The sequence below is a fragment of the Salvia miltiorrhiza genome, chromosome 3, assembly GCF_028751815.1.
Source record: "Salvia miltiorrhiza cultivar Shanhuang (shh) chromosome 3, IMPLAD_Smil_shh, whole genome shotgun sequence".
In the NCBI taxonomy this organism is placed as follows: domain Eukaryota; kingdom Viridiplantae; phylum Streptophyta; class Magnoliopsida; order Lamiales; family Lamiaceae; genus Salvia; species Salvia miltiorrhiza.
In genome coordinates, this window is record NC_080389.1 from 59,995,743 (window position 1) to 60,116,909 (window position 121,167).

The window sequence follows — 121,167 nt, forward strand, 5'->3', positions numbered from 1 at the left end:
GTGCATATTGTAACTACCTTCTTTAACCGCTCTCCAATCTTACTAATCGCCTTTGATTGGTCAACTTTGGAGAGATAAAGTCTCGCTCTTTTTTGGCAGCAGAGAGTTCCAACACCAGCTTCTGCTCTCGAGTAGCATTCTTTATTTCTGCAAAACAGTCATTTGATATTCATTCTTGCAGGTGGGTACCTCAGAGCACATCATGGTAATAAGAGAGTTAAGTAACTTTACCTGTCTCCTCTTTAAGATCATCCCACTTAAATTTACTCAAATATTTGATATTCCACAGGTCATAGTAGATGGATGACCTTTTCTTTCCACCTAAACCAAAATACGAGAAGATTTAAAACCATGACCGGCAAGGTGCAATCATAACAAATATGTAAGCCTGAGTACAAATCCTACAAAACTAGAAAAGAAAATCCAAACACGAATAATTTGATTCTCATAAAGCCTCAAGTTCTTTTCTGAATTAGAAAATTATATATCAAACGAAGAAGAAGAATATCACATAATTATTTCCCCTCGTCCACATAAGTTCATGCAGTACTATAATTTTGCGTGAATATCTCTGCCTTTCAGCAAATTATCAAGTGTGGTATGCCAAATTATCAAATGCAAAAAGGTGCATAGTTACAATGCAAAACCATAAAACAAACTAAACCGACATACCAATTTGTTCTCCATTCAACATGCTCGCAACTCTCTTTGCAACTTTCTTGTCAATGAACTCAACCCACCTGCAAGCAGCAATATATGGAGCCATTTATTTATGAATGTGCAACTCTCAAAGAGACAGTCATGTGAAAGGACACTACCAACCCAAAAACAAATACAGAATCAGGAATTTCTAGGTTGGATAAATATTAACATGCTTGGTTATCATCATGTCAAGCTAGCATAGTAAGGAATTTCACAAGCCACAAGCAAAATCAATAAGCATACCCCTCTGAGAACTCTTGCCCCCTGAATCCACCAGACTTTTTCCGGCGCATTTGATTAGCAGGATCTGCAAACAGAAGAAGGGAAAGAGAGAATTGGTGACCAACAAAAATTGGTAAACACAACAAAAAATTCTACTAGAAGAAACACAGCAGAGGGTGCTGTGGACTTATGCGGCGTCGTTTCACAGCAAAAAGGAACTAGCCTCTTCTTCCTCCTTCCTTTATTTTCCAAAATTTGTTTAAAATAACCAGGTTCTGAAGGATTTAATTTTAATATATGATAAAATAATTTGGGAAAAACACTCAAGAACTGACAGCATTCCAATTTTGCAGAAGAAACAACATAAAAACGATGCTGCGCGAGAATTAACAACAATTTGAATTAGTTGATGTGAAACGGCGCTATGTCTGACCTTCTGGAGTAAGATAAACTCGGCCTATTTCTCCATACTGTGAAAGAATTTGGCGAAGCCTCAACGGATTCATATGCGGAGGCACCCGACTCAAATAGCAAACGCCCCGCTTCTCTGCTTTCTCAGCTTCTTTTAACAGCCGCTTCCTCTTTTTCTCCCTCCGTCTCTCTCTCCTCACAGCTTCTTCATCCAAGCTCGCATCATCCCCACTTTGCGCGCTCTCTCTCTCCGCCGCCATCTCCTCCTCCTCCGCCATTCCACCAGATACGATCATACGAAATTTGTGAAAAATAAGACCTCGCTTAGCTGAAATTCAATGAATATCAAGACTATATTTAATACTTATGTAAATATAAAATTATACTCCTTAATAATAGTACGACCATCCGTGCGATGCACGATGAAATCGAAATTAAATGATTTGTTTAAATAAATAAATATAAATAATAAACAGAAACAAAATATAACAAATGTAAAATATGATTTAAAAATAAAATACTAATTACTCAATAAAATTTCAAATTTAAAAACGTAATTTTTAATTATGTATAAAGTGTAATGATAATTATAGTTATTAAATTATTTTAAATTATTTGATAATGAAAATATTTTAAAATTTTAATAACCGATTCGTTTTAAATTAATTTTTGATAATTTTTATATCATATTAAAGATCTTCTGACGAACTTAAACTTAAGATGCACATTGAATATTTTTTTATAAATTAAATTTGACAATTTTAGAAAAGAATTAAAATTATAAAAAGAAAGAGAAAAACATAATAAAAAATTGATGGGAGAAGAGAGAGAAAAATGGAGAAAAAAAAATGAAGGGAGAAAACTCCTCTTTTATATATTATATAGATATTTAGAATAATATTCTAATATATATGTGTGATACTTAATTTAATTTTAATGATATTTAATTTATTCTTGGTGAATTATAATTGAACGTATATAGATTTACTTGGTGATTTGTTATCGGATTACGAATTGTACCTAGTGTTGTTTGGAAAAGCGAGAGAGAGAGGTAAAATTGAGAACACGAGAATCTGATTGTTGTTGTATTGCTAGTGAAGTAAGCGTGTCCATACAAGGTACAAGCTCATGGCTATTTATAGATTACAAGCTAAGGGCAAAATAGTAAATTTAATGTTGAAACATGCGTCTCGCGTGGTCGAGGGCATAAAGGTAAACTTGCCCTTCAGGCGGGAGATTTCTCCGTTCTTTCTAGTGACTTCTCTGGCGAAAGCCATTCCTCTTATGCGGGCCGCTTCTCTGGCGGGTGTGGCTTCTCTGACATAGGCCATTTATCTAGCGAGTATGGCTTCTCCAACGGAAGTCATTTATCTGATAAGGCTCATTTCTCTGACGGCACTCGTTCCTCTGGCAAAGTCCGTTCCTCTGGTGAGGTTCGTCCCTCTGATAAAGCTCATTCTCTTGCTCTGCATATATTACTCCTCATCAATTCTATTACTTAATAAAATAATTAAAACTTTATATAACTAAAATTAAACATTTATATATATATATATATATATATATATATATACTCCCTCCGTCCACTAATTCAAGGCCTACATGATGAAAAAACACGGATTTTAAGAAAAAGAGTATTTTTATTAGTTGAGTGGAGAAAGGGTCCCACAAAATATTTGTTTATTGGTTGAGTGAAGAAAGGGGCCCACAAAGTGTATTATTTATTAGTTGAGTGGTAAAAAAGTGTATTGTTTATTGGGTCCCACCAATTAAAATACGAATAAAAACTTACTAAAAGTGGATAGGCCTTAAGTTGGTGGACGGACCAAAAAGGAAAGTAGGCCTTGAATTAGTGGACGGAGGGAGTATATGATATCTATATAAATAGGGTGTATTTTAAGTGATGACTAATTCTGTAAGGCGCATTTGGTACGCGGTATGAGATAAAGTATGATATGTTTGATTGTGATATCTTTCACTATGTCATATTAATATCATATTTTGATACAGTATATTAAAATATCTGTAAAATATAATATGTTGTTTAATATGATGTATTAAGATTATATAAAGTTAATAGTAATTATAATTATAATTTGTATTATGTATACCGCCTCAGTAGATGGTATACAGAATCCCTCAAATCAGTATAATATTTTCGAGCTTTTGATTTACAAATGACTGTGTATTCCGTATTACTTCGTACCAAACAAGAAATTATGATGTCACAAGTATATTTTACACCATAATCACCCGTTCCAAATGAGTCGCAAGAATATAATAATCATTATAATTAATGTATTTGTTGTTAAAATTATTGTATACAAAAAAAAAATCACTTAATTCAAGATTCAAACTCATTGGTGAGGAGTAAAATATGTAGAGATTGGATCAGTGCAGCTTGGAGCATGTCAGCCCTGACACTGAAAGAGCGGAAAGGATTCCGAACAGTATCCCTTGCGAAGAGCCCGCCTCAGGAAAGCCTATGGATCATAGCAGAAGAATTTTTACCAAGATAGGTCCTAGAGCTGAAATAACGAGACAAATACAACACAAATCGGGCAATAGGGCTGAATCAAGACAAATGAGAAATACCTTATTTCATTATACTAAGTTGGCATTTCTTTTGAAGAAAAGACAGAGTTGGATAATCTCTGCACTGGATTAAGGGCGAGGGTGTACGAATCACTGACAACTTTTACATGAGAATATCTTTAGCTGATTTGGGGTTCGTACGGAATGCAAAATAACTTATTTGCCCTCTTTGTAAACTTCTATAAATAGGGAGCTCACTTATCATTGTAAGGTTACACTAACTGAAATACAAAAGGCTCCACCATTTTCCTTGCTTTTACTCTATTTTATCGCCATCTTACACACTACAGGTGAATAATTATCTTTTAAAATAGGGAACAGAATAAATGAACACATCACTCATCTTATGCATTTATCCAATAAAATGATTCATCCATCGTTGATCGATCTTTATGATCAAACGATTAAAAATAATTTTTCGTTCTTATTTTATTTAATGGTATTTACTTATAAAATATAAATATTTTTCAGCCATAAATCAGATATTTACGATTGACTCATCATCTTGTTGGATGAATTCAGAGTCCTGAGTTCAAATCTTATAATAGGTAGTAAAAATTTCAATTTTTGCAATTTAGACATTTATACAACGAATTCATATGTGTTATACATAAAATTCGATTAATAGTGTAAATCTATTCATATTTTATACTCGTGGCTGGTTTGCTATGCATGATAAGTGCGTGATAAATACTTATAACATCCTAGTATGTTGTTTGCTTCAAAACTCAAAATCCTTTACAAATAAATAGTCCGTTATATAATATCCATATCTTTTGAATTTTACATCACAGTGTGATAGCGTAAAATCTTTTATATATATTTTACGAGACATGATATTGATATTTAATAAATTAATAGATTTCAAAGTCAAATATATCACTTTCGGTGCGACGGAGGGATATATTGTAATTTATGGCTACAACTTTCACAATTTTTTTATTTATGACTTTAATTTTGGTTCTTTTTAAAAACCTAAATTTTATAAATTGCACCAGTTATGTTTGGCATTCCGAATTTAATATTCTTTCCGTCCCAATTCAATAGGTCATATTTATTTATTTGAATCTATTATTTCAATATGTACTTCATAAAATGAAAAGTCAATACATAACAAATATCTATTGAATTGAGACGGAGAGACTATACAATATCCATGAAAAACGAAACAAAATAACATAGTGATTTAATCTACGGATTTCAGAGAAAAGTCTACAAAATATAGGCCGTACAAGCGATGCAGCATACTGTACAAATCAGTCAACAACATTTTCATTTTCAACTAGTACATTCGCCCGTGCGATGCACGAGGAACATAGTTTTACATCAAAATAAAACGATGTAGTGTGTGTATCGGTTAAGCGATTAGGGATTAATGTCTAAAACCGAAGGTCTTAGGTTTGAGCCCCCTATGGCGCTGCCTTTAAATTTCTTTATTTAATCATGTTAATTTATCAAAAATAAATAAATTAAATGATGTATCAAATAAATAAAAAATAAATATTAAATATAGTTAAAATATAAGTAAATGTAAATTATTTTTTCTTAAAAAATAAAATAATCTACATCAATTACTCAGTAAAGATCCTTAATTTTATTTTATAATTTTGAAAAGAATCGTTTTTAATTTTCCATCTATTTGATGGAAAACTTTATTTTCCTCCCTAAAATTATAGAATAAACACATCATTCAAATTAAAAGAAACGAATAAATAATAAAAAAAGAGTTTTCACATCACAATATACATTTTTAAAACATGAGCTAATCATGCATAAAATTATTTTTTCTAAGTTAGCTCATTACCTATGTCATCTTATTAGAAAAGCTTCAATTGATAAGTAAGAAAATAAATTATATTATTAGAATTTATTAGAATGCTAATAAAAGAGTTGAATAATTATTTGATACCAAATCAAAGATCTTGCATTTATCTTTAATTTAAGATATATATAGAATATTTTTTGTAAATAAAATTTGATTTTTAAAAAAAATCATTAAAATATGAATAAGAGAATATGAGAGAGATAATATAGAAAATTGAAGAATGTGTATGATGAAAAAGAGGAGAGAGGAGAGAGAAAATATATGAGATTTGTTGAGTTTTATAAATACCCTTTGATTGATTATTTAATTACAATTTTGCCACAAACTATGTTTTCATGTAATAAATAGATAGATGGGAGGGTCTTGCATGCGGTGACCGCATAGCATGCAGCTGGGTCCGCCCAGACCCGACCCGAATGAAAATGTTATCATTATTTTCACAGCCCATAACAAATTGAGAGGCTTGGACCGCTTGGTGCAGTGGTTCTTCTTGCGCCTCATGTCTCTCTAATAACTCCAAGGTTCATGGTTCGAATCCCAGTGGCCTCCATTCTGAATATGTTTAACCACTTTTTCTTTAATTTCACTTATTTCCTATTTTTCCTTGCGTTTTTTTTTTGTTTTGTTTTTCTTCAGTTTTTTTTTTTCTTCTGATTTTTTACAATGTTTCTTTATTTTGTTTTGTTTGTGTTTTTTTTTTACATTAATCCAAACTAATTATTATTATGACAAAAAGTAATTATTGATAAAAAAGAAAAGTAGTGTTTTTGAAGCATTACTTTTCATTATTCCAATAATTTTATAAGTTTTCGTGAGTAAAAATAACAATTTTCGCGAAAAAATTAATAATTTTGAAATATTACATTTGTTCATATTAATAATTACTTTTTACGAAGATAATAATTACTTTCTTCTATTTTTCCATTTACTTTTGTTTTATTTTTAAATATTACCTTTATTCATATCAATAGTTATTTTTTCTTACGCCTATAATTACTTGAGACAATAATTAAAATTATAAGTTTTCATGAGTAAAATAGCAATTTTCATGAAAAAGTAATAATTTTGAAATATTACATTTCTTCATATGAATAATTATTTTTTTTATTAAGATCATAGTTACTTTTAATAAGTATAAAATGTACACTTGTTAACACAAATATATACTTATGTTAATATAAATATTACCTTTATTCAATATAAAGTATTATATTTTTTAAACCCTAAACCTTGAAAACTAAACCCTAAACCATGAACACTAAGCCCTAAACACTAAATCATAAACTCTAATAGGAATATTTACTTTTAATAAGTATAAAATATACATTTAGTAGTACAAATGTATACTATGTTAATATAATATTTACCTTTATTCAATATAGAGTATTATATTTTCTAAACTCTAAATTCTGAAAACTAAACCTAAATTATGAATACTAAACCTTAAAACACTGAACACTAAACTCTAAACACTAAATCATGAATCTTAATAGAAATATTTACTTTTAATTAGCATACTTGAGCAAATAACTAAAAGTAAAAGTTCGTATAATAAAAATAAACATTATTTTGAAAAATATTACATTTCTTCATATTAATAATTACTTTTTATGTTATTAATAATTATTTGACCAAATAATTAAAAGTATAAGTTCTCATAAATAAAAGTAACAATTATTGTAAACAAATGTAATAATTTTAAAATATTACATTTCTTTATATCAATAATTACATTTTTTTACGACAATAATTATTTTATCCAATAACTAAAAGTACAAGTTTTTGCATATAAAATAAATATTACTTTTTTTTATATTAATAATTACTTTTTTTGCTACAATAATTACTCGATTAAATAATTAAAAGTAAAAATTATCATAAATAAAAGTAACATTTATCATTAACAAATGTAATAATTTAGAAATATTACATTTTATTATAACAATAATTAATTTTTATTACGTCAATAATTACTTGATCAAATAGCTAAGAATAAAAATTCTAACCAATAAAATAACTTTATTTTTCTATATATCAATAATTACTTTTTCTTTTAAAAATAATTGCTTGAACAAATAACTAAAAGTAAATGTTATTATGAATTAAAATAAACATTATTGTGAAAAATATAATATTTTTGAAACATTACATTTCATCATATCAATGATTACTTTTTATTACAACAATATTTACTTGATTAAATAACTAAAAATACAAATTCTAACGAGTAAAAATAAACAATAATTTTATTCATATCAATAATTACTTTTTCTTATTAGAATAATTATTTCATCAAATAACTAAAAGTAAAACTTTTCATGAACGACATTTATCATAAACAAATGTAATAATTTTGAAACATTATATTTCTTTATATGAATAGTTATTTTTTTTATCACAATAATGATTATTTGACCAAATTAACACTAGCTACCATCAAATTCGACCCTCAAATTCGATCCTCAAATTCGACCATGAGAGTAGTCCTGAAATAGTTCGAGCAAAAATAAATTATTTTAGCTTGATACTTAATTACAAGAATCGATATCCAAAAACTATAGCTACATTGCTCTACTTCATTGCTACATATCCTGATGAATACTTATTCATCATCCAAATTAATTCAATTCTCCATCAAGAAATCAATATGTGTTCCTCCAAATCAAAATTGCAGCAGCAGGAGCCTAATCACGCCCCTCTCTTAGAAAGGCGCAACATATAACAAATTAAAATAAGAGAATATACACAATTAGAAAAATTAGACCTTATCCATTACTAGTTTCGAAGATGAGCAGAGGTGTAAATGAGGCTACAAGAAATTGTTCATGTACCTCAAAATACCGAATCAAGATAATTTAAAAAAAAAAAAAAAAAATCGAGAGTACAAACAACCAAAAGCACCAGTAAAAATCAAGATAATCAGTCCCGCCCCGAACTCCACCGGCCTCGACAGGATCAGACCCGCCCCGGTCACCGTGAAGATCTTTGGAAATCGAGGAGAGGGATGGCAAATTTGGGGATCTAAGGTTTGGAAGAAACGGCGAAATCACCGGAGAAGAAAGGAGAAGGAGCGGTCGCCTTGTTCTTCCCCGGCGAAATCGCTGGAGATAAGGAGGATAGAGGCGGCCTTGATGTCCGGCGCTTGGGCTGGTCAGCGATGATAGGAAGGAGAGGAAAGAGTAGAGGGAGACGACAGAACTCTCTAGAGAGAGAAACTGAAACGAAAAATGAAGGAAAAAGTAAAAAGTAAGTAGAAAACTCTATTTATATTTTTTAATCGGGTTCGTGCCGGGTCTGAAAACGGGTCGGGGAACACGGTCGCATGCGGAATTGCGATAGATTTCAATTTCAATTTATGGATAGTTATCTTAATTATCTAATTATAGAAAGAATAATTCTGGTCCTAGTGTTTCCAATCACGCCGTACGCCACAAAGTCGATGTACAACTTGCAAACCAGAATGCACAACTCGTGGAAGAAGCTCCTCCTCCTCTGCACCCCATTTTCGTGCACGTCTTCTGCATCACAACAACTCATCACTACCACACCATTTGCATGAATTTTGAGCTCAAACTTTAAATTCCACTCGGATTTGACAAATTCATTCGGTATACAGACTCACATACGTATACCTTTTGATTTTGATCCAACTCTAGTGAGCTAATTATGGAGTTGGTCTGCTCAAATTGTGCACACATTTCATCATCGTTGCTGCCGCCGGCGATTGGTTATTCAAAGAGCCAGCTGAATTATGTGAAGTTGAACCGGAAGTCTTCATCGTCTAAAGATAGAAGCAGAAGGCGGGCGGCCGTTCGAGCTCAGAAGAGCGATTCGTTGGTACAAGTCGATAAGCTCCTCGGCACAAGCAGTAACAGCGCGCAGGACCAGCTCGATATTGAACGTGGTGTTTGTGTTCCCTTCCGGAAGTACACACCTCAATCAGTGCGTAGTTATTTTTTTCTTTATTTTTTTAATATATGACTGTAGATTTCTCTTTTCCTTTTGTGGTTTGTATGTGTCTATCTTGGAGGCATATGCGTTGGGGAATGAATGTATGTGATCAAACATGCATAAGCTGTAGCTATATGGTTTGTAGCCATGCCTTGATACTTGGAACTGTTGGTGTAAGATCATGTGTTGTTTGATTTAAAATACTGGAGGTGAGCAGCGGGGTTTGAGTACATATCTACTTCGAAAATCATTAAGAAATCTTTTTGAATGAATTGCTATTTATAGAAGTGTTGGTTTTATTAAAAGGGTTTGTGTTTGTGTTTGTTAGAAGTGCTACTGATTATTTAGGTGTATTGTGCTTTGGAAGAGCAAAACTAGATGTTAGGCAGTTCAAGCAATTTGTCTTGGCTTTTCCTGTATTGAATATGGGGGTTTCCATCACTGCTGTTGTTATACTTCTTTATCTATTGTTTCTTTTTCGTAAATTAAATTGGTTCTTGTGTAGGTGAGGAACAAAGTACTGGAGTCAAGAGGTGCAATATTATCATTAATTGGTCGAGGAGTTGAAATAGTGTGGAATTTGGGCTTCTATTGGTCTACCTTGTGGTATGATTTTCTTGTTGGTCGAGATGAAGAAGTTGTTCCTTTCCGTGCCCGCCAACTGAGGAATCTCCTGTGTGACTTGGGCCCTTCTTTCATCAAAGCTGGGCAGGTGTTTCTTTTTCTCTAGGCTAGATTCTTTTCTTTTTATGCAGAATATAATCATAATTCATACCATAGTGTATAAGAAAACTGTTAAAAGTTTTTCTGTGATCTATGAGTAAAAATTTACTTATGATGATTCCGAAAAACACATTCCTTTTTGCAATTCAATGACCTTACAACCTTTCTTTATAAATAAATTCTCTGACTTGAATCCAGCTATCTTGGATTGATATGATTTAAAAAAAGTTTTTGATCTTTTCATTTGACATTCATTTTCTCTGTTTCTTTGTTAAAAAAAAAGGTGCTTGCTAATAGGCCTGATATTATTAGAGAGGATTACATGAATGAACTATGCATCCTTCAAGATGATGTTCCCCCTTTTCCTAATCAGGTACTTAATGTCCTTTTCGTGATGAATACTTTCATATTATTTTTCGTTGAGCAACCCATCATCAGGGCATTGGTAGGTAGCTTTTGACATTATAGAGGAGGAGCTAGGTCAACCTCTTGAGGCGGTTTTCAGCAAAATTTCGTCACAGACAATTGCAGCGGCTAGCTTGGGCCAAGTTTATCGAGCCACTCTCCGATCATCTGGAGAGGATGTTGCTATTAAGGTTTCAAGTGATTTTCATTTCTCTGCTTCTATGTTTTATATTACATGTAGTTGGTTCTACGTCTTCTGTTGGTGTTATGGAGTAATACGTCCTGATATATTTTCTTAGCACACTTATGCTTCGATGCTAAAAAAATACACAAAATTTGGATTGGTTAATGATGTAATTCAGGAAACTTCTTCAAGCACCTAAATGTCATTCTTGTACCTGGAGTTACTTGTTGAGAATAAGCGGAGATGACGATCAAGTCTATCAGCCAATCTAGAAGCTTCCCCTTGATCTTTTCCTTTTCTTGTATAAATATGTGATGAATTTTAGTCAAGTGACTAAAGTTATGTGACTTACTTGTGCTTGGTTACTGAAGGAAATATTAAGGCATGGTGAAAAATGAGTTTTTATGTAAGTCTGTGTGATCTGCCATCCTTTTTAAGTTTTAATTAATTTGCTCAGACAATCTGTTCTAGAATTTAACTAGGGCATCCCCTTTCTTTGCTTATCACTTGAAAAACATTGTTCTGGTTGCTATTTGTTCTTCTTTGGTAAATCTATTCTCCTCACTTTTTTGGTAATGCTTTCTCATGCTCAAACTCATAAAAATCAATTTGTTCTTGGCTCTTGTAGGTGCAAAGGCCTGAGATAGAGCCCATCATTTATAGAGATCTTTTCCTTTTTCGTACTCTAGCATCATTCCTGAACGGCATCAGCCTGCAAAAACTGGGTTGTAATGCAGAGCTTATAGTTGATGAATTTGGTGAGAAGCTGTTGGAGGAGCTTGATTATACCTTGGTATGATTATCTACTCTTACCTTCATAGTGACATAGTCCCCCCCCCCCCTCTCTCTCTCTCTCTCTCTCTCGCACACGCACATTTGCATCTCTGCATGTGTATCCAAATCTCTGCCTACATCTCCAATGTTGTAAATATGTCATTCACACATATCTGCCGGAAGTTTAATGTGATATATTCAAACTTTTTCATGACAGAATTGTTGTAGCAACTTTTATGCCTTGCAGATAAATTCTAATGCTTCGTTTTGGCATATATTTTGGCACGCTTCTTATTCCTAGCTCTTATTTTTTCCTTCTATAATTGCCCCATCTTGCTTATTATCTGGAAGGTAGTTCTCAATTGTAATGCATTCATATCATATGGATAAACAGTTATCATGAGACATCTTCTGCAATTTTTCTTAGGAAGCCCGTAATATTGAGGATTTCCTTGAGAACTTTAAGGATGACCCTACAGTTAAAATTCCTGGTGTTTATAAGCAACTTTGTGGTCCACGCGTGTTGGTCATGGAGTGGATTGATGGAATCCGATGCACAGACCCCCAGGTACTAAAATCAATCAGATATCAAAACTCAGAAGTAGGCTTTTGGCATGTGTCTTTAACCATGAAACTTCTTTGAGACAGGCTATCAAGGATGAAGGAATTGATGTAAATGGGTTTCTGACTGTTGGAGTGAGTGCTGCACTGCGGCAGTTGTTAGAGTTCGGTCTATTTCACGGAGATCCACACCCAGGAAATATCTTTGCCATGCGCGATGGACGAATTGCTTATGTTGACTTTGGAAATGTGGCTGTCCTCAGTCAGGTGATAATAGTTTAGCAATATTGAATATCTAATTTGATGCTGTAGAGAATAAAGATATAAAACATATTGAAGAAGAAGAAGTAGGAAGGTGTATTTATATTGGAGATAAGAGTACATATTTATATGTAAGAGAACTATCACAACTAGGAACACTAAACCAATGTGGGATACTTATTACTATTCATAACACTCCCCCTCAAGCTGGAGCATATATGTTAATCATATCCAGCTTGATACACAACTCAGAGAAACGCTTGCCTCCCAACGGTTTAGTGAAGATATCAGCAATTTGATCTGACGAAGAAGTGAACGGAGTAGAAATAGTTTGGTTCAATACACACTCACGAATGAAATGGCAGTCAACCTCAATATGTTTAGTCCGTTCATGAAAAACTGGATTGTTAGCAATGTAAATAGCTGCTTGGTTATCACAGTGCATGGGTAACGGTTCATTGAAAGTGAATCCTAATTCCCCAAGCAGATTCTTCACACCAATCATCTCAGTTGCAGTATGAGCCATAGCTCTATACTCAGCCTCGGCTGAAGATCTAGCAACTGTTTGTTGTTTCTTGCTCCTCCAAGTTATCAAATTTCCACCCAAGTAAGTACAGTATCCAGATGTCGATTTCCGATCAATTTTAGAGCCAGCATAATCAGCATCAGAGTACCCTTCAATTTTTAGATGACCATTTTTTTTAAAGAACAATCCTTTTCCCGGAGATTTCTTGATATATCGAAGAATTCGAATAGCAGCTTCCCAATGAACTTGTTTAGGCTTATCCAAGAAACGACTAACCAAACCAACCGCAAAAGAAATATCAGGCCGTGTCACTGTCAAGTAGATAAGTTTCCCAACAAGACGTCTGTACTTAGCTTTGTCCTCCAAGAAATCTTCACTCTCATCCCAGACATTCGGGTCAATATCCATAGGAGTATCAACCGGCTTCGTTCCCAACAACCCGGTTTCTTTAAGTAAATCAGTAGCATACTTCTGCTGAGACAGAGAAATTCCATACTTGCTGTGAGCAATTTCAATTCCCAAGAAGTACTTGGGACGTCCCAAATCCTTAATAACGAATTGTTCTTGCAAGTATGTCTTTGTATCAGCAATTCCTTGTACATCACTCCCAGATATAAGGATGTCATCGACATAGACAACGAGAATGACAATTCCAGAGGCTTGATGGCGCACAAAAACAGAGTGGTCAGACTTGCATTGCTTAAACCCAATTTTGCTGAGAACACTACTAAACTTGTCAAACCATGCCTTCGGACTTTGCTTAAGACCATAAATAGCCTTCTTAAGACAACACACCTTAGTAGAATCCTCCCCCTGAGCAACATACCCGGGAGGTTGCTCCATATAAACAGTTGGAGATATATCGCCATAGAGAAAAGCATTCTTCACATCAAGCTGATACATAGGCCAAGAAAGATTAACAGCCAAGGAGAACAAGATGCGAATGGAGTTCAAGCGAGCGGTGGGAGAGAATGTCTCAAAGTAATCCACACCATAAGTCTGTGTAAAACCTTTTGCTACAAGGCGGGCTTTGTACCGATCAATGGTACCATCAGCAAGAAACTTGATAGTGAACACCCAACGACAAGAAACAATAACAGCAGAAACAGGAGCAGTTGCTAGAACCCAAGTGCCACGAGATAAAAGGGCACACATCTCCTCATCCATAGCAGCCTTCCAATGCGGATGTTTGAGTGCCTCAAGGTAAGAAGTTGGAATAACTGTAGAGAAAAGGGAAAGAGCAAAAGACCGAAAAGAAAGACTCAAACAGGCAAAAGAGACATAGTTAGACATTGGATGGCGAGTGGTACAAGTACGTTTACCTTTGCGTATAGCGATAGGTAAGTCATCTGTGTTAGCAGGTTGGTCATCCTCAGAATCTGCAGAAGAAGATAACTCGGGTGGAGAACATGAGGCCGGTTCAGCAACAGTCTCTGGAACTGGTGCGGGACGAGGACGACGGGTATACACTTGTAAGGGTTGAGTAGGAGGAGAAACTATCGCCGGTATAGGCAAAGGAGCAGAATGTAACTTATTTTGAGAAGTAGTGCTAGTATGAGGAAAAAATGGAAGAGATTCAAAGAAGGTGACATCGGCACAGACATAGTGACGTTTGGTAAGAGGGTCAAGACATCTATACCCTTTCTGTGTTCTAGAATACCCGAGAAAAATACACTTAATAGAACGAGGAGATAACTTATCTAACCCAGGACTTAGATCATGAACAAAACAAACACACCCAAAAATGCGAGGAGGGACAGGGTAAAGAGGTTTGTCAGGATGAAGATACGAAAAAGGAATATCTCCATGAAGCACACTAGAAGGCATTCTATTAATGAGAAAACATGCCGTAAGAACAGCATCACCCCATAACCACTTAGGAACCCGCATATGAGACATAAGAGTACGAGCAACATCCAAAATATGACGGTGTTTTCGTTCTGCAACTCCATTTTGTTGGGAAGTATGTGAGCAGGAAGTTTGATGAATTATGCCACGAGAATCACAAAAAGATGAAATAGATTTTTGAGTGAATTCAAGAGCATTATCAGTGCGAAGAATACGCAAATCGACAGAATATTGAGTTTTTATTTCATGATAAAAAGAGTTTAGTATAGCAGGGACTCCAGTTCTCTGTTTGAGCAAATACACCCATGTCATACGCGAATAATCATCAACCAAGACCATAAAATATCTGAAACCCCCTCTAGACTCAACTCGACTCTGACCCCAAACATCACAATGAACAAGCTCAAAAGCAAAAGAACTACGTTTATCAATTCTAAAAGGAAAAGATGTGCGATGGTGCTTGCCCAACTCACAAGACTCACATTGAAATTCAACAGACGAAGTAGGAATTAAACTGCGAAGACTAGACGGCGACGGATGACCAAGGCGACAATGCCACTGATATGGAGTCACGGTGGCAGAGAGAGCACGCGAAGGTGCAGGAATACCAGAATCCAAGTAGTAAACCCCGTCACGCTCATGTCCTCCACCAATCGTCTTCTTCGTCTGCAGGTCCTGAAAGGTAACAAAGGTAGGAAAAAAAGTGACAGAGCAATTGTGAGTTTTGGTAAGTTGACTAACCGATAATAAGCTAACGGGAAATTTAGAAGCAAACATGACATTGTTAAGAGTTAATTGAGGAGTAGGACGGACAACACCACTCCCCGTCACCGAAGAATAGGTGCCATCAGCGACACGGACAGAAGGTAAGGATGAATGAGTAAAAGATGTCAAAAGAGATTTAGTACCAGTGATATGGACAGAGGCACCAGAATCTACCAACCAAGACTTACCATGAGACACTGCAAACGCACCTGCGGAAGCAACTATAGGAGAGGTTGCACTAGTAGATGGAGCAATACCAGATGACAAATTGATGGATTGGATCAGTTTGTCATATTGAGCCCGTGAGAGCGAGACCGTATCATCACTGGAGGAAGACTGAGGATCAGGAACAACTGTATGAGCCCGACCTGGTTTGCCAAAGGTTTTCCAACAATTTTCAGAAGTGTGATTGGTTCGGTGGCAATACTCACAATAACGATCAGAACCGCGACCTCGGCCACGACCTCGTTCACCACTACGGCCACGACCACGACCACCGTAAGAACTTTGACCGTGAGCATAATTTTGATTCTGAATAGCCTGGCTGGAGGGCGAAAAAGAGGCACTAACATGAGAATTCTGACCGCGAGCAGCCATGGCAGAAGAATTAGGTGAAGTAGCATCATCGGTACGGGAAACCCGCAACACACGAGATAAGGCATTGGATAATGATGGAACATTATCACTTAATAACAGGCTGTCACGAACTGGTCGGAGATCAGCATCCAAACCTGATAAGAATTTGGCAACCATGAACTCTTCCCACTGTGTGGCCCGCTGAGTGACAGAACAGGATAGTGGATGATAAACAAGAATTTCATCAGCAAGTCCTTTGAGTGTAGAGAAATAGTCATTAACTGATTGGCCAGACTGAGTATGAGAGAAAAGTTTCTCATATAACTCGAAGACACGAGATACGTTCTTGTCATTGGAATACATCTGCCGTAATGTATCCCACATGTCCTTAGCAGTTTCTAAGAACATGATATTCTTACTAACAGAGTCTTCAAGACTATTCAAAAGCCAAGTCATGACAGCACAATCGTCGGCACTCCAGGCATCATATTTGAGATCCGTAGAAGCAACTGGATCACTTAGAACATGTGTTTTCTTTTTCTGAGAGCCTAAGAACAATAGAAAGGCACGAGACCAGAGAAGATAATTGGAACCATTCAATTTTATGGTGGTTCCTAGGGCAGCGGATTTTGAATCAGACATGATGTAAAAGGATTAGAAAACTGAAACCCTATATAGAGAATAGACAGCAACGGTGGCTGAAAACAAAAGCTAGAGAGGGAGGCTGTGCGACGGGGAGACCCGAGCAGCAATAGTAGTGCCAGCCGGAGAGAAGGACGGCCGGAGAGATGAAGGAAAACAAAGAAAAAAAAAAAAAATTCTGATGTGGAAGATCAGACAATGCTGCAACCACAGAGCATACTTATAGGAATAGAGAAAAAAAAAAAAAACTATTCATAAATATGTAAAGTACTATTCATAAATACGTACAGTAGAAAAAATTATCAGGCATCTAACATGCTCTGATACCATGTAGAGAATAAAGATATAAAACATATTGAAGAAGAAGAAGTAGGAAGGTGTATTTATATTGGAGATAAGAGTACATATTTATATGTAAGAGAACTATCACAACTAGGAACACTAAACCAATGTGTGATACTTATTACTATTCATAACAGATGCAAATTCAGCTTTCAATCTAAATGGCTTCCTAACCTCTATAAAATTGACTGCTAATAATACTTATCTTTGTTTGGCCTGATAATAATCTTGTATAGTTCTCTTTGTTTATGTTTTTATCTCTTTCAACATGGAAATGACAAGGATGCGATAAAATTTGAAAGCATATGTTCAGAAACTTAATTAAAGCCCTCCACAAATTTCTTACCCATGTCCTCTGAGTTTACGTTTGGTAGGAGAAAATGTTAATTAGATGCTGAATATTCCAGTCCTTCTAAAAACTAACTCTTTCATAGTTTTTATTTATTTAATTATAATAAGGACCCTCCCAGTTTTGTCATTAGAATATCCTTATGTTTTTATTGCTATGTCTTCAATCTCTGTGTGTGTTTGTTTTCTGATTTGGCCATTGCAAAGTTTTATCAGCTTAGCTGCTGTAAATCACTTGCATTTTATTACTGTTGAAAGCAAAAAATTAACTGGCTTCTTTTGCTATTCATCTGCAGACAAATAAACAAATCCTTATAGATGCTGTTGTCCATGCTGTAAATGAAGATTATGCTGAGATGGCCAACGATTTTACCAGGCTTGGTTTTCTAGCTAGTGGAACTGATGTCTCCCCCATAGTTCCAGCTTTGGAAGCCATCTGGCAAAATTCTGTTGGGAAAGGGCTGTCTGACTTTAATTTCAGAAGCGTTACAGGTATTTAGTCATTTCTGTTTTGTGCTTGATAATTATTCAACTTTCATTTCTCATAATTCTTTGCAAGTGTGGATTCAAGGTGTATGTATTGAACTCATCTTCTTCACATTTTTGTAGTTGCTTAGCTCTGTCATGGTTTCGAAATATTGTGTTGGTCTTTTAGTAGTTAATGATGAATTTTTATGCATAAAGAAACTTGTCATATATATGACGGCAAAATGGCCGGACAAAAATAAGCGAAATTGCACATATAATTACAACAACTATCTAATACTTGTAATCATAATTGATTGTATTATATGTACATGTCTGCTTATTACCGTTATTTTCTATCTGTTCCTTTTTAGCAGTTATTGCAATTTTCTGTCCTATGTTCCGTTTCTCTTCTTACCAATTTGTTATTTTGAATTTCTTATCTTCTTTTTCGTCTCATACTGAATTTGTTGGATTTCTTTCAGGCAAGTTCAATCAGCTAGTTTACAATTATCCTATCCGCATTCCAGAGAGGTTCTCTCTTGTTATTCGCTCTTTATTGACTCAAGAAGGAATTTGCTTCACCCTACAGCGTGATTTCAAATTTTTAGAGGTGATATATTTTCCCCACAGTTTACTCTTAACTTATATTGTGTATCTTATATGGATTTTTCCGACTTAGTGGAAGATCTCTGATTGGAATTTGTGTTCAGCTCTTGGTGTATTAAACAGTTGAATGGAGAAAAGGTCACTTATTAATATTACTCAAACAGTGACTGATTGAGTTAAGATTCATTAGTATACCTCAGAAATGGCTAGTGAATGGAAGCATCATTTCTTAGAATCAACTTTCTTATCCTTTTCATGTTAACTCTAGATTTCAGATGAGTGAAAGATCTGGCTTTCATGTCAACCATGCCTATCAATTTTGTCTATCTCCCAAATAGTTGTGTTAATCATACATCATCTGATGATCTTTGCACCAGGTCGCATATCCTTACGTGGCAAAACGGCTCCTCACAGATCCCAATCCTGCATTGCGTGAACGTCTTATTCAGGTATCTCTCAACTTTCTTCATACACGCTATGGTTTCCTGTCCCTTTGAGATTTTGTAATTGCAATTCTTTTGCTTGGATTGGTTCTCTTCAGCTCAAATGCTCTGAAACACTGGTATTTTGTATTAGACACTTGCGTTTGATATGTCAGGTTTTGTTTAAAGATGGGGTTTTCCAGTGGAAACGACTTGAGAACCTAATTGTTCTAGCAAAGGAGAATGTGGCAAAGATGAGCAGCAACCCTGCATTCACGTTAGTACTTTCCTCCAGTAGCAGACTACACTCTTTATGTTTTTGCCGGAACATCCCACACATCCTTTTCCGAACCCCAAAACAAACCAAGAGCACATGTCTTCCTTCGGCTGTTTATATGTATATAGTTTAACAATCTGCTATAACAGGCAAAGGTCTAGACAGCAACAAGTTGAAAAGAAATTGGACCTCACAGACACCATCAAGGATGGAACTCGTCTCTTCCTGCTTGATGAAGGAATTCGTAGACAGCTTCTTCTTGCTCTTACTGAAGACTCCAAACTTCATATTCAAGAGGTTTGTAAAGTTTAACAAGTCACATATCTTTGCAAGATCTCATAAATCTTACAGCAGCACCATGCTTTTTCAGCTCGTAGATGTGTACAGACTGCTCGAGGACCAGATTGATGTACCTTCAGTAGCTCTGCAAGTCGCTCAAGGTAAGGCTTCGTTGTGTATGGAATGGAAACTCCGGTGACTTGATATATTTTTGACTTATGGAACCGTGGATGCTGCAGATCTTCCTTCTGTTGCTCGGGATGTAATGCTCTCGTGGAGCGCGTCGGTGTTATCCGACAGATGAGCTCGATTTTGGTACTGTACTGCTCCTTCCTGCCTAAAATCTAATGTTTTCGTTTAGTTGCAGGAGTGTATATCAGTTTAATTAACATTTGTATATAACCAACAATTTTCTATATATAGTAAAATGAGGTGGTCGATCTATTTAGATATATTGATGGATGTTCTCTGCTTTATACTATAAGTCTATCAGTTCCTCCTGCATGCATCCATTTTTACTTTATTTATCAAAGTACTGTGACAATAATTTATCAGAGTACTGCTTGTCTGCATTTTTTTTTGCAATTTTTGTTATTTAACGCTGTTTGTTATATTACGGAAAAGAATGTTGTTTTGTAATTTATCAAAGTACTGCTTGTCTGCATACATCCTTTTTTTTCAATTATTATTTATAATTTTTGCAATTTTTGTTATTTAACGCAGTTTGTTATATAAGGAAAAGAATGTTGTTTTCATGCTATGTACGACAACTAACCCTAACAGATAAGGTGTAGTTGATACGATTTATGAAATAAGTACTAGTATACTATAAGGTTATGAACTTCAACTCTATAAAAATACTTAGATGACATTATTATTCACAAATTTCGTTTATTTTACGTAGTCTACGACGACACATGGACACACTCTTCCAAAGTGTCATTTTTGAAATATAGATATTTTGATTTAGTTAAATCGTAGTCACATCCATAAAAGTATAAGAATAACCATTTTCCACTATTACACGAACAAATTACATAATATTCGTCGTATTTCGATGTGGTGACATGACATAAATATGTTCAATTAATATAAATATGCTCACATGTCATGAATACGACCGTATAAAAAAAAATGTCATATTATATAGTTTGATGAAAGCGACATTATTTCACAGTGCTATACAATTAAAAACTCTAAAAAAATTCTATGTTTATTCCGTCTCCTTTCAATACAAAATTAGCTAATCAAATTTGTAACAATAAAAAAATTTAATCGATTCCTTGAATTCGTTTTGCCTCTGTATCTTCTCTCTCTCTTTTTTCTTATGATCTTGAATCTTATCATTTTTTTCCTGTTTTATTCCGTAATTTTTTTTAATTTATGCCATCATTTAGTTTGATGTTAATTTGAAATGTAAACGTCGTCATTTGAATATATCTAAGTTGACATAGTTTTAATAATCAACGGATTAAATACTTAAAAATTCAGAGGTTTATTTCAATATAAAATTTGGCTGAAAAATGATCGAGTATGCAAAATAGGGATTTACTAAAATCTAAATTGGAGTAGTACACATTCTAGGCTTTTAGCACCAATAACGTATAGGCTAAGCCAAACTACTAGAAACGACGCTAGACAATCGCGAAAGTTAAAACGGGTCGGCCAAACCCAAACCGGTCAACACCTGATTCGGGTCGGGCCATTTCTCGAACCGCAAAATAACCAACGTCAAAAAAATAAAATTAAAATTTTATAAATTTTGGAATTTCTGCTGTTGAATTTATGTTTATAAAAAGAGCGTCATCCACTGTTTATCAAAATCGAAACCCTCGTCTTCCTCATACTCTACACCCACACGAAATAATTAGTTTTAGGAATTGTAGCTGAATTTATTGCTCATGACTGATTCTAGGTATGCATTCATCCAAATTTATGCATATGTTCGAGTATAAAAAGAGAGAGCAGAATCCCTAGATCTATTGACGCCGCTGCATCTTCTTGGTTCTTCTTCTTCCATTGGCGCCGTTGCATTCATTTCACGCCGATTATTGTTCCGCTCCAGTCCCCATCATCTCCGCCACCGCGAAACAACACAAAACGTAAGGTACCGATTTGCAATTTCCACAAATTTGAAAAGCGAAATGCGTTCTACTACAATGCAAACGCAAATTCGCGTTTGGAGTTCGGTTGGATTGATTTATTCGCCGCATTTCGCGTTTGCAGTATCTGTTGGGGATGGTCTCAGTTGCATGCAAGAGGAGACGATTATCGGGAAGCAATCTCTGATGGCAGTTGCTGATCGCCAATTACTTTCAAGAGGTAGGAGGGCATCAAACTGAGTGGAATTTGGTAAAGATTTTGGAGAATGGCTCAGCAGTCGTCGCGGCTTCATCGGCTGCTCACTTTGTTAGATAGTATCCTTATTTTGACTTCCTTCACTCGGGGATTGTAGAAATCAGTAATTCAATGAATCAGAAGGTTCAGAAGTTTACATAGGATTTAAGCACCTGGTTTCTGTGTGGTAATATGTTCCGTTATTATCTTTAGTTGAGTGTTATTGGCTCAACTTTTTTCCTCAATTAGTAATCTGGATTCTCATAACTGTTTTGGATGTTTAGTTTTCATTTTTAAAGTATGACAAGGATCTCTCTCATTCACCAATAAACTAAAAGACAACTCCCCCCTTCTTGCATGCTTTCGTGTCATTCCGTTAGTTCTTGTTAACTGGGGGTATGTTGAATGATGATTTCTCCTTAACAAATGCTAAGCGGGTTCAACCCAGGCTACAAGGTTTTCTGCAGCAAGGCAGATAGGTGAAATTGCCAAATCACATCCTCAGGACCTGAATGCTCTCCTGAGTAAGGTACGGTTTTGCAACTTAATTTATATGTTTACATGACCTAACCTTTCCAATCTTGGCTACAGTTTGCACTCTCGATTATGAGAATATGGTAGATTTATTTGCATATCTCACAAAAACACATGACAAGACATTAAACAATGTGACGTTGTTGTAAAAGTCAAAGATAATTGCAGGTGTTAATGAAATTTAACTCTTAAATTATTATCTTATGACATTTGAAGCTGGGAATTTCTTTATTTCTTTTTCTTAGGATCTGCATAAAGAAACAGTTATGGTCATTAGACTATTGTTATATGTAGTAAAATTTCAATTAATTTACATGAAGTCATAATTTGTGATACACATTTACTATGCTGTGATAAATAATCATGCAAATTTCAAATATAGGATACTTTTACACTGACACCATGCTCCTGTTATATACATATTTCCATTGTCAATTACTGTAATTGCTAAATGATTAAATTATGCTCATTACCATAATGTCGTTCAAATGGTTAATGTATGGCTCTCTGCATTTTATTTCATTATAGCTGCTATTTGGGAGAAGATACTTTGTTCTGAGTGGGTACACATTGTTTGATTTGACACTTAAACAGCTAGAAGGTTGACTCACTTGTAGGATGTAGTAATGATTCATTCATTGATGTGGTTCTAGGGATCTTGGCTTGTGGTTTAGCTGGTTCAAGAGGTTCCTTAGTTATGCTAAAATGTTTTCCTTGAATTATTATGAAGCTGGACCATGTAGTCTTGGTAACAAATAAAGAATCTCTTTTACTGATACATATATTATTTATTTATTTTATTTGATTCTGTATGAGTAGTTTAAAGGGGTTTATTAGTGGAGCTTCTTATACTTTTGCTAGACAAATTTTACCATCTGAAGTGAATGAAATCATTGATTCTTAGTCAGTGAAGCTGGACCATGTAGTCTTTGGTCCATCTGCTACTTTGATTTTGAAGTTTTCTATGATTTGATTCATATTATGTCTTCATAGATGGATTATTGGTTTCTTATTGTTTGCCTGTGAGTACTGGTAATATTTCTTTTGGCTTCTCAATTCAATGTGAGAACGATCCTGATCAATGAAAGTTACAGGTGTCACAATATCTACGTAGTAAAAAGTGGGACACCAGGGTGGCAGCTGCACATGCCATAGGGGCTATAGCAGAGAATGTCAAACATACATCTGTGACTGAACTTTCTAGCTGTGTTGACGCAAAAATATTGGAAACTGGGATATCCGCCACCTTTGATGATGTGGTGGCTCTACCCAACTGGCATTCTAGAACTGGAGCTGGCACTTCTTTTAGAAGGTTTTTCTCTCTTTATGCTATTTGTATTTTTTTCATTGTTTCTTGTTATGTCTAACTGCTTTCTTAGGATTTCTATGCTGCATGGATATATTACAGGTGGTGTCATCTCACGATCGAGCCCAGATAATTGTTGCTTATTCTTTTCCTTGAAGTGACTGAAATCTTGCATTTTGCAGTTTTGATCTTAACAAAGTGTTGGAGTTTGGGGCTTTGGTGGCATCTGGGGGCCAGGTACATTTCCTTGGGAGGTCGAAAGACAATAAATATGTCTCTATCATTAATACATTATTGTAGTTTAAGGGTGGCTTTTTTATTTTATGGATAATGCCATATATGCCTGTTTTATGTTTCTATTGTGAATCAACTGCATTGCTTCTTCATTTAATGTGTTTTAACATATCCTGACGTGGATATCTTAGAACCTGATGTTGTGGTGTATTTTTATGTGCTTCGTAAATGTGATGATATCATTTTAAATGTTCTTTTCATCTGTTTATTAGAATTGGTTTTAGTTAGTGTTACAAAACTGTAATTTTGTTGGATAATAGCTATCACGACAGTTAATCTCATTAACTAAATTTCAGGAATATGATATTGCAAGTGACAATTGCAAGAACCCCAAGGAACGATTGGCTCGGCAGAAACAAAATCTTAAGCGTCGGTTGGGTCAGTGCTGCTTCGTTTACTATCATAAACTATGGAATGGATTTATCATAACAAAATGCTCCCATCGCAGCAGCAAGTCCTTATGTTTGTTACATCCATACTGCACAAATATTTGCTGATCTGATTCAATCCATATCCATTACCTTGCTATTCTGGTGGAACAGTGTGCTTATAACTTATGTCATATGTAGTTTTTAACACAGGAGTACCATTCTTTATTTTATATTTTATTTATGGGAGATTCCATTTCGGACACAATACTTACTGCACTTTTGCCAGAGAAGCAACATATTCTGATCCTAGATTTTACCATAATTGTTTTTTTTCTAGCTACATATCTTACCAAATAGTTATCATTCACTCTGATGCAAAACATTGATCTGATTTTTTTGTACTGTGACACATTGTATTCTTAGCGCACCTTTATATCCCGCTGAAGACTTTATTTTTGTTTGATATGCTTGGTTTATTGACTTATCTTGAAAAAAGTGCCCTACCGTTAGCAAAACATTGTTGGTCCTTTTATGTCTATTTTTTAAATATTTTTCTGGACACTAAGCAACTGAATGAAACCTCTCAGTTTAAAGATTCTGTGCAAGGATTGCACCAATTTAGCCGGATACTAACACTTTTCGCTCTGCAAGAAAAGGGTGCTATTCTTTTGTTCTCTTATATTTGATAACTGAACTTCTGTCTTTTACTAAGGGGGCACTTACTTTGAGTGATAGGATAGATTGATAAAACATAGGACTGAGAATTTGAAGGATAAGATGGTCAAACAAGTGCAAAATTAATCAATCCATCAAAGTAAATGGTAAACTAGCTTGGATTATTTTTATCTATCTATCAATCTTCTCACTCAAAGTAAACGTCGCCATCTGATTTAGAATGATTCTCGGTCTCCCTTGATTCACTTTTGTTACGTGGGGTTTCTCAGCTCATGTATTAGATAATACACTTTCTGTTTGCATGCTATGTGCATTCTGAAGTTGATGAAGTTGAGTTTCATGAAGCACTGCATATCGTTAACATAAAACTTCGTTTCCTAAAATAGCAGAATTCTCATATGCAGGTTTAGATGTCTGTGAGCAGTTTATGGATGTCAATGATGTCATAAGAGATGAGGACCTTATTGAGCAAAAAGTTGCATACCCTGGGAATGGTATTGCGTTTCAGTATTTCTCCTCACAACGTTCACGTAACATCCAACAATTTGTGACAACCATGGTGCCCACATCCAGATCTAGAAGGCCCAGTGCAAGGGAATTAAATCTCTTGAAACGGAAGGCCAAAAGTAATTCAAAAGACCAATCAAAAGGATGGTCGAAAGATGGGGATACAGAGGCGGCACCGTCACATGATATGGTATCACCAAAGAGCATTCCTGTTGACACATCAAGCTCTTATAAGGTGAAAAAGAATAATGCAATTTCTACGCTTTCTTTCTTCTACCATTGCAGATGAAGAGGGTGTTTAGTGGAACTTATAAGCTCTGTGAAACAACTTAAGGTGTTTTTAGAAAAGTAAGAGGACCTCACCTATTCCTCATAGGGAAGATTTTATCTTGAAATCCCTTATACTTTTAATTTACAACTTAATATTATTGGCATCTTAAAGCTAATTATCTACACTCTTCAACAATTTATTTTTGAAATAGGATTTAAGATCTTATAAGTTTTAGGTGCTTATAATCTAGTCAAAATAAGCTTAGATAGCTAAGCACCCTTTAGATGTTAACAAATTATGATCTTTTGTATCATAATTATGATGCTCTTTTGCACAAGGGTTCCCGCACCAGGGGGGTGGGGTTGGAAATTGCTTATTGATTTTGTCATTTTAACTTATTGGAATTCTCATTCAGAGGTATTAAACCACATTTAGACGAGTTTGGGGTAACTGTGTCACAAGTTCCCAACCTTGGTAGATTTCTTCTAGCAGTCAGAACTAGTTTGAGGCCCTAGCCAGAACATAAATGTCTAGAAATTGCATTTTGTTTCTTGTTTCAGGGATTATGCCTTTGTTTGCCAATCATTGAAGTAAGAAGTTAGATTTCTCCATATCCCTTCTAAACAAGTAATAGTAAACAAAAATTTCAAACTTTAGACATGGTAATAAGAATCACATACTTCTCTATTGATATCAAGTTATATGTCTTAAGGTGATAAGTGAGAATTTTTGAGCTGAGTGATCATGAATTTATAATGTTCTAAATTAATGAGTTATCTGATTAGCCCATTTGTTTTTGCAACTATTTTTACACGATTATGTTCTGGGAGATAAATGAGAACCTATGAACATAGTGTAAAATTTATGGTTTAGATACCCAGTTTGGTATGTATCTGGGTATCATAAATTCATATGAGTAATATTATTTAATCAACGATTCTTGGTAAAAGAAAAACACATTTGAGCTGATTGTTTAGTGAAATAGTCAAACTTACTTAACATGAGAAATTATGTACCAATGATCTTCTGGCTTCTCTATGAATGTGAACTAAGCACCATCTTGACATTTCTTTGTCGTACTGTGTGTTCTCTTCTATATTTCCTTCTACCAAGTATTTTCCTTTATATGTGGTCCTTTCCAATTGTTTTCATTGTCTGCATTCTTATGGAGCCTTGGGTTTCTGAAATTAATTTTGATGCAGCAACTTACAGATGTAATCTCTGACGAGGAGAGTTTTGAAATGGATGGAGATGGGGTTTGGCCTTTCCAGACTTTTGTCGAACAACTCCTTGTGGATATGTTTGATCCTGGTAAGTGATTCTTTGCTGTACTGCATTTGATCTTTAGACTATACACACACACACACATCTATGTTATGAAATTGAGCTGTCTGGTTGTGTTTCAGTTTGGGAGGTTCGCCATGGTAGTATTATGGCTCTTAGGGAGATATTAACCTATCAAGGAGCTAGTGCGGGGATCCTTATGCCTGAAGCGAGCAGCCGTAGTCCGTCTGTTTCTAATTTGAAAGTTGAAGATGATGATACAACAATGAAACGGGAGAGGGAAATCGATTTGAATTTACAAGTTCCTCTTGATGAATCAGAACCGATTTTGAAGAAACCAAAAATTGAAGATGCAGCATTTCCTATTAGTGATTCCAGTAATGCAGATCCAGAGGTCTGTATGAATGTTGATGAAGAAGGTCCGACTCTTCCGACTGGTGCAAATGGAGAAGTTGATATTAATTTTGTGAAGGTGGAAACTCAATCTGGCATTGGGAGTGCTTGCCATTCTACTAATGATGCTACTGAGGTGAAGGATTCCACTGAAGGCAATGAATCATTGGAGAAGATGGATATATTGAAGAATCTTACTCAAAACTGTGAACTCTTGAACTTTGTCAAAGATGCCAGGAATTCATGGCTGAGAAATTGTGAATTTCTGCAAGATTGTGCAATTCGCTTTTTGTGCCTATTGTCACTGGATAGGTATTATTTATTTAAAATATAGTTAGCTTAACTAAGTATGTTTTGTAATGATAAATACTGAAGCTACAGAAGGAACTAGAAATTCTGTGGCTCCAAGTATGACGACTATTACTTTTATGTAGATTTTCATTAGATATTTGTATATCCTGTTTTTACTCTGCACAAGCTTGTTCACAAGGTTTATGGAATAGCTCAGATGCAGATTGAATCACTTGGAAGTTTTGTGATCTGATTTGGTGGATTTGGCAATTTACAGGTTTGGTGATTATGTCTCTGATCAAGTTGTTGCGCCAGTTAGGGAAACCTGTGCTCAAGCTTTAGGTGCTGTGCTCAAATACATGCCCCCAACATTGGTTAGAGAAACACTAAACATTTTATTGCAAATGCAGGTAAGTATTTGAATACAAAATAATCAGCTTATAAGTTAACGTCTTTGTGAGGCAAGCTTTTCCGACACCAGCATCTTTTTAATTATTCCTTCTATTCTTTCAGCGTAGACCAGAGTGGGAGATTCGTCATGGGAGTCTTTTGGGAATTAAATATCTAGTTGCAGTTCGACAGGTAGATTTCTGTGTGGTATAACCTTAAACTAGTGTTAATGGTATGGAGATAGATGTGTTTTCAGCTATTTGCTTAATTCTCTTAAGTATTGTGCAAGAATATGTTATCTATGAAATAACCTAATCTTTATACATCTTGAGCAGCCTCAATATTGTTGATAAAGAGAAACAATTGGACTTCTTGCATCAATTAAAATAATTGATTATAGCGTTTGAGGTTATTGGATTGTAATTCTTGTTTTGATTCTTGACGTCCAGCAGTGTTGTTTTGTTCTTAACTTTGTTTTGTTGCGCGTTTATTGTGTGAGCTTCTGATTTCTGATGTATCCACCTGTTATCCTCATGCGGGTTCACAATTTCAGTTGTTGAACTTATTGTTTAGTCGTCACCACCTTTAATGGATTTGGCTGTTTTGTTAGAACGGATATTGATCAGAACTATTTTGTAGTTGGGCCATTATGAATGAAAGCAACATCTATTAGGTGACAACTTAGTTTACTACTCCCTTTGTCCCATTATTGTTGGCCTGTTTTTCTTTTTGGGGTGTCCGGTGTCCCATTAATATTGGCCTGTTTCTATTTTTTGGTAATGATTTTACACTACAAACAATGTGGCCCCACACACCTTTACACACTTTTACACTACAATCTTATTCTCCTAAATACCCGTGCCCAAAAGAAATCGGCCAACAATAATGGGATGGAGGGAGTATATATTAATCAAGATTATTGTATCCTGTACACTCAGTGCCTTTTATCTTGACATAACTGGTGTTTGAAGTCACCATTTGGAGTATTATAATTCTGAAACTGGCTAGAAAAATAGGTGGCCGTTCTTGTGGTTGACAAAAGGTTCTCTCTTTTAGGGAGAAATTGTTCTTTGGATAAAAGGAGAATCTTGAAAGAGAACAAGATTTTCTAAGGTGAAAGAGCCTTTAGTAGGTTGCTGCAGGTATTATGGAACTTGATGGGAGATTATTAGTGGGTCATTTGTTACGAAATAATGCAGAAAACAGTTCAAGTTATATTTGTTGCCTGTGGTTTAGTATCTTGTGCTCTGACCCCAGAAAACCCAACTTAATTAATGAATTTCTTCTGAAAATATTAGCTTCACGTGATAATTGAGAACCAGCATAACTTGTCCACGGTTGGTCTAGTGGTGTAAAGATGTGCATTTCATCAGAGATGTATTTTATGCAAAGCGGGCATCTTATAAGAGAAAGGATCAAGCCATATCAGCCTATGTTTTTAGGAATGAAGCCATATATATATTTTTTTTGGTGATGTCCTCCATTTTCCTATTCTCTGTGTCTTTTAAGCTGTTTTTTTCTTTTTTCTTTTTTCTAAATGCTTTTCTGCATCATATTGTCTCGCACTTTCATTTTTTTGATTATGTTTTGAAGAATTTCTCCTTGGTCTATTCTCTCCACCTCACATTACTTGATGGTGAATAAATTTGTGTTTCTCTCAAATGCTCTTGTGGTACTTTTACTTTCTGACGCTCCTGTTGACATTCTTCTTTAGATTCTCTTTCCCATATATACTTAATCTGTTGCTCTCATGTATGCTTTTGTGCATTTTGTACTTCGCAGTTTGTTTCATTGACGTTGTTTCTATTCTGTCCTGATACCAGGAGATGCTACATGATTTACTGGGGTCTGTTCTTCCTGCTTGTAAAACTGGGCTTGAAGATCCCGATGATGATGTCAGAGCCGTTGCAGCAGAGGCTCTAATACCAACTTCTGCTGCTATTGCTTCTCTGAAGGGTCCAGTATTGCATTGTATTATCATGCTGCTATGGGACATTTTGCTTGACTTGGATGATTTAAGTCCTTCAACCAGCAGGTGTTTTTTTTGGTGTCATGTCTTCTGTGTACTATATTGTAATGCTCATATGTGCTACTTCACGACATCTTTTCTTAATTCGGCTATTAGATGAATTATTTGACCAACTTACATCAATTTATGTTGGAATTCTGAACCGACAGAAATTCATGTCCTGTAGGTGAACCGTTTTTCTTTCTCTGGGTTCTTGTCAATTTTACTATGCTAGTGTTGATTGCAAACTAGGATGCACTTTGTACATACCAAATTTGATAACCTATACTACAGGGCTTCTCCACTTCTCAAGTACTAGGCATATCTAGCCCTACTTAATTCTCTTCACCCAGTTTTGAATTTTCCGCTGTCTTCTTGCTTTTAGGTTTCTTCTTACTTGCTGGTGCATCACATTTGTTTGTTAATGCTTTTGCTATAAGTGTTGTCTCTCGATGGAGAATGATATAGGAGTGTTTTATTTATTAGTTTATTTTAATTACTTGTTATTTTAATTATTAGGCCTTTCATTAATTTATGTATTTTACTTCAGTTTAAGGGCTTGGCCTGTTTAGTGAGTTTATATAGGAGATTTCTTTATGTATTATGCATTTTGGATTTTGATAAATTAAAAGCTAGGGTTTGTTTTCCCTTCTGTGTTCTTCCAGTATTCAAGAGGGAATCAACGGAATGTCACTGTTATATTGTTCTTTTCCGGTATTTTGTGAATCTTAATCAACGGACTAGATGCTTCCCTGCATCATCTCTCCTTGCCCTATTGCTGATCTTACCTCCTTTCATTCCCTCCAGTGCTCTCTCTTTATTTGTCTTCTTCATAGAAACAGGCTGTTTATCCTGTATTTTATTCCCAATTGATAATCATCAATTGTGTGTGTGTGGAAAAGTTCGAATTTCCTTTAATATTGAATATAATGATTTACTTCTAAGGATGCTTGGATGCCAGGTCCTTATTAAGCTCTTTGTCTGTTCATCTAACATTATTTATTAAACAATTATTGTTTTTCTCTTCATATTTTGACAATTTCTGATCTCTATTGCAGTGTAATGAATCTATTAGCAGAAATTTATTCCCAGGAGGAGATGATTCCAAAGACTTTTGGTACCTTGGGCTCCAAAGAGAAACCAGAGCTTGACCTTAATGAAATTGATCTGACAGATGATCTTCAAGAAGGAATGGGTTCTCTAGAAAACCCTTATATGCTATCAACTCTGGCCCCAAGATTATGGCCCTTTATGAGACACAGTATCACATCTGTTCGCTTATCAGCAATCCGCACCTTGGTACTATAGTCTTGTATGATTTAATTTAATTTTGTGACCCTCTGTGGATGCTTTCTATTGCTAGGGGTTGCCTTCTGTTGATGGCATGGTTCATTTACTAATTTCATTTATAATAAAATAAAATTACATGGTTGCAGGAACGCTTGCTTGAAGCTGGTTACAGGAGGAGCATCACTGATGAGTCTAGCTCATTTTGGCCTTCTTTCATAGTTGGTGACACCCTAAGGATTGTTTTCCAGAACTTGCTCCTTGAATCAAATGAGGAGATTCTACTGTGCTCAGAGAGGGTCTGGCATCTCTTAACTAAAGTAAGGTTTTTCTGTTTAAGCTGGTTTTCACTTTATCTGTTGCCCATCTCTTTGTCTTTTCAGTTAGTTGTTTAAACTTTTGTCTGATCACCCTCTGTATGGTGTCTCATATTCTCTTCGACTTCAATATTATGCTTAAAATAAATGAAGTCTCTGCAATGTTTTCTTTTCTTCCCCCTTCCTACTATATTTGGCACTAAAATGTCCTTCCAATTCAACAGTGTGCAGTGGAAGACTTAGAAAATGCTGTCAAATTGTATTTCTCTTTATGGATTGAGCTTGCTACTACTCCATATGGCTCTCTGTTGGACGCGACGAAAATGTTCTGGCCTGTAGCCCTGCCTCGTAAAAGTCATGTCAAAGCTGCAGCTAAAATGAGAGCAGCAATGTTGGAAAGTGAAAATCAAAAAAATAAGGCCTTAGAATCCACAGAAAGCATGTCTATAGAGAGAAACGGGGATGCTTCTGCTAGTTCAACTAAGATATTTGTTGGTGCAGATTTGGATATTTCTGTGACTTATACACGAGTGCTAACAGCGGCAGCTCTGGGTTTAATGGCTTCTAAGTTGAATGGTCCGTCCTTGCATCACGTGTTTGATCCACTTTGGCAGGGGTTAACTTCTTTGTCAGGAGTTCAGAGGCAGGTAAATTTTGGATGAGGGAATGTATTTATAGATTTTTAAATCTACGGACTTTTATTTGTTGGCTTCTTTTGATGGCTTCTTTTGTTTGTTGATCTGGTCAGGTGGTTTCTATGGTCCTTATATCTTGGTTCAAAGAATTAAAAGACATTTCCAAGGCTGATGAAGTCATTGCTGGGATTTCAAGCAAATTTAGGCTATGTTTGTTGGATTTATTAACTTGCAGTAACCATGCATATCCCACAAAAGATTCTCTCCTACCTTATGCTGAACTCTCTAGAACATATAGTAAGATGCGCAATGAGGCAAGTCAATTGTATACTGCTACGGAGTCATCTGGCTTGTACAGTGATCTCTTGTCATCTATTGAAGTGGACATTCAGAGTTTGACTGCAGATGATGCTTTGAGTTTTGCATCAAAGCTTACATTTACGGGTAATGGTATTTCTGAAGTGGAATTTGATGGACGGAATCTGTTTGAGGAATTGGAGTCTCTTAAGCAGAAACTATTAACAACTTCTGGATATTTGAAATGTGTTCAGGTACCTTTTAGTTGCAAATAGAGCAAAATAGTCATAAAGCAGCTTTGTAACTTAGATCTATCATTTTTCTGTGAGCACTCATCGTTCCAGAATAATTGTTAGTTATATCTGCTCTCCCTGGAGAGTTTCCAGAGATTTTCTGACATTCAGATTGCTATTTTCTTGTGGTTTCAGAATAATTTGCATCTCACTGTCTCAGCTTTACTAGCAGCTGCAGTTGTTTGGATGTCAGAGCTTCCGGCAAAACTCAATCCAATCATTCTGCCTATAATGTCTTCCATCAAAAGAGAACAGGTATTTTGTACTCATAATCCAGAAACACCAGTAGTGTATTGAATAAGTATAAATCTTCGTGATAAGTGAAGGAGCTGTCTATTTCATTATTTCGCGATTCACTTAACACCCTGTTATTATGATTTGCCCTGAAGGAGGAAATACTTCAAAATAAGGCTGCTGAATCGTTAGCAGAGCTTATTTATCACTGCATCGGACGCAAACCCAGTCCAAATGACAAGCTTATCAAGAATTTATGTACTTTTGCATGCATGGATCCTTGTGAAACTCCCCAGGCAGGAGCTCTAAGTTCTGTTGAGTTAATTGAAGATCATGATCTATTAGCCTTTGGGAGTAGTAGCGGTAGACATAGATCAAAAGTTAATATGCTCCCTGCTGGGGAAGACCGATCAAAGGCTGAAGGTTACATTAGCAGACGGGGTTCTGAACTTGCATTGAAATATTTATGCATGAGGTTTGGTGGTTCTTTGTTTGACAAACTTCCTAAGATCTGGCATTGCCTTGTTGAGGTCCTCAAGCCTTGTAATCATGAATGCCTGACTCCAGAAGACGAAAAGCTGATTGATCAGTCTATTAATTCTGTTAAAGATCCTCAGATTTTGATAAACAATATTCAAGTAAGCATTCTGCTTTTTGTTCAATGACACAAGTAAAACTAAATCAGTTTGTTGCACAGAATCTTCAGTAACTAAAGTTAATGAAAAATCATTTCTCCTTGAGTCTTACTTGGCAAAATAGTTGCAGGTGAATGCAAAATAAACTTATCAAAAAAGCAGTAGGTTTTGCTATGCTTTGTGAGTATCACCACAAAGTACATGAAGATACTTCTGATAGTAAATATGGCATTTATTGGGACTACTTTGAAGATCCTGTGCACCTTACTTCTTATATTTTATTGTCTCCGTGTCATGTCACATGTGACTGGAATGAACCTAATGATACGTATTTGTACATGCTTGCACTATTAAGAGTCAACAACATTTTTTTATGCATTATAATGATAAATGACTGCGCAATAGGATAACTTTAATGCTGATCTCAGGTTAATTATCTTCTGTTCTTTTCTTATTCCTTTCCTTTGGTTTGTGGCAGGTGATTCGTTCTATTGCTCCTTCCTTGGAGGCATCACTCAGGCTGAAAATCCTAACTCTCTTACCATGTATTTTTAGATGTGTCAGACATTCTCATATTGCTGTAAGATTAGCTGCATCACGATGTATCACAGCAATGGCCAAGTCAATGACTTTGGATGTTATGGCGCCCCTTATTGAGAATGTTGTTCCTATGTTAGGTGATATGTCATCTGTGCATGCCAGACAAGGAGCTGGCATGCTTGTTAGTTTGCTAGTACATGGGTTGGGTTTGGAACTGGTCCCATACGCTCCTTTGTTGGTTGTCCCTCTTTTACGGTGCATGAGTGACTGTGATCACTCGGTTAGACAGAGTGTAACACATAGTTTTGCTGCCCTGGTGCCACTTCTTCCGCTAGCACGTGGTGTGTCTCCACCGGTTGGTCTGACTGACCGTTTGTCTAAAAATAAGGAGGATGCACAATTTCTGGAGCAACTAGTTGACAATTCTCATATTGATGACTTCAAACTCCCATTTGAGCTAAAAGTGACTCTTCGGAGGTAACTCCACCTTTTCTGACAATACTTGTGCTTTCTGGAGTAAATTTAATTAAAGAAGTGTAACACATGAGGATTTATTGTTGTCAGTGCAGTTGGAAGCATAGTCTTCTCTTTCAATAGCAATGATACTCTTTGGCAGGCTCAGTTTTTGATTCATAGATTTAGAAATAGTTCATATTGTCCCAGCATTTTGTTGGTCTTTTTGGTTAGGAAGGAAAAGGACCATAATTGAAGGCTTGAAGGAATCCCTTCATGATGTCTTGGAGAAGATAGTTTTTTGGGTCAGCTGTGGTTTAACAAAGACTTAATTGAATTTGATGCTACTAGAAAATTTAGTATGTCATCTAGTTACTCTATTTATTTGGGACTCTTTCAACTTTTTCAAGGGGATTTTCATCTGTATGATAAGAGAGCATATTGCCTAGGATAAGTCTTATTCCAAATATTAATGTATTATTCTCATCTCTCAATTCTGATTTTCATTTTTGCCTGCCATCAAGACTTTCCTTTCAATGGTATATGTTGTTTTTTTTTACCGTTTTTGGTTTCCTCTTTATGTTCAGGTATCAACAAGAAGGTATAAACTGGCTAGCATTTTTAAGACGGTTTAATCTTCACGGAATTTTATGTGATGATATGGGCCTTGGTAAGACCCTTCAATCATCAGCAATTGTGGCATCTGATATAGCAGAGCATGTTGCTGCAAATAAGGGTGAGGATTTGCCACCGTCGTTAATTATATGTCCTTCAACCCTTGTTGGACACTGGGTCTACGAGATAGAGAAGTTTATTGATCCTTCTCTTTTGACAACACTTCAATACATTGGTTCTGCCCAAGAGCGATCTTCGCTGCGACCACAATTTAGCAAGCATAATGCAATTGTAACTTCATATGATGTCGTCCGGAAAGATATTGATCATCTCAAGCAGTTCTTCTGGAATTACTGCGTCCTAGATGAAGGACACATTATAAAGAACTCAAAGTCTAAAGTCACAGTTGCTGTGAAACAGATTAAGGCTAAACATCGCCTCATATTGAGTGGAACACCAATCCAGGTTTGTCATCTGATTTAAGTTCTTCTGGCAAGCATAAGTTTGTGCCGATTGCTTACAAAAAACACTTTCTGTTTGCAGAACAACGTGTTGGATCTTTGGTCTCTTTTTGACTTCCTTATGCCAGGTTTTCTTGGAACAGAAAGACAAGTATGCCATATATTTCTCACTTTTGGACACTGTTTTTTCTTTGTTTATCCATGGGGTTATGATTAATGGATCATGCTATTTCAGTATTTTGTAGCCTCATATGCTTGTTGACTAACACTCTTGTGCAGTATATACTAAGAATTTGAAATAAATTTATATATGCTATGCATCATCTGCAATTCTAAGACTTGAGGAAATGATTGGCTGTTCATGCTTTCTAGTGCATTGGTATCCATATGGCAGAGCATGATTCTGGGGATATATCTGGGTTCTCTTGGAAATAGCATGTGAAGTTACTCGTAGTTCTAAGTGCAATTAGGTCTTGTTAATGCGGATAGCTGATATCAAGAGGATTGCCTGTGGAAATTGGAAACTGAATATATCGTAATTATTTTCCTCTTCTACCAGAGTCGTATTTAAGTGGGAAGGATATATTAGTCTCCATGTGGAAACCGTAAAATTTTAAATATGGGATGTAGAGGTACACCTAGCATGAATTATGATTAGAAGATTGCAGCAGACCATGTTGTGTGTGTGTGTGTGCGTGCGTGCTTTGATATACAAGCTCCATGAACGATGAACCCAAAGGTCGCTAGCCTTCTAGGTTGGGGATTTTGTTACCGTATCTCTGCTCTACTACAAAACAAAAATAAAATATTTAGTTGGTGGTTGGTTTGTGGTCAATAGAATTAGCCAATTAGGGAATGAGAATACGTGGGTAATCATTAGTCTAAGCTTGGTGCTTCAACAATGTTTATTCTAATATAATGTGATGGACCATTTGTTTGTCATTAGTCTAAGCATGGTGCTTCAACAGTTTCAGGCCACCTATGGGAAACCTCTGTTAGCAGCCCGGGATCCCAAATGTTCAGCAAAAGATGCAGAAGCAGGGGTACTGGCAATGGAAGCATTGCACAAGCAGGTGTTTGGCTTAATTGTTAATCTTCTATTTTCTGGAACAATCTACCAGCATTTAGATGAGTTCTGAATTCGTTAACTGTTTTGTCTGGGTGGTTCTTCTCAATTATAGGTCATGCCTTTCCTTTTGCGCCGTACAAAAGATGAAGTTTTATCTGATCTGCCTGAGAAGATTATTCAGGACAGATATTGTGACTTGAGTCCTGTACAACTGAAACTATATGAGCAGTTTTCTGGTTCCCATGTTAGAAAAGAAATCTCAAATATAGTAACGGAAAATGAAGATGCAGGAGCGGCTCCTAAGGCATCTTCACATGTTTTCCAGGTATTTAGTGTTCTTGTGACAAATCTACTTAAATTTATCATGCCCTAATAACCTATATGTTCTCTGTTTCAGGCACTTCAGTATTTGTTGAAACTTTGTAGTCATCCGTTACTGGTTGTTGGTGAAAGAATTCCAGATTCACTGCTACCTGTTCTATCTGAACTTGTTCCTGCGAACTCTGATATCGCTTCAGAGCTTCATAAGCTATACCATTCTCCTAAACTTGTTGCTCTCCAGGAGATAATGGAAGAGTGCGGAATAGGTGTCGATGCTTCCAATTCTGAGGGTGCAATTACTGTTGGGCAGCACAGAGTTCTGATATTTGCACAGCATAAAGTAAAGAATTCTGTATCTCTTGTCAATGATAACTCCTCCTCCCGCATGCTGGGTTTTCTTATTTTGTAATTGTGACTCTTTATGCAGGCCCTTTTAGACATTATTGAAAAAGACTTGTTTCAAACACATATGAAAAAGTGAGTAGCACCTCCTAATTATGTGTTTATTCTTGTCAAGGCGTCCCTTTATTTCTATAGATGTCTTCATTGTGAGATATTCTGATAATGATTTAATCGCTTATGCCTGCTTCCAAGCAGTGTTACGTATTTGCGGTTGGATGGATCAGTTGAACCTGAGAAACGCTTTGAAATTGTCAAAGCTTTCAACTCTGACCCTACAATTGATGCTCTGCTGCTGACAACACATGGTAGGATCTCGTTCACTTTCTAAAGCTAAGAAAGTAACTATTTGTGACTTGAACCTTCTATTGTTGTTTTCAGTTGGTGGGCTTGGTTTGAACTTGACATCGGCTGATACCCTTGTTTTCATGGAGCATGACTGGAATCCCATGAGAGATCACCAGGTAGGGATACAGTTGGTCCTTGTTATGGCTTATATATCCTACTCATTTGAAAATATTGGATTAAGCACACACATATTTTGTATGCTTATGATGTTCCATCTACTATTACTAGTATTTTATGACAGGTTTCATAAAAGGGTTGAATGATGGTTTTTTGTGGATTGTTAATTCTCTGCTTCTTATCTTTAGAACCATCGATAGCAACAATCTAATGCTCATGTATGAAAAAGCTTGTGAATTTTGAATTACCATGTATAAAACATGAATATCGGCTTCGGCTGGTTGCGAGTGGCCATCAACAATCCCATTGTTTCTATTTCAAACCGGGCCAAAAGATAAAATAAGCCTGAATTGATTATCAACTTGACTGATATCTCTGAGCAAAAACAGGCCAACAGCTCTAGTTGGAGAAATAACTTATAAGCTCGGCAAATTAAGCTCCTAAACAACTTATAAGCTGTAAAAATAAGCTCCAACAGCTTATAAGCTCCCCAAGGATTGAAGAAATCCAGAAGGATCAAAATACATTTCAAGCTCTCTCTCTCTTTAATTTTCTCTCACTAGCTTATAAGCTCAAGCATCCAAACACTTTGACAACTTATAAGCTCTTGAGAACTTACATCTTATAAGCTCTTGAAACATCTTATAAGTTGCTAGAGCTTATAAGCTCTTTAAAATAAGCTTAACCGAACATCCCCTTGCATAAGCTATTATAAATGAGAGAGAGCATTCAGGCTTTCTGATTTGATCTGAAATAGTGATGATATGACCTTGTGACACCTATTTGTCTGTGTGTTCATGAAGGAATACCAAATTTCTTGATACTGTGTCGTACCTTGTGAATTTAGAAAATGCACTTGCTATAACGTCAAGTTTTTCTCAGTGTCATTTTATGAATCATGTTTTTGCTTGTAGTAAATAAGATAAATGCAGAACCTTCATCTGATTTTTGCAACACTTGCAGGCAATGGACAGAGCACACAGGTTAGGTCAGCGGAAAGTTGTAAATGTCCACCGCCTTATCATGCGAGGCACCTTAGAGGAGAAGGTGATGAGTCTCCAAAAGTTCAAAGTTTCAGTGGCTAATGCTGTGATAAATGCAGACAACGCGAGCATGAATACAATGAATACAGATCAGTTGCTCGATCTATTCACTTCCGCTGAAGGCCAAAAGGTATCCTGCTCAGCATTCTGTACTAGTGATATATTGCTTCGCATAATTTCCTGACTCATGAACGATCTGTTTGTTATACAGGGAGCACGAGCACCGAAATCATCAAAGGCAGGTGACGATGATGCAAAAATACTAGGCAGGGGAAAGGGACTAAAGTCAATTCTTGGCGGGCTAGAAGAACTATGGGACCAATCACAGTACACCGAAGAATACAACCTGAACCAATTTTTGGCGAAGTTGAATGGCTGAGTCGAACGCAGCGAGCTCTCGATATTTAGGAGCGGAGTATCGTCCTGACTCACGCGGCACCGGAATAAGCTGCGCAGGGTGTACAAAGTGTAAATTCTTTAAGTCGCAGCTTCAATTTTGACATTTAGGTTATAGATGTTCTCTGTGTTTTTTGTCAATTTTTTAGTTGGGTTTGGCCCATCTTAGTGCTTGCTGGGGGAAAAGCCATGAAGTAGTTTAGCTCGGGCTTTGTTGCCACCATAAGCCAATGCAAATATAGCTCAGGGGCGCTACCACATTCTGTAAATTTTGGATACTGTAAATACATTCAGATTATCCTAATTTACACTCTTTTCCCAAAAATTTTCACATTTCCGGATGTGAAAATGCTGTTGCCCCACTTTCTTTTTCCTAATTTACACACTTTCCCGAATTATTCCATTCGAGGAAAAAAAAAAAATACTACTCCCTCTATGCCATTACAAATGTCACACTTTTCATAATGAGATGTTTCATTACAAATGTCTCATTCTTTTTTTGACAATATATTCACATTTCTTAATTTTCGTGCCAAAAGTAATGAGACATTTATAATGGGACGGAGAGAGTATAAAATAATATCCTAAATAATAAAGGTATATATCTAACATATTTATATAAAAACACACACAAATAATAAATACTCAATTAATGATTTATAAATTTGTAGTATCGAATCGAATATCATATTTGATTACTGATCGAATCAAATATTCATAATTGAATACGAATAGAATAGTTTCAATTACGAATATCAATATTTCAAATTGAATATCAAATCGAGTAAAAATATTTGATTCATTTATAATTCTTATGTACAATAACTAGTAAAATTTTGCTATTATGCAGTAATATGTATAGACAGTGGCGAGAAAGGAACAACAAGGTGTGGAACAATAGATCAACCACTCCTCATGCCATCAGAAAGGTAGCTGCAGTTTAGTGTGCGTGTGTTGGCCAAGCGGTAAGGGGTTAATACCTAAGGCCAAAGGTCTTGGGTTCGAATTTCCTATGGCACGGCCATTTAATTTCTTTATCTAATATTGTAAATTTATCAAAAAAAAAAAAAAAGGCAGCTGCAGCACGTCTAGAATGGCTAGATGCACATGCACCAGCAAGGGCCGTTGCTGGAAGGGACAGACGGCTTAGCTGCGTTAGTTGGCACGACCTTCCCGATGAGTGGATGAAATGCTCTATCAATGCAGCTTTCTTTGCTTCCAAGTCGAGAACATGTGCTGCTCTTATTCTTCCAAATGTGAAAGGGGATTTTGTGGGAGCGAATGTGGTGATTATGGTGGGTTGCTTGAGAGTGGCGGAGGGGGATGCAATGTGTGTGAGGGAAGCTCTTTCTTGAATAAAGACGAGACAACTCGATCATGTGGAAATGACTGCAAATAGCAAGATGGTGGTGGACGCTTTGGAGTTTGGACTCCATGAACACTGATAGGTCTGAATTAGAATCTATCATTAAAGATTGCCGCCAGTTACTTGAGAGTATAGTGCACGTTCGTGTTTCTTATTCTAAGCGGTTGCCATTGAGGGTTGCTCATCGTTTAGCTAGAAGTGCTTGTAATTTTCCTAATGCGTATGTTTGGGATGCACCTCCGACTCATGTGGATGGTCTTCTTCATATTTCATGTGTTTGTGCTTAATAGGATCCTCTTTTTGTTTTTAAAAAAAATAAAATAATTAAAAGAAAAATGTATATTGGAATAATAATCGATTATGGTCAATAATTATGTTATAATTATAAAAATTATTGTAACTCATTGTTATCAAATAATCGTCCATTGCTAACATTTGTTGATTATAAACTGAAAGAGAAAAAATAAATTGTAGAAAATCATAATGAAATACGAATAACCAAGCCTTTTTTTTTTTTTTTGAGAAAGTGAAATAACCAAGCCTTAAGTATCAACTTTTCACTTCTTTTTAATGACAATTAATTATAAACCTTATGAACAAAATAATTGTAAATTCTATTTTTTTCAACTAGATTTAAAAGAAAGAAAGAAAAAACTTGCATGAAATGATGAAAATATGCAATCGGGGGGAAGGCTACCTCTCCGACTCCCCTAAAACCAGTCTTTGATAGTGCATATCTTGGCCCAATCGTCTCATCGAAATTGATCTCTCTGTGAAGACGGCGTGTTGTCTGCTTCAACTTCACAATTTCAGTCAGTGATGTAAAAATCGGAAGCATTTGTCTGCCACCTCTTTTGTGTCATGTACATATTCGATGAATTGCCCCAGAGATAAAAGATGTTCAACCAAAGGCGGAATTTCATCAATCTTGCTTCCGCCGCCGCCTACTTCCACCCGTCCATCCACATTCAGGCGCGCAATCTCGTCAACGTGAAGCTCAAATGGGTAAAAGACGCCGCTCTTGATCCCGTAGTTTCTTGCGGCGTTCACCTCAAAGCTACTTGTATCCTCATCTCTCTCATAGCCTCCGCCCCCAATCTCTCTCTCCCCATCCACCGCCTCTCCCGCCACCGCCGCCAGCTCGGCCTCCCTTCCGACCTCAAACTCTCCACCTTCATCCGTCGCTTCCCCAACATTTTCCAAGAGTTTCATCTCCCTGATTCTAGCGGTACCCCTGTTCCGTGGTACAGATTATCGCCTGAAGCGTCGGATGTTTGCTCTCAAGAACTGCGTGTTGTGTGTGAGGATTGCTACGTGGATATCTTGAACAGGCTCCGGAAACTGCTTATGCTCACGAGGGAGAGATTGCTCCCTCTGCAGACAATCGATCAGCTATGGTGGGATTTAGGGTTACCTTTCGATTTTGGGGATAAGTTTATCCGGAAGCATCCGGATTTGTTTTCGTTATGTGAAGCTGCCCGATGATCGTGTGGGATTGAAACTGCTAGTTTGGGATGATCGTTTGGCATTGTCCCATTTGGAGTCAAGGAGCTCGATTAGTTTGAGAAAGAACGAGTCTTTGATGTTTCCGATCGGATTCACAAGGGGTTTTGGGTTGAAGAAGAAGTGTATGGAGTGGTTGAATGAGTGGCAGAAGCTGCCTTACACTAGCCCGTATGCTGACGCGTCGCATTTGGATCCGAGGACGGATGTGGCCGAGAAGAGGCTTGTTGGAGTGTTTCATGAGCTTCTCCATCTCACAATACACAAGAAGATTGAGAGGAAGAATGTGAGCAACCTTCGAACGCCTCTGGCCATGCCTCAGAAGTTCACCAAGGCGTTTGAAAGGCATCCGGAGATCTTTTACATATCGAAGAAGGGCGCAACACAGACTGTTGTTCTCAGGGAGGGGTACGATCGGGGACAGCTGATTGAGAAGCACCCACTGGCTGATATTCGGGATAAGTATTCGAGCATGATGAAGAGTGGATTTTTGGATAGAAGCCGGGGAGTGTATAAGAGGGAGAGGAAGGGTTCTGAGGATGAAGTGGTGAGGGTTCCTCTTGGTGGAAGAAGAAGTAGGTTTGAGTTTGAGTTCGAGTCTGAATCAGAGGCAGATTGTAATGTGCTTTCAGAATATGAATCTGATGAAACTGGTTAGGAGTTGTAGTACTTTGCAAACTGTTTGAGCAATGGATCCTCATTTGATCTGAATATTTTATGGCATGATGCATGTGTGTGTGTGTGTGTGTGTGTTTTGTCTGGCTGTCCTTGTATGTTAATGGTACATTGCACACAGAGTTGACCACTTCTTCTGCCTGGTATATTTTTGGAACAAGGAATCATCACCGTATGATTATTTTGATGTAAAAAGTGTTTGGATTTGGTAGGAAAGTTCTCATGATTGTCCTGTTTCTTCAAGTGAGGCTTCTGGGAAGAGAAAATATGCACCCGCCCTCCAAAGTTTTAAAAAATAGGAACTGCCCCTGATATTGCACTGACGTTAAATAGTTTGAAAATTTCACTATATATTTCATTGATTGTAGCATATAAAAACCGTTAGATCTTAGGAGAAACTGAACTATGATTACAAATTTACAAGTTTCACTACTGCTGATTAGAGAAACTAGAAGAGCATATACATGTTAAGAAGCTCTTATTCTGCCCTGGCATACTCTATTACTGCATATGCTAATCTATTACTGCATATGCTACATCAACTTGTGACATTTTTGCAGCTTTAGCAATTTTGGGCGTATGACACCGCTACCATGCGTGGAAATTGAAAAGCCAAAATTAGAGGAATAACGCCTGCAGTCAAGATTTTACAAGGTCAGTGAGAAGTAAAGATTTCACAAGGGATATATTGCCATTTAATTGAATATGTTGATGATGGATGAAAGCATACAGATGTTAAAAAGACCCATAACATCAAGTATAGAAATTGATTATAGACTTATAGTATCTAATCTAAAAATATCTAGATTGATTGCACACTAATTAATAGTTCAAGAACATGAGGCACATATGTTACCTTGAATTTGTGTCCAGGATCAATAATTTCGTTCTTTATTTCATTCTGCTACCACTCTTCTTCCTTGGGGTATGATGATGAAATGAACGTGGACTACATGTAAATTAAAACAGAGAAAAATGCATATATCAGTTAGGAAACCTCAGTTTTACACGAATGAGAGGAAAATAATGACAATTATCCAAACCTTTATCTTCTGCAAATGAATGAAATTAAATTAAATTAATTACCCGCAACTTTGTGGAACCGACCATGAAGGTGGCTGACTTTTCCTGACATTTTCTGGTAAAGAGAGGTAACTTTTCCAGTCCTCAAGCAAGATGTTGAGATCATGAATCTTATTGTCCAAACCAGCGCAGCAATTTGCGTGCATTGTGCATACTAAATTCAAGTCTTTGCTAGGCTCACAAAACCCTCCAAAGTAAGCTGTGTCTAGAAACTTGATCTCTAATCCGATCTCCCTAATGAAAGGATTATACTTTATCTTGTTAAGTACATCCTGATCATGCTTCTTTGGATAATACTGTCGTGATTTGTACCAGAATTTATAAAACTCGATAGTCTTATTGCTTGACTTGACGTAATTGAAACCTCCATTAGGTGCATTGTTCAAGTCTGAGGGGTTCCCCCTAAAACTATCGCATGAAATCTGGAAGTCGGTATCCAGTGTAAAAATGTGGAAATGGATTTCTTAACCACATGATATCTGCATCCTGCACCATTATGAACCTCATGGCTCTTAGTCTAATACTTGATTTAACATGCATTTAAATTTGGAAATAGTAAAAAGTATATGAATGGTACGTGCACTAGTAAGAGATGGAAGATACCGTGAAAACGAAATTGTATCCCATCTCAAGAACACTTCGTAGGAAATCAACCCTTCTCCACATCATCTTTAAGTAGCCTGGAGTCATGAAATGTGCCTCACCAGAGAAGTCAACATCTTCTGTTGTTAGATTATAGCAGTTCAACTGTGGAGTACTTAAACAGTAATCAAAAGCCTTCTTGTCCAGAGCAACGACCACCAAATGTTTAAGAAGCCCGAGTGTCTGATTCCCGATTCTGAAGCTCTTAAGAAAGAGATCAAATATTGAATCTGGTTCGATCCATGCTTCGTTTAAGGTTGTTATAATCACCGTTCTGTCAGGCATGGATGCCCTTTTCAATACATGAACTAACCCCAGCCCTCCACTCCCCTGAGAAGGCATATAGTAGAGGTGTTTCACAATTGTTATTCCCATTCATAAAAGGTAAATACTGAATACACATCAACTGTTTCCTAACAATTTGGTGGAACTACTAAATCTTTATCAGTGTCATATATTCGTAGCACATCACATAACCATTGCATGCACTATATGAAAAAGTTAAAGGCGTTTGAATTACTTACTGGAGTGGTGCAGGTTTTTGCACGACAGAAGGAGAACGAGGAGATGGATCTGGTGAGTAACTGGATAGGGCTTGTAGAGGATTGATAGAACGCGAGGCATGTGAGAGTAACCAGAGTGAACCATAACAGAGCTTTAAGGAGGTGACACGACAGGTAATGGTTATGCTGTTGTGGCAACTGGCTGCCTTTGCTGGTGATGTTCTCACCATTTGAGTCCATGAGGAATAGACCACAGAGAGAGAGAGGTATTATTCTTAAGCCTGCTTATATAGATTATTAGTGTGGATTTGAGTGAAAGGTTAACAACTTGGTTTCTTTCACATGTTTGGTTGCTGCTTCTAGGAGATATGTTCTTTGTCTTTCATCCAGTTAAGGCTTCTGTTTTACTCACAACTGACCATTTCTAGTTTTCATGGTTCAATTTTATCCGCCCGGGGACGATCTAGTGGTAGAGTGAGTATCCTTAAGGCCAAAATCTCATGTTCAAATCCCACCAACGCTTCTATAAGTCTGAACCTTTATGTATCGAATGTAGCGGCTGCTGGTTTTCACGATATATTAACAGTCATTATGCTTTTCGTTATGAAAATGCGTATCAGCGTGAATTCATTTCGTCCACGAACCATCTTTCTCGGTGAAGTGTACACGAGTTTTAAGAAAAACTGGTTGTGTATTTGGTGTGTGGAGAAAGAGTTTTATAAATTAGAATAAGTGGTGATAGTTAGTATTTATGTGCGTCTACTAATGTTAATATGTGGAAATTTTAAGGGCGATAGTGAGATAACTTCAGAAAAAACAATACAAAAAATGGAAAAATAAAAATGTGAAATCCTAGAAATTGAAATTGGAGCATGGTAGAAAGTAGAAACTAGTAGTTAAATATGTGAAATCCTAGAAATTGAAATTGGAGTACGTAAAGGCCACTCTGTTGCATTAGTCAAAACAAGACAGCCTGTTGCCTCATGAGTTTTAGTTTTAATAGTGTTCCAATTTGCTCTCGAACTACTAACTACAATTAAGTTAGAATTGTTAACTACGATATTATAATATTAGCCTCATATATATGTTTAGCCATCAAAAATCTATAATATATTTTTGTAGTACTTGTCAAATTGGTGCCCATATTATTTCTAGGTTGGAGTATTATTCACAATAAATTTGTATCCGAGTTTGTGTATATAGTCAATGTTTTTATGTGTAATATATAAGTTTCTTCGAAATTTAAAAATTGGTGAATATAAACGTTGACCTAGGGAAGGATTATACCCAATAGGTCAAGAAATCCCTTATCTATTAAGTTATCAAGTCGAGAAAAACACTGTATTGGCTCAAAATTAATTGGATCGAGCTCTCTATTTTTTTTTTCACTTTTGATATCTCATCTTATTTTTAATTTATTATACTCTGTTCATCCATACTATCATTGTCACTTTTGCCATTTTGGTCTGTCCATAATATTCTAATCATTTTCATTTATATTAATAGGATCCACAAACTCCACTCACAATAATCCCTACTACTATACAACATTTTCTTAAAACTCGTGTCGTCGACAAAGTGACAATGATATTATGAACGAATGAAGTAGTTTTTAATAGTAATATTTTTTAAAATTTTAATTTATCAAGTTTTAGTATAATTTTAAGATAATTAACTACGATTCACTCATCCAGTTAAGATTTACGATTATTTTTTATATATCTATTTAATTAATAATTGTTTATTAGGATTAATTAATTCAATTTTAGGGTTATAATTTTTTAAAATCTCAATTCTTAGTGATAAATATTAATTAAAGTTCATTATACAATAATATTTTTTATTTTATTTTATTTTATAGTATTAAACAATTACTAAATAACGAGATTAACAGAGAGACATGATGGGACATAATAAATTGTGAGATAGATGATCTACTCCCGGCAGTAGGCTAGTAGCCTAGGTTAGTAGCACTGTAGGGTTTATGTAATAACTGAAATTGTTGAAATTTTTTAAAGCAATTAGCCTAAAAAACAAAATAAAAAATAATTAACCCGTTTATTCAATTCCTTTACAATAAAATAACATGCCCCTTATACTGCACAGTTTCATCACCATCTCACTAAGCGCATGTAGAGAGAGAGAGAGAGGGAGAGAGAGAGTTTCTCTAGCTAGCCACAAAATCTGGGAACAGTCCAAGATCTAGTAGTGAAATTCTTATCATCAGCGACATACCTCTTCCAGTCATGAATGAGCATGGTGAGATCATGCATCTTGTTTTGGATGCCGATGCAGCAGTTGGCGTGCATGGTGATGACCTGGTCGAGATCCTTGCTGGGCTCGCAGAAGCCGCCGAAGAAGGCGGTGTCGAGGAAGCGCGCCTCCAGCCCGATCTCGCGGATGAAGGGGTTGAACTTGATCATGTTGAGCACGTCCTGGTCGTGCTTCCCGGGGAAATACCGGCGCCCGTTGTACCAGAAGTCGTAGAGCTGGATGGTGCGCTTGCTGGATTTCACGTAGTTGAAGCCTCCGTTGGGGGAGTTGCCCATGTCGGTGTAGTTGGCCCAGTAGTGGTCGCACGCGATCTGGAAATCCCCATCCGGGTAGAATTTCGTGAATGGGTCTCGAAACCACATCACATCTGCATCCTGATTTTCAATATATCATACATGATGTTACTCTCAACTTATATACATGGATATAAGGTGTGGTTACAGTGAGAATTACGTAACAATTAATGTATTCGCTGTTAAATTTACTGTACTCAACAAAAAATAAGAATTCAGCCCCTTTGAGATTTCATCCACCAAAATACTTAATGATCAAATGACTAAAAATGGTTGTCTATTCTTAGGGGGTGTATTCGTTGTGGATTTCCACAGACTTTAAAAAATCCATGGAATTCACATAGATTCCAGACGACTTTCAAAAAATTCGTGGTTGGATTTCACCCCGATTTTCACTGATTTTCGAAGACTTTACGGGATAATTTTGGAATTGAATTCCATGAAACCAACGCCCGCGAAGTCCCAGCACCGCTGGAAACCCAGCGACCGCAGGGTTCCAGCGAGCGCTGGGAATAAGTGGTTCTCAACGAGTGCTGAGTTTCAGCGCTCGCTGGCTTCTTGGCCGCGGGCGCTGGAACTCAGCGCTCGCTTAAAACTTCATGGATTTCGTCGTGTGTATTTTTTGGATGAAATCCATGAAAGTCATTTCGGATTTTAAGTCAATGGAATAACGAATACACCTAGATTTGTATGGATTTTAAAAAGTCTTGAACGAATACACCTAGATTTATATGAACTTTTAAAAGTCTTGAACGAATACACCCAGATTTCTGCAGACTTTTAAAAGTCTTGAACGAATACACCCAGACTTTTAAAATCCATAGAAATCCATCAAATTTCACAACGAATACACCCCCCATATTTTATTTAGTGCTTCTCACTTAACCTCTCTTAATAAGAATCCTTCGATATTTTGGGAACAGGGAATATTTTCGGCCATTGATCAATCATGAAGATCTATAATAAATGCTTCACCTTGCTCAATAAATGTGTTATCTGAGTTTGAATCTCATGAGAAACACAAATTTCATAATTTAATACTCTTTTAGGTATTATCATAAAAATTGTAATTCTGGGTCTAATCAATCTCTATGTATATATATTTCCACATTGGATGAAAGTTACGATTAATATTTATAGTGAAGTCTTATACCCTCGAGAAAACTTGTATACACACCTTCTTTTTGTGGTGTCAATTGGGCAAAAGAAAGAAATTTGTTAAGATGGGTTGGACCGAAAAACGGGCTTTATGAGTCGTTAGTGGGCCGACACCTTAACTTTTTTGTTGGGATTGGATTTCTTCCTAAACCCATAAAGCATGTAACCCTACTGTCCTACTCCCTCTGTCCGCCAAGATTATGTAAAATTGCTTGGGCACGGGATTTAATAAAATTGGTGATGATTTTGATGTAGTGGAGAAAGGGTCCCACCACTTTATGAGATGTGTGGTTGAGATTGAATTTTGAGTGGGTTTTTTGTAAATAAAGAGTGTTAGTATGGATAAAATATTAAAGAGGATGGTGGGACCATTGCCATAAAAGGAAAGTGGCATAATCTTGACGGACGCCAAATATAGTAATTTTTACATAATCTTGGCGGACGGATGGAGTACTTTTTTTCTCAAACCAGTCTAATTCAACTCAATAATTAATTTTATGCGTACATTTTCATGGGTCCATACCAGCGCCGTATCTCATAGGATCCGAAGCAAAAATTAAAAAATAGGCCTTTATAATTTTTTTTATATTAATGATATAACAATAGTATATTAACATAAACTTTTTCAACCTTTCAAAGAAAAAAAACATAAACTTTTCAGCCAATTATTCAAAAGAATTTTCAACCAAAAGAGAATAAACGATAAGGTACTAAGAATTCAACACTATATGATCTAAATGACGAAAAAATCTTTTATAATACGAAGCTCTGTAAATAAATAACTTATTGTTAAGTGAAAATAATTTTTATATACATGTATACATAAAATGGGCCCTAAAAATTTGAGGCGTTATGCGACAACATGTTGAGCATGTGTTCAAGTATGAGTCTAGTCGATATGACCTATTAAATTGAAATAGGAAAGCAAGAAATTTTATAGCTTCAAGACAAAAGAAAATGAAAAGGATATTCAAATAAAATATTAAAGAATTGTGACGGAAACTAAGAAATCTCACTGCAACAAGACAGAGAAAACAAGAAGGATATTCAAATAAAACATTAAAGAATCGTGACTAATAGAAATAGGGGGCAAGAAAACTCTATGATGGGAATTGGGGAGGTAGGTGGTTTGATTGGGCGGTGACTTTTCAATTGATACATTTAGTTAGTTAATACTCCCTCCGTCCACCGATTAAAGGCCTATATGAAAAAACACGGATTTTAAGAAAAAAGTGTATTTTTATTAGTTGAGTGGAGAAAGGGTCCCACTTTTTTGTAAAAAATCTTTGACTTTTTTGATTAAATAATTAATAAAAACTTACCCAAAATAGATAGACCTTATTTTTGTGGACGGACCAAAAAGGCAAGTAGGCCTTGAATTGGTGGACGGAGGGAGTAATTGGGTTAAGCTCATGTGAATAAATTTAAAATTTAATTAAGGGTAATTACATAAATAATCCTCTAAAGTCTAAATGCCAGCACGAAGGGTCAGCTATAATTTGAGACGGAGAAAAATGTACCGTGAAGACGAAGTCGTATCCCAATTCCAGAACAGTGCGCAGAAAATCAATCCTCCGCCACATCATCTTCAGATAATCCTCGCTCATGAAGACCTCTTCGCCGGAGAAGTCGACGCCCTCCGTGGTCAGGGCGTAGCAGTGGAGGCCCTCCGCCTTGCAACGCTCGTACGCCGTCTTGTCAAACGCGCCGACCACCACGTGATCCAAGAGGTGCGCCGTTCCGTTTCCGATCCTGAAGCTCTCCAAAAATAGATCGAAAATGGAATTCGGTTCCGTCCACGCCTTGTTCAGAGTCGTGATTATCACAGTCTTGTTATCCTTCATCGTCGCCTCTCTCAGCGTCTTCTCCAACTCGATGTTCTCCTCTTTTGCCTATTTTTAAATTTTACACATTAAAAAAAAAAAAAAAAACAGAAATTGCTGAAAACGTGATTCGCTGCAATGTTATCCAACTACGCAAGCGCAAGATGCACACATGTTTTTTAGGTGATGAGGAAAATCTGCATTTGTTGCTGTTGGAGATAAAATTCTACTTTAATTATTATAGATTCATCTTTTTACAATCAAATCTCATTTTAAAGAAAATAACAATTAAATATCTGAACTCAACAATCAAACTTTTGTTATTTCTTTTAGATGTGAGTGTGATTGTAAAAAAATCAATTGTTGAAATATTAAAGCGTAATTTGTGTTTTGAAATTTATTTCGTTCTTCAAAACAAAACTCAACAAAATAGAAATAAAATATAGTGTATGAGTGTGATTGAGAAAGAAGCTTTTTCCATGTGGAACAGTGGAAGTCCTTCTCAATTATGTGACATTTCCCTCAAAAAAACTAAAAAAATAAAGGTGACATTGATTTTCTTTGATTCATAGACATTTATGATATAACTAATTGTTATATTAAAATAGCAGAACTCATTATAATATGAAAAGTCAGATTTAGTAGCATAAAAAATTAATTGAAAATTTGTCTACATACATCAACTGCGAAATTTGTGAATAATTTGACTGATACGCATCGGAATTTTAAGCATTTCGACGTTGATAGGCGTAACAAATAGGTAGGGGGCTATCATAGAAAATAAGTCACGAATTAAAAGCAAATAATTAAATCAAGGACGTCGTAAACAATTTAGTTTATTACGTAAGCATTCTAGAATCTTTCCCTGAAGTCGGAGTTGTGTGCATCTTCTACCTTTTTTTTTTTTGAAACGGGTGCATCTTATACCTTTAAACATTGATTCTTCAGTTAAACTGAAATTCGTCTCACAAAAATATGAATATTTTATCATTTTAGATTGTATCACAAAAACAAGAATATTTCTATTTTTGTAAACTATTAAACATAGTTTATTTACTTTTAATAAAGTGGAACTACTTTTTCATTCACGATAAATTTTTATCTAATATTTCTTAAAATCCGTGTCACTTATAAATTATTCATATTTTTATTAGACGGAGTGAATATATCATTAATCAGCTAGGTACAATAATGTAAAAGAAGAAGAGAAAAAATTAGTAATTTTTATTCATACAAATTGCTCTCTCTATCTTTGGAGTAGCTAATTAAAATTAAACGGTATTTTCCATGTCAACGAAGGATTAGAGTTCGAATCTCACAAGGGCGAAAAAATTTACATGCAGTACATTTTTATGAAAAATATAGTTTTTTTTTTATTTGGGGGAGTTGGGGAGGGGGAGCAGTGGGGTTTGAACCCGAAACCTCACTGTTCACACACAGGATGTCGCACAATAACCAATCCTTACTCAAACATAACTATAATCTTAATCAATTAAAAAAATCGTCACAAAAAAATAAGACTAAACAAAATTCAACATATGCACCACCGGCACTGTATCATAAATACACAAAAAAAATTAACATCCAATAAGAAATAAGAAAGTAAAAATTAAAGTGATGAAAAACATACCGAAGAAGAAGACGAAGCGTTGGCAATATTCTCACAGGATGGAATTGAAAATGAATTAGAGCTGCGAAAGAACTCGAAAGGATAGCTAGATTGATTGAGAAGAAGGGCGGTTACGCCCACCACCACAAAAATCAGCGTTATTCTAAGAGCCACGCCGGAGAACTTCTGCTGGTAGTTCTCGCGGTGGTAGCCGCCGGACTCGAGGGTGTCGCCGTCGCCTTTGGCGGCGGAGCCATCCGCGCCTCCGCCTCTGGTTGCTGCTGGATGCATTTCTTTCCGCCTTGTCTATTCAGATATATTGCATGACTACTTTTATTATGCTTGGGATTATATATAACGACGTAAGCAAAGACTTTAATTAACATAATTTGTACTATGTATTTGTTTTTTTCTTTTTCTTTTTTTGTAATCCTTGCTTTATTTTTTTAGTAATCTGAGTTAGGAAATTAGAGTTGTATTATGAATCGTGCTAAATTAAAAATGCACTAGCTACCTCGTAGCTGGTGTTGATTCACGGATTTTCAACTACGGCGACACATAATTTAATTAAAAATATCTATTGGTTGAACCTGATATTCGATAATAGTTGACTCAAACCTATTAAGTTTAAATTAATTTGCAAAGAGGAGATTAAATGTAAAAAAGATGAAAAGTCCGCGGTAAAGCCTCTTTTATTTCATAAATTTGCAAATTCAATAGGGAGGGGATATATCATATATATACGTTACCGGAAAAAATAAGAAATTATTTGGATGATATAATTCATGCTTTTCTTTTTCTTCCATGCATAAGAACCAATACATGAAAGTAACAATGTCAATCCCGCCAAGAAAATTGAGTTGTCGAGCTATTTAATTACGAGTTATTCGAATTGTGATTTTTTAGATTAACGTTCTCAACCATAACATTATATTTTTGCGGTTTTGGATAACCCATGAGACCAATCAAGCTCGAAAATTTATTAAAACTATATTTATCTTAATAATTTTATATAACAAACGAATACTAACATCGACTAAGAAGTAGTAATATGTAACTCGTGAAGAGATAATGATACATATATTTTTCTTAAATGAATAGAATTTTCTAATTTTTATATTTAAATATTTAAATTAAACGTCAGAATAAAAACACTCATAAATGAAAGATAAATATATCTTTCGAATATTGAATCAAAATACATTTCACAAATTTTTTTATATAAAAATTCTTATTTTTAGACTAACTTAATTTCAAAAGTAAAGTAATGAAATTTAAAAATCAAATAACGATACCTTTTAATAACTTACTCGATTTGGGGTTCACTAGCTCATAGGCTCGGACTATTTGGTTACGGGCCATTCAAATTATATATTTTTTTTCAAATTATAAACTTTCAGTCCTAATTTTATTGAAACGTCGATCTATTCGAATCTAACCTATAAATTTCAGGGATGGCAACGGGCCGGATCTGGACCGGGTCTGGCCAATACCAGATCCAGATCCGTTTTCATATACTAGATCCAGATCCAGATCCGTGGATCTGAAAATTTTGGATCCAGATCCAGATCCGTCAGATCCGCGGGTCCATAGGTCTAGATCCATGGATCTACTATTTTCAAATTAAATTAAAAAAAATTCACAAAATCAACAACATCTAATTTTCATCATGAAAAATATAACACAAAATACTTTTATCTAATTACTTTTAGTTTTTATTCTTTTGAATATAATTTATTTATTATTTTTAATTTAGTTAATAATATTAGTAAACTAAATATAAAATATAAAATAAAACGGATCCACGGGTCGGATCTGGGCTGGATCCGGATCTAAAATTTCAAGATCCAGATCCAGATCCGTTTTCAAAATTGAGATCCAGATCCGTCGGGTCCAAAAAATTGAGATTCAGATCCGTAACGGATCTGGACCGGGTCCAAGATCCACTGCCATCCCTAGGGTTGACGTCGCTAAATGAAAGTGACTAATTTTTTTTTTATTTACACAAGCATGTGGGTGTAATCTGTAGCTCGGTTTGTAATATTTTCCATTCTCGTGCTTTTTTTATGATAAAATTTGTTTATATATATATAACAATATTTTTTAATATATTAATTATGAATTATTTGAAGATCGATGATTTAAATTGGTAGCTAATTACGAGGGGAAAAAAAGATTTTATTTGATAATCCCATTGTATATGTGCGTGCGTGATTTAAGTATATCTATAATTTTTTTAATAAAAAAATATATCTAGTGGCGTGTTTGCCTAAGAAGATTAATAATTTTTTTAGGTGAAGATTAATAAAATTATTGGATTGATCTTTTCAAGATTATTACAAAGGATTTGGGGATTTTTAATACTACTATTAATTTTGATAGTTCGGTTGTTGCAATCAAAGTGGGAAACTGAAGTCGGCTGTCACGCTAAAGTCGCTTAATTTCACGCAAGAAAAGTCGGATGCCACAAACTTCCGAGAAATCACATTTTCGATTCCTATCGATTATTGTCCATCAATAAAAATAAAAATAAATCTTTCAAAAAATAAAATAAAAATAAAAATAAATGAATCAATTTGCTGCTTTCACATGCTTTTTGTTAATTAATCTAGGTAGAAGGAGGAATCAACCCCCTATCGTATAATCCCCTGTAATCCCCTGATATATTTATCTCTTTATTTTTTTATTTTGGATTATTAATCTCTCAACATCTTACAAGGAGAGCAAAATTCTCCATATTTTTTATGAATACTTAACTTCGTTCAGTATTTTTCAATTTTATTTTATTTTCTGTATTTCTCAAACGTGTCCCACTCTATTTATCAATGTATTAGAAAGAATGAATTTCCTTTATTTGGTATGTTTAACGAATTTTCATTTTGTTTAATATAATTCCGATAACATTCTCTCAAGCTTTGTAGAACCAGACAAATTTCATGCGTTTTCTTTTTATTGCTTTATTTAGTTCTATTTTTTTCATCGGACTTCAATGAGTTTTGCTATGTCAAAAAGAGTGAAAATTTTATTTTCTTTCTTTAATTTTTTTTACGTGCATTCGATTAACGTGGATGCTAATAATTTGAGCAATTGATATTTTCAAGATTCATGTGTGCTATTTCATAGATTCAATTCTGTGTTATAAATTTTGCTTATATAATGATTGTCAGTAAGAATATAATCAATTGAAACTTAAGAATTATGGATCTTATGCGTATTTTGGTATTCTTATCACTCAATTGACAGTTTATATATGTAAAGTGGGATCCACTTAAAAATAGAAAATAAAAAAATAAAAAATATTGAACGGAGTTAAGTGTCAGTCAAAAATAAGAGGAATTTTGCACTCCTTATGCGATGCCGATGTTAAGAGGCTAATCGTCCAAAATTTAAAAATTAAATGTATTAGGGGATTATATAATAGAGAGCCATTTGCTGCTTCTCCCATTAATCCATCGCAACACAAACATTATATATAACTCGATAGTATTTCACTCATTAGGAATTTAGGATGAGGTATTAGAATAATAATCATATTATCTCTCCCCTCAAATTATAATTAAAAAAAATCCTCAACTCTTATATAGAATTAAAGATTAGTGACAAACTAATCCCCACTGCCCAACTAAAATAAAAACAAAAACTACTATATGTATGTACACACTATTTCCTGCTTACTTCATGTATACACTTGTCAGGCATGAGCGATTAATTCAACTAGAACATTTATGGCAAATTGTTTGCTCTACTACATAATACATTAATAACTTGTAATAATGTTATCTTCTATTTAAATTTTTCAGTCAATATATATTTCTTCAATAAAATTTATTTTCGAGTATTATTTGGGGCCAAGTCCCAATTGTATGTTTAATTTACAGATCGATTGGTTCCTAATCTTTATGCAATTTATTAAACTTGATTGGAAAAACTACTAGTATTTGAAAATTGATCGATGTTGACAACTCTGATTGATGACCACCAAATTAAAGCTTACATTTGATATAATAATGGTTTAGTCCTTTCTTGACCAATTATACTTTTGCTATCTCGTAGTAATATATTTTTCACTTGAGTGAATAATAGTTTTTTTATAGAATGTGTTGGTAAATGTTGTGTGTGTGTGATGGGGGGAGGGGGTTGACTTGTATGAGAATTTGACAAAAAGATATTGAAGTATTTATTTTAGATAGTGTATGAAAACATTTTGCTAGTGTGAGGATTTTGCTTATTTTTTTACATATAATTCAGTAAATTAATGTGATTAATTATTTGAAAAATTATTTCGTTTTACGTCAACTATAGACCTATATATAAGACAAAGAGAAGCTACCAAGTACTAGAACATCCAAAATCTCCACTTATGGACCCATCACAAATTAATTTGAGTTAATACATTACGAGAAAAATGTCAAGAATGTTTTCAAGAATTTGCCTGCCCTAGAAGTGTTTCAAACACGTCATGAACAACTTAGGTCTGTGTTCTATTTATTTTGCTAGAAATGTTGCAACATAAGTCACCATTTGACCATCTTTCGTATATACTCTCTCCGTCCCACCTATTTTTTAGATATTTTTCTTTTTGAGCAGTCTCATTTTTTTCGAAACAGTTTTTTTATTTGGCAAAAAATTATCATTTTTCACCTATCACACTTAACACATTAAATACTAATTTCTTAAATTTCGTGTCTAAATTTTTTTGTCTCAATGTAGATGAGACGAAGCGAGTAGTTTAATTTTTTAACACAAACCTAACTCGATCTTCTCAATAAATTAAATGAGCAGAGTTGAGGTTTGAGTAGTTGGAATTGGAGGTTCCTTCAAAGCAAGAACCTTGTATTTGACCTTACTTAGTAAACTAATCATAAAGATAATGAAAATTATAACTAAAATATTTTTCACACTACTTGGGACAGAGAAGCGCACAACTACTCTCACATTGGCACAACATTTAAATCTCACACATTTTGGTGTGAATTTTGCAAAAAAAAAAAAAATGGTGTTATTTTAGCACCAAATTTTTTTCTTCCATCTAGGGTTGGAGTAAAATCATGTGAAAATTGCAACAAATTAGAAAGAGGCCAAAACACAAAATTGGAATTATTTGATACACGAAATGATCTAATTGGTAGAGTGACGATCTCTTAGATAGCTAGGGGCTAAATCCCGCCCAATACATAAACTTTTTTTTTTTTGAAGGGGAAGATATTGTATTGCAATACAACATGTGAAGCAAATGTTCAGATCCACCGGCGGCGGCTCCGGGAGCTCTGAGCGCCTTGGAACCACCGGTCCCAGTCGGCCTCCGCCGGAGCTCTGGTCCTGCAATAACCATATAGTATAATTTGATTTACATAACATTTACCAATTCATCCACTAAATTAATCACATCACCACCAAATGCGAAACGGATTTCTTACACCGGAAGTAGAGCGTCTGGAACTGAATCCACGCTTGCGATTAGACTGTCACTCAAAATCAACATCACACTAACTCAAAATTTTGTCATTTTTTTAATACGCGCAGATATTCGAGGACAACTATTGAAACCAATTTTTGATTCAATTGAACAATTTTTTCGCAATAAAGGTTAAAATAAAAGTGATTAAACTATATTATAATTGTAGTAGTTAAGACTTAAGAGAAAGGGTTTACTCTGGGCAAACAGTAGATACTCCGCCAATAGTTTCTAGCTCAAGTAGCTCATCCTGCACATTTAAAATAAAATAAATAAGTAATACAATGTAATTATACTCAATAGCTCAAAATCGTGAAATCGACAAATAGGGGAAACAAATTGCTCCCAGAAGAAGAAGAAGAAGAAAGAAAGAAGTGGAAGGAGAAGGTGAATGGATGAGTACCTGCATAATTTGGATTTGCTGATTGAGGAAAGAAATTGCAGCTAACATTCTGTGCTTGCCCATATGGCCAGAAGTCGAGGATGGCATTGCGGATGAAGCGGGTGGGGTGGGGTTGTGGGGCTGTTCAGCCGCTTGCGGGGGAGCTCGATCCATGACTACGGCGGCGCGGCGGCGGCGGTGGTGGAGCGATTATAGATAAATGAGTGAGGTGGAGGAGGAAATGGGAAATTGGAAATGGAAATGGATCCAACTTAGATGAGGAGTGGGTGACATGGAAAGTGGTCAAAAGTGGCAGCAGGAATTCCGAATCTCACTTGTATTTCTGGGGATAATCATGTCCTCTTATCTCTAGAATTATATACTCCTCCGTCCGTAAAAATTGAAGGCGACACGAGTTTTAAGAAAAAATGTGATAATTGTGTTTAAGTGGAGATTGAATTCTACATCATTTTATAAATAGTGAAAGGAAAAATTTATGAAACATTTCCAAACAAGAAAATATCACAATTTTAAGGGATATCCAGATATAATAATTGGAGGGAGTACATAGTAAATACTCCATCCGTCCACAAAATAAGTACTCATTTGTGGATGGCACGAGTTTTAAGAAATTATTGAGTGTAGTGTGAATAGAATAAGAGTCCCACTTTTTGAATGTATATTAATTAAAGGGTTGTCTGAGGTACACTTGCCAAAAAAGGAAATTGATACTCATTTCGTGGACGGACGAAAAATGAAATATGAGTATTCATTTTGTGGACGAATGGAGTATAATAAACATAAATAAAAAAATTTGATTTGAATACATGAATTTTTATATACATGCTACCTCCTTTCTTTCGCGAAAAAAACTTTTTATTTTTTCTTTATGATATATCTACAAAAATAATTTCTATTTATTTTTAAATTATAACCACTATTTATAAATATTTCATTTATTATTTTTTTTACTTTTTCATTATTCTCAATATTAATTACAATACATTTTATGGCCTTAGAGACTTGCCAAATTTGAATGTATTATTATTATTAATTTTTTTTTTTGAGGGATGAATGTATTATTCTTAACTAGTTTTATTATTTTACCATCTGAACTTGCCATAAAAACGTGAACTCGTCAAGTTATATAATTTGACTTCCTCAACTTTGGCCCTTTGATCTCTTCGTATTATCACGCGATACTGGTCACACCACCACCCTTTCAAATAGTTCGACATAAAATAATATCTACAAATTCAAATATGGAGTAGTAATCTTTCAATAGAATGAAAGTCTTGATAAATGGCAGAATGGGCTGCGTAATACACCACTGCCTACTGCCTAGTCACATTTTGAGGCAATCTGAATTAATAATTAACAAGACTATACTATTTGTTTTAATTGCTAATGATTAAGATTTTGTTTTACTACTCCAAAAAAATAAATAAATTATTTTACTAATTATTAGGGTTGCAACTTGCAATTCGAAACCCATTTAAAATTGAGCTATTCATAATCCGAGACACACTTCATTCATTTTTAGTTATCAAATGAATTTGGGTTCATATTTGGGCCTATTATATGGGCCTCTACATTAGTCCAAAATATTTTCTTTGCATAAAACTTCACAAATTATTTCCTATCGTCTTCTTCACCGACACACCCAATGGCCTTGCCAGCGGCCTCAGCTTCTGCAAAATCACTTTTCAAAAAGCTGCTGCTCTTACATTCTCCACACAAATTCTCTACCGCTCGTTTCTCTGCTCCCGCCACAGCTCGATCAGTAAATAGTGCTCTCAGAAACAGAGGCAAAAGCAAAATCAATAGAGAATCGAATCAGAAGCAGAAGCAGAAAGCTGAGCTGTTAGTGAAGAGGCGAACGCGGTCGGATAGAGAGCTCGACGAGGAGGTGTTCTCGAAGCACTATGGGAATGAGAGTTCTGCTGCGCATGTCCCCGTCATGCTCGGTGAAGTGCTCGACGCCTTCGCCTCCGTCTCCCTCAAATCCTTCGTTGATTGCACTCTCGGCGCCGGCGGCCACTCCGCTGCGGTTCGTCGACCTATTTGATTTACTTGATATGCTCGAGTAGTTTCTTTGCTAATGCAATGCGTTTCTGTGGTGAAAATTTGGGATTATTTGTGATAAAAGGAGGGGACGTAACTGGTGATGCTAATTTGATGTACTTTGAAATTAGTAGCATTAGCCTTTTGGAGAAATAGCTAGTATTGTGTTTGCAGAAATTAATTTTTAAGTCTTGCTGATTCCCCAATTGTTTTGTTGTTTCCTGAGTTCGTGTATTGAAGTTGTGGAGGTTGGGTACATCGTTAGGTTATATGAGACGATTATGAAAATCAACGATGTCTATCAATGTATAGGTTATACGAATGCCTGGATTGCATTTGTGCAATTTGTTATGTGTACAAATGAGGTGCAAAGAGATTCTAATGCAGAAGTATATCCCCGTTCACATTTAGACTTGAAGAATAATTATTTCTTCTAATTGTATCTGTCACTCTGGAATTTATATATAAAAAAAATCACAGTTTACGTGGGCCGTTGTATACAAAGTTGGATTAATTTCATGTAGCAGATTACTTGGTAGAACTGAAGTTTGAAGATTGTACTGATATCCATGCTAAAATTTGTGAGATAATGAACACAAAGAACAGTGGGATTACTGACGTTTCAGAAGATTTCTTGTTTACATTGTAGAGGGACTAGACTATATGTTTCTGCAGCTATTCAATAACATAATTTGTGGAGCACATGACTGTCTTATGGCTGTGCATCAACTTCATTTATTAAAAACTAAAGCTCTCTTGAATTTCAGATTATTCAGGCCCATCCAGAAATGGAGTTTTATGTTGGATTTGATGTTGATCCTGTTGCCCATCAAATAGCTCTGGATCAGATAAATAATGTATTGGACAAAGATTCAGGCCCCTCTAGAGCCCACTTACAAGTTCACACACTCTTGAAGAACTTCAAAAGTATTAAGTCTGCACTTCATGATATTGATGGGAATCGTTCTCCAGGAGTTCAAGGAATCTTAATGGACTTAGGCATGTCATCCATGCAGGTATACTGGAAACCATATTTCTTAATGCCTTTAAAAATATTATTTGTTGCTTATATACTTCTTTGACATGCTTCTCCTAACTGTTGGTGGTCATTGCTAATTCCTATATTGTGAAATATTTCCCACCTAGCCACAAGTTTTGCTCTGCTTCTGCTTTCTGTATAAGGATTTTATGGTCTAACCATGTGGAATGCATCTCTTTGTTGATTTGTGTGTTACAAGCTTCACCAATCACCATTCTCAATCAGCTATGCTTTTGAGTATTATGTTCCCCAATTGCATTAGCATTTATCATATCTGGAGTCTAGATTAATTATTCCTTTTTATAAAATTGTAAAAGAAAAACTACCCTAACCTTAACATTTCGTACTATTAATACTTTTCTCACCTATGGTCTGCAGGTCAACAACGCTGAAAGAGGATTTAGTGTACTGTGTAATGGACCTTTGGATATGCGGATGAACCCCCAGGTAACGGCTGCTGCGCTTTAGCCATTAATTATGAATGCCCTTTCTTAAGTCTTTTGATATGATTAAATGCAACAATGATTTTCTCTACTTGCTTTATGATAGTTTCTGTGCTAAATAGAAAGAAACAAATTAAATGCAGATATAACTTAAGGAGTAGCAAAGAACCATGCTGCTTTTTTTATTTGATTGTGTAAGTGACTTATAGAAAACATGTTTGGCATATTGTCAAGATGCTCATTTAGTTTATTGTGTGTTATAACAGCCAGAGGAAAATGAGTGATTTAATTGGAGTTCTCAGTCGGGGAAAGACCATACATTTATCCAAAAAAAAAAAGAAAAAAAACAAAGCAAGATACTACAATATCTTATATGTTGACTGGCATCAAATTTATAAATTCTATGGGATACTATGGTGATAATCCCAATTAACATGTGGTAAAGGTCATCACATTTATGTATTTCTGCAAACGAATAGATGAGAAATTTCAACTGGTTATGGTATAATTATTCTGGCTATAATATGCTAGAATGGCATGATACATGTTTGCTTGGGCTACGTTGTTTTGTTTGTGAGTAAGATTATGGAGTCATATGGTTTCAGCTCCCTTTTCTAGGTTTTCCTGGTTTAAAATGATCATATATGTTTGTCCTTCAACTGATCAGAGCAGGGTATGACAGGCTAGCTTAAAGGCCGAAGACATTTTAAATTTATGGCCAGATGCTGAATTGGGTCGAATTTTACGGGACTATGGTGAAGAAAGCAATTGGTTCACTCTCCACAAGAGAATTGTCAGGGCTCGGTCGACTGGTGGATTACATACTACACGTGAACTAGTTGAGCTCATTCGTAACTCAACTTCTTGGGCAGGTGCGCCTTTTTTGGTCTTTCATTCTATTGAGTAGTATTTGTATGCGTATCTTAGAAGGCCCTCTTGGCTTTTCTGTTCAATACTACCACTCGCTTTAGTTTTGACGATGAGAATTTGAATTTCTATATCTAAAATTTGGATCTTCGATAAAAATCTCCTACATTCCTCCTCACACGAGTTCTCCATAACTCGAGCAGGAGGTAGGCAGGGATGGATTAAGACTGCAACGCGTGTCTTTCAAGCATTGAGAATAGCTGTGAACGATGAACTTAACACGTTGAAGGATTCCATCAACTCTTGTTTTGATTCCCTCGGTTCTGGAGGAAGGCTGGCTGTCATATCGTTCCATAGCTTGGAAGACAGAATCGTGAAACAGGCGTTTCTGGACATCATAAATCGCTCTGATGGTGGAGGTAAGCATACGAACCATTCTGAAAAACTGGATTCCTACAAGGAAAAAGAAGCATGGATTAAGCAGATTGTGCGAGGCCCCGATGCCAATATCCTAACGAAGAGACCGGTAACTCCGTCCGAATCTGAGGAGAGACTCAACCCGCGAAGTCGAAGTGCTAAACTTAGGGTAATTGAGAAGGTATGATGAGGAACTACTTCAGTTGTACCATTCATTTATCATTTTAGTTTGTGTTTTTAATCTATTGATAATTGACTATGGCATTTTTTAGATCGAGTTGCTCATCACACTCTCTCAAAGGGTTATTTATACTCAAAATATCAACATGTCGAATCTAGTAAATCAGGCCGTATGTGTTCCACTTTTATCTATTTAACGCGTATTATACGTAGAAACTCAACACGCATCATTTAAAGATACATTTTGTTATATTATACCGTATTTTTATACAGATGTGATCTCATGTGAGGATATTCACAACCGCATTCTAATTAAAATTAATAAATCTCGCGTAAAGACATCATCCCAACATAAGACTTTGTCTTGTACATAGACTCATTTTGGAGACAAGCATAGACTCATACAAATTTTGCAACTCACATGACATAACTAACTATATATGCTCTAAATCTATTCAAACCAAATAAACACTGCAAAAGTGAGCTTTGTTAGTATCGCAAAACTGGCAATTGCCAAATCAAAACCTAATACATTAGGCACATTCACCTATTTCAAATCAAAATTGCTTCCAAAAAAAAAAATGAGCTTTGTTAGAATCTCAAACTAGCAAGTGCCAAATCGAAACCAAATACATTAGGCACTTTTAGCATATTCAAATAAAAAATTACTTCCAAAAATAATAATAATCCGTTTTAAAAGAGCCATAATGGGTGACGTTGGGAGGGCCAACTGGAGTCGATAATTTTGCAACACCTGTCACACTCTCCCTCTCTTTTCAAAAAAACTGCTGGATTCTCTCTCTACATAAATTCGAGCTCAACAAACACTCACAATCATATCATAAGCATACACTAAACTCAACTACGCCTATGGCTGCAGCTAAATACTCTCTAATTCATACGCATATTTCTCAAGAATTCTGCACCTCCACCACCAGGTACAAATACGATACTCTCTCGCACATATAGCGTGTCTGTTTCTGTTGAATAAATGCGTTCTACTTCATCAGGAAGAGCGGTGGATGCTTCAGATTGAGCTCGAAGAAAGCAGATTTTTCAGTCTCAGATGCGAAAAGAGCGAATCTTTCCGCCAGAAAGAAGGAGAGAATCAAGCTCCCCAATTACGGTGATGGTGTTGGAGGAAATCGGAGTTACCATATCAGTGAGTTTTTCAGCCATCCATCTGGAATCGAAGCGATGCTGAATTCAAGGGCTCTGAAGAGTTATCAGCCCCTTGATTCCAATTTGTACAGGTTTATTTTTATTTGTTTGTTTAGATCTCTATTCGGTGCCTCTGAATTTGGCGTGCGAATTGCGGTATCTGTCGGCTCAACATGTGTATGATAAAACGACTGAATGAGAAATCCGTAATTAGGGATTACGATCAACTCCCTTCATTGCCTGATTTAGTGATTTAGTTGATGTGAACCCTATTCCTCGCTTCTTCACCAATATTAGCTGCTTGATTGGGGTTGTGGAAGGGTATGTGCTTATGATCATGAACGTCGTTGTTGTCTCGAGCTTATGTGAGCTACATGCAGGTGTGTTCTGCCGCAGATTCAACTTCTCAGTTTTAGAGTTGCGCCAGTTTTGGACTTACAAGTAACTCCAACTACTGAAGATTGCGTAGTAGAGATGTTGTCTTGCAAGGTAAACCACTAACGAAATACTCCGTCCCAATTCAGTAGGCCACAAGGTTTGAACACGAATGATAGGTATTTTATAATTAAGCATGAGAGAGAAAATAACATGTTTTGAATATATATTTTTCAAAAGAGTAGGGGAGAGAAATAATATCTTTTTTAATTGGGAATAGAGATAATTATGTGTTATTATAATGACATATAATGTAAATAATGAGTTACGTAAGGTTACAATGACTTAATAGTGTAAATAATGAGTTATGTGAAGTTATTTATGTATTGACTTTTCATTTTAGGAAGTGATTTGTTAAAATGAGACGTTGAAATAAGAAAATGTGACGAGGGATTAACAAATTTGGTAGGAGGGAGCAAAAGACATCGATTTTTGGTACATATGCAGGAATCTATGACGTCCCCTGTTTCAAATTGAATGGACTATCTCACTCATCTGAAACACAAAGGAGAAGAATTTTTTTTACTATCAAACTTACCATGCTATAAAACTCGATTAACCACATATTACTACTCATGCATTGACGAAAACTGTAGCAGCGTTTGGTGCTTCACACATTTATATTTAACAACATATCAAACTTATATGTATTTGCAGTTTGAGGGTTCAGAAGCAGTGGAACGCCAGAATGAACGTTTTTCAGGTATATATATATATATCTATTTGTAGTTTGACAGATTTGCTTATCACTAAGTGAAGATGGCTTTCTGGAATCTGGGCCTTAGTGAACTTATGGCAAATTGGCAATGACAGATATTATCTGTGATTGTTTTGCAGCTTCTATGAGAAATCATATTAAATGGGAAACTGTAGATGCCGAACATGTCTTGGATGTTGATGTGGAATTAAATATCCTCCTTGAGGTTGTTACCCTTTTACTTGAGTTCAAGATTCCATTTCTTTTCCAAAAAGGGTTACTTCTTGGAACACAACTGAAATTAAACTTTCTTACTATCGTTGGCCCAATCTTTTTCATCACAATAATTGTGTTTCTCATCGCAGATCAACACCCAGCCATTTGCACTGCTGCCTATATCAGCTGTCGAGCGTCCAGGAAATTTGTAAGTACTGCGAAATATACGAAGCAAAGCAGCTTATCTGAGAGAAGTTCTCAACTGTCCAAATCATATTTCTAATGCAATAGTATCATAATTGTTTTACAAGGGTCACTTTGGAATGGTTAAAACTAAAATTTATGTCAATAACAAACTTCTCATTGAACCATTTTTACAGTTTTACCTGTAATTTATCTGAAAACTATTGTATTTCGATGACATACAGGGTTATGCAGGCTCTGGTAGACCAGCTGGTACCATTGCTTGCACAACAATTGTTGCAAGATTATAAGGAATGGATTCGTCAACAAAGCAAATGCCTTGAGTGAATTAATCCTGCCTTCATCATGCTTCTCTAGAATGAGTAGTAATACTATTTCCCAGCTTCAAAATTGCTGATTTCTATACTCAGTAACTGTGAAATTTCAACAAACATTACGTTTGCAGGTGCAAACTTCATTAGATGCCGGCTTGCAAATGCAGTCTTTGAGTGGAGGAAAAAAGTCTCAACTAACAAAATACTGATCCAACAACTCATCAATAAAGGAATACCAAATGCTAACCTCAAAAAATGTAAAATGTATGCAGATTATTGTCTCAGGAATAAAAAGGAGTCACTGCTTTTGTTTGTTAATTACATTTGCATCAATGGTATTGCAGTATTGCTCCTTAGAATTTGTAGACACTTTGGATGGTGTACAATCTGTACCAAAAATTATGATTGATGCAGCAAAGTTAAACAAGTGCATTAAGTGTGAAAGAAGGGTCTCAAAAAAACAAAAAAGATGAGTAATGTATGTAGATGATAACCTGCGTGGGAGCTGAGGGAATGAGCAGCTCCCAAATACAAGGCTACCAACAATGATAATGTAGGTAAGCTCACTGACCATTCACACAGCGCCACAGCATTAAGCTGATGTATGACTGGCTAATTAGCTACCATAATCACTTTCGCAAATATAATTCATCATAAAATGATTTTAATTCATAAAAAATCAACAAAATATCGAAAGCATATGTATGCAAATTCCAACACACAGCATTGGCAGAGGGATCATCTCTAGAGGCGTCAACAACAAATATACAAATTTAATTGCTGTTTAAAAACATTATCTGTGAGCGAATGAAATTGACGGAGAAACATAGTAATGAAGCAGTAAACTTGCGATGGGCGTGTTAATTGGACTAACAATGGCGAAGACGGTCTGCTATCCGCCATTTCTATCTCCATGAGCGAGAGAGGCCTCCAAAGATAATCAAATCGGCGGGGAGAGAGAGAAAATGGTGAGCTGAAATGTGAATTTATGGGCGGCGGGTAGGGTTTATGTGATGCACAAGCGCCAGCTGGCATTGGGGTTACCAAATTAGCAAAATCGTCCCAAAAATACGATTAATCAAATCGTTCGGTTAGATTTATCTTTTCAATTTTAAAAAAAAAATATATGGGTTATCGGTTCGAATTTGTTGATCACATATACGAAAAACAGAATCGAATCGACACCATTTGATATATACTCCCTCCGTTCACGAAAAAGTGTCCCATTTGGGTGCCGGCACGGATACTAAGAAAGCTAAAAAAGTTGTTTTGAGTAGGGTAAAAATTACAATAGGGGTAGTTCTAATGACATTGATTAGTTTGTTAATATTTTCTTGTCTTTTAGTTGTTGAGAGTTTAAACAATCATACTCTTTATTGAGTTCGATTTTAATGTTAAAGACTAGTATTTAATTTTTATGCCTATTTTAATTGTTGTGTTTTTTTTAACATATTAATTCATTCTTGTTTTTTTATGCCTATTTTAATGTTAAAGATTATTTAATTTTTATTTTATTGTACAATTGTAGAGAAATCAATTGATTAGTTGGTACTAATATATAAAAATAAAATTAAATTTACTTTAATTTGTCAAAATATAAATATAAAAATTATTATCCACACATATATTATGTGTGGTTTAAAAAAATTAATAGAGGGTGCACACCAAATATAAAAATAAACTTCATTAAATAAAATAAAACTTAAAAAATAATTACCGCCATATAATAAATGTTACAAATAAATTTTATGCTACACATTTTAAATGTCGATAATAATTGAAAGTTTCAAATTGTTTCATCTACACATTTTTCAAAATATGTGTGGATAATTATGTGTGGGTAAAATATCAATTAAGATTTGCACAAATAATTAATTAAAGCCAAAATATAAATGTAGCTAAAAATATTTTCCCACATTTCTTACATGTCAAGAATAAATAATGATAAAAATTCATTACCCACACATAGATAATTTTGAATTATGTGTGGTTAATAACTTTTATTAGTTTGCCATGTTGGCGCAACAAATTTAAAAATAAATTTTATTATCCATAAATAAAACTTAAAAAATAACCGTAAAATAATAAATATCACGAAAATATTATTGCCACACATTTTAAAAGTCAATAACTAATGAATTTTTTTTGTGTGAATTACCTACACATTTTGAAACTATGTGGGCTAAACTATCACACATTATTATGTGTGGGTAAAAACTCAATTTCTTGCACACGTGAAGTCGAGTTAATTTTCAGAACATATTTATTATTCCATTGAGCTAATCAACAAACACACATAGCCCAAAAGCCATTAAATCGGGTTGTAGATACAATTTGGAGGGTTTGTATGTATTTCTTCCACTTGTTTGAGTTTGGAGAAAGAGTAATTTAATTTTGGGGGAAATGGGATTGATTAGGCGTGGGGGAGTTGGTTTCGTAGTTTTAATTAACGAGTTAATTGTGTGGGTTAATTGCATAGATTAAATAAAAGTGTGGATTTATTAGTGAGTTAATTGCATAGATTAAATAAAAGTGTGGATTTATTAATGACATAAGTTGTAAATAAATGAAAATAAGGAAAGAAAAATGATGAATATTTCTTTTGTGTCAAATGTTGAAAAAGAAAGAAAACATTTAAAGATATACAAAAAGGTAAACAGGGCACTTTTTCGTGGACAAAAAAAAAGGGTAAGTAGAGCACTTTTTCGTGGACAGAGGGAGTATTATTCATCCTTGAAATGAAAATAAGGAAAGAAAAATGATGAATATTTCTTTTGTGTCAAATGTTGAAAAAGAAAGAAAACATTTAAAGATATAAATTTTTGTTATCATTCATTTTCCAATGATAAATTTATCCATCAAAGTAAACACACAATTAATTTTAAATATTTTCCTCTAGTTTCGCTTCGAGCAAAGAACGCACGGGTGTTATATTATCCATTTTCGCTAGTTGCTAACTTGCTAACATGTTTCAAACCAACAAATATGAATTTAGCCAAAATATATAAGTCATGAATTTGAATCTGTATATATTGTTATACCATGTTCTAACTTTTTTTCCTTTATATTCTTGATGTGATTTTTCATAAAAATTCACACAGAAGCAACTTTACATCAGATTAGTGTAGACACAGCTTACGACCTCTGTTGTAGCTCTCATGCTCAAAAGAAAATACTAATCAATAAATACAAAATAGATTTTATGCTTGATATTTGTATATATGTACTGTATATCATATAGCTTCCTTCAGCCCACAGAACATCACCAGAAAATGTGAGGTATATGCATACAAGTGGAAGATTCAGCTAGGAATTTTTCACTATCTCAACTTCTTTAACTGGATAGCAACAACAAAAATCACTGCCACCTTTAGCAAATAACAGTAATAAGAGCAAGGAAGTTGTCATTTGGTCAATGTCGAAGCATCAAGGTAACCGAACAACTCGATTTACCACCGAGTCCAGTGCATCAACATGTCTCCTGAGAATTTTTCTGATACATAAAGAGTTAAGGAAGCAGACAAGAATCTTCCACAATGTCCCAATCTAATTCTACATAAACACACACACATATAAACAAGGCATAAGAGGACAAAGTACTTTGACAGTATTGTGGGAGAGGGCTTAGAAACCTAGTGCTCAGCCATCTGTGACAGAGGGAACTTAGATATGATCCTCCTTTAATGTGAGATTCTGTTTACAGTAACTAGGAGCGATGATATGAGAAGTTGTAATGGTTTATAAAGATTTGCAACAAACACTCCTATATAAGGGCGTTTAGGAAAAGGACAGAAAGAACAAATAAAAGGATACAGCTTTGTTGCAAGAGCATCCATGTCTTTCATCTCTTCATTCAGTCTGCAATAAGAAATTTAAAGAAAAACTAAACCAGTTATGAAAGCAATGACAATTTGAGAGTGTTTGGCTAAGCTTATAAGCTCTTTAAAATAGCTTATAAGCTGTTTCAAAATGTTTGGCAAAATAAGCTTCTAGAGAGCTTATAAGCTGTAAAAATAAGCTCTCAAAAAAATAAGTTTCTCTACCTCAACTTATTTTCTCATTATCTTATAAGCAATGCTCATTTTATAAAATAATTCAACTATAATTTTTTTTATCTTCATCATATATCATTTTAATTTCATTTTTCTTCGATTCTCTCTCTAACAAATATTTTCTCTCATTAACTAAAATTTCTCTCTTTAGCTTATAAGCTCAACTACCTAAACACTTTGACAACTTATAAGCTACTAAGAAACTACATCTTATAAGCTACAAGAGCTTATAAGCTCTTTCAAATAAGCCTAGCCAAACACCCTCTAAAGCGCGCAGGTGGATAACTACTCTGATATACTCAAAGTCTCAAACTGCTTCAGACCAAGAATTTCAACAAATATCACACAGACTACGGTAACTACATCTAGAAGGTTCGCTGGCATCGCTGCAACTAAAAAACAACGGTAACTACATCTATCTCAACTTTATTGAAGCACTGTATTGTATAGTGATTAAGGTATGAATTCAAGATGTATATTCGAGCAGATCATGAAGTATTTTTTTACCAGTTCAGATTAGAAAAACATAGAATTATTTTTGTTCCGAAACTCAAAAATCAAAGGCTTACAGATTTTTCAACTGACTCTAGGAATAACAAAACTCAAAATGCAAGATGTTCTTGCAAGAACCTAAAAAGTATAAGTTCAACTTATAACATGAATCAACAGAGTGAGTGATTCCCACTTCCCAGCATGATACTTTTTTTCTGGGGTCCGTTGTACTTGAGTGAATATATGAGTGAATTAAAGTTTTGATGGGCTTTCCCAAAGCACAAGTAGACAGTATGTCATTGTAATGATGTATAAATATATTAGATTGTATGTTAAAATCAAATGACTAACTTCAATAATCAAGCATGAGTCTTCACAATTGTTTCCGTATAATCCATCAAAATAGTCGTCTTTTCAATTATAAAATGTATGTAACAAGAATCAAACCTCAGACAGGAGTTTATGTATCGATTTCCCTTTGTTGCTGCATCAAGTACTGCACCATAACAGCCAAAATAGGCAATTTTTAGATCCATATAGACCTCAGCTCACCAGTTACTCATGCTAGAAAAAACATAGAAGACAAAAATCCTGAACCCTTACGCCTCAGATATAACCTTCCGATGATAGAAAATCTACTGTGATAAGTGAGAGCCAAAGGTGGTATTTACTTTTGATGATAGCTTATATATAAAAGTAATATAGGATAATCTACCACATACTTTGATGGATTGAATAATTTTGAGCTAGTTTGATCACCTAATCCTTCTAATGTTGTAATAATACAATACTCCCTCCGTCCCTGAAATGGCTTCCTCTTTGGGGACGGCACGGGTTTTAATAAAAAGTTGTAAAGTGTATTGATAGTAGAAAAAAAGTGATATAATTATTATTGGGAGTTGTGAAAAGTGTTATAATTAGTATTGAGAGTGGTGAAAAGTGAAAAGTAAGAATAAATAAAGTATTATTAGTGGTGGGGTAGGTTTCCAAAAATGGAAAGAAAGAAAGAGGAAGTTATTTGGGGGACGTCCCAAAATGGAAAAAGAGGAAGTTATTTTAGGGACGGAGGGAGTATTTATTGTCAATCTAATCTACCAACCAAAATAAACGCCCCCTAATAGAACAAGTGCCTGGAGAGGAACGTAATGAAAGCTAGCAGAGGAAAATAATTAACGACCCCAATTAAAATGTCGGTATGAGTTTTTTCCACAAAAACAAGGTTCAGTGAGTAAATGTCTACCTGCCCCCCACCCACCTACCAACAAAGAAAGGGGAATATATATAAATAAAAAAGAGGAAGAAAACAGGATTATAACATAAGTTACATAACTTGGAAAACTATAAAAGACTTGCTTTCCTGATTAACTAATGAGAAGCTTTAACTTACCACATTCTTGAAGGCGTCCAGTTGCATCACTGAAGCAGTTCATGTGTTCAACCGTAGAGCCAGTAGCCTAAAAATTACATTCTCCTGATTAGAATAATTGAATCAGATATTAGAACGAGACAGGAGAAATCACAAGCTAAATGCCTAAATCAAGTCCGTCATATAGACTAATTTACTTCACTGTCCTTTATTACTTTTCTGACACCGTGTGTTGAACATCCAAAACTAAAACTAAAATGTACTCCAACACTATGATGCCTAGAACACAATCTCTGCGATGAACACGGCTGCATATCTTTAAATAACAATGATCAATGATCTTCATTTGATTACCAAAAAAAAAACTAAGCAACTCTCGCTCGTTATAGTATCACAATCATGGAATCAAAAAAAGGAATAACCCTAATGAATAGTTCCACAGATCAATTGAAAAAAGTAAATTACGAACATGGTGAAAATATTTCTGCACATAACCCTAAAATAACACCATAAATGCAAAAAAAAAAGACACTAGAATGAAATTTGAAATTAGGCAGGCCACAAATCAAAACTACAAAACAAACTTCGAGGTCACCAAATTAATTCGCAATTTGGAAGTAATCAAATAATCGCATAAAGTAGCAACCTGCGAGAGCGAGTGACGGAGAGAGCCGAAGAGAGAGGAGAAGCTCTCAGCGATGGCAGCCGAATCTCTCTCCACTGCCTCCAGAGCTTTCAGAATATCCTTCCTCCGACCGAGCGATTTTGCATCTGCCTGGCCACCGCCACCGTCGAAATGGCAATGAACCACCGCATCCGAAACTTCGGCCTCTGATTTGTCGTTAATCGTTTCCTCGTTCTCCATAGAAAAGGCTTGAGCGACGAAAGAGGAAAAGGAAAAGGGTGGCGCTTTAAAACTCGGCTTGCTTGCTTTCACGGCTCGGTTGAGGTTTAGCAATGACGCTAACGAAACAAGAAAAGAAGAAAAGAAGGTTTTTGTGGGCTAATGTGTGATTTAGAAAAATATATAGGTAATTGAAATTTTTTATCAAAGTTGTATAATAAGGAATATAGAGAGTATTAAAATCATGGATTATGATTTTGTATATAAATTCAATTTTTATATCAATAATAATATATTTTTTAAAAGTAATAATGTAAACAATTTTCATTCAGTTATCCAATATGTGAACCACTTGTATAAGACGAAAAATTGAAATTTATTATCCCATTATTCATCTTTACTTACTTACAATAATATTAATAAATGAATAATTACATGGATATAAACCATACAAATGAAAAATAAAATTATTTGACTCCAAAACGTAAACTAAAAAAACGAATTAAATAAGAAGGATTCATGAATGGTATTATAAGATTTTCAAAATTTTATGACTTAGTAATTGAAAAGGATTGGATTTCAATTTAAAAAAGAAACAAATAATTCATAAATAATTTAATGAAAAACCAATCCACGGATCCAAATATTTATAGAGAGGCGAAAGATGTAGAGAATTTATAGTGTTTTATAATATGGTGGGTGTCGCCACATGAAAATCATTTTTTTTTTTGTAATAACGAGTTTTGTATTTATAATCTATAACTATTAGAGCTGATTTTCTATATGACAGATGTAAATTTAGATAAATGTACTTATTTTGTATTTTTTTTTTATAGAATTTTTAGTTGAATGTATAAATGTTATTGTTTCGTTATTGTTCCCTGCTGGAAGAACTGCTCATTATCGATTATATTAATCCTAATGCAAATTTGATATGAAATATTATGCAAAAAAGCTTACTATCATAACATATGCTGAAACAAGAAGTGTAATAAATATAGAATATAAAAAAGATAAAGTTGTTGTAAGGTGGGTCCATTAGTGACAAATGATAGGAAAAGAAGAAGAGTAAAAAAGTACAAAAGGCACAATACAGCTTTAATTGGTGAACAAAAATTTAAGTGCAAATAGGACTTTAATTCGTAGACGGAGAGAGTATATGTTTGTGTGTATTGATTATTTATACACATAAAACTTAATATATTTATAAATCGTGCATCGCACGGGTACAACACTAGTTCGGTAGTAAAGACAGAAGCAAATGAGAACAAAAAGTAAAGAGATTCACAAATTACCATTTAATAATTTGACTTTAAAATGAGGGTAATGTGCACCAACGGAGTGAATACTTACAGGCTGCAGAGAGAGAGAGAGAGAGAGAGAGAGTTTATATATATATATTATCCATTGGCAAGAAAATGAAGAAAAGACAATAGCAAGTTATAAGATTAAGCCTGCTAGCTTATCAGGCACTGCCCTTGATTGCCTCAGCTTCATAACCTCCTGCAACTTTGTCATCTGATTCGTCGAAGTAGTCGGCACGAGCGTTGTCAGCCAACATCAACGCGACCAAAAAGAAGAGGCACGAGTCGAGAGATAGAAAAGCTCCTCCACCAAGAAGTCCAGTCTTGGCCGTAGGGCATGAGGTTTCCAAATTGTGATGAACATTGTTTGTGTGGTGAAGCTGCTCTGTGATTGTAGGCCACAACAACATCACAATAGCTAATACAGCCGTCGACCTTCAACAGTAATAAGAGAGAAAAATAAGCCAAAAGCTACATAAGGCAATGGAAGACATCAGCAGCAAAAACAAATTTGGGGGTTATTTTCATATCATTGATTCAAAACATTTCTAGTTGTATATGGACTTTAACCGGATTGAGATGTGCATGAACACTATTGATTCTTTAATAGAATTTAAAAAGTCAGATTTGGAGTATTGGAGATAATGAAAACATAGACATAATTCAAAATTTCGTTTGATTGGATACTAAACTATTGGTTTGTTGAGTGGAATACGTCGTGCTATCAAATAACATCATCAACAAACTAGGAGGAAACTTAGATTACTTAAATGATGTGATAATGACTGGAAGAGGCTAAAAAGATATAAAGGGACAAAATAGAGGCAGAAAGAGGTATGAACACAAAACAAAAGCAATGCAGTCAGCATCTATGCCAAAAGGATAGGAATATATACTTACAGAGCAACACCGAAGAAGGCAAGGAAGCCTTTGTTTTGGAATAGTGCTGCCTTAGGAACGTGCTTTCCTTTGTAGGGGTAAAATAGAGAATACCAACCAGCAAACATGCAGACAACAAGGAATGCAAAGGATGCATATCCCAACGCCACAGATGGATCCGACGGGTATTTGCAGATCACAACGCCCTTCCCTGTTATCGGAGTTCCAGATGGAGGCTGCAGATTTAAAGCAGATAAAATAAGACAGAAGTAAAGGGTAGTAATATGAAGTCGGTATATATAGCTGATGTAGTCTTGATCCTTTTTCTTTTTTTCTGGATATAATTCTCATGGAAAGACAGCAATAAGCATCAGAATATTCATTCTTCTAATCATGAGTTAATAAATCATATACTACTTTAAACATCAATTTGCACAATAAATCATATACTATAAATATAAATCTAATGTGCAAAGTGGCATCACAAACACCATAAGGTCCATAACAATGTCTCATATCAACGGATTCATTGTAAAGAAACAATTCATCTTTGAAATGAAAAAAACATCAATTCACTACACTTTTCAATATAACATTTCAAGATCCAATAAAGCATCCAAGACTAATAATCTGATGAGCAGAAACACCAAGTGAATTTAAATTGAGAGCATAAAAGAATACATACAGCCAAGTAAAATTATTAGAAAAAGATCCTTTTTATTCTATTAGATAGTTAAAAAAAATCAGATTAACGAAAATTGACCTTCTTGTTTTCAGCAACAACCCCAAGGATGAAGGAGAGTGCCCCAAGGAATGCTACCAGCAGAGCCATTTGCTTCATCGTTACCGCCATTCTTATCAGCTTGCCTGTAACAAATTACAAAACGAATTTGAAATTTAAAAGGCATAAAACAACGTGAATGATTTGGGTGTAAGAAAAAGAGTTAGAATTCAAAACCATAATTCAGTCAAAATTGAAATTAACATCCTGTGAACTAAAAAGGGGAAACAAAAAAGATATCGAGATCCTCTCTTTTTTCCAATTTACCCCATAACCGAAACTAATTCAACAAACTTTTCTCACAAAAGAAGAAACATTGAGATAAAAGATAAATTATCCGATCAAAAGGGGGGCAAAAGTTACAATTTTACCCGAATCAACCCCACACGTTGAGCAAAAAGAAGAATCTCGGAATAAAGATTAAAGATGCTCAGAAATGCACAATAAAATCGATAAGAAAAGGAATCATAAAAGCGTTGTATACCTGTAGCCCAGAAAAGATAATGTATGTGGAAAAAGAGGGGCAGATCTCTTTCTCTCTCTCTCTCAATTTCAACGCTGGTGTTGGTGGAGTGTAGTGAGAGAGAAGAATTTAAAGAGGAAAAATTGGCGTTGATAGATATGAGTTTTGACGGCTATCTCTCTCTTTTCTAATTTTCTTATATTTATTTATTTATTTAGTTTTGAGATAACAGTTGACTGATCGCAGGATTCCATTTGAGATGGAATCCAAATCGGCGGGGATTCCATGAGCTAATTTCCACGGAAATATCGTAAATGCAACCCTATTTTTTATATTTATTTATATACAAAAAGCATATTCTAAATAATTCATAATGATTTTTTTTCCCTTTTTTAGGGAGAAAATTAGAAATTTTATTGCAAGTTACGATAGACAATGTCCAAAAGTTAGGACTTAGGACATAAAATTTGATTTTCAAATCATTACATTAAATAAATAATGATTTTTCAAATTGTATTAATACAATAGGAATCGAACACGATTCAAATTGCTTACTTTTTCCTGGCAGATTAAATTATTGTCATAAATTGTTCCGAATTATAAGCATGAAATTATAGGAATAGTTCTTTATTTTGTCTGAAAATATCGTTCGTAAACTTGCTATTCTTTGTAAGTTTGTAACAAAATAGCTATGTTATTGCTTCCAATTTTAATTCATCCGTCCCAACATAAGTGAAACTCTTTCATTTTTTAGCGTCACACCTAAAATGAGATTCTTTCTTTTTTGAATAAAATTTTTGCCCTTTAAATACCTTTTCATTTTTTCACCTACACACAAAATACATTTTTGTTAATTCGCTTGCCCAAAAAAATAGGTCACACTTTATGGTGGGACGGAGGGAGTATTTTTATCCAACCAAACAAAGGCAGAATTAAGATTACAAAATTGTGTGTGTGTGTGTTGACCTAGCGGTAGGAGGTTAATATCAAGACCTGATGTTCTTGGTTCGAGTCATCCGTCGTGCGGTCTTTGAATTTTTTATTTACTTATGTAAATTATATAAAAAAAAATTATAAAATTATTGTTTTTCTATATAAGAGTCGTATCATTTTTATTTACAACTTGATTTTTTAATCGAAACACAATATGAAGTAACCATTACGCCGTGTTATGATATGCATTTTTTATCAATCCAATTGTTTCTTACTTCCTCAGGCAAATATGTATTTTCTTTGGTCGGTAGTTTTTAGATGTTTGATATACTTTGGATACTTAATAAGCTAAGCTCTTAATTAGGATTTAGATTATAGATTAAGTTTGGAGTGGATAAGCCTCATTTAGTTGTAGATTATCTTCAAAGTTTTCATTTCTGAACTACTTTACAATTTGGGATAACAACACATAAGTTCTTATTATGTCATGTATACATTTCTTAAAATGCGCTTGAAATTATGGCAAAACTGAAATCGAACCATAACCATATTACTTCCTCTAATACTATGAATTATTTACAGTATAATTATGCGACAAAGCTTGCGAATGGATTTACAATTATTCTTATTCAATATTCACTAAATCAAACTTATATGTTGATCATTTGCTTTCTTTCTTTGTTAGTTAATTATTTTCTTTCGAATTATGAAGTTGTAAGAAAACAATTGAAACAAGAGAGAATACACTCTTGTAGCAATTGAGAGTGGTGAAAAAATATTGTATGAATCAATATACATATCATATAGTCATGCTCTGTGTTGTGTGCGCTGCATTTTCTTTATGCCTAGTACGGCATAAATGTATGAATCAATACAAATTTTAGGCAGATTAAGCAGTGATGAATTGGACATGCAAAGATTAAAAAAAATTAAAACCATTTCACGAACCTAGTATTTTTATTTTTTATAAAGATTTTGGGCTCCGAAAATGTGATTTATTTCAAAAACAATAACGGATGAATAGGTGGAAAAAAGATCAAAATAGTGTAAACGAGCACAATTTCCTCTTCACAAGCTACAACCTTGAATAAAGCGGCTATTGTCTCTTATACCAATTAGTCCATTACCTAATTGTTCATTACTATAGAATCCTAGCTCACGTGATTGCTTACACATGAAAGGATAAATTACTAGATTAATTAGAAACCTAAAATACCGAATATGTTAAAGTGCCACTTAATCAGTGCCTCGCAAATAGTATCAACTATACCAATTAAAAAAAGAACGATCAAATCCAGTTAAATAAAATTAATTAATTTTCAATTAAAATACTCCCTCCATCCCAACCCCTTTTTTTGGTACAAGAATTAAGAAATGTGTGTTTTGTGTGTAAGTGAAAATGTGATTAAAGGATAAAAAGGAAAGAATCTGACTTTAATTGGGACGCTCAAAAAAGAAAGTGTCTCACTTTAGCCGATAGAGAGAATAATTAATTTAGAGGGTGTTTGGCTAAGCTTATTTTAAAGAGCTTATAAGCTCTTGTAACTTATAATATGTTTCAAGAGCTTATAAGATGTCATTTTTAAGAGCTTATAAGTTGTCAAAGTGTTTGGATAATTGAGCTTATAAGCTAGAGAGATAATTTTTTGGCTAGAGAGAAAATATTTTTTTGCTAGAGAGAGAAAATCGAAGAAAAATGAACTTAAATAATTGATGAAAATAATAAATTATAGTTGAAAAATATTTGTAAAAAGATTGTTGCATATGATTATAAAAAAATAAGTTGGGGTAGATGAACTTATTTTTTGGGGAGTTTATTTTTGGAGCTTATAAGCTATTGAGAAGCTTATTTTGCCAAACACTTTGAAGGAACTTATAAGCTCTTAAACAGCTTAGGGGCCGTTTGATTTGCAGTTTAAGATTGATTAGGATTAAAATTATCTTGAGAAATTAGTGTGGGTTAGTGTGGATTTATATTATTTCATGGGTGTTTGATATCATGACTACTTAATCCTATATTATGTTTGATATCCATAGGATTATGTTGGATTATATTATTTAATACCAAAACTATCCTCACATAATTTTAAAAATATCATGTGTGTCCACCATTACTTGGGCATTTGCATCGATATGCGTGAGGAAGGGTAGCAGAATTTTTATCCAACTTCTCAGTATTAAATTTATCCGAGGGGGGTGGGCGGATTATTAGTATGGGTTAATCCCACAAAATAGCATGGAGAAGTAGGATTAAGTAGGAGTTGACCATATTAACTGCACATGATATCAAACATCACACTAATCTGTATTAATTTAATTTATCCTACCTATAAACCCATATCAAACAGGCCCTTATAAGCTATTTTGAGGAGCTTATAAACTCAGCCAAACACCTTCTTAATCAAATTGAATAAATAATTAATTAAGATGTGGGGCCAGACTGCATTCTTGGACTAATAAACCCAAGACCTCTTCTTCCTTCATAATATGAGAAAAAAACAGCTTATTAATAAATTCTTGGACTAAGAGCAAAAGACATTCATATCATATGGTTGACACAAAAAGTCAAGTAACCCCCAGTGTTAATGTTTGACCAACTCAATCATTATCGTTCGGTGAAAAGTGCAAATTCCCCAAAAGACTAATGGCATTCAATTTTCTTCTTTTAGGGTTGCTCTTGATCCATTCTCTGATCTAGGGCTTCAAACCCACCAAAAATAAATAAATCAGCAACGACATTAGAACAATTTTAGTCTTTTGGGGAATTTTGCGTTATTTATGTTGCACAAAACATAATATTAGAGGGTATTTGATTTCTAGTATCAACCATAGGTGTTTTTTTTACCCATAGCCCTAAACTCTTTTGTACTAATATACATTTTATATATATATATATATATATATATATTAAAATCATTTATTATATATTTATTCTATCCATTACGAGTGTGGAGGGGGGCCTCTTATACGTGTTTCCAGGAAGAAAAAAAGGGGGAAAAAGTGTTTGTTTTTCTGATTGTAGCTATAAGAGCAAGTAAAGAAGTAAAGTCTGATTCCTTTCTTGAACTTGCAACCGACCTCACTACCTACAACGATAAAGCAAATATCATCCAGTCACTACTAGCCTGCTATCAACTCCACAAAAGCATTTTCTAGAGAGAGAGAGAGAGATTGTGCGTGTGTGTGTTTCTGTCACCCACATGTATAATAATTTAGCATCTAATATTTACTATTAGCCACTTTGGACAGCGACAGTCTACAGAGAATAATTATTCCAATCAATTGTTTTCAATATCTCTCCTCTAATTAAACAATTAACTATGTCATTTTTTTTAATAATATCAAAGTGATTAGATGGAGAAAGCATGTACCTTGGCATCACATTAGCTGGCTTTCTTCATCTTCATATAAGCTCAGAATCAGGTTTACGAAACTCCCTTTTCTTCTCTCATCACCAAAAATCCCATCTTTCCCACCTAGAAAAAAACAGTCTTGTTGTTTCCGACATCCAGAGTTGGAAATCAAAAGGATCCCCTCCTCTTTCCCTGTAGATATGGGCAAGAACGAAGGGTTAGCAGCGGCAGGTCTTATGTTGTTGATGATGGTGAATACTGCGCATAGCATCGGCGCAAACTGGGGAACACAGGCGACTCACCCTCTGCCTCCTGCAACTGTGGTGAAGCTGCTCAAGGACAACGGGATTCAGAAGGTGAAGCTCTTCGACGCGGAGGCGCCAGTCCTCTTCGCCTTCCGAGGATCCGGGATTGAGGTCATGGTCGGAATCCCCAACGACATGCTCGCAACTCTCGCCGCCAGCGTCGATGCTGCCGAGAGATGGGTCGAGAAGAATGTCTCTGCACATATGTCCTCCAACAGTGTCCAAATCAAGTCATTCTCCTCTCCCTCTTTCAATTTCCAATCATATTCATCACTTTCTAATTTTTTCAATCCCTCGACTTTTTTCTGCAAAAAGAAAAAATTGGGTGTTAGTTTTGCAACAAATTAAAAAGGTAGTGAAAATTGTAAAATGGATGAAAGTTAACCCCATTTCTGAAACATGATACCGTATTGAATTGGTCTCTGTTTGTGTTTCTGCAAGGTATGTTGCAGTAGGAAATGAGCCTTTCCTCTCCACATACAACGGAACATTCCTGAGCACGACCTTGCCGGCGCTGCAGAACATTCAGGCGGCTCTGATCAAGGCCGGCCTCGGCGGTCGGGTGAAGGTCACCGTCCCGTTGAACGCCGACGTGTACGAGTCTACGGCGCCGCAGCCATCGACAGGCGACTTCCGAGCAAATGTCAAAGATGTGATGGTGCAGATCGTGGATTTCTTGAGCCGGAATGAAGCTCCATTCACTGTCAACATCTACCCGTTCATAAGTCTCTACAACGACGCCAACTTCCCGGTGGACTACGCCTTCTTCGACGGGGTCTCGAGCCCCATCGACGACAATGGCAGGACCTACACCAATGTGTTTGACGCCAACTACGACACCCTCGTCTGGGCGCTGCAGAAGAACGGATATGGGAACATGACGATCATCGTCGGAGAAATCGGGTGGCCCACCGATGGGGATCGCAACGCCAACATCGGATACGCACAGAGGTTCAACCAAGGCGTGATGGCGCATATGAGCAAGGGCACTCCTATGAGACCAGGCCCTGTGGAAGCCTACCTGTTCAGCCTCGTCGACGAGGACGCCAAGAGCATCCAGCCGGGGAACTTCGAACGCCACTGGGGCGTGTTCAACTACGATGGGACGATCAAGTACAACCTCAGCCTCGGGTCGAACAACCGTGGTCTCGTCCCAGCCAGCAATATCCACTACCTCCCCAAGCGTTGGTGCGTCCTCGCCCCCACTGCCAGCCTCGACGATCCTCAGCTCATTCCCAGCGTGGAATACGCGTGCTCCCACTGCCGACTGCACCAGTCTAGGGTTCGGAAGCTCTTGTGCGGATCTTGATGCACGGCAGAACGTGTCATATGCGTTCAATAGTTACTACCAGACAAGCAACCAGACGGAGACTGCCTGCAAGTTCCCTAACCTCTCTGTGATCACGACGACTGGATCCGTCGAGTGGCACGTGTCGCTTCGGGATTATGATCAGAGTGCCTGGTAAGGGAAATGGTGGCTACTTGTTAGAGCCGCTTGGCGTCCTGCTTCAAATGCTTGTAGTAATGCTGGCCTTTTTGTGAGGGCACTGAGGCTATCATACTGTTGTTTCATTCTTTTTTGTTATATACAGATGTGATTCTCAGTATTTTTGTTTTGTCTTCTGCCACATCTTCGCTTCCATCCTAGAATAAGATGAGAAATCAAGTATTGCGGTTATCAGATTGTAGCAATTAAGTCAAATCATTAGCCAAAAACTAGATAAACCATCTTAGATAACTAGATTAATAAGAAATTTAAGGTGCACGAATACATGTATGGAACAATTTTTTTGTACCAAAGAATCCAAGTACTTTTATTACCGGTAGGTTGCACTGCTTTTTACATAAATGGCTGCCGAATTCGTCTCCCTGTGGTTCATACCAACAGTTACAGGAACTGGTTGATGCACAGACTGGTAGGCAATCTTGATGATGAATGTACCATTGGGCCGATTTTCGTGTTGAGATCTTCAAAGTTTGAAACATTGAAACACAAAGAGCATAGTTCTTCGGAAGTTATTTACAACAGCATCTGGTGTCAGATGAAATGCAGCTCGAAGCAGTTTATTTCATGCGCGCTAGCTTAAACCATTCTTGCGGAGGCACTCTCTTGATCTAATGTCAGCCTAAAAACCACATGTTTAGCTGAATCAATTCGAGCTCATTAACAACAACGGGTGCCAAAAGAAAGGAAAAAGGACAACAACAATCATCTTAATGGCACTGGCAAGACTTTTGAAAAGAAGACATCATACTCTTTTGAGAAATAAGACAGCAAATAGTAATTTGAACCCCTTGAAATTCAATCTTCTGATATTTACTTTTCATCATTAACACAAATTACCACCACAATATTGTTACCTGTCTGATGGGCTCTGGGACTCTATACCTACAAGATAACTTCACAATCTCGATGGCACTGGCAAGAGATATACGATGACCAACTGAGATGAATATTGGTTTCAGGGATCCTACAGTTGATCGCATTGCCTGCATGAAAGTTACAGCATATTGTTCAGAATAGAAACTTACAACTAATACATCACCACTATATATTATCAGACACAATTTTTGCCTTGGCTGCTTTGCATGAGTTTATAAGAAGAATGGAACCTACCAAGGCCAATTCTCAGTGCTTAAGTTATGCATGGGAACATAAAAGGAGGTGGGGGAGAATAACTTAGAAACTGTATGGAAAAGAAAATGTATAATGTTTCGAGTTTTAGCTGAGCAGTAGGACCGCATGCAATTTGCAGACCAGACAGAGGATTGTTATATTAGTGCTTATTTAAGAAACAGGAGCTTCTGCAGATTGAATTTCCTTCTGTATGTTTGTGGTTATTGTTGTGTCTGAGCATGAGAGAGAGAGAGAGATCATGGTTTTACGAACAATCATTAAAGAATTAATGAACTATATTTCTCCAACACCAAGGATGGGATGTCAATTATTAAATAAACAGCCGAGAAACAATGGATGGGTGACACTCAAGTTTTAGTAAAAACATACATAGATTACGAGACAGGGGACAGGTGAATTTGAGAGGCAAACTACTTTGATCAATAAGATATCCCCACAACTACACTCATCATGAGGCAAATAACTAAAGTAGAGTGATTATTTAGCATTTATATTATAGAAAGGTTAAACTGATTGATATAAATGATTTCAACAGAAATAACCGAAGGGTTACTTACCGCTCCTAAAGTAGAACCTGAATCGCCAATTAGTGTGAATATATCATTACATGAGTTCCCATTAGCTTCAAGCAGTTGTCTCGCTCCAGATTGTGTCAGACCGTCAACATGGTGTAACTGACAATTATTATCATATTAGCTTGTGAACATTTAACGTATCAAATGAGTGACAGTGGCACTAATTTTTTTCAAGAACAGAAGTCCTACACAAGCAAGATATGACTACATTCCAGAAATTTTCAGAAATGCCCCTCAACTCTGACAGTTGACAGAGAAAGAAAACCAGAGCCAGCACACAAAGAAATGCAAGTATAAGATTGTTAAAAAATGTAATTGGCATATAATATTCTCCCGGTGACATCATCACTAGAAGGACTTACATTCTTTCCTATCCCAATCGTAGGAAGATCAGCCAAAACACCTAGATGACAAGCCAATCCAAAGCCTGAAAAATGTATTGAGTCAATAAAGTGCGAGTAACATAACTATAAAATCTTCAGATTTAAGAGCTCCTAACATTATTATCACCAAGACAGAAAACTAGTTAATATGAGCAGGGTTATGACTAAATAATTACAAAGGAAGAGCTATATCAGCCATGAACATTCTGATGTTGAAGAATTGACATTCTCTCAACAATAAAATCATTTAGCAGCTATAATCTAAAATTTAGAAGAGGCTGACGAATTGAAAATGTTTAGTAACTCTGAAGATAAAAATACGCATCTCTCAAAGTGAAAATTAGTATCTAATTGCATGAGGAAGTAGAAAATAAGGACAACTACATAAAGCAGACTATAATTCCGTGAAGTCTATAGCACCACCAAGGCAGAGAGGTATTGCAGATTATTCAATAAGGACAACTACATAAAGCAGACTATTACTCTGTCAAGTCTATAACCGAAAAGAATAGCACCACCAAAGCAGAGGTATTGCAGATTATTCAATCTCAAGAGAAATCAGTGTTTTGTTTTCAGAAGAGTGAAAAAATCACTTGCCTCGAGGATGAAGCAGTCCATTGCCATCGACCATCAGTACCTTGTCGAAATACAAAACCATCAGAGCGTAAGTAATGCAACCTGAAAAATCTATTGAGGATCTTCTTTCAAGATATAACACACAAAACTACAGCTATCACCTAATACTAAATGAATTTGCTCTTTGCAAGTGGATTCACCCTATCATATATACAGAATTCACATATGCATGACTAGCATTGAAATTTGAGCGAAAAATCTCCTACTTAAGTCACCTGCGGATACAATGGAAGTGCAGTATTCTTCAGTTTCTCTAGAAGTTCTAGGAGCACCGGAGCCTAAAAAAACCAAAAAAAAAGAGCATGAGCAACAACAAGCAGAACTTGCTAGTTCATCTGGCTTGAAACAACTATTTTCCTACTATCTGAAAAGTCAATCACTAAAAGGCATAAATTAACACCAGAGATTGGAATCATATGCAAAACCTCTCTAAAAGCCAAGAATCCGGGGACGTACGGAACGCGAAGCTCGACGACCTTAGAAACCTCGTGCACGACTTCAAGGGTAGAAACGTCCAAAACGACGAGCGTAGCACACGCAATTGATGGATCAGTTTTGGAGAAACTCAAGTCAGCCCCACCAACATATTTGAGGAATTTGCCGCGGTTGGAATCTCGATTCTCTTCTGCGCCTTCTGAGATTTGATCTTTGCATATTGGGGGCAGTTTCCAGCTGAATCTGTCGTCCGTGCTCAGCTGCTTCTTCAGCGACTCTTGAACCCTGTATTGATAGCAACAATTCGTTAAAAACAATGCGATAAACAAGCGAGAGGGATGCGGAGAAGGCGATGCAGTTGGTTTAATTACTCGATCCATTTGTTCAAGAATTGGGGAGAGTTTTGATCTTCTGAATCAGAAGACTCTCTTTCCGTGGACATTGCGTAGAAAATTGGGAGGGAAAATGTGTGAAGAATGAGAGATGCAATTAAAAAAAAAATGGAGCTAACGATTGCGGCAAATACGTCGATGTCAAATGCAGTTTTACTATGGGTTATTAGTTTCCAAATGGGGAAAAATGATACGTAAATACACAAATTTTGCTAAAAAATCATATTTGATGTGAAGTTATAATTTTATAATTAAATACATTAATTTTATAAGTTATATAATTTTGATTTCAATTTTATTTTCCTCAAATTTTAAAATGACGTGGATCTTACGTGGCTCGCCCGCACACGCCTTTTAATTAGTTCGCCGGATAAATAACAAAACAATGTTGTTTTCCTTTTACATGAAACAGTGTCGTTTTAGGATTTAGTTACATTAATTCACATGAATTCTAATTTCTTAATTCACATTTGAGCTCTCATTCTCTCTTCATGAACGGAAAATTTAGCTATTCAATTTCAATATGAACTGTGGAAACCTAGCTTATTCGTCATGTCGTCTTCCTTTGTGTTGATTTCATTTGGATTGAAAGGCGACGAGATTACATGCCGGTGCAACAAATCTGCGAAGGTGGAGACCTCAAGAACTCTGAAAAATTCAGGTCGAATGTCCTATTGTTGTCAGCGTCGAGAGGTTAGAAGCATTATGAGCTTAATTTTCGGTATCCCCTTTGATTTTCAATTTTCCCCTCCAATTATGGATTTTTTTTTTCTTAATTCTCGATTTGTCCTACTTGTCAATGTGATTTCTTCCTATGGATGGATGTGATTCAGAAGCAACTTAATGTGATCGAGAATTGTCGTTTTTGTGAGTTTGCTGAGAAGTATTTCACTAGAATGACAGAGATTGAAATGAAAGTTAGTGAGTTAGTTAGAGAATGCAAGCAAAGAGTTTGAGAATAAGATCAATGAATTGCATAATGGGAAGAAGGTGTACTTTATGTAGGGGTGTAATCGAACCGAATAGTGATGTACTCAAGTTTGGTTTGTTTAGTATCAAATTGAATCTCAAACTTTACGTACCGAAAACTTTGAGGCTCACGAGCCTAATCGAACTTATACGAGCTTTCTAAATTTATATTTATATTCAAAATATTGATTATTTTATTTTAAAAATAAATTATTTTATTCAAAATAATAAATATATTAATTATTTTCTTATAACAAATAAAATTAATTAGAGATTTAATACAATTATTATTAATTTTAGTGGATAAATATAAATTGTATCTACTAATAATTTATATTTTTCAAGCTGAATCACTTGACGAACATGTTCACGAGCTAACGAGTCGAATACTACTAAGCTCAAGTTTGATTTGTTTATTTATCGAGCTTTTCTAAACGAACTTGAACGAACTTTTTTCGAACCGAGCTCCGAATAATTCGCGAGCGGCTTGGTTTGTTTACAGCCCTAACTTTATGCACATGTTGATTGCAATCCTAGTGACTTTGATCTTCATATTAGTAATATAGATGTAGATCTCTATTTTAAGATTTGAACTATCTTCTTAGTTTTGGGATTGTGTTAGATGTCCTGTTTTGTAACCAAAATTGAATGAATGTGAAGATCGATTTTAGTTTGTTCATACAATAATCTATATATATATAAAAGCTCAACCTGAGCCTATTTGAGCCATTTTGGCCGGAAAATGGGGAAACCTTTTAACCAGTGTGTTCTAATTTTTGATTAAGAGGGTGTTTGGCTGAGCTTATAAGCTTCTCAAAACAGCTTATAAGCTGTTCAGGAGCTTATAAGCTCCTTCAAAGTGTTTGGCAAAATAAGCTCCTAAACAGCTTATAAGTTCCAAATTTAAGCTCCAAGAGCTTATAAGCTCCCAAAAAAATAAGTTCATCTACCCCAACTTATTTTTTTATAATCTCATATGTAATAATTATTTTACAAATATTTTTCAACTATAATTTATTATTTTCATCATATATCATTCAAGTTCATTTCTCTTCGATTTTCTCTCCTAAAAAAATATTTTCTCTCTCTAGAAAAAACATTCTCTTCTAGCTATAAGTCAAATCCAACACTTTGGACAAACTTTAAGCTCTTAGAAAATACTCTTAAGCTCTGAAACATCTTATAAGCTCAGAGCTTATAAGCTCTTAAAAATAGCTTAGCAAAACACCTCTAAGTCTGCTGTGTAAAGTTTAAAATATCAACAGATTTTTGTAATACTTGGGCCCCAACAATTTAGGCGGCATTTTATTAAAACTTAAACCCCAAGCATGGAGCCAAACTCAATTTCGAATTTCAAATACATACTAAACTTGTCTTTAAATACAAGATATCTGTCTTTTTTCTGTTCAAAAAAGGTTCACAAGTGCAGATTTTCCTCTCTCTAAAATTCATATGTTCTAAATTCCTTTTGATCTTCTTTTAATTTTAGGGTTTTCATATCTTTATTTGGTACTTTTATTTTTATTTGTTTAGAATGTGCCTATTTACTATTAATCTCAATTACAACTCAAATACTAAAGTATTACAATACTTATTTCAATTTTATACATAGCTAATATTTAGGAATTTTCTCCACAGATGAAGACTTGCTGTCAATGGAGAATGGAAGTATTATCTCTAAGATCTGCAGAAGCAACAAAAGAAAATGTTGTTAGTGTAATTTTTATAGTATTAGCTAAATTGTTAGCTATCATATTCATGTTATGTTGCACAATAGAAATTATATATGAATATTTACCATTCTCTCTCATATTATGTTACATATCATGTTATACAATTTCTCAATTTCAATGGTTTGTATGATCAAAACACACCACATATGTCCCATTTATGAATAAAACAAGACGTCTAAATATTCTCAAACTTTTTTGCCACAAATGAATACTGAGTAAAATATATTTGATGCAAGCAGGAAGATAAGAGTATTGAAAGGAATATTTTCGGATTGCCACCACAAATGAACACTAAGTAAAATATTTTTTTCAGCTCTATTTATTTTGCTTATTAAAAGACATTCAAAATGAACAACCTAGCTGCAAAAACAGTTGTTTAAGATGGAAAAACATACAAAAAATTGTACTTTTTGAATATGCATGTATAGATAGAAAAGGGATAGACAAAGAATCTAAAGCTACTGATTCCATTTTTTCGCTTCAATTCCACTATAATTGGCAAGGGAAATGAAGCTGAGGAATTTCCGGCCACAACCCTGTGGGAAATTTTGAAGTCAAGGAAAAGTTTGAGCAAGATCAAATACATAACTAGAAAAAAAATAGGGTATTTCTCTAAAGATCAAGGATACCATAAAGATGTTCATAGATCTGCCAAAATAATGCAGTAAATATCAGAGTATGTGTCATCTTCGAAAAACAATGGGCAACGCCGCTATTTTTGACAAAGCATAAAACTTACAGACGAGAAAGGGGACGATATCTGGACCCTAGGGCTTGGGCGACTCCGTCGTTCGAAAACGGGACGGCGGTGGCTGGATACGGGCTGTGCAGAGGGAGGCCGCAGCACATTCGTCGTCACCGAGGAGGAAGGCGACACCGCCTAGATGTGACGGCGGAGTCGGTGGTTTGGACTAGGGAGAGTGATTGAGAGGGAGAAAATCGGCGTCGTCGCTAAACCACCGGAGGAGAAAAAGGAGAGTGAGCGTCTGGTTTGAGTGTGTTGAGCGGCGCATTTGGAAGGAGGAGGAAGGTTTGGTTGGGAGAAGAAAACCGAGGGATGTAGCAGAAGACAGAGGAAGGTTTGGGGTAGAAAAGAAACGAGGGAGAAGATGAAGGGAGTAGCGGCGCTGATTCATCTTCAAACCCTAAAATGAGAGAGTATTTGAGCAATGAACCCTAAAAGGGTGTAGAAGGTTCTCGATAGGCTCTGATATTGGGCTGCATTGATTTATTTTTTCTGTTTACGCTATAAGTATGGGCTTTGATTTTTTTTAATAAATAAATACACATTGTATTAACTATGGGCTTTGGTTTTATCATATTGGTGATTTGTTCGAACAAAATTGTGCAGCAATTATGCAATTAATGCCTAATCCATAATCTCATTTCGAAAACTGATTTGTTTGTTATCTAAATTATTAAATTCATATTTAACTGCATGTATTGTAAACAAATGAAGGAGTGCTCAAAATATTAAATTCATATAAATTATTATTATATTAGAATAATTATATTTTTTTTTCAGGGAAGAATAATTATATTTTAGCTCATTTGATTGTTGACATTTGACTACATCGAATTCAATGATTTTTGTGAGCGAGTCGGATGCTTACACTTGACAATATTTTACTTTTGGCTAACACAAAATTTATTTTCGAGGAGTTAACACTTATATATAATCTATAATATATTAAAAATTAATTATCAGTTTTAAATAAATTTAAAATTAAATGATAATTTTATAATTAAAATTAAAATTAAAATTTACAAGTTATTTGTATATTATCTTATTCTTTTGATTTTTTTTCTTTATTTCTTTTCTAAAACTATGATATTGAATAATTATGAAATATTTGATACACGTGTCAAATTAAAGATCACGAAAATAGCTTTAGTTTGAATATATTTTGGATAAAGATTAAATTTTAAAATATAAAAGTTATATTTATTTAAAAATTAATTAAAAAATTCTCATATCTCCTTTTTTTGAATAAATTGACTTTTTAATTTATTATTTTTTTTTTAGCTTTTTCTTTTTCGTTTTTGATATCTAAAAGTCAAAGATGACTTGCAAGACTATGTGCCACAAATCTGGCTTCCCCTCAACAGTGATATGACTCGAGAACTACATGCTTTTTTATTCTTTACATAAAATACATATTTTACCAATTTTGTGAGAAATATTCTTGACCATTTAATGTTTCAGCATGATTCAAAAAATAATTATTTTTTTACTTTCTTGACCATTTAAGTTTTAACATGACTCAAAAAAATATTTATTTTTTACTTTGTTTTACCATTTAATATCTTAGCATAATTCAAAAAATATTTATATTTTTACTTCTTTTGTAGGGTAATTATTAATTTACTTTTCTGATGGATAAATGAATTAATTAAATCGAACAAATAAGTTTCATTGATTATTTCGCACAAATATAATCGTGTAACTGGATATCTTTCACGTTTAATCTTTTACGTAATAAACATGCCTTTTATTCCATGGGTTACTGATTATTGATTATTTCATAGGTTCTATTAATTTTAGCTTACACATTGATTATTTCATAGGTTGGATTCATTTTATGTTCGTATATCAACGGTTACTAATTATTGATATTTGAAACTTGAAAAAGACCGATTCTCGATAATATTGTTTATATGGAACTCTATAAAATTGATTTGTATAAGATATTTTATTGTTTGCTATATATATTTTGCTTTATTTAATATTATATTTCTTTTTATATTTATAATTATATTTCATGTATTTTGTGAATTTCATATCCGTGCGTATGCACGGGTAAAATACTAGTTGAATATAATATTGCAAACATTGTTGTGGAAGCATAATTTGACATCAAAAAAAGGCTTGAACTCCATGTATTTGATTGACAAAACAGTTAAACCTGTTAATTACACAATATATGTGCCATAAAGGTTGGCATTTCAATGTTTGCCAAAACACATAATCTATATGTGATAAATTCAAACCCAACAATGTATTAGTATAAAAAATAAAAGATTAACACTGATAAAAATCTACATATGCATGCCAATCAATGTTTATATCCATTTAGGATTTAGAGCATCCACGTCCATTGAGTAAGCTCTTTATTCAATGGAGTGGGGGACCACTAATAGGTAAGCACTCCATATTGGGCTTACTCATTCTCTTTAGTTTTGATTTTTGTATTTTTCATTTAACTTTAATTGCACCAACTTAAATAACACAATTATTTTAAATTAAAATTTTATTTATTTATAAAATCAAAAAAATTCATTAATTTCATTATTTGTCGATGGTTGAGGTTGGTCCTGATGACGACATTCACTCGGTCGAGGACGCGTTGCCAATAGGCATCACCCTTTTGATCGTCACCCATGATAGCGTCGTTCGTCTTCTCCACCCAAATTCATGCGATGATGTCTGTCTCCTCCCGGGTGTAGGTAAGGCCCTGCCTTCCTCCGTCGTAGGCGCGCGCCTGCCCCTTCTCCTTGTAGGCTATCGCCTTTTGTCGCCCGCCGTGCTTCGGCGCCGCCGATGCACTATAGGCCGCCGAAGCCTCCTCACGGGTTGGGGCCTGGGGGCTCCTCCCCCAAGTTGAATCCCGATAAATCGAGATGGTAGTCGTTGATAAGATCGGGGGTCTAAATTTGGCAAATAGTAATTGGGATTATTTGGATCCATTTTAGAAGAGTTTGAGAGAGAGCATAAAGAGAAAAATGGAAAGAGTGTGAGAAATAGATGATGAAAAGAATTGTGTGTATAAATTGTGGTGGAGGAATAGGGTGGGGGGGAAAATGAGGATCTCTTTTATCTGCTGTGTAATCTTGCAAAATTCAGCAAATTCATTTTCCAACTTGGGCCCCAAGCATCTTAGGCGGCATTTATTAATCTTGGCCTCCAAGCATGGAGCCAAAATTCAAATTTCAAATTTGAGCCTAAAATATGCCTATAAATACAAGCAACATATGTTCATTTTCGAAATTTTGACAATGTAGAATTTTTCTCTCTATTCTTGGTTGTTCAAATCCTTTTTTATGTTTTTTTTGTTTTTATGATTTTTCCATTTTTATGTGGTACTTTTATTTTTATTGTTTAGTTTTTGCCTATTTACTATTTGTCTCAATTACAATAAGATACTAAGCAATTATTACAACACTTATTTTTACTTTACACAAAGACTAAATCTGCAATATCAATAGCTAATATTTCTGAATTTTTTTTGAAGATGAAAACTTGATGTCAATGGAGCATGGAAGTGTAAACTCTCAGATCTGCAAAAGCCACAAAAAAATCATGTTAGTGTAATTCTGATATTAACTAAACTATTTTCTACCATATTCAATGTATGTACATGTACTTTTCAAATGGTGTTATTAGAAATTTCATATGGTGTTATTTTATATGAGAAATTATATATGTTGGTATAGGTTACCATTATCTAAAATATTTATGCAGATGGCAAACATTAAAAGTCAACCTTAATGCAAATAAAACCACAAAGGAATGGCTGTACAAATTCAACAATCACTAAAATAAGATGGTGATGGGCACTCTTTTTTCAACAATCACTAAAGTATAAGTATTAAGTATAATATACTTGCAGTACATATTTACCATTAAGTATATACTTACAAATATAAGAATCTGTATAAGTACATATAATATGCTTGTAGTTTTCTTATAGATGACTGTGCCAAACAAACTAATCAACATGTTTGGAAAGAAAGCAAATGAAGAATAAGAATTCCAATATTTATATAGAATCTAATTTTTGTAATATAGCAATTTTGCATCGGGCAGGAGGTACAATAGTAAATTGGTGATTATTTTATAAAATTATATATAGAATCTAATTTTTATCTTATATTTATTCTATATCTATTATATTTTTTGTCTCCATTTTTTTAAGCTTTCTGTGACAAAATCACAAAAATTGTAATATTAGTAACCATTACAACTCTGAAAAATATTGTTTAGATATAAAGGAATGATATAGCGTAGAATTAAGGTGAGTGCATCATTGCAGGTAGAAAATAGGGAAGTCGGTTTATGTTAGGCTAAAAGGTAGTGAAATATTGTTAGTGCCATAGTAGTGTTCGTCATATATTCTCAAACACCAAGGCCCTTTACTAAATACAACTCAAAGGACACGATGCCTAAAGAAGGAAATTGGTTGAGAATGAATACCTTTAGCTTGGATGATAACTTTTTCCACTCAGAACGTTCCTCATCAGTAGTTCGTTTTAGGTTGGAGAGGACCTTTATCTTGGCATCTCGAACCTGTTTGGAAACATGAGGAAAATTGCAAATTACTTAAATGGGAAAGCCACAACTTTCATTATAATGAAGATACTTAACATTCACCAGTATTGTAAGCAGGGGTATAATGGTGAGCACATAAGAGTATTGCAATTGAATATATGCAGAGAGACACCGAAAAGAAGGAGTGGCACATAGAGACACAGAAAAATCGCCAAATTAAAATCTTCAAGAAGACTGAAATTCCTAAACAAAATTCTGAGTAAGACTAGAACCTCACAAGTGCTTAAACAACACACGGAGAATGAATTGAATCCTTCAAACATAGCCCGGAAAAGTCAAAACAGAAAAGCAATTTCACACCGAATTTCACAAGTGCTTAAAGAATATGTAGTTTTAGAAACAAATAACGCAAAAAAAAAAAAATACATGTTTTGTATGGGTCTACTAAAACACTTAGTAGATCTGAAAAAAATCGATAGAATTGGTCACTGTAAAAGAAACAATAACTATGTTACAACATAAATATAGAATACACAGATCTATTGATGAATACGACAAGAAAAATATTGAGAACGCTGGAATTAAAGATGCATACGAGGGAGGGGGCCGAGATCTGGAGCTCAGGGCCTAGGTGACGCCGTCGTTTGAAACCCGGACGGCGGCGGCCGGATACAGGCGTGCAGAGGGAGGCGGCGGCGCATTCGTTTTCGCCGATGAGGGAGGTGACGCTGCGTGGAGCGGCGTCAATGCGTAGATGTGAGTGCGGAGTTGGTGGTTTGGGGATCTAGGCTTTTGGACGGCGGTTGGTCGCAAAACCAGAGGTCGAGGGAAATAGAGGGCGAGGTAGAGGAAGACAGAAGACGGAGAGAATCGACGACCGTGGCTTCTCGCCAGCAATGGTTGTTGTGTATGCGTCGTGTGAGTGATTGAGAGGGAGACAATGGGCGCCTATGGCTTATCGCCGCTAAACAGCCGGAGGAGAAAAGGGCAGAAGACAGAGAAAAGGGCAGAAGACGGATGAAGGTTTGGGCTGGGAGAAAAGGAACGAGGGATGATGAAGGGAGTAGCGGCGCAGATTCATGTTCAAACCCTAAAACGAGAGGAGCTGTGTATTTGAGCAATGAACCCTAAAAATGGAAATGGGTTCAAAGTGTAGAAGCTTCTCCATATTGGGTTGTATTTAATTTTGTTTTATATTTATTTATATTATTACTAGGGATGTCAATCAAGCCCGAAACCCGTGGGCCGACCCGAATAACCCGATAAAATTATAGGGTTAGGGTTGTAAAATCGCAACCCGATTATAAATCGGGCTAGCCCGTTCGGGCTGGCGGGTTGAAGCGGGCCAGCCCGTTGGGCTACTGATTTTTTTTTTTTATAAATTGAATTTTAAAATACATTAAAGTTTAGGCTTTTAAGGTTTAAGATTTTTTTTGAGATACTTTTTTCTTTAATTTCAAACTATTGTTGAATATTTTTTTTTAATTTTTTTTAACAAAGTTGAACATTTTATTGTTATTAACTTATTTTATATAGTCTTAAAAAAAACTTATTTTATATGTTAATATGTTATGTAATCTTGAATATATTATATTTTTGCATTTCATGATTTGTTAAAAAATATAATATATTCAAGATTACATAACATATTAACATATAAGATATTTTTTAATGGTTTAATCTTGAATATATTATATTTTTAAACCAAAACAAGATATTTCCTTATGATGTTTTCTTTTAAACCATTTTAGGCGCGGATCAAAGATTAAAAGAAACATCATAAGGAAATATTTTGTTTTGGTTTAAATGTCCCAAATAATAACATAAGTAGGTCTTTGTATAATTATTTACAAAAAGGGGTTGTTTTTTGAATTTTTAAGAATTAAGTCGTGTCAAATTTGAACAACAACTAAAATTGGTGTATTAAAATGTATGCACTAGACCTGACGTCGCTCACGCAGTTGGTGTGGTTAGTCGATTTCTCTCAAACCTAGGAAAAGAGCATTGGACAGCAGTGAAATGGATATTTCGGTACCTGAGAGGTACTTCTAGACTTTGTCTGAAGTTTGGCAATAACCATATCCTACTAGAAGGATATGTGGATGCAGACATGGCTGGTGACGTAGATTCCAGGAAATCCACATCTGGATACCTGATGAGACTTGTAGGGGGAGCTATCTCGTGGCAATCGAAACTTCAAAAATGCGTGGCATTATCCACAACGGAAGCTGAGTACATTGATGTGAAAGAAGCTTGCAAAGAGGTGTTGTGGTTGAAGAAGTTTCTACAAGAGTTAGGCTTGAAGCAAGAGAAGTATGTGTTTTACTGCGATAGTCAAAGCGCAAATCACTTAAGTAAGAATTCGAGTTTTCACTCGAGATCGAAACATATTGATGTGAGATATCACTGGATTCGAGATGCACTTGAAAGAAAACTAATGCAGCTCGAGAAAGTCCACACCGATGAGAATGGTGCTGATATGTTTACCAAGTCCTTTCCTCTAGATAACTTTGAAATCTGCAAACGTGAAGCAGGTCTAGTTGAATCTCCACATGACGTAGAGGGGGAGAATTGTTGAGCTATTTCCACTTCATGTGGAATGGCCCCACAAAGCCAACACTTTTTTACCTTAGTTGTGCAGATGAAGTGTTGCATTTATTGCAATAGTTGCAACATTAGATTTGAAGAGATTTGGCAGCAAAGTTTTACTGCAACCCACCTCAACTCTCACTATAGCATTCTACAATTGCGGCTGTAGGGTGGCTATAGGAGAAGACATTTGCAGCTCAACTCCTCTATAAATTGAGCTGAAATCTGCCGAATGAAAGTGTGCAAGTGAAGAGAAGTGCGAGGCAAAACAAGAGAGAGTTTGGTGAGTGCATTTTGAGAGAAGAAAATTGTGAGAAAAAATCATAAGATTTTTCATTTCTCTTAAAATAGTATCTCAGTCCTCTTGTGTTTTCCAAGTTATTAAACTTGAAATTTGTGTTTCCCCTATTTTGTGTAGGGAGAATTTTTTGTAGGTAGAATTTTGTAAGCCTACTATATACATAGTGGAAGATTTCTAGACTACGGTCTCGAGGTTTTTCCCAATTTGGGTTTTCCACGTAAAAATTCTTGTCTCATATTTTCTTATATTTTGCACCAAATATTTTTCTTGGTTTGGATCCCATTTTGTAATCCAGCAAGAGGGAAAAGAATTATCCTGGTTCCGCTGTGCAAGTGTCATTTATTTTGACACTCTTGAATATTTATTCACCACTTTTCCCAACAATATGATGGTCTCTTTGAAGACAATTTGTCGACCTATGGATGATATTTGGATTCCTAAACAACCTAAAGAAACTACATTGTAAAATTCTTGAGATTATAAATCACTTTCTGAGGACTTTTCAATATCTGCAGATAAGTTATGGAGCTACTATTAATTTTCTATTCCCAAACTAAAACTTTTTGGGAACTGATTTATTTATCAATCTGCGTCTAAATAAAGCTTAAATAAACTACCACAATATTTTGTCTGTGTGCTTTGAGTCTCATTTTAGTGGCGTTTTTAGTGTTAATAGATAGTTTAGTGGCTTACTCCTGATATATGTGTCTCTTTCATAGTGAGTTGATTATTTGTTACTCTTGTAATTGACAATCTAATCTTATTTTTGGCTACATTAATTGAAATCTTCTACTTCAATTATTTGAGGCGCGACTTTGTTTAAAAGTTATAATTTGTGAAGCCATTACCTACGTTGCATTCCTTACCATATTCTGCTTTACGAATTCCATTTCATTTTTATCCACATATGTGAAAGCTGGATTTCTTCGTTATTGCCTTCAATCAAAGATCATCCGCTCATCTTGTTTATTTTATCTAGACTCAGGAAATTTCTCTCTGATTTCCACGATTACTTCGTGTCTGAGAAAATAAGAATCCATAACAGGCCTTCTCATATGAAATGGGGGCTATAAGGATATAATAGTACAATTTAATTATTTTATAATTTTTTAAAATAAGAGGCTATAGTGATAAAATCAGGGGCTATGTTTAAAATTACCCTTCAAAATATCAAACGCAATTTCAACTTATAGAATATCCAAAATTTGATAATCTATTATTTCTCGATCTAACTTCCCTTCAGATCAAAGTAGTTATCGACTTATCGGCTTAAGCCAATTTTATATGAGGATTGAGAGTCGGGCAATCTAATATTCCCCAGCAGAAAAGAGATCCATATCCAGCCGCCTATAAAATGAAAAAGGCTAGTTTTGTTTATGATGCAAAATCTGTTAAAAGATGGCAAAATATCCTCTTTGCTTTGCATATGCAGGAAATGCCTTAACTTGATCCATTATTTACCTACATGTGAGAACAAATTTAGACATTTACACAATAATAGATAATATTCACTTCTACGTGCTAAAGTTAAAGACATGAATTAATCCACATTATCATCAAAGTAATAGAAATCCTCAGCTAGAAGCAATGCATATATGCTGTGTGATACAAAAAGAAAAAGTGTGGGAAAAGAGAAATAAAAACAAATAAAGAACTTGCAAACTGAAGATAAGCCAGTAGCCTCTAGCAGAGTTCTTCTACTTTAAATTGAGCATCCATCCCTCGCAGAAGAAGCACAAGTTTTAGTTTTGGTACAGATTGATTTAACAATGCTTCCTATTTTCCGATATGGATTCTTCATTACTATCACCATAGTCCTCTCTCTCACTAGAACAAGTACACATTGTTATTTATTTTCTTCTAATCTATTTTTTCATTTGTTTTCAATCTCAATTGTGATCGAGATCTTAACAGTAATCTATGTTTGCAGATGGCAGTGGATATCAGCTCATCGTAGTAAACAACTGCAACGGGAGCATATGGCCCGGAATCCAGGGCGGCGCGGGGCAGCGAACCCTCAGTGACGGTGGCTTCCTCCTCAGCAGCGGTGGTGAGGTAGCCATCGACGTCCCCGAGAAGTGGTCAGGCCGGTTGTGGGGAAGGCAGTTCTGCAACTTCGACTCGAATGGGAAGGGCTCATGCGTCACGGGCGACTGCTCTGGCCAGCTCCGCTGCCAGGGAATGGGCGGAGCACCACCAGCGACGGTGGTCGAGATGACACTGGGCTCGTCAGCCTCACCCCTCCACTTCTACGACGTGAGCCTGGTGGATGGGTTCAACCTGCCCGTCTCAATGAAGCCCATCGGGGGTGGGGTCGGATGTGGGGTGGCGTCGTGCGAGGTCGACCTGAACGTCTGCTGCCCCTCGGCGCTGGAGGTGAGGGTGGGAGGGCGGGTTGTCGGGTGCAAGAGTGCTTGCTTAGCTATGCAATCACCAAAATATTGCTGCACAGGACAGTATGCAGACCCCAAAACTTGCAAACCTACAGTGTTTGCAAATTTGTTCAAGGCCATTTGTCCCAAGGCGTATAGCTACGCCTTTGATGATTCTTCAAGCCTCAACAAATGCAGGGCAAAGAGATACGTCGTCACTTTCTGCCCTCCACAATGAGAGTGGGTCCTAAACGGCATCGTTTTGTTACTAAAGCCTGTCTAAGTAGCAACTATGCATTAGGCAGGGGGTAAGGTAGATGGTTAAATATTTTTCAGCCTTCACACTATATATCTTTGTAAACAATTCTAGTATGTCAAGGTACGTCTGGTTAGACGGTATTTATATGCGGTTTCAGACTAAACTCATGCTCCCTCCGTCCACAAAAAAAACTCCTACTTGCCCTTAAATTTTTGTCTACCAAAAAAACTCCTACTCTGCTTTTTGGACAATTATATTATACCCTCCCTTACTTTTAAAATTACTACACTTTTACCTATTGGGCCCACTTTACTCTATCATTACTTATGTAATTAGTCTCCCTTAAACTTATTATTATTATTATTATTATTATTATTATTATTGTTATTATTATTATCCTTATTATAATTATTATTATAATTATTATTATTACGACTATTATTATTATTATTATTATTATTATTATTATTATTATTACTAGCATTTTACCCGTGCATACGCACGGGTACGGAATTACACAAATACATGAAAAATAATCATAAATAAGAAGAAATTTAATATTAAATAAAACAAAATATACATAACAAAACAACAAAATATCTTATACGAATCAATTCCATAAAGTTCCATATAAGGAATATTATCGAGAATCAAAATTTTTTGAAGTTTGAAATATCAATACTTAGGGGGGTGTATTCGTTGTGGAATTTGATGGATTTCTATGGATTTTAAAAGTCTGGGTGTATTCGTTCAAGAGTTTTAAAAGTCTGCAGAAATCTGGGTGTATTCGTTCAAGACTTTTAAAAGTCCATATAAATCTGGGTGTATTCGTTCAAGACTTTTTAAAATCCATACAAATCTAGGTGTATTCGTTATTCCATTGACTTAAAATCCGGAATGACTTTCATGGATTTCATCCAAAAAATACACACGACGAAATCCGGCCAAGAACCACGAGAATTGAAATCCATGAAGTTTTAAGCGAGCGCTGGGTTCCAGCGCCCGCGGCCAAGAAGCCAGCGAGCGCTGGATTCTCAGCGGCCGCTGGGTTGTCGCGAGCGTTGAGTATGTATATATAGGTAGACAATCAATAAAATAATGGCTGCAAACCAGCGGTCGCTGGAACTGATCACTAACTGAATTAGATAAATGTATGAAGTTCAAACCTATCTAGTCCCTCTCTTCACGATACATAATCATACATGGGAGATTGCTTGCTGCTGTCATTGAAAATAGAACTGCCATGCAGCAGCTACACCGGCTACCAACGCAACTTTTGCTATCAGCTTATACTTCGTGGAGGACCTCCCCGGCAAAATCTGTAAGTTCGACTGAATTCCGAATCATAACTTCACATTTTCATTCTCGAGCTCGGCCGAATTGAATTCTTCATTTGATTATTTTGCGTCCCCAATTCCAACGCACTCAATGCTATTCCAACACACTCCATTTCCAAATCCTATCACAACCCATTTTCCCTCTCCCCAATACTGACGAACCCTTCTGTCAATCCTAACTCTTATTCAATATATTCGCCCGATTTGAAAACCCTAAGATTAGCGTCGCGAAGAACAATTTCCGCAACCCCAAACAGTCTTGTTTCAGAAAGCTCCACAAATTCAAAGATGGAGGACTCCAGGAGACACCACAAAGCTCCACAAATTTCTCGCTGCAACCCAGCGGTCGCTGGGTTTCCAGCTGGTGCTGGGACTCCGCGGGCGCTGGGTCTCTTCTAGCGGGCGCTGGTTTCATGGAATTCAATTTCAAAATTATCCCGTAAAGTCTTCGAAAATCAGTGAAAATCGGGGTGAAATCCAACCACGAATTCTTTGAAAGTCGTCTGGAATTTATGTGAATTCCATGGAATTTAAATTCCATGGACCTTTTAAAGTCTGTGAAAATCCACAACGAATACACCCCCCTTAGTAACCATTGAAATAATCAATAATCAATAAGAGCATCCAGTGGTGATTCATTCTAGCTCACTCGAGTAAGCCAGAGATTGAGTCACCCATTGCAGCCCCCTCCCCCTACTTGAGTAAAAACCATTTATGCCTTCTTAAGAAAACACTCCCTTAGTATTATACCATTTATGCGTTCTTAAGAAAACAATTGTCTGCTGCACGATTTTGTTCAAGCAAATCACCAATATTATAAACTATAAGAAAAAATCACCAATATTATAAAACCAGCCCATAGTTAATATGCAAAAATGTGTATTCGTTTATAAAAAAATCAAAAGCCCATAGTAATAGCTAGGGATGTCAATCGGGTCAGCCCATCGGGTTTTCGGGCTAGCCCTATCGGGTTTCGGGTTTATCGGGTGCGGGCTAATCGGGCTGGAGATTTTTTCGGGCTGTAAATCTTCAACCCTAACCCTAAACGTTCGGGTTTCGGGCTAGCCCATCGGGCTAATCCAGTTAAAGGCGTAAAAATAAAATTGTCATTTGTATTTTATTATTCTTAATGATCTAATGTATAATGTATAAAATATACATAGATATTAAAGATATAAATTATAGGGATAATTGCGTGAAAATACACAAACTTTGCAAAAAATCCATATTTGACGCGAAGTTAGGATTTTACATTTTAATACACCAATTTTCGTTGTTGTTCAAATTTGACACGACTTAATTCTTAAAAATTCAAAAAACAACCCCTTTTTGTAAATAATTATACAAAGACCTACTTATGTTATTATTTGGGACATTTAAACCAAAACAAAATATTTCCTTATGATGTTTCTTTTAATCTTTGATCCGCGCCTAAAATGGTTTAAAAGAAAACATCATAAGGAAATATCTTGTTTTGGTTTAAAAATATAATATATTCAAGATTAAACCATTAAAAAATATCTTATATGTTAATATGTTATGTAATCTTGAATATATTATATTTTTTAACAAAGCATGAAATGCAAAAATATAATATATTCAAGATTACATAACATATTAACATATAAAATAAGTTTTTTTTAAGACTATATAAAATAAGTTAATAACAATAAAATGTTCAACTTTGTTAAAAAAAATTAAAAAAAAATATTCAACAATAGTTTGAAATTAAAGAAAAAAGTATCTCAAAAAAAATCTTAAACCTTAAAAGCCTAAACTTTAATGTATTTTAAAATTCAATTTATAAAAAAAAAAATCAGTAGCCCAACGGGCTGGCCCGCTTCAACCCGCCAGCCCGAACGGGCTAGCCCGATTTATAATCGGGTTGCGATTTTACAACCCTAACCCTATAATTTTATCGGGTTATTCGGGTCGGCCCACGGGTTTCGGGCTTGATTGACATCCCTAGTAATAGTATAAATAAATATAAAACAAAATTAAATACAACCCAATATGGAGAAGCTTCTACACTTTGAACCCATTTCCATTTTTAGGGATCATTGCTCAAATACACAGCTCCTCTCGTTTTAGGGTTTGAACATGAATCTGCGCCGCTACTCCCTTCATCATCCCTCGTTCCTTTTCTCCCAGCCCAAACCTTCATCCGTCTTCTGCCCTTTTCTCTGTCCTCTGCCCTTTTCTCATCCGGCTGTTTAGCGGCGATAAGCCATAGGCGCCCATTGTCTCCCTCTCAATCACTCACACGACGCATACACAACAACCATTGCCGGCGAGAAGCCACGGTCGTCGATTCTCTCCGTCTTCTGTCTTCCTCTACCTCGCCCTCTATTTCCCTCGACCTCTGGTTTTGCGACCAACCGCCGTCCAAAAGCCTAGATCCCCAAACCACCAACTCCGCACTCACATCTACGCATTGACGCCGCTCCACGCAGCGTCACCTCCCTCATCGGCGAAAATGAATGCGCCGCCGCCTCCCTCTGCACGCCCGTATCCGGCCGCCGCTGTCCGGGTTTCAAACGACGGCGTCACCCAGGCCCTGAGCTCCAGATCTCGGCCCCCTCCCTCGTATGCATCTTTAATTCCAGCGTTCTCAATATTTTTCTTGTCGTATTCATCAATAGATCTGTGTATTCTATATTTATGTTGTAACATAGTTATTGTTTCTTTTACAGTGACCAATTCTATCGATTTTTTTCAGATCTACTAAGTGTTTTAGTAGACCTATACAAAACAGGTATTTTTTTTTTTGCGTTATTTGTTTCTAAAACTACATATTCTTTAAGCACTTGTGAAATTCGGTGTGAAATTGCTTTTCTGTTTTTACTTTTCCGGGCTATGTTTGAAGGATTCAATTCATTCTCAGTGTGTTGTTTAAGCACTTGTGAGGTTCTAGTCTTACTCAGAATTTTGTTTAGGAATTTCAGTCTTCTTGAAGATTTTAATTTGGCGATTTTTCTGTGTCTCTATGTGCCACTCCTTCTTTTCGGTGTCTCTCTGCATATATTCAATTGCAATACTCTTATGTGCTCACCATTATACCCCTGCTTACAATACTGGTGAATGTTAAGTATCTTCATTATAATGAAAGTTGTGGCTTTCCCATTTAAGTAATTTGCAATTTTCCTCATGTTTCCAAACAGGTTCGAGATGCCAAGATAAAGGTCCTCTCCAACCTAAAACGAACTACTGATGAGGAACGTTCTGAGTGGAAAAAGTTATCATCCAAGCTAAAGGTATTCATTCTCAACCAATTTCCTTCTTTAGGCATCGTGTCCTTTGAGTTGTATTTAGTAAAGGGCCTTGGTGTTTGAGAATATATGACGAACACTACTATGGCACTAACAATATTTCACTACCTTTTAGCCTAACATAAACCGACTTCCCTATTTTCTACCTGCAATGATGCACTCACCTTAATTCTACGCTATATCATTCCTTTATATCTAAACAATATTTTTCAGAGCTGTAATGGTTACTAATATTACAATTTTTGTGATTTTGTCACAGAAAGCTTAAAAAAATGGAGACAAAAAATATAATAGATATAGAATAAATATAAGATAAAAATTAGATTCTATATATAATTTTATAAAATAATCACCAATTTACTATTGTACCTCCCGCCCGATGCAAAATTGCTATATTACAAAAATTAGATTCTATATAAATATTGGAATTCTTATTCTTCATTTACTTTCTTTCCAAACATGTTGATTAGTTTGTTTGGCACAGTCATCTATAAGAAAACTACAACATATTATATGTACTTATACAGATTCTTATATTTGTAAGTATATACTTAATGGTAAATATGTACTGCAAGTATATTATACTTAATACTTATACTTTAGTGATTGTTGAAAAAAGAGTGCCCATCACCATCTTATTTTAGTGATTGTTGAATTTGTACAGCCATTCCTTTGTGGTTTTATTTGCATTAAGGTTGACTTTTAATGTTTGCCATCTGCATAAATATTTTAGATAATGGTAACCTATACCAACATATATAATTTCTCATATAAAAATAACACCATATGAAATTTCTAATAGCACCATTTGAAAAGTACATGTACATACATTGAATATGGTAGAAAATAGTTTAGTTAATATCAGAATTACACTAACATGATTTTTTTTGTGGCTTTTGCAGATCTGAGAGTTTACACTTCCATGCTCCATTGACATCAAGTTTTCATCTTCAAAAAAAATTCAGAAATATTAGCTATTGATATTGCAGATTTAGTCTTTGTGTAAAGTAAAAATAAGTGTTGTAATAATTGCTTAGTATCTTATTATAATTGAGACAAATAGTAAATAGGCAAAAACTAAACAATAAAAATAAAAGTACCACATAAAAATGGAAAAAACATAAAAACAAAAAAAACATAAAAAAGGATTTGAACAACCAAGAATAGAGAGAAAAATTCTACATTGTCAAAATTTCGAAAATGAACATATGTTGCTTGTATTTATAGGCATATTTTAGGCTCAAATTTGAATTTTGGCTCCATGCTTGGAGGCCAAGATTAATAAATGCCGCCTAAGATGCTTGGGGCCCAAGTTGGAAAATGAATTTGCTGAATTTTGCAAGATTACACAGCAGATAAAAGAGATCCTCATTTTCCCGCCAAAATTCATGTAGACAAAGGCTCAGCTTTTATATATAGAAGGAAAAAAAAGAAAAGGAAAAAGGACAAACGATTTTTTAATTAATGCACGCACCATTCATAATCGCCTTTGAATCATACTCGTTTTATCGAGTATTACTCGAGCCCCCATTGCCTCACATCGGCTTACTCGATGGAAAGCTTACTCGAGTAAGCCCCATCGAGTAAACCAATGTGGATGCTCTTATGCACATATATCTATCATAAATATGATTTTAAAAAAATTATGTTACTGTATAATAATATTCGTTAATTATTTAAATTGTATTACTTGCAAAATATTTAATTAATGAAATATAATTTGTTTATGTAGTTTGTTATCCTCTCAATAAAAATCTTATAAAAAATCAATATAGATGAAGATTTTATGATTAATTATTACTCTAAAATAAGATGAATTTTTTAATCATATTCTATCTATTAAACTATCTTATAAAAGGAAAATAAAAATAGGAGAGGGAGACTATAAAAGCCCTGCGAAAATCAAATAACAATTGGGACTACAGAATTCTAAAACTGCGTTGTAATCGGAAAATCTATCGTCAAAATGGCGATGGCTCTCTTCTCTCCGACCTTTTCTTTCAGAATCTCCACATCCGCTCCTCAACGCCGCCGCCGCCGTTGTTTTGTGCAGTCCTCTCAGGCCACCGTCGCCATCGAGGCCCCTTCATCCTCGACCACTGACCTACTGCTTCAAGTCAAAGACCTCTCTGCCGTCATCGCCGAGTCCAAGCAGACTATTCTCAAAGGCGTTAATCTTACCGTCCGTCACGGAGAGGTGCATACCGATACTGATATTTTTTCCGAATTACGAGGAGACAGGATTTGCAATTTTGCTGATAATTTTGTTTTTTATACTCAATTTTCAAGCCAATCGTTTCACCACGGCGTAGTTAGCTGATTTATTATCTGATTAATTAGAATACCTGGAATTAAGGAGTAGATGCTTGTTCCGAAATACTAGTGTTATTCTATATCCTATTTTCTTTGGCTTCTAATTTGATGCTGGATTTGAAAGGTTCATGCTGTGATGGGGAAGAACGGCTCTGGGAAGAGTACATTTGCAAAGGTCAGTTTTTGCATTCTGGTCAAGTTCTGATTTTGAGTTTTTGTAGTTCTACGGGATGTTTGGCTTTCCACCTGAAATTCGTGTTTTAAGTCAAACTCGAGCTTAACGTGTCTGCTTCAATAATTCAATTAAAGCAACTTTAGCTCAGATATCCTTGTTCGTTTTTGGCTGAAATCGAAGCTTAACCTGATCCCAAATTCCTGATCAAGTTTGTCTTTGAACAAGATTCTACCATCAGAAACCTGCTTCGATAAGATATAGCTCCAATAGGATGGTAACTGTGCTGCAATTACATAATGTAATAATCAATTAGTTTATGGAAGTCTTAAGTGGCTTCTGATTCTTTAGTGTTTACTATGTATATTTGGGAACTTGTTAAGCCAAGAGAAACACTTGTTAAACTTATGCCGTAGCCTTAAAAAATACTTGCTTTTGTAGACCAGTATTTGATTAGGGAAAGGAAGATTTTTTTAACAAAAATAGCTAATAAAGATAATATACTAATTTTACTGACTCTGGTACTTCCATACTACACGTGTAACTAATAAGATTGGTTTTAATCAGTAGCTATCTGAAAGGAGAAAAGAGACATATATTCAGCTTTGTTAGATCAATTTTTCCTTCACCTTGATTATTGTTTATGCGTGCTACCTTGTGATATGATCTTATATTTTCCAAGTTTTCTAATCATTGTTGTGTCTCTGGAAGAACTACAAGCTATCGACTTCAATTGCCTTGGGTTACAAGTAGTGTCTTAAATTTGTTTCTGATTATTCTATTGTCTCAGGTCCTTGCTGGTCATCCAGATTATGAGGTTACAGGAGGTAGTATAATGTACAAAGGGCTCGATCTGCTTGAGATGGAACCTGAGGAAAGAGCTATTGCTGGATTATTTATGAGCTTTCAATCACCGGTTGAAATTCCTGGTGTAAGCAATATTGACTTCTTGAATATGGCTTACAATGCTAGGAGGAGGAAACTTGGATTACCAGAGCTTGGTCCAATTGAGGTAGTTTAACTTCTAATAATTGCTTTTTCCATGCACATTTATCCTACTTTATGGAGCATCTTGAAGGAAGACAGTTTTAGAGAAATCTGAATGATTTTGTGATACTGATAGTAGATTGAGGAATATTGTTCAGCTTCAGTAAGACCGCATGGATTGTCCTATTTTTTTACAATCAATGTTTCCAAAGTACATATGAAGTTGGTAATTTCCAATTTTACTTTTACCTAAAAAGCATGTAATGTATTATTCATTCATTTGCATTACTTATGTTTGTTTGCATATTGTATATGCTGGAATGGTTGCATAAGTAGCTCAGACTGCTTTTGTGTCCTCGCTTTCTGTTATTTGCTCCTCTTTCTTGGGGGTCTGGACAGGTCTGATATATTGGGATATGTGTTATATGTTCTTGTTTATAAATAATGGAAAATTTCATTCTTGCAGTTTTATGGCTATGTAGCACCTAAACTTGAGCTCGTGAATATGAAGACAGACTTTTTAAACAGAAATGTGAATGAAGGATTCAGCGGCGGAGAAAAAAAGCGCAATGAGATTTTACAGCTTGCGGTATAGGATCTGAATTTTGTAGTTTTCAGTAATTCCTGAACGCATCATAATAATTTCATTTAGTTAATTCCAAAGAAAATTAGTATAGTTAATTCAGAAGTAACACCTTGTTTCTTGGATGCTCATACTCACGCATGTGGCTAACTAACTCAAATGCTTTTAAGCTGTAATTGTAATTGAATCCTTACAAATTGACATTTGGATAAACAGTTAGACACCCCCCCCCCCCTTCACCAATCTTCATTACTTTTTACGCTCTTTTCCTAGTGGAAGAAACAATTTACAAACTATACATGTACAGAAGCAAAAGTAACTTTATTGTTGATGGGGATATGGTCAACGAGTTCATGTGAGTTGATCCTTATAGTGAATATTTTAGCAATTTGACTCATTCTAGAGCCACACTGAGCATTGTGGCCAACTGCTATTTCTTCATATTAATTCTCAAAGATGGCAATGTTTCCGATGTCTGTTTGGATACTGTGTACAATCCTAGCCTTTTCTCTTAGTGGGAGCAGGGTATTAGTAAAGTTCTCTCCCACCTCTGTTGGCCCTCCGTCTTTAGGTGTATGTTGGAATAGGGAAAATTGTACTCTAAATTTTTTTCGTCTTTCAGGTCCTTGGTGCAGAATTTGCTATATTAGATGAAATTGATTCTGGTTTAGACGTGGATGCTCTTCAAGATGTAGCAAAAGCAGTTAATGGTGTCCTCACCTCGAAGAATTCAGTTCTGATGATCACCCACTATTTACGTCTTCTAGAATTCATAAAGCCAACATACATCCACATAATGGTAAGAAAGCCGTGTCCCCTCCCCAAAAGAGATTGTGTGTTTCTTTTAGTGTTCAGTTAGAATTTGTCTGGTATCATGCTTCAATATTATAATTGCAGGAGAATGGCCGGATAGTGAAGACTGGGGATATCTCCATAGCTGAAACTCTTGAAAGAGAAGGGTACAAAGCAATTTCTTGAACATAATTGGGACGAGTAACCGAGGTTTGCTCTGTTGTATTCATGTGGATCTTGAGAAGCTGCTGGCTCTACCGGCTTATTCTATGTTTCCAATCAACAGCTTAACCGCGTCTTTCAGTTCTGCAGAGCCTACTGTAGAATGGAAACATGTTACATCTTCCTCCCCATGAGTATGAGACAAAATAAAGGCAGGCTAGTTTGATTCAGAAATAAAAGCTAAGTGTAGTATCCAATTCTACCAGTTTAGCTCCAAAATTAATTTTTCACATTTGCTAATTTTCATAGTATTTGGTTTTTGTAATTTATATGTTGTCCCTTGTAATTTTATGATACTGGAAAAATCAATGTTTTGATGGGAAAATATGATGCAAGTGGTAAGCGGTTGATGCGTTTTGAATAGGTTGGAAAATATTTGGATTTCTAAATAAATATATTTTGTCACATCTACTTACGATTTTTGAAAGCGCTACTAATAAGTATTGCAATATAATTGGAAGATTCCCCAATCATGTAGTATGGTTATAACTGCAAACATTGGATATCATTGGTTGAACTTGAACTAATAATGATATAAAAATGTGTGTGTGTTGGCCAAGTGATAAGTGGTTAATGAGGTCAAAGGTCTTGGGTTCGAGTCTCATGTGATGTGGGGCGTGAATTTCAATTTTTTTTATTTTAATACGATTAATTTATAAAAAAAATATAATGATATAAAAAATGATTAACTCATGTCAAAACAAATAAAACAAAATTTCCTTTTCATCAATATAATTTTTTTTGAGGAATCATTTGATTCTGTTGTCAAATCTTTACCAAAAACTAGATTCTGTTGATAAGATGCTTCTTGTTCAACCAATAGATCAGGGGTTCGAATCACCTAGAAGGATAAAGTGTGAGTGTGTGTTTTCTTTATTTGAGTGTAATAAATATTTTTAAAAAAATGTGAGTGTGTGTGTGTTTTTTTTTGTTTGTAATAAATTTTTAAAAAAATGTTTTTGAAGTATACAAAGAAGAAGGAAAAAAGAAAACAAAAACGAAACAGGGTCGGGCCAAATAGAACATTCTCGGGCACTACCCAAACCGCCATATGCAAAATAAGAAACAAAAAGATAATAAAAAATTAAAATTAAAAGAAACCCTTAATATGCAGTACCCCACGCTTTAACGAGTGTACATCTACAGCCCCCAGCACCCCTCCCCCCCCGCCCCCGGGCACACTATAAATACACACTAAAACACACAACACACACTAATTTCTCCTCCAACTTCCATCAAATTGGTAGCGTTCGAATTGAAAAATTAAAATTTATAGAATTTCCGGACTTTCTCGCCCTGTAATTGAAGCCGCCAATCGTTACCGTTGCTTCATTTGGGGGCCCAATTATTGTAATGGAGGCGCCCACGGATGCTGAGCCTCAAACTCAGCCGGAGCCATCCGCCCCGCCGGCGGCGGAGGGGGCTGAGGAGCGGCAGGAGGAGGATGAGAATGACGTTTTGATGGCCAAGGCACAGTCGTTGATAGATAAGATCACTGCGAGCCCTGAGAACCCTAGCCCCAACGTGCTCCATGCCCTCGCCACCATTCTGGAGACGCAGGAATCCAGGTAAATTTCGTGTTGCGTGGCGTCGTGTATATACTACGATCAGTGTGCTGAAATAATTTTTGCTTCTGCTTTGTTCTCTCTCTCTCTCTGCTCAGTTAACTATTTGGTTTTGATATATTCTTTTCCGGTAAAGCGGGGACGGATGCTGGGTTTGTATTAGTTGTACTCATTGGGGGCGGTTTTCTTTCGTTTTGTCACGCGTTGCTAGCATCTTATTCTGTTGGTGGTAGAAATAAAATAAATAGGACGATGAATTGTATCGGTTTCAGGAGCAAGTGCATTATTTTGAATAGTTTGATTTGCTGAAGAACTCTGAGCTGGAAGCTTCTATTGCTTCTCTGAAGGAAGGATACTGAAATTTTATTTTCCTAGTTTTATTTATTCTAATGCATGTGAATGAGGTAGGCTAGTTGGTATGACATTGATAGTGGTGAAAAGTACTTTGTTTAAAGAAGTCGAGATGCTAAGTTCCTCTATAATGTGACTGTAGTCAGGTTCTGTTGTACTTTTGGGCCTGAGAAGTTGGATTAAGTATACCTTGTCAGGATTATTGTTTTGTATGGAGTTCACGTACCATTAAGGACTTGTTCCCATTGCATTGAGTTGATGAGAAAGTAGACTACGCACAGGGGAGTTCGGCACTACATTTATTTTGTATGAGATGATAAATATCCGTCATTTTTTTCGTACATTTTAAAGTGATACCAGAGTTGTGTATTTATATATATATATATATATATATATATATATATATATATTTGGGTGCTGACAAATTTAATTTCGGATGTATAGCTACATGGAAAGTGCAGATCAGTCTTCGACAAGCAATGGCAGGTCTTCTCATAATATTGGCCGACTTGGAAATCTTATTCGGGTATTTTACTATTCATTGCTGTCGTACGCTTTTGGTTTTGGCAACCTTTTGTACTAGCTTGTGTCTCTGTGTGATATGTGGGATAGTGAGGAATATGGTCGAAATGAGAGCTCTTGGCTAAGCCACCTTTCTGTAGCACATGACTTAATAATTTTGGAATATGCACATGTGTGGCTGAATGTCATGTAAGCTATTGCTTTTAACTAATTTTGAGGTGTTGCTTAATTTATATTACTTTCTACAGGAGAACGAAGAATTTTTTGAGTTGATAACTTCAAAATTTCTAGCTGAAAGAAGATATTCAGTATCAGTACAGGCAGCTACGACAAGGCTTCTTTTCAGTTGTTCGCTAACCTGGATGGTATGGTAGTAGTTATTGATTCATGAGAAACTAAATGTCTGCATCTATTTCTTACAAGTTGTTGTGGGCTATAGAGGGATTACTTTGTTTTATTTATTAACTCGTTTAGTTCTTGATGGACTATAGAGGGCTTACTTTCTTTAATTCATAATTGATGTAAGTAACCTCAAATGCAGTATCCACATGTATTTGAAGATGATGTCCTAGCTAACTTAAGAGGGTGGGTGATGGAGGAGATTCCGCGCTCGTCTGGTGATGACCGTCATTGGAAGCATGACACGGGGAAAAGAAAATCATCGGATTTTGAAATGTTACGGACATACTCTACTGCTCTTCTTGCTGTATGCTTGCCCTGGTTGGTTCTGAAACTTCCTCTTCTGTTTTTCCCACTCTCTATTTGTGGTTCATTCTTTTTGTAACTTTTTCCCTTTGTTGGCAATTCAGTGGTGGTCAACTTGTAGAAGATGTCCTAACTTCAGGAATATCAGCTAAGCTAATGCGTTATTTACGAGTTCGGGTTTTAGGAGACACAAGCACAAATCAGAAAGATGGCAATCCATCGATTGACAACAAAAGTGCACAAACCATCACGTTCCCTAAAATGAAAGAGGACGGTAGGGGTAGGTTACGAATAGCGATAGAGGCTTCTCACGTGGATGCAGACACTTCGAGAATAAGTGAGAAGGATCATGATAGAGATGCTGCCCTGTTAGATGACCCTGCTAGGGATCGTGAGAGGAGCTGTAGGCAAGCATGCGCAGATGAATGTGGCATTGATGAGGAAACCCCTGATAGTATGGTTCTTGAGGTTGATGGTTATGAAGCAGAAGCAGATGGTGAAGAAAAGTGCAATATTAGAGATTATCGCGAGTCAAAAACAAAACCTTGTGGAAGATCTCATAGGGAAGAAGATGCTGAAGAAAATGTGAGAGATGACTCTTCCAGACGAAAAACAAATCGTGGATTTTCCAGAACAAGAGGAAAGGTTAGGTCCAGCGAAGGAGTATCCGAGACCGAGCAAGCTATTACCTCCCCAAGTTCTGGAAGTAGGTTAGGGCAGGCACGGAGTGTGAAAGACAGGAGTGGAGCTAGAAATCAGGATCTGAGAAGATTTTCAGATGCTAAAAAGAGTGTAGGAAGGAATGATGTGGATCCTTTTATCCCTCACAGAGACGACAATGATGATTGCTTCCAGAACTGCAAAGTTGGCAACAAAGACATTACAGATTTGGTTAAAAAAGCTGTAAGAGCTGCTGAAGCTGAAGCAAGAGCAGCCAATGCTCCTGCTATAGCCATATGGGCAGCTGGTGATGATGCTGCTGAAGTGGTTAAAATTGCTGCATTGGAGGTAAGCATACTATTTTCTTCTTTTTTCTGAATGCATATATGCACGAACTATTCAAACACATCTGTTTTCTGTCAATCCAGGAATACAAGAAGACCAATGATGAAGAAGCTGCTGTGCTTGCTGCTTCAAGAGCTGCTTCTACTGTCATAGATGCTGCTAATGCAGTTCCTGCTCCGAGGTAGGTAGTATGTTTAAACGGAATGGCTTGGTACTGATCAAATAACTCAATTAGTGTGACATGTTTTGTGCCATCACTTATGCATTGTATTTAGATTTTTACTCGACTTTTTGAACCTTGTAGAAATTCAAGCAATGGTGATAGTGATTCAGGTGATTCAAAGGCTACAGATGCAGAATTTAGTGAAGATATTGGTGAAGTCTCAATCCCAGACAACCACTCCCTTGCGAAGCTAAGGGAGAAGTTCTGTATCCAGTGTCTTGTAGTTCTGGGGGAGTATGTTGAAGTTCTTGGTCCTGTTCTCCATGAGAAGGGGGTTGATGTCTCTCTTGCATTATTGCAAAGAAGTCTTAAGCACAAAGAGGCATCAAGTGGTACGGTTCTTTTGCCAGATATTTTGAAATTGATCTGTGCCTTGGCTGCTCATCGGAAGTTTGCTGCATTATTTGTGGATCGTGGTGGCATGCAAAGACTGCTTGCTGTTCCAAGAATTGCACTGACATATCTTGGTTTATCATCCTGCTTATTTACAATTGGTTCAATTCAGGTAATTTGCTGTGTCTTTTTCAGTCATTGTAGTTGCTTATATCTACATTTTGATTTGACATTGTAGGTCTATGTATGCTCTCTTAAGCTCTGTATGCTCGTATGCTGGTATTTTGGTTTGTAGAATTTTTTGGCATGCAACCTTTCACTAACAAGATATCTTTTGCAGGGGATAATGGAGCGTGTTTGTGCCCTTCCTTCAAATGTAATCCATCAGATTGTTGAGTTGGCTCTACAACTTCTTGAGCGTCCACAGGATCATCAAGCCCGAAAGAATGCTGCATTGTTCTTTGCTGCTGCTTTTGTCTTCAGAGCCATCATTGATGCATTTGATTCACAGGATGGTTTGCAGAAACTACTCTCTCTTTTGAACGATGCTGCCTCAGTAAGATCTGGGGTTTCTGCTGGGCAGTCAAGTAACTCGGGATCTCTTCGAAATGATCGGTCCACTGCGGATGTATTGACCTCTTCAGAAAAACAGATAGCTTATCACACTTGTAGTGCACTGCGTCAATATTTCAGAGCACATCTCCTTTTGCTTGTGGATTCTATTAGACCTACGAAAAATATTCGGAGTGCACCTAGAAACATTTCTAGGGCAGCATACAAGCCACTGGACATAAGCAATGAGGCAATGGATGCTGTTTTCCGTCAAATACAGAAGGATCGGAAACTGGGCCCTGCACTTGTGAGAGCACGTTGGCCTGTAGTTGATAAATTTTTGTTATCTAATGGTCATACCACTATGTTGGAGTTGTGTCAGGTGTGGTTAAGTATTTTTGTACTTCCTCTGCTTTATGGAATCTGAGTTCTCTGTGTTAACACACCTGTTTGCTTGTAGGCCCCACCAGTAGAACGCTATTTGCATGATTTGCTTCAGTACGCCCTTGGTGTACTGCATATTGTGACTTTGGTACCTTATAGCCGCAAACCTATTGTTAATGCCACTTTAAGCAATGATCGAGTGGGTATAGCTGTCATTTTGGATGCTGCAAACGGTGCTGGTTATGTTGAACCTGAGGTAAAATTTGCGCACAAGCCGTGTGCCTTTTCTTTTGGGTGATATTTATCTATTTCACAGCTTGGTAATTATATGTCATTTTAAAAATCTCAGATTGTTGAGCCGGCATTGAATCTGTTGATAAATCTTGTTTGCCCTCCTCCATCGATCAGCAACAAACCAAGCTCTATCATGCAAGGCCACCAAGCTTATTCTAACCAAACTGGAAATGGATCTGCTGTGGAGTCCAGGGACAAAAATGCCGAAAGGAACATCACGGAACGAGCAGTCAATGTTCCTGTCCAGAATGAACCAAGGGAACGAAATGGAGAACCTGCTTCCGTGGATAGAGGTGGCTCAGTAGCTCCATCATCATCATCATCTATTAATAACACATTGTCACAAGCATCGTCATCTACAGTGGCTTCTGGCCTAGTCGGAGATCGAAGGATATCTTTAGGTGCTGGAGCAGGTTGTGCTGGGCTTGCTGCGCAGCTGGAACAAGGCTATCGGCAAGCCAGAGAATCTGTTCGTGCAAACAATGGTATCAAGGTTCTTCTTCAGCTTCTCCAACCAAGGATGGTAACATCTCCTGCTGCTCTTGATTGTCTTCGTGCTCTGACATGCCGAGTTCTTCTTGGTTTGGCAAGAGATGACACAATTGCTCATATATTAACAAAGCTTCAGGTTGGTATTGCTTGATTTCTGATATATTGTTTTGTATTTAACTCATAATCAAGTAAATAAATTGTCATCTCTGAAATAGGTTAAGGTTTGCCAAAAGTTAGTTGTCATTTTGGTTTCTGTTTCAGGTAGGAAAAAAGCTCTCAGAGCTTATTCGAGATTCTGGGGGCCAATCTGCTGGAGGTGAGCAAAACAGGTGGCAGGCAGAGCTCGCTCAAGTGACTTTTGAGCTGATTGGAGTAAGCACTAATTTCATATAACTTCTGGATTATGAGACAGGAGGGGTGGGTTGACTGGGTGTCTGACCATTGCTAATCACCACAGTTTTAATACGTTTCTTATATATGCACAATTTCATATCTGGTCAAATGAATGCAGGCTAGCCAACATTAGTAAGAGTAGATTAGCTGAATAGGGATAAAAAGGGCATGATGTAGTCTTTGGAACAACCCCACCCCACCCCCACCCTCCACAAGAATATCACACATACTATCTCCATACCATTGAGCAATGAGCATTAAGACAGGCAACAAGCTCTTGGGTAACTAATGATTTACTGTGCTAATACATCAGGAAGTACAATTTTTTGAGGTCAAATTGTTTATCAAGAGTAGGAAGTTTATGCTGGCTTTTTTACCATCCAATATCAGGCTTGGTGTATGTATCTTGTATTTCTGTTCATGATATTGTTCTGCTATTTGAAGGTTGTAACTAATTCTGGGCGTGCGAGTACTTTAGCAGCCAGTGATGCTGCTACCCCAACCTTGCGGCGTATTGAAAGAGCTGCCATTGCTGCTGCTACTCCCATTTCTTACCATTCTAGGTATTCAAGGATTCTTGTTCTGGACTATAAATGCTTATGATTTTCTTATATCTGTTTTCATCACATTCCCCTTCAAATTCAGGGAACTCTTGCTCCTCATGCACGAGCACCTTCAAGCATCTGGTTTAGCAGAAAGTGCAGCTACACTTCTTAAAGAGGCTAAATTGACACCCTTGCCATCATTAGCTGCTCCTTCATCTTTAGCACATGAAGCCTCTGGACAGGAAGCTTCTGCAATACAAATTCAATGGCCATCAGCTCGTGCCGCTTGTGGATTCTTGTCAGATAAATCAAAAATTTCTCTTCATCAGGAAGATTCCAGTTTCAGATCTGAATCAGCTTACTTGTCTTCAAAGAAGAAAATATTGCCATCATCAGCTGCTCAAAGTCACTCAAAAGTTCCATTAAAACCAGAGGATAGTCCAGTAGCGTCAAGTAGCAAAATAAATTTCAATTTGGAAAAAGCTTCTGTAGCTGCAGACGGTGTGGGAACTCCATTATTGTCTGTTCCAAAATCTGGTGGTGATGCGGATACTCAGGTTAGAACCCCAATAGTGTTGCCAATGAAACGCAAATTGACAGAATTGAAAGAAAGTGGGTTGGGCTTATCAGTAAAAAGACTCAACACTGGTGAGCAATCACTTAGATCTCCTTGTTTCACCACACCTAATACTTCTCGCAGAAGTGGTCTGTATTCAGATGCAACTCTGTTCTGCACACCAATATCTACTCCGAGGGAGTATCAGAGTCGGGATATTGATGAAAATCAGTTGACTGGTCAGGCTTCTTCCTCCCAACTGCCCAATGATCCACAACCTTCTGGCTCTGAACGGCTTACCTTGGATTCTCTCGTTGTCCAGTACTTAAAGCACCAACATCGTCAATGTTCTGCACCAATTACAACTTTACCTCCTCTTTCACTCTTGCAACCTCATGTTTGTCCAGAACCAAGAAGAAGTCTTGATGCTCCATCAAATGTCACATCTCGTCTTAGCAACCGTGAATTTAGAAGTAGACAGGGGGGAATTCATGGGCTTCGAAAGGATCGCCAGTTTGTTTATAGTAGATTCAGACCATGGCGAAGTTGCCGCGATGACACTAGTTCACTTTTAACGTGCATTGCATTCCTAGGAGATTCTTCTCGGATTGCTGGTGGTGGGCATACCGGGGATCTGAAAGTGTTCGACTCTAACAGCAACATTGTATTAGACAGTTGTACAAGTCATCAGTCTCCTCTTACACTTCTGCAGTCTCATTTCTCTGACGAAAATCAACTTATACTTTCTTCAAGTGCAATGGATGTCCGCCTGTGGGATGCATCTTCAGTTTCTGCTGGTCCCAAGCACTCATTTGATGGAATCAAAGCTGCCAAATTCAGTAATTCTGGTGGAATTTTTGCAGCACTACGATCAGATTCACCACGTCGGGAGATTCTTCTGTATGATACTCACACGTGTCAGTTGGACTTAACGCTGTCGGATACATCTACCATCGTTTCTGGTCGTGGGCAGGCATATTCTCTGGTTCATTTTAGCCCGTCCGACTCTATGGTACTTTGGAATGGAGTTTTGTGGGATCGAAGGGTCTCGGGTCCAATTCATCGCTTTGATCAATTTACTGATTACGGCGGCGGCGGCTTTCATCCTGCTGGGAATGAGGTAGTTCACATTGTTTACTGGACATGTTGCATATACTACTAGCTTATAGAATGAACTTTTATATGCATATTGAAAATCTTTGTAACTTATTAATAATTTCTCTTATCAACCTTGTTGCACTTCTTGAAATCTTTGAACAGGTGATTATAAACTCTGAGGTTTGGGATCTTCGCAAGTTTAGGCTGCTTCGGAGTGTTCCATCGTTGGACCAGACAACGATAACATTTAATGCTAGTGGTGATGTTATCTACGGCATTCTGAGGAGAAATCTGGAGGATGTCACATCAACTTTCAACACTCGTCGCGTGAAGCACCCTCTCTTCTCTGCTTTCCGCACTGTGGACGCCGTGAACTATTCCGACATTGCCACGATCCCCGTGGACCGCTGTGTGCTCGACTTTGCAACCGAACCGACTGATTCATTCGTGGGTCTAATCACAATGGACGACCAGGACGAGATGTACTCCTCCGCGAGGGTGTATGAGATCGGAAGGCGCAAGCCGACGGACGACGACTCCGATCCTGACGACGCGGAGAGTGAGGAGGATGAGGACGACGAAGGTGATGACGATTCAATCTTGGAAGGGGATCTGGATGTGGATGGTGATAGCGATGCTGATGATATGAGCAATGACGACGACGACAGTGTGAGCGAGTTCGATGACGACGAGGAAGATGATGGGGATTTCATGATGGATGGTGTCGATTTCGATGGCGGTGGGATTCTGGAGATTGTGACGGAAGGCGACGAAGACGACGACAGCGACATTCTTGAATCTTTTAGCAGCGGGGATGAGGATGATTTGTAAGAATGGATACACAAATCAGGTGTTCATTCAGCAGAAAGTGTCGCATAACCGTGGAGAATAAGGTGGTGTTTGCTAGGTATTTAACGGCCCTTGTATGAGTTCCATGGTTAAAAGGTACGATGAGATTGTAATTAATTTCCTGTTCGAGATTGTAAGGAAAGAAATCTCACGATATGTGGGAAGGGTGTAATCAAATTTTGTCCCGTGCTATATGCCTTTTTTTGAAGTTTCATTCAACTCGTTTTTGCCCATAATCTTCTTTTGCATTTTTTTGTAATTTTCTAGTTTGACAGTGTGATTCTTTCAAGAAATCTGAGGTTTTGGGGATTCTTATCACTGTATGTTTTTTGAGCCACTAAAAAGTCTGCATAATTTTAGAGGTGTCACACCTCATAAATATACATACAAGTTCCTTTCATGTAGTTGAGAGCCACTAGAATTTACTGGAACCGTTTTTGTTGTGCATGGTTGAACCATATATACAAAAATAAATCACATGATATTTACATTGAAATCTCTTTAAAATAATACATTCTTTAAACCAATAAATTTCTTTGGTTTTAATTTGGGCCAATTAAAAAAAATCATACTTTATTGTCTTTTGGGCACAAGTAGTAAAGTGCAGGTGATTTATGTAGTATAATTTTCTTTAAAGTGAGTTATTTATAACAAAGTTGAAAAAAGAGTATCTTTTTGGGGTATTTATATTCAATCAAGTAAGAGAGTGAATATAGAGTAAATTCTTCGTGGCATATTGTGTAATAAATTATATTTAGTAGTAGCACAATATTTAGTGACATAAAGCGATACTACTATATAACAATATTTGTTACATTTCAGGCGTAATAAAATTTAGATGCACTCACACATGTATCAAATTCTGTCGCATCTATTCGTATAATTAAATTGCTATATTTAAAGTCATCAAAAATACTTTTGCTGCACATACGTGTCAAAATATATTTTTGCTCTCTCTCTCTCTCTCTCCCCCTACACACACGTACACACACAAATTTTATTGTATTAATTTAATTATTAATAATTTTTCCCCAATAACTGATTATAAATATATTATCATAAAAAATAATTATACTTTCACATGTTACAAAAATAATTACATCTTTACATGTCACAAAATTAGTTGTAACATCCTTAAATGTTACTATTAAATTTTGTGACATTTTTATTTTTGTGACACATTAGGTACTCGCCTCAAGATGTCATAATACTAATAAACAACATTTATAAATATCACAATACTTTAAAAATTATGTCACTAATAAATCATTTTATTATTGTAAATTATCTACTTGAAATCTAGAACGAGTCTTTTTAATTCTCCAAAGTTAAATGTTTTTTTTTAGAATTACAAGAGGTATCTATTATATAATCAAATAAGCAACTCGCATGCAAACGGAACTCTAAACCACACAAAGGTGGAAAAATAACCACACGCAGACGGAACCACTACCCATACATAACACATAAGTGAGAAAACTACCCACACAAAGATGGAAAAACTACTCGCACGCAGTCGAAATTAAATCCAAAATCTCTCACAAATGAGTCTTTAAATGCCTCAATTTGTTACTTGAGTTAGGCCTCGTCGGCCCAAAATTAAATGTTTAGTCACAAGAAGACTTAGAAAATTAGAAACGTGAAGCTCTCTACTCACTGTAAGAA

At 35.7% G+C, this 121,167-nt stretch overlaps 15 protein-coding genes, 4 long non-coding RNA genes and 1 pseudogene across 28 annotated transcripts in view; 10 read left to right on the forward strand and 10 right to left on the reverse strand.

Annotated features, from left to right (window-relative positions):
- LOC131014977 (pre-rRNA-processing protein esf2-like) overlaps positions 1-1,679 on the reverse strand; it is a 2,440-nt gene extending 761 nt beyond the window's left edge. Inside the window, 6 exon segments of the mRNA XM_057943154.1 lie at positions 18-79; positions 82-147; positions 232-321; positions 673-740; positions 946-1,009; positions 1,358-1,679. Of these exon segments, the coding sequence (XP_057799137.1) occupies positions 18-79; positions 82-147; positions 232-321; positions 673-740; positions 946-1,009; positions 1,358-1,631 (624 nt within the window). The 5' untranslated portion in view covers positions 1,632-1,679.
- A 6,579-nt stretch (positions 1,680-8,258) lies between these two features.
- Positions 8,259-20,165, forward strand: LOC131014978 (protein ACTIVITY OF BC1 COMPLEX KINASE 1, chloroplastic-like). Its single transcript, XM_057943155.1, has 15 exons — positions 8,259-9,001; positions 9,163-9,697; positions 10,212-10,418; positions 10,713-10,802; positions 10,879-11,025; positions 11,647-11,811; positions 12,220-12,360; positions 12,441-12,620; positions 17,958-18,153; positions 18,612-18,739; positions 19,113-19,184; positions 19,334-19,434; positions 19,584-19,731; positions 19,805-19,874; positions 19,953-20,165. The coding sequence occupies exons 2-15, from the start codon at positions 9,422-9,424 to the stop codon at positions 20,015-20,017; spliced, it is 1,986 nt and encodes a 661-aa protein (XP_057799138.1). The 5' UTR covers positions 8,259-9,001; positions 9,163-9,421; the 3' UTR covers positions 20,018-20,165.
- A 1,335-nt stretch (positions 20,166-21,500) lies between these two features.
- On the forward strand, positions 21,501-40,159 carry LOC131014979 (TATA-binding protein-associated factor BTAF1). Of its 4 annotated transcripts, none has more exons than XM_057943156.1 (29): positions 21,501-21,820; positions 21,940-22,130; positions 22,485-22,579; positions 23,679-23,896; positions 24,073-24,127; positions 24,481-24,562; positions 25,635-25,972; positions 27,211-27,319; positions 27,415-27,997; positions 28,254-28,386; positions 28,490-28,558; positions 30,190-30,401; positions 31,433-31,673; positions 31,811-31,981; positions 32,203-32,625; positions 32,727-33,164; positions 33,339-33,458; positions 33,593-34,075; positions 34,551-35,089; positions 35,653-36,145; positions 36,224-36,292; positions 37,110-37,214; positions 37,323-37,535; positions 37,608-37,871; positions 37,959-38,008; positions 38,129-38,238; positions 38,312-38,394; positions 39,359-39,568; positions 39,650-40,159. In XM_057943156.1, exons 2-29 carry the CDS (start codon positions 22,082-22,084, stop codon positions 39,815-39,817), a joined length of 6,123 nt encoding a protein of 2,040 aa, XP_057799139.1. In that variant the 5' UTR covers positions 21,501-21,820; positions 21,940-22,081; the 3' UTR covers positions 39,818-40,159. The 4 variants fall into 4 exon arrangements, with proteins under 4 accessions (XP_057799139.1, XP_057799140.1, XP_057799141.1 ...); XM_057943157.1 differs by having other exon boundaries at positions 21,501-21,815; XM_057943158.1 differs by lacking the exons at positions 21,501-21,820; positions 21,940-22,130; positions 22,485-22,579 and having other exon boundaries at positions 23,757-23,896; positions 23,993-24,127.
- A 1,650-nt stretch (positions 40,160-41,809) lies between these two features.
- LOC131014981 (protein WHAT'S THIS FACTOR 9, mitochondrial) lies at positions 41,810-45,780 on the forward strand. The gene is given in 4 exon segments (XM_057943160.1): positions 41,810-42,667; positions 42,669-43,356; positions 43,939-44,032; positions 45,641-45,780. Coding segments are annotated over 3 exon segments (1,281 nt in total). The 5' UTR covers positions 41,810-42,097; the 3' UTR covers positions 43,962-44,032; positions 45,641-45,780.
- LOC131014982 (uncharacterized protein At4g15970-like) lies at positions 43,893-45,976 on the reverse strand (annotated as a pseudogene).
- Positions 45,977-47,645: 1,669 nt separating this feature from the next.
- On the reverse strand, positions 47,646-53,252 carry LOC131014983 (uncharacterized protein At4g15970-like). Its single transcript, XM_057943162.1, has 3 exons — positions 52,785-53,252; positions 50,852-51,223; positions 47,646-48,254 (listed from the first exon to the last, which is right to left on the reverse strand). Exons 1-3 carry the CDS (start codon positions 53,052-53,054, stop codon positions 47,778-47,780), a joined length of 1,119 nt encoding a protein of 372 aa, XP_057799145.1. The 5' UTR covers positions 53,055-53,252; the 3' UTR covers positions 47,646-47,777.
- Positions 53,253-57,830: 4,578 nt separating this feature from the next.
- Positions 57,831-58,968, reverse strand: LOC131014984 (guanine nucleotide-binding protein subunit gamma 2-like). 2 transcript variants are annotated; one of them, XM_057943163.1, is made up of 4 exons: positions 58,622-58,965; positions 58,416-58,468; positions 58,181-58,225; positions 57,831-58,082 (listed from the first exon to the last, which is right to left on the reverse strand). In XM_057943163.1, the coding sequence occupies exons 1-4, from the start codon at positions 58,772-58,774 to the stop codon at positions 58,001-58,003; spliced, it is 333 nt and encodes a 110-aa protein (XP_057799146.1). In that variant the 5' UTR covers positions 58,775-58,965; the 3' UTR covers positions 57,831-58,000. The 2 variants fall into 2 exon arrangements, with proteins under 2 accessions (XP_057799146.1, XP_057799147.1); XM_057943164.1 differs by lacking the exon at positions 58,181-58,225 and having other exon boundaries at positions 58,622-58,968.
- Positions 58,969-60,228: 1,260 nt separating this feature from the next.
- On the forward strand, positions 60,229-63,831 carry LOC131014985 (uncharacterized). Of its 2 annotated transcripts, XM_057943165.1 has the most exons (6): positions 60,229-60,650; positions 61,432-61,680; positions 62,082-62,150; positions 62,829-63,018; positions 63,217-63,611; positions 63,703-63,831. In XM_057943165.1, exons 1-6 carry the CDS (start codon positions 60,267-60,269, stop codon positions 63,805-63,807), a joined length of 1,392 nt encoding a protein of 463 aa, XP_057799148.1. In that variant the 5' UTR covers positions 60,229-60,266; the 3' UTR covers positions 63,808-63,831. The 2 variants fall into 2 exon arrangements, with proteins under 2 accessions (XP_057799148.1, XP_057799149.1); XM_057943166.1 differs by lacking the exon at positions 63,703-63,831 and having other exon boundaries at positions 60,230-60,650; positions 63,217-63,699.
- A 558-nt stretch (positions 63,832-64,389) lies between these two features.
- On the forward strand, positions 64,390-66,955 carry LOC131014988 (uncharacterized). Of its 4 annotated transcripts, none has more exons than XM_057943172.1 (8): positions 64,390-64,548; positions 64,621-64,863; positions 65,152-65,260; positions 65,864-65,909; positions 66,044-66,129; positions 66,269-66,327; positions 66,548-66,688; positions 66,762-66,955. In XM_057943172.1, exons 1-7 carry the CDS (start codon positions 64,481-64,483, stop codon positions 66,648-66,650), a joined length of 714 nt encoding a protein of 237 aa, XP_057799155.1. In that variant the 5' UTR covers positions 64,390-64,480; the 3' UTR covers positions 66,651-66,688; positions 66,762-66,955. The 4 variants fall into 4 exon arrangements, with proteins under 4 accessions (XP_057799155.1, XP_057799152.1, XP_057799156.1 ...); XM_057943169.1 differs by having other exon boundaries at positions 66,769-66,955; XM_057943173.1 differs by having other exon boundaries at positions 66,548-66,685.
- Positions 66,081-66,736, reverse strand: LOC131014991 (uncharacterized). The gene is made up of 2 exons (XR_009098420.1): positions 66,506-66,736; positions 66,081-66,334 (listed from the first exon to the last, which is right to left on the reverse strand). It is a non-coding gene; the product is annotated as an uncharacterized LOC131014991 (long non-coding RNA).
- A 2,858-nt stretch (positions 66,956-69,813) lies between the features above and the next one.
- On the reverse strand, positions 69,814-73,575 carry LOC131014990 (uncharacterized). The gene is made up of 5 exons (XM_057943175.1): positions 73,194-73,575; positions 72,569-72,635; positions 71,629-71,677; positions 70,451-70,495; positions 69,814-70,130 (listed from the first exon to the last, which is right to left on the reverse strand). The coding sequence occupies exons 1-5, from the start codon at positions 73,410-73,412 to the stop codon at positions 70,064-70,066; spliced, it is 447 nt and encodes a 148-aa protein (XP_057799158.1). The 5' UTR covers positions 73,413-73,575; the 3' UTR covers positions 69,814-70,063.
- Positions 73,576-74,682: 1,107 nt separating this feature from the next.
- LOC131014989 (uncharacterized) lies at positions 74,683-76,871 on the reverse strand. The gene is made up of 4 exons (XM_057943174.1): positions 76,840-76,871; positions 76,338-76,441; positions 75,596-75,810; positions 74,683-75,130 (listed from the first exon to the last, which is right to left on the reverse strand). Exons 2-4 carry the CDS (start codon positions 76,425-76,427, stop codon positions 74,857-74,859), a joined length of 579 nt encoding a protein of 192 aa, XP_057799157.1. The 5' UTR covers positions 76,428-76,441; positions 76,840-76,871; the 3' UTR covers positions 74,683-74,856.
- Positions 74,683-86,610, reverse strand: LOC131014987 (uncharacterized). Its single transcript, XM_057943168.1, has 11 exons — positions 86,448-86,610; positions 86,067-86,361; positions 85,857-85,919; positions 85,603-85,642; positions 84,985-85,049; positions 84,605-84,721; positions 83,771-83,899; positions 83,231-83,535; positions 81,123-83,053; positions 76,840-78,596; positions 74,683-76,441 (listed from the first exon to the last, which is right to left on the reverse strand). The coding sequence occupies exons 1-8, from the start codon at positions 86,516-86,518 to the stop codon at positions 83,488-83,490; spliced, it is 828 nt and encodes a 275-aa protein (XP_057799151.1). The 5' UTR covers positions 86,519-86,610; the 3' UTR covers positions 74,683-76,441; positions 76,840-78,596; positions 81,123-83,053; positions 83,231-83,487.
- Positions 81,305-83,016, forward strand: LOC131014986 (glucan endo-1,3-beta-glucosidase 5). The gene is given in 4 exon segments (XM_057943167.1): positions 81,305-81,639; positions 81,851-82,667; positions 82,669-82,821; positions 82,823-83,016. Coding segments are annotated over 4 exon segments (1,434 nt in total). The 3' UTR covers positions 82,952-83,016.
- Positions 86,611-88,980: 2,370 nt separating the features above from the next.
- Positions 88,981-90,458, reverse strand: LOC131014992 (uncharacterized). The gene is made up of 2 exons (XR_009098421.1): positions 89,910-90,458; positions 88,981-89,121 (listed from the first exon to the last, which is right to left on the reverse strand). It is a non-coding gene; the product is annotated as an uncharacterized LOC131014992 (long non-coding RNA).
- Positions 90,459-93,199: 2,741 nt separating this feature from the next.
- On the reverse strand, positions 93,200-95,930 carry LOC131014993 (uncharacterized). The gene is made up of 4 exons (XR_009098422.1): positions 95,035-95,930; positions 94,866-94,927; positions 94,365-94,457; positions 93,200-93,448 (listed from the first exon to the last, which is right to left on the reverse strand). It is a non-coding gene; the product is annotated as an uncharacterized LOC131014993 (long non-coding RNA).
- A 3,075-nt stretch (positions 95,931-99,005) lies between these two features.
- On the forward strand, positions 99,006-100,123 carry LOC131014994 (thaumatin-like protein). Its single transcript, XM_057943177.1, has 2 exons — positions 99,006-99,165; positions 99,260-100,123. The coding sequence occupies exons 1-2, from the start codon at positions 99,099-99,101 to the stop codon at positions 99,937-99,939; spliced, it is 747 nt and encodes a 248-aa protein (XP_057799160.1). The 5' UTR covers positions 99,006-99,098; the 3' UTR covers positions 99,940-100,123.
- A 3,231-nt stretch (positions 100,124-103,354) lies between these two features.
- On the forward strand, positions 103,355-105,626 carry LOC131014995 (uncharacterized). The gene is made up of 4 exons (XR_009098423.1): positions 103,355-103,883; positions 103,991-104,052; positions 104,459-104,551; positions 105,469-105,626. It is a non-coding gene; the product is annotated as an uncharacterized LOC131014995 (long non-coding RNA).
- Positions 105,627-106,441: 815 nt separating this feature from the next.
- On the forward strand, positions 106,442-109,977 carry LOC131014996 (ABC transporter I family member 6, chloroplastic). Its single transcript, XM_057943178.1, has 6 exons — positions 106,442-106,763; positions 107,004-107,054; positions 107,842-108,063; positions 108,505-108,627; positions 109,244-109,420; positions 109,519-109,977. The coding sequence occupies exons 1-6, from the start codon at positions 106,533-106,535 to the stop codon at positions 109,597-109,599; spliced, it is 885 nt and encodes a 294-aa protein (XP_057799161.1). The 5' UTR covers positions 106,442-106,532; the 3' UTR covers positions 109,600-109,977.
- Positions 109,978-110,834: 857 nt separating this feature from the next.
- LOC131014997 (DDB1- and CUL4-associated factor homolog 1) lies at positions 110,835-119,721 on the forward strand. Of its 2 annotated transcripts, none has more exons than XM_057943179.1 (14): positions 110,835-111,203; positions 111,996-112,077; positions 112,322-112,438; positions 112,615-112,793; positions 112,883-113,786; positions 113,867-113,964; positions 114,088-114,511; positions 114,680-115,273; positions 115,352-115,531; positions 115,625-116,197; positions 116,323-116,433; positions 116,899-117,017; positions 117,100-118,675; positions 118,816-119,721. In XM_057943179.1, exons 1-14 carry the CDS (start codon positions 110,989-110,991, stop codon positions 119,482-119,484), a joined length of 5,841 nt encoding a protein of 1,946 aa, XP_057799162.1. In that variant the 5' UTR covers positions 110,835-110,988; the 3' UTR covers positions 119,485-119,721. The 2 variants fall into 2 exon arrangements, with proteins under 2 accessions (XP_057799162.1, XP_057799163.1); XM_057943180.1 differs by having other exon boundaries at positions 114,109-114,511.
- The last annotated feature ends 1,446 nt before the right edge of the window (positions 119,722-121,167 follow it).

Coding starts and splice junctions, on each gene's coding strand:
- LOC131014978 (XM_057943155.1), top strand. CDS start 9,422: ATGGAGTTGGTCTGCTCAAATTGTGCACACATTTCATCATCGTTGCTG. Junction 10,803..10,878: donor TTCCCCCTTTTCCTAATCAG/GTACTTAATGTC, acceptor GGGCATTGGTAG/GTAGCTTTTGACATTATAGA. Junction 19,875..19,952: donor AGCTCTGCAAGTCGCTCAAG/GTAAGGCTTCGT, acceptor TGGATGCTGCAG/ATCTTCCTTCTGTTGCTCGG.
- LOC131014979 (XM_057943156.1), top strand. CDS start 22,082: ATGGCTCAGCAGTCGTCGCGGCTTCATCGGCTGCTCACTTTGTTAGAT. Junction 33,165..33,338: donor GATATTTGAAATGTGTTCAG/GTACCTTTTAGT, acceptor TTGTGGTTTCAG/AATAATTTGCATCTCACTGT. Junction 38,395..39,358: donor ATCCCATGAGAGATCACCAG/GTAGGGATACAG, acceptor CAACACTTGCAG/GCAATGGACAGAGCACACAG.
- LOC131014983 (XM_057943162.1), bottom strand. CDS start 53,054: ATGCATCCAGCAGCAACCAGAGGCGGAGGCGCGGATGGCTCCGCCGCC. Junction 51,224..52,784: donor ACGCTTCGTCTTCTTCTTCG/GTATGTTTTTCA, acceptor ATTTAAAAATAG/GCAAAAGAGGAGAACATCGA. Junction 48,255..50,851: donor GATACGACTTCGTCTTCACG/GTACATTTTTCT, acceptor ATTGAAAATCAG/GATGCAGATGTGATGTGGTT.
- LOC131014984 (XM_057943163.1), bottom strand. CDS start 58,774: ATGGATCGAGCTCCCCCGCAAGCGGCTGAACAGCCCCACAACCCCACC. Junction 58,226..58,415: donor GTATCTACTGTTTGCCCAGA/GTAAACCCTTTC, acceptor TTTGAGTGACAG/TCTAATCGCAAGCGTGGATT. Junction 58,083..58,180: donor CCAGACGCTCTACTTCCGGT/GTAAGAAATCCG, acceptor TGGTTATTGCAG/GACCAGAGCTCCGGCGGAGG.
- LOC131014985 (XM_057943165.1), top strand. CDS start 60,267: ATGGCCTTGCCAGCGGCCTCAGCTTCTGCAAAATCACTTTTCAAAAAG. Junction 60,651..61,431: donor CCGGCGGCCACTCCGCTGCG/GTTCGTCGACCT, acceptor CTTGAATTTCAG/ATTATTCAGGCCCATCCAGA. Junction 63,612..63,702: donor AACTTAGGGTAATTGAGAAG/GTATGATGAGGA, acceptor GGCATTTTTTAG/ATCGAGTTGCTCATCACACT.
- LOC131014988 (XM_057943172.1), top strand. CDS start 64,481: ATGGCTGCAGCTAAATACTCTCTAATTCATACGCATATTTCTCAAGAA. Junction 65,910..66,043: donor CCAGAATGAACGTTTTTCAG/GTATATATATAT, acceptor ATTGTTTTGCAG/CTTCTATGAGAAATCATATT. Junction 66,130..66,268: donor AATTAAATATCCTCCTTGAG/GTTGTTACCCTT, acceptor TTCTCATCGCAG/ATCAACACCCAGCCATTTGC.
- LOC131014990 (XM_057943175.1), bottom strand. CDS start 73,412: ATGGAGAACGAGGAAACGATTAACGACAAATCAGAGGCCGAAGTTTCG. Junction 72,636..73,193: donor TCCGTCACTCGCTCTCGCAG/GTTGCTACTTTA, acceptor TGTAATTTTTAG/GCTACTGGCTCTACGGTTGA. Junction 70,131..70,450: donor GATGCTCTTGCAACAAAGCT/GTATCCTTTTAT, acceptor TTTATGTATCAG/AAAAATTCTCAGGAGACATG.
- LOC131014989 (XM_057943174.1), bottom strand. CDS start 76,427: ATGGCGGTAACGATGAAGCAAATGGCTCTGCTGGTAGCATTCCTTGGG. Junction 75,811..76,337: donor TTGTTGCTGAAAACAAGAAG/GTCAATTTTCGT, acceptor TTAAATCTGCAG/CCTCCATCTGGAACTCCGAT. Junction 75,131..75,595: donor GCCTTCTTCGGTGTTGCTCT/GTAAGTATATAT, acceptor TTACTGTTGAAG/GTCGACGGCTGTATTAGCTA.
- LOC131014987 (XM_057943168.1), bottom strand. CDS start 86,518: ATGTCCACGGAAAGAGAGTCTTCTGATTCAGAAGATCAAAACTCTCCC. Junction 85,920..86,066: donor GATTCTTGGCTTTTAGAGAG/GTTTTGCATATG, acceptor TGGTTTTTTTAG/GCTCCGGTGCTCCTAGAACT. Junction 83,900..84,604: donor CAGGTTCTACTTTAGGAGCG/GTAAGTAACCCT, acceptor ACTTTCATGCAG/GCAATGCGATCAACTGTAGG.
- LOC131014994 (XM_057943177.1), top strand. CDS start 99,099: ATGCTTCCTATTTTCCGATATGGATTCTTCATTACTATCACCATAGTC. Junction 99,166..99,259: donor CCTCTCTCTCACTAGAACAA/GTACACATTGTT, acceptor CTATGTTTGCAG/ATGGCAGTGGATATCAGCTC.
- LOC131014996 (XM_057943178.1), top strand. CDS start 106,533: ATGGCGATGGCTCTCTTCTCTCCGACCTTTTCTTTCAGAATCTCCACA. Junction 106,764..107,003: donor TTACCGTCCGTCACGGAGAG/GTGCATACCGAT, acceptor TGGATTTGAAAG/GTTCATGCTGTGATGGGGAA. Junction 107,055..107,841: donor GGAAGAGTACATTTGCAAAG/GTCAGTTTTTGC, acceptor CTATTGTCTCAG/GTCCTTGCTGGTCATCCAGA.
- LOC131014997 (XM_057943179.1), top strand. CDS start 110,989: ATGGAGGCGCCCACGGATGCTGAGCCTCAAACTCAGCCGGAGCCATCC. Junction 114,512..114,679: donor TTACAATTGGTTCAATTCAG/GTAATTTGCTGT, acceptor TATCTTTTGCAG/GGGATAATGGAGCGTGTTTG. Junction 116,434..116,898: donor TGACTTTTGAGCTGATTGGA/GTAAGCACTAAT, acceptor TGCTATTTGAAG/GTTGTAACTAATTCTGGGCG.